This window comes from Amphibalanus amphitrite, unplaced genomic scaffold (assembly GCF_019059575.1).
Source record: "Amphibalanus amphitrite isolate SeventyFive unplaced genomic scaffold, NRLGWU_Aamphi_draft 000564F_arrow, whole genome shotgun sequence".
Lineage (NCBI taxonomy): Eukaryota > Metazoa > Arthropoda > Thecostraca > Balanomorpha > Balanidae > Amphibalanus > Amphibalanus amphitrite.
In genome coordinates this window covers 25,926-169,646 of record NW_024882058.1, presented here as the reverse complement: position 1 = coordinate 169,646, position 143,721 = coordinate 25,926, and the positions used below count along the sequence as shown (strand labels likewise).

Genomic DNA, 143,721 nt, shown 5'->3' with positions numbered 1-143,721 from the left:
GCCGCGAACGCCGCACTTCCGAAATGAAGTCGCTAGGAACAGCGGAGATCCAGAAAAAAGTAAACAAAAGTAAAAGTCTAATATCTTGAAAACCGGTGAATATTCTTCGGTGAAATTTGGTACATATTCGTTTTTGCTCTTTCTGAATCGAGCGACATCACTTCCATGCTAATTCATTAACTTTTTTGAAGGTGGGAGGGTCCCTTTAATATTGATTTTATTCCAGATGTTTTTTATGTTTTATGGGTACAGTTAATTCGATGACACTTCATTTGACTAATATTGTTATTAACATTGTTACCCCCAAAAGAAAACCAAGCCCCGTTTCAGGGTACAGTACAATGGGTACAGTTAATTCGATGACACTTCATTTGACTAATATTGTTATTAACATTGTTACCCCCAAAAGAAAACCAAACCCCGTTTCTTTTCTTTATCCCCCCAAAAAAGCCCTTTTACACAGACGAGCTGAGCGACGAACGGCGCAAAGTCGGTATAATAAATATAACCGGATCGCCTCCTCGGTACACCAGGCATTATTCGGTGTGCCTTGCCAAGGGTGCTTATATTTAATGCACTCGCAGGCTCGTGCATTAAATACAAAAATAACACTCATTTCATTCGAGTTATTTTTGAAAATATTAACCTCACTTCGTTCGGTTAATATTTTAGGAAAAATAATGCCCTCACTCCGTTCGGGCATTATTCAAAACACCCTTGGGTAGGCACACCGAATAATACCTGGTATTGTAATGGGATAAACAATGGGAACTATTTTGAATTATATTCTTTTGAATTGGCTACACATGTGTTTCGACAAAATGTATTTTTCAAGCCTTACATCCCAAATCATACCAATTCAAAAACATTGGCCTAAATACACTTTACACAGGTGAATAAGGTCACAAAACAGATAGTAAATTCGTTCGCAGAAACATGTCTCAACTACTTGGCTCTACTACTTGTAAGGGATCTACATTACTACACGGCTCAACTACTTGTAAGGGATCTGGCAAACAGGGGTACGACATATAATGCGACATGTTTCTGCGAACGAATTTACTATCTGTTTTGTGACCTTATTCACCTGTGTAAAGTGTATTTAGGCCAATGTTTTTTAATTGTTATCATTTGGGATGTAAGGCTTGAAAAAGACATTTTGTCGAAACACATGTGTAGCCAATTCAAAAGAATATAATTCAAAATAGTTCCCATTGTTTATCCCATTACAATACCTACTACTTGTCCTAAGCTCTTATCAATTATGTCGGGATACAATGGAGAAACGAATATTTATACTCAATTCGAATTAAAAGATAAAGTGAATAAAGCACAAAACAGGTTGGGATTCTTACTAGATTGTCTACAAGAACAAGTCCTGCCGCGATCAGCACCAAAGCAGCTAAAGAAGAACTCTCATCCATTTCCTGACAGCGCTAGAGCGTACTTAGAAGATGCTATTCGAAGCCTGCAGGATTTCCGCAATGTTCTTCAAAGTAGACTAAGTGACGTCCACTTACCACACCACTTGGTGACAAGACTTAAACAGCAGCAAACTGATCATCGGGAACATTTGAAATGTCAGCTTAAACAGCTATGCGATTCCAGCAGCTGGAAGAACATTGGTGACCGTGACTTGCTTATCAACTTATCTGATCGTCAGCTCTCAGAAACAGAATCGGAAGCATTATCGTTAGGTTTGAGGTTTGCAATAGGCTCAGACAGGCGTCCTCTAGTCGAAACCATTATGAAAAACTACAAATACAAGGACTCTGATATAGACAAGGGCAGGGGTGTCGATTTTTCAAAATGGTTGGGGGTGCTCAACCCCTGCACCGGGTGACAGATTGCAGCTTTGCCATGCGGCACAACCGTACAAGGCGGGGTTGGTTATCCCCATAAGGTACTGATAATGCCGGGATTTCTATATACTAACATTTCCCAAGGGCAGAACGTTCTTCTTGAAAATCATTCTGCTCGTCCTAGTACTTGGCTACCTGATTACATAAACATCTTTCCGAAAAAAAATATTTGCCGGCAGCATGGCAGCAGCCCCGACACCTCTGTAATAAGGTGACAGAAACCAATGACGGTGATTAGCACCGGTGCAGCAGCCGCTGCGGTCCGCAGGGGCGGACATTGCGCGGAGGCAACGGTAGCTACGAGGCTCTGGCGGTTATCAGACGATTCCAATATCGATGAAAAATGACAGGTGATCGCATTTGGATATTTACGGGTTTATGATTTTCCCCAGTGGCGTAGCCAGGTGGGCCGTGAGGCACGTGCCCCCCCCCCATCAGGTTCGGGCCTCAGGGTCCCCTCGGGTTATTCGGGCCTGAGGGGCCCTGAGGCGCCAATTGGCCGCTAAGGGTCAATGCTGGCCATATTTGGACATAGAAGGGATCCACGGGGCTCGTAAAAACCCCTCATGGGCCCACAAGTACCAACACTAAGATCTCCACAAGGGCCCCAAGCCAGTCTCTGAGGGCCACTTGGCGGCCTCTGAGGTCCCCTTACCGGCTTCGGAGGGCCACATGTCGGACTATGGGGGTCTTAACCGGCCTATTCCCAGCCAGCAAATTTGGTCCTGGCCGTAGCTGGTCTTACTCTGGCTAGCTCCGGCATTTGCTCCGGCTAAAGTACGGGCAAGGTCTGGGGCTCTACTGGAGCTGACACACGATACCGGAGCTCGCCCGCATCACAGCCGGACTTATGCCGCATCAGCCGTGCCGTACCTCCACCGTCCTTCAGCCACAGTAAGCCAGAGCAGCTATGAGGTGCAGCCGGACCTGGTCGTAGGGAGCCGGACTTGAGCCATGGCAGGGAGTCTGACTTGAGCCAGACTTGGCGGTTCGGAACCATAACAACCCGGGAGCGCTACGGCATATACTGGCTAGCCGGAATAGAGCCGTATCGACCCAAACCCCGGATCTGACGGCGATACCCTCGTCAGTTACCAGCGACCCTGACGGTCCCACACAGGTGACTCGGAGGGTCACAGCGGCGTCTGAAAGCACCATGTCCGGTCTCTGAGAACCCCACAAGGCTCCTGAAGGCACCGGTGACCTCTTGATATCTTCTTGTCGGCCTATGAAGGGTCCGTTCCGTAACAGCAGTTCTGAGGGCCACACGCGCGCCTGTGATGGCCCTAAACCAGTGTCTCTGAGAGCCCCCACAACGGCGCCTGTGAGGGCCATCACCGGCAACTGTGGAGCACCTACACCGGCGTCTCCGAGGGCCATACATTGCCATATCTGAGGGCTCCGCACTAGTGCCTCTTAACCCTCGCCCGTATAGGGGGGGGGTCGAACGGACCCCCCCCATGGTTTTTCGCGAATAACTCGCGTAAAAAGCGGCCGATCGCGACGAAACTTTCAGTACCCTCGCGTTGATCAATTTTACACCCACCCTGAAAATTTCATGACCCTGACCCCAATGACCTTTGACCTGTGACCTACTTTTCGAGACCATGTTTGGCCGGAATCGCGATTCGGCGTATGTCGGCTCGCATTAGCCGCGCGTTTGCGGTCTTTTCGTGGTTTCAAGCGTTCAAACATGTGATATGATGTTGCCCCCATGCATTAGGGTGGGTGTCAAGGTCATCTGAAGGTCAGGTCAGGTCATTGACCTTTGGTGACCTCGGTTCACTTTTTCGAGTTTTACATGTTTCTAGGCCAGTTTTTTAGCTGAATTCGAATTTAGTAACCATATGAACGTTTACGAAGTAGTTTTGGTACCTTCGTAACATGTTACGAAGCTGTCAGAGGCGGTTGACACCTACTAGGAATACCCGGCAGGACCCCTACTGGTTGACCTGACCTGACCTGACCCGACCTGGACTAAATGCATAAAGACATCATCTGTGATCAAAACTAACATGATATTCGTGATCGGCGCCCCGAAAACCCCCATAGCAGCCACACTTTACGACGTTTTAACAGGTCCCGATTTTCCCGACTTTTGGGTCATTGACCTGACCTGCAAGGTCAACCAATGACCTAGGACCTTAAAATTAGGTATCATCGGCTTCCTCTCGTGACGGGCAACACGCTCGTTTTTTTCCGCGAAGCTCTAGCTCGATCAGGGGCGAAACGGCAAGGGGGGGTCAAACGGACCCCCCCCCCCCCCTTATACGTTCGCGGCTGGAAAAACACCAATACGGGCGAGGGTTAAGGCCCTATATCGGCGGCTCTGAGTGCCCAACACCGTCGCTTCTGAAGGCCCCACAAGCAGGGATGCGGAGCCGGAGCCGGAGCTGGAGCCGGAGCCGCCGGAGCCGGTATATTTTGCCCGGAGCCGGAGCCGGAGCCGGAGCCGTGAAACAACACAGCCCGGAGAGGGAGCCGGAGCCGGAGCCGTCAAAAAAGGGGCGACTCCGGCTCCGAGGAAAAAAATATTGACCTAACTCGGTTTGACAGTACAAAGCAGTAAAACATGTGGTATTCCAAATATCCTTGTTATGCAAATACAGAAACAACGTGTGCCAATCCAATCGCCTTTTTTCTTCCACCCGTATTTAATTAATCGCATAGGGAATGTACTGGGTAGGAGCCGGAGCCGGAGCCGCCGGAGCCGGACCATTTTACTCGGAGCCGGAGCCGGAGCCGGAGCCGTATTGACATTTCACCCGGAGCCGGAGCCGGAGCTGGAGCCGATTTTTTCTCCGGAGCCGGAGCCGGAGCCGTCTGAAATTTCCACGGCTCCGCATCCCTGCCCACAAGTGCATATATGACGGCCACCCACCGGTGACATTTGAAGGCCCCACACCGGCGACTCTGAGGGCCCCATCGGCGTCTGAGTCCGTGCCGGTCTCTAAAGACGACCCCACAGGGTTTCTGAAGGTACCACCGGCATCTGATGGCCCTTTGCCGGCCTCTGAGGGCCCGTCGCCGGTATCTGGAGCCCCCTGCCGGCTTGTAAAGGGTACGCGTTATCAGCTCTAAGGGTCAGACACTCGTGTACGACGGACCCACACCAGTGTCTCTGCAGTCTGCAACTTAACGTCTTTTTTCGCCCTTCTTCTTAAGACTAACTTTTCTTTTCTTTACATTTTTATTTCATGCATTGTAAATTGCGTAATTGTTTTATTTTTAGTAGTGAAAGACTGCGGAACCAATTATTTTCCTCAAGCAGAGTTAGTGGGAGTTATTGAGGGACAAAATAATTGGGGGTGCTGACTGGAACATTTGGGGGTGCCCGGAAAACCATTGGGGGTGCTTATTTGAGCATTGGGGGTGCTGCAGCACCCCCAAAAGTATACAAATCGACACCCATGGACAAGGGCTTCATGCAGGGCCTTACAGCAAGCTGCGCTGCGTTCTCCAAGGAAGCCCCAGGCTCTCTGCCCCGCCGATATCTTAATGCTTTGAAAGACTTGTCGAAGGACGCAAACATCAGAATCACCACTGCTGATAAGGGTGGTGGTGTGGTCGTCATGAACGAGGCCGATTACAAACGGAAAATGCTTGAACTTCTTAACGATGCATCCACATACAAACAAGTACGGAACGGCCACGCAGAAAACGAGAGCAAGCGTTTTAATCAGAAAGTGCGGGAGATACTTACGAGCTCTAGTCAAGGAAAGCAGCTGCAGCATTTGGAAGAAAAACCGGTAGCACCAAGCATGCGGGGTTTGCCAAAGACACACAAGACTGGCACGCCAATGCGTCCCATTACATCGGGCATAGGGAGCGCGCCCCATCAGCTTGCAAAAAGGTTGGCCAAGCCCCTAACTGATTTGCTGGGAAGAACCTGCACATCTCATCTTAAGAACTCTGGTGACTTGATTGATAGAATTAAGCATGTAGATCTTAAAGACAAGAAACTCGCAAGTTTTGATGTCAAGGCGTTATTTACCAACGTGCCCATAGAAGGGGCGATCCAAGCTGTAACCAGGGCGCTGGACCAGAACCCAGACATCATTCTGCCAGTGCCCAAAGATGATTTCATTCGGCTGGTACGTCTTTGTGTAGAGTTTGGTGCCCTTGAATTCGAAGGAGCTGAATTACAGATTGACGGGCTGGCGATGGGGTCACCTCTGAGTCCGGTAATCGCCTGCATATTTATGGAAACCTTAGAAACTGATCACTTTCTTCACAAAACCGGAACCGACACTATCTGGCTTCGGTATGTTGATGACATCTTGATTATCACAAGCAAGGACAAGGATCTGATGTCCCTCCTTGGACAGATCAACAACGTTCACCCAAAAATACCATTTACCTGTGAAGAGGAAGTAAACGGGATGTTAGCATTCTTGGACACGCGTATCTGGAACCGTGGCGAAAAGGCGGCGTTCTCAGTTCACAGAAAGCCGATCAACAAAAATGACCTAATTAATTTTTTCTCGTCCCACAGTAGCGGAACGAAAACGGGTGTTGTATTGGGATTCTATTTACGGGCTTTTCGCATTTGCTCAGAAGAGTTTATTAAAGAAGAGCTAGACTACATTAGGGGAGTCTTTATTAAACTAAAGTACCCACCAGGGGCCGTATTCACGTCGACTTCGTAAGTCGATTTTCTTTCGTAAGTATAATTTGGTATTCACGTCGACACTTCTTAAGTTTTTATCGACGGAGTTCACGTGATTAAAAAAATTTACTTAAGAAGTAGGTCAAACTTAAGAAAATTCTTACGAAAATGATCGACGTGAATACGGCCCCAGGCCTCCTGTGCAGTTTAGAAAAGAAGGCGATCAAGATTCGAAGAAGGGCAAGAGAAAGAAGTAAAGACAAAAAGAACTACCTCTCGGTACCTATGTCAAAAGAAGCAGAAGTTTTAGATAGATTTGTAAAAGGAACCATGAATATCTCATCTCCAGCCGGTCTGACGATCAAGAATCTAGTCCATTCAAGAAGGAAGAAAGCGACCGAGAACCAGGACAGTGTAATTTACAAAATTCCATGTGGTGCCTGCGATAAAAGTTATATAGGGGAAACATTTAGAGGCATAGATACGCGAACAAAGGAGCACAGGAGCGATCTTAGAAATCATAGATTGTCTAATGCATTTGTGCAGCATGTCGACGAGGCCGGTCGCCTTCCAGACTGGAACGAAACTTCAATTTTGTGTAAAGGGTTAAAAAAGAAACATAGACAGGCGTTAGAGGCAGCATTCATTTGTACCCTTCTAACTTTGAACGGCAATGTTGGTAAAGTGAAACTGAGTAGATACACGGCTCAACTACTTGTAAGGGATCTGGCAAACAGGGGTACGACATAGAATGCGACATGTTTCTGCGAACGAATTTACTATCTGTTTTGTGACCTTATTCACCTGTGTAAAGTGTATTTAGGCCAATGTTTTTGAATTGTTATCATTTGGGATGTAAGGCTTGAAAAAGACATTTTGTCGAAACACATGTGTAGCCAATTCAAAAGAATATAATTCAAAATAGTTCCCATTGTTTATCCCATTACAATACTACTTGTCCTAAGCTCTTATCAATACCTGGTATACCGAGGAGGCAGTCCGATTAAATATATATTGTCACGGATATCGGCAAACTTTACCCCAATAATGTACTGTCCCCGTTACGAAGTATTTCTTCTTCCCCGGAAAATTCTTGCTTCCGCCCAGCCATTCATCGATTTCAATATTTTACAACAATGGAAGCGCGACAATAAACACATGACACACTGGCGCCGGGCACTCCCAGCATAATATCCAACACCCTCCCCTTGAAACAACGATTTCAACACTCGCACGTGCTTAACTTAGTGCCCACAGGCCTCTTGCACCAAAATACCTAGCTAGGTAGAATCGGCAAAATACCTACCTAGTAAAACTACCTACGGCGGTAACTTATCTTGCACCATCCTACCTACCTACCTAGGTGAATTTGACAGCTCGCGTTTTTAGGATTTGTTTTGATTACCATCGACTTACCATCGGGCAGTATGACGTCATGGCCCTCTGCGAGACGTGGCTATCACCTAACATTCCTCAGAGACTGCTCGCTGTTGACGGGTACCAACTGTTTCGTCGCGACAGGCCCGTGACGAGCCGACTTCCGCGAGGGAGGGTAGGAGTGGCGGTTCTCGCTCGTCAATGCCTAAGTGTGCGAGTGATCGACGTCCCTGCCACCGATGGTGACTCGAACTTAGAAACTCTCTGGACGATTATTGGCACTTCTACGAACCGCCTGTTGACGCTCTGCTCATTGTACCGTCATCCAACTCAAACGGTTGCTCAGATTACCGCTGACCTTAACCCGCGCCCCGTAGGGCTACCGGGGGACCCTACCACCCGTAGGGGGGGGGGGGGCGTTTCGGCCCCCCCTGAGATCTCGGAAATTTACCGGCTGATTTTCAAAATTCAAACGGCGATCGATAGCCCCACCAGGGAACTACCTTGTGACCAAATTTCATTGACGTAGGTCAAACTGATGACGTCACAGGTCAGGTCAAAGGTCAGATTTTCACCGTTCACAGGCATTTCAAGAAATGTGTTGTGAAATCGAGTAAATTGGTAAGTTATTGAAAACCGTCGAATGTCGATGGTACATTGTTCGTTAAACACATACCTCGCTATCTGAGGTCACTGATACCAGGTCAGGTCACAGAGGTCAGGTCACTGGGGGTCACGATATGAAAGTGTCGTGTGATACATGTTTTATGGTCCATTTTACATGACAAATGCGATTATGTGGGTCAGGCAGCCTTTGGAGTCAGTTTAGATTATGTTCCGGTGAAGGTCAGGTCAAGGTCAGGTCAAGGTCAGGTCAAATTAGGTCAAATTTCAAAGTTGATATTTTTGCATAAAAAGGGTATCCATTCCATGCAGCTCGTCACGGGGAGTCCAATGGTGGTCTTTGTTTTGCCCTACGTAGTCTAGAATTGCCAAAAATTGAGTTTGAAAATTTGACGTCATCATTTTTGAACAGTTTTTTCGCTATAACTTGGCCAAAAAAGGAGATATCGATCTGAAATTTGGTATGTAGATAGAAGACGGTAGTTACTATCATATATATTCCGGTTTTTACGAAACTCAAAAAACGTTTTTGATTTTTTGGCTAATATATCCAAAAAATTGCATTTTTGACTTTTGGGGGTCAAAACTCAAAAATTTAAAAAATCCGAGACAGCAGTTTTGTAGCCCTGTCAATTCTACACCTTTTATGTCTGATCATTTTTCTGTATCTTCAAAGCTGTAGGCCTGACAGCTCTTCTCGCGAAGGTCTTTTTTGTGTCGAAAATGGCAGAACATGACGTCATTCTGACGTCATTTGTGGCCAACCTATCATAGCCTCTGGAAAGATTTTTGGTCACAACGTGTAAAATTGATGCCCGGAGGGGTTTGAAAGTTTGGTGGCGATATCTCCAGCCGTTTAGGAGATATCGACGGAAAAGGACGGGGGGGGGGGGCGTTTCGGCCCCCCCCCCTACGGGGCGCGGGTTCTTGAGCATCAAGTTCAGTATGTGTTAGCTGTGTATCCAGGGACCGTTGTCATTGCCGGCGACCATAACCTGAACCAACTGAAAGTGGATTCCGTTCATGCCCGCCGATTCGCTGAATTGCTACAAGTGTATGGTTTCCGACTGTGCAACTCGTCAGTGCCAACCTACAGACCTGCCAACTCCGTCATTGATGTGATCGCCGTTAAACCAGCCGATTGCGTGCTGCGAAGTGCGAGCCGGTGTCACGCACTGCTTCTACAGTCCTCATAACTTCTCGCGAACCTCTCAGCGTGTCCCGACGTAGGATTCAGTCGTCAGCTGTCTCAACTCGCTGTTTGGGTAGACTCGATTTCGATGGTTTCAATCGTGCCCTGTCCGAGTGTGACTGGTCGGCTGTTCTGCTGTCACCGCATGTGTCCGAGAAATGGGATCATTTTGTCAACATTTTCATCTCGCAACTTGACCTGGCTGCGCCGTACCGCCGCGTGAGATTGCGCAACCCCCGTGCCCCGCCCGTGTCTGAGGCTACGCGAGGGTTGATGGGCGAGCGCCGCGCTGCTCTGACAGCTGGTGACCGCGATCGCTACAAACAGCTGAACCGTGAAACCCGAGCGGCCATCCGGAGGGACTGCCGAGACGACATTCACCGCCGCATTACGGAGGCCAGCCGGGGCAGTATGTGGCGCTGCCTGAGACCTGTGATCGGTGGTGGGAAGTCCGCTGCCTCCGCTGTGCCCGCGGTGAACTGTGACGCGCTGAATCTCCACTTTGTCAGTGTTGGGCCCGCTACTGCTCGGACCGTGCCTGTGCCTTCCCGCGCGGTGCCGGCTTTGTTGCCGCGTGTACTTACCTGCTCATTCAAAGTCAGTCCAGTCACGCTTGAGTCACTCATGTATTCATTGGGAAATTTAAATACGTCAAAATCCAGCGGCATTGATGGCATCAGTGTCAACATGTACCAGAAGTGTTTCTATGGTATCGGCCACATTCTATTAGATCTAGTCAATTCTAGTCTTACTATACTACTGGTGTCGTACCGCAGGGCGCATCACTGAGCGCATCGTTCACCAGCAATTGAGTGGTTACTTTGAAAAGCACCAGCTGTGGACCTCCTGTCAGCATGGCTACAGACGGTTACACTCAACCGAAACCGCTTTGACCGCTTTGTCTGATTTTATACTGTCTGCCATGGATGCTTCTGAGGTAGCACTGGTAGTTCTCTGTGATCTCTCCAAAGGATTTGATGTGGTCAATCATGATTTGCTCTTGTCTAAACTTAAGTTGTATAATGTAGACACTCGCGGGTTTGAATCGTACCTCTCTGACCATACGCAACAAGTACAGTACCATGGAGCGGACGGCCAGCTTGTTCGCTCTGAGTCGCTGCCAGTCACCATGGGCGTGTACCAGGGTACCGCCCTCGGTCCGATACTTTTTCTATCTTCTGCAATGACTTGGCTCTGCACACCCCTGGTGCTTTCATTGTGCAATACGCAGATGATGTTCAGATCGCAGTAAGAGGCAGAAAGAACCATACTGACCTGATATCTACCATGGAAGGTTACCTTGCTGTCATGGCTGATTGGTTCAGCTCGTACAGCATGAAGGTCAACCAGGCGAAAACACAGCTGATTGTCCACGGCACTAAACGTAATCTGCAGAATGTACAGCCTGTCCTGATCAAGTTTGGTTCGTCTGTCATTAGCGAAAGTCGTACGGTGAAAAACCTCGGACTTGTCATGGATCGCTATAATCTCACGGTCGAAGACCATATCACCCAGCTTGTAACTAAATGTACCGGCGTTCTCATATCGTTCGCTTGGTCCCCGCAGGGGGCTGACCGTGGTCAGAGCTGCTGCTTAGCCGGGGTCATCTGGCTCCGGCTGTGCGGCGGCTGTGACTTCGGCCAGTAAGGGGAGTAGCGCCCCCTCGGCCCCAGCTTGACGCGCGTTTGACCTGGACTTGCCTTGCTTACTGGATGGATTGTCTGCAGGATTGGCCCCGCAGGGGGTTGGCAGTGGCCCGGGTCGCTGTTGGTCTGGGTTCCTTGGGCTCTCGCCCCGCGGCGGCCCTGGCCTCGGCCAGCAAGGGGAGTAGCGCCCCCTCGGACCCAGCTTGACCTGTGCTTGCTTACGACTTGCTTTGATCGCTGGATGGACAGATGGTACGGCCCGACTTTTCTTGGTTTTCGTGGTTTTGTTTCTCTTGAGCGGTCTTTGTTTGCTTTTGCTTTGCTTCTCACCGGATGTCCGCGTTTCGTTCGATCACAGCCTTCTGATTCCTTTCCTACCCCTTTTTCGTTGTTTTTGCACCCGCAGGAACACAGCCGAGTTGGGCTAGTGTAAGGGGAGTGGCGTCCCCTCGGGTACCAGCCGGTTTTACTAGGCTAGGCGAGCCGACCCGTACCCCAGGACAACGGGATCCTGGAGGTTGAGCCCCCCACCGTGCGGAGCCAGTCGCGGTGGCTGGGCAACACGCCTCTTTGGCCCTGAGTTCTGTAAGGGCGGGACACTCAGTGGGGCGCCGCACTTGAGCCTTGAGGAGCCATTCCCAGTCGTGATGCCGCCGGGGGTGGTGTCGGAGAGGTGTCGCCGGCGGGGTTCGGGCACTTGTGCTCGTCCTCCGTCGGTGGGGCTGATCTGTCGCTGCCCCTGGCGGTGACTCGGCGAGGCATCAAGGGAGGAGGCGGTATCCGACCGTGGGGGGTGGTGAGCCTCTCTCTCCCCCTCGGAAGGTGCCGCCAAGTCCCGTACAGTCAGCTCGGCCGTCCCAGGCCTTGTAGCGGCGCCGTTGCGGAGCGTCGGCGGCCGAGCTGGCGGAGACCAATCACACTCGCATGGATAACTCGACCAACCCCCCTTCCCCCACTCTTACCAATCCTTCGGCTTCGGCCGACTCTCGCCCGCCGGCCTCGGCCGACGGGCGAACGCTGCACGATCCAAGACCGAAAAATCCAAAAATCCTCATCTTCCGGAGCGCCGACAGGGAGCTGAGCTCCTTGACGCCCTTCCAGCGGAAGGATGGCTGCGACCGGTTTGGTTCGATCGTTCGTTGTGACCGGATGCGTGATGGCGCGCTGGAGGTCGAATTCAGGAAAAGCGAGGAGGCGGCGAAAGCGTTGGACGCTACTCGCTTCGTATTCTCCGAGGGACGGGCATCCGGCCGGAGGCTCGTCTCCATCCCGCTTACAGTGGAGCCCCACCGCTCTAAGAATTCCTCACGAGGGGTCATTAACTGTTTCGACCTGAGGGGAGTGAGCGACGAGGACATTGCGGACGGGCTCGCCGATTTCGGCGTGACAGCGGCTCGCCGCATCATGACGAAGAGAGGCACGGTCTCGACCAACAACATCATTCTGACGTTTGACTCCACTGACTTGCCGAGTGAGATTCGTGTGGGCTACGTGAAGGTTCGCGTGCGGCCTTTCGTCCCAGCGCCCATGCGCTGCTTCCGCTGCCAACGTTTCGGCCACACAAAGGACAACTGCCGAGGAAGACCCACGTGCTCCAAGTGTGCTTCGCAGAACCACACTGACGAAACCTGTGACTCGGAGACCCCCCGATGCGTCAACTGCGGAGAGGGGGCAGACGCCGCGCTCCGCGTATGATAGGTCTTGCCCTGCATACGTCAAGGAGAAAGAGATCATGACCATCAAGGCTACCAGAAATTTGTCTTTCAAAGAGGCCCGGGAGGTGTACAACCAGAGTCACCCGAAGACCTCGTATGCCCAGAAGGTGAGAGTCACAAACTCTACCGATGCCTCCCAGATGAGTGTAGCACAGCTCGTGCAGCTTCTCAAACGATTCGGCCTCACCGTCGTAGCCACTGGTGACTCAGCGGACACCACGGCGCCTCGTGCGCCGCCGAGCAACACAGAGCAGGCTGCTCAAGAGTCAGTGTGGGGTCCACCCAGTCCCGCTCCAGCCGCGAACGGTGATGGAGACGCCTGGGCCGTCGTCCAGCGCCGACAGGGTGGTCGGCGCCCCCCGGCGCAGGGTAAGGCGCCACCCACCCCGCCCCGCCCCCGACCGCCCACGGCGGTGCAGGAGGCGCTGCGGCGGGGGGAGGAGGAGAGGAAGGCACGAGAGGCGAGGAGGGCTCGCCTCGTCCAGAAGGCCCTCGAGGCTAAGGAAGCCTCGTCTGCCGACTCCGCCTCCGGGAGTGCCAATGCGGCTGTTGCCGCTGACACCCCGGAGACACCTCAGGCGGGGACTCGGCCCATCATGGGTCCCCCGCCGTCTCCTCCACCTCCGCAGCGGCGGCCACCACCGCCGCTGCCAGAGACGCCTGTGTCGAGGACACAGGCCGCCGCCTCGACATCCCCGTCGGGGCGGCAACAGCCCTCCGCGGCTCCAGGGCGCCTCGCCAAGCGGCAGACGCCCCCGAGCTGGTCACCTTCGGAGGGCGACGCCCCCGGTCGAAAAGGCCCCAGCCGGGCCCGAGCCATGCCCGATCTGCCTCTGCTGAAGGGAGGCTTCACCGAGAGGGCTCAGGGCACCCCCGTATCCGCTACGGGGGGAGCGCCTCCTCGGAGTTAGAGGACCTAGTCTAGTCTTTCAGTCTAGTCATTTCCTCTTTTATCCTTTTATCTTTTTCGCGCTATTGCGCTTTTTTTACCAGGTGCATTTCTCTCGGTGCTTTTTACCTTTTTGTGGTCAGTCAGGTATCTGTGTGCGCCTTTGCCTCATGTTATACGCGCCCTTTTTGCGCCTTTTTAACCACGCCTTTTATTCTACAGTGGAACTGTAGAGGCCTCCGGGCCAACTACCAGGACCTACAGTCTCTTATCCGTTGGCGCACACCCCTTGTTTTAGGTCTTCAGGAGACCAAGCTAGCGCCAAACGTTACCTTTGCCATCAAGGGTTACTCTGTTTTTAGAAGAGACTTAGACACCCCGACCATTGCCCATGGAGGTGTACTTTTGGCAGTGCACCACAGTGTGCCCGCACGTCAGGTTCCGCTGCAGACTCCTCTGCAGGCGGTAGCCGCTAGAGTTGATTTCAACCACCGGGAGCTGACAGTTTGTTCTTTATACCTTCCACCAGGTATAGCGCTCCCGGTGGTTGAGCTGCATCGACTTGTCGATGAGCTTCCACCTCCGGTCCTGGTAGTCGGCGATTTTAACGCGCATAGCTTGGTGTGGGGATGCGACACGACTGGCACTCGTGGTCGAATTTTAGAATCTTTTATCCGCGATGAGGCGCTCTGTATTTAAAATACAGGAAAGCGCACCCATTTTACCACGCCCTCCGGTCAAACATCGGCTCTGGACCTGAGCTTAGCCAGTCCGTGGCTAGCTCAGCTTTTTACCTGGTCCGTCCATGATGACCCACTCGGGAGCGACCACTTCCCAGTGTGGCTGGAGCACCAGGAGTCCCCAGTGTCAGGCAACCGTCCACCTAGGTGGAATGTTCGGAAGGCCGACTGGGGCGAATTCCAGGCCGCCGTAGAGGCCACGGTTTTATCCAGAGCCGACACCTCTGTGATGGCTACAGATGATTTTACATGTTTACTCATTGACTCCGCAAACGGGTGCATACCCAAGACGTCGAGTCAGCCTCGTCGTCCTCCGGTCCCGTGGTGGACCAAGGAATGCGGAGATGCGATTCGTGCCAGGAAGCGCGCTTTTAGAAAGTTTGACCGGAGTAGTACTACTGAGAACCTCATCGCTTTTAAGAAAGCGCGGGCTTTTGCCCGTCGCGTTTTAAAAGAGGCAAAGGCTGTTTCATGGCGCACGTACGTGAGTTCCTTAAACCGTTTTACTCCTACGACCCAGATATGGGCACGCATGAAGCGCATTGAAGGCCGGTTCAGCTCTGTTCCGCTTCCGGTTTTAAGAGTGAACAACACGGACATATCCCATCCTTTAGACGTCGCATAGACGATAGGCCGTGCACTCTATCAGCGCTGCCGAGGAGAGCCGTCCTCACGACCTGCACCAGCCGTCGTGGACTTCAGCACAGCTGAAAATTTGGTGTACAACGAGCCTTTCTCTATGGCTGAGCTCACGTCTGCCATCAGCTCGTTGCGCAGCGTCTCAGAAGGTCCGGATGCTGTCCACAACGACATGCTCCGTCATCTCCCGGCAGTTGCCCTCGAGGCGCTGCTAGCAACTTTCAATTCGCTTTGGGAGACTGGCACTTTCCCTGAGACCTGGCGGGAAGCCACTATCATTCCTATCTTGAAGGCTGGCAAGTCGGGACATGACCCTCTTCACTATCGGCCCATCTCTCTCACATCATCGCTTTCAAAGCTGATGGAGAAGATGGTCAATGTGCGTCTTAGCTGGTTTCTGGAACATCACGGTGTTTTTACAAACGCCCAGTGCGGTTTTAGAAAGCACCGCAGCCCTGTTGACCACATTTTAGCCCTCGACACCGAGATACGCACCTGTTTTACTGCAAAGAAGCACCTTGGAGCATTGTTCTTTGATATTGAGGCGGCCTATGATACAGTGTTACGACACAGAATACTTTCCAAAGTACACAAGTACGGCATACGCGGCCGGATGGGCCTCTTCATTAAGAACTTTTTATCGGGTCGTCGGTTCAAAGTCCGAGTTGGCAGTAGTCATCATCATCATCAATTTATTACAACATCCTTGACGGACAAACACATATACATGTACACATACACACACCTATACCTACATACACTACGAGTACGATCAGTTTTTCAGCCGACGGGGCCTATGAATGGCCTTGATTGAGAGCATCGCACGTCAACAGTCTGACGAGGCTCCAGGAACAGGTATCGTTCTGGGCCATCAGTCATCGTAGTGAGTCGGTTAAGCCACAGGGGACAGTAGGACATGTTACCCACTCGGGCGATACGTGGCCGCCAGCGATCCTGACAATGCTACCAAGGCTTCCATCACACAAGGCGAGCACATGGTTTACAATCGAGCCAGTATGTCTCGTAGAACCTGTGTTCAGAAAAATTCGCGCTAATGCACTGAACAAAACGTCACGGAGACGATGGTCCCTATCAAAAGCATCCCTGAGCGCAGCTAATTGCGAGCGGCGCAACAGTGCCTGAACATTGGGGATGTTAAGTGCTTTCATCAGCGCTGAGTGATGAGCACTTCGCGTTAGCCTTAACGCTGCCTTAAGCGCAGTTGCCTGCCACCGTTCTAAGCGTTCGATGTCCGCGGAACTCAAAAGGGAAATAGAGCAGCCATAGAGCATGGTTGGGGACACAATCGCACGCCAGAGAAAGGCTTTGGCTGCCCCCGGTAGAAACGGACTGAACATACCAGCTGGGGACAGACCGAAAAATGCGCCTCTGCCCCTACGGATTCGTTCGGCTACCTGGTTGGCGCCCTGTAACTGCGAGCTCAGTTGGACTCCCAGGTGCTCTGTCTTTGGTTGGTATCGGAGAGTTTGCCCACACAGATGCCAGCGGGGTATTTGCGTAATGAGCTCTGCGCCGAAAATGAAGCTGTGACTTTTTGTCATGTTAGGCGAATTGTGCACAAAATCTATCCTCCACTTGCTCGCGAAGCTAGTAACAACATTCAGCATGCCTTGCAAATCACTCGTGTTACCGGACATCAGAAGAATATCGTCAGCGTATGCCACTACTGGGATATGGTGACCGAACAGGATGGGCCCGAGCATGGGCGGCGCCACCGTGGGGTACGTGGGGTACTAGTACCCCACAGTCATTTTACTGTGGGGTACTGCATATACCCAGTACCCCACAGTCAGGAGCCCAGTCTGAACTTTTTCGAGTTTTTTTTTCGTAGTCGTGCAATGGCCCTCTAAAACCATTAAATAGGTTTTAGCAATGGTCAAATGACTAATGCCAACAAGGGCCAATATTGAAGGATTATAACAGGCCCCTACAGATCGGTAGGGCTCGGCTGACAGAGGGCCCTCTTGAGATCAGCAGTGCCATCTAAAAGTAATCAGAGGGCCCTCTTTAGATCGGCAGGGCCCTCCAAAGACAGACAGATGGCCCTCATCAGATCAGCAGAAATTTCTGACGGCGATCAGAGGGTCATACATATAAGCGGTGCCCTCTAAAAGCCAACAGAGGGCCCATTGTTGATCGGCAGGTCACTCTTAGACGGACAAAAGGCCTTTTTAGATCAACAGGGACTTCATTAGCTCAGCGGGCTCCTGCCTGTCGCCCAGAGAACCCTCCCACGCGCTCAAGGGGCCCTATCGTGTACTAAGAGAGCCTTTCTGTAGCCCAGAGGGCCCCCGTCAAGCGATCAGGGGACCCCTTCATGCGCTCAGAGCCCAGAGGGTCCTGTCGCGTATTCAGAGGGCCTTTATGCAGCTTAGAGGGTCCCTTTAAGCAATTAGGGGCCTTTATCATGTGCTCAGAGGGTCCTCGTCAAGGAATCAGGGGCCCCTTCATGCGTTTAGAGGCCCTCTCGTGTACTCAGGGCTTTTATGTAGCCCATAGGGCCCTCGTCAAGCGTTCAGGGGCCCCTTAAGCGCTGGGGGCCTTTTTGTCGCTCAGAGAGCCCTGTCAGGCGTTCAGGGGCCCTTTATATATTCAGAGAGTTTTCTTGTAGCTCAGAGGGCCCGTCACGCGCGATCAAGGGCCTCTTCATGCGCTTAGAGGGCCCTGTCATGTACTCATAGGGCCTTTATGTGGCTTAGAGGGACCCGTCAAACAATCAGGGCCCCTGCATGCGCTCAGAGGGCCCCGTCGTGTACGAAAAGGGTTTTCTGTAGCTCATAGGGGCCCCGTCAAACGTTCAGGGGCCCTTTATGCGTTCAGAGGGTCCTTCTGTCGCTTAGAGGGCCCTGCCAAACGTTCAGCGGTCCTTTATATGATCAGACTTTTTCAGTAGCTCAGAGGGCCCCGTCACGCGATCAGGGGCCCGTCAAGCGATCAGGGGCCCCTTCAGGAAGCCCCTTCATGCACTTAGAGGACTCTGTCGTGTACTCAGGGCCATTTTGTAGCTCAGAGGGGCCCCGTCGAGCGTTCTTTATGCGCTCAGAGGACCCTCATGAAGAGATTAGGGGCCTATTTATGCGCTCAGAGGGCCTTGTGTATTCAGAGGGCCTTTCTGTAGCTCCACGACAGATAATATTTCATTTAATCCTCGCCCGCACATGCCATTTTCCCATCCTAGAACGCACATGGGCGGGGGGATGCCATCCCCCACGCCATTTCGTTCCTGCTGGAGATAGAGCTTCGCGGTAAAGATCAACAGCTTCTTTGGGAAGAGACGAATCCAATGTTACCCAATTTTACCTCATTGTGTCAGTCATTGACCTTCCAGGTCAGGTCAAACTAAAACAATATTGCTGTTTGGAGTCACAGTTGGAATAGGACGTGCAGTGCCCATCATATACCGATGACGCTGCCGTATTGGTGCCAAGCCAGCTAGAACAGCTCTTCGTCACACTATCCGACTAAGTTTTTGCTGGATGTAGTCATTTCAGGTCAAGTTAGGTCAAGGTCAATGATATGTGTTTGTATGTCTGTGTGTGTCTGTGTGTATACTGATGTGTGCACCGATTGGTTTGTGTGTCCCTATTACATGAGATCATGAACTGAGAAGCTTTTACCAAAAATACAGTCAAAGACACTTCACGAAAAGTAAACTCAGCTTGCCTAAAACGCAATGTTTTTAGATGACCTAGGTTCATAGGCGGCGGAACGGGGAGGGCACCGGGGCACCGTGCCCCCCTTTAATTTTGGCATTTTAACATTAGCCCTATGAGCGTTGCGTGGAAAGAATGGGACCAAAAGTCGGCAGTGCCCCCCTTTAATTGAAGGTGTTCCGCCGCTGCTGCCTAGGTTGACCTTGACCCTGACCCTGACACTATATGTACATCGTCGAACAACATGTTTCATGATAGGTGAGAGGTACGACTGTCAAAAAGCCGAAATCAAGGTGTCAAAAGCTCACAAGACCCATAGCCAACGCAAGATATTGGGTATTGATCATTTGGGTCATGACATGACCTGAAGAACAAGGTCATATCTCCGAAACCAGAAACCACAGAAACTTGAAATTTTCAGTGGACGCTGAGAAAAGATAGAATAGCAGCTATACGAAAAATCAGGCTTCTAGCTTTACAAATAGTTAGTGCAGGGCAGACAAACTACCTGGTGGGGGTGGCACCCCTCCCCCCCCCCATGTGCGGGCGAGGGTTGAAAATACAAGTAATTGGGTTGAGCCCAAGAGACACCAAGAGCGTTAAACTCTTTTCAAATTTACTTAGAACAATGTGAGGTGGTTGGTGTTCAACTGCATATACAATATGCTGTATACATCTGTTTACAGTAGCACCCGGGACCCCGTAGTTAAAAAACTAGTAGGAACTTGTCCATATTCCGTAATATGAACAATCATTGACATGCTAGCAATGAGCCTATCAAAGCATCTTTGTCATGACGAAAGGAAGGCATTTTAACCCGCGCCGTGCTGGGGGGGGCGTTTTTACGCCCCCCCCTCAGGTTTTTCGCGAATATCTCAAAAACGGCGGCGCGCAGCGCCGCCGTTTTTGGTACACGTGTTCCTACATCATTTCCGCACATGTTGTGAAAATTTCAGACCTAGGCCGTTCAAGGTCAGGTCACCAGGTCACGTCAAGTGACCTTACCTCAGAAAAAGTTCAAAGGCTCGCTATAGCTACACCGACTGAACGATCACTTTGAAACTTTCAGCGATTGATATGAGTAACAGTATGTATAAAATGTATATCTCGGATTTTTGATATCTGTGACCTAAGGTCAGGTCAATTTTGCGACCTCTCCATTATAAGTCAATGGGAGAAAATTGAAATGCGCCTCTTTTGGACGAATATCGTTCAAAACGCTCTCAAACATCGGTTCATAGGTAAACATGACACACTGAAAAGGAAAAATGCACCTGTGACCCCTCTGTGTGCCCCTGAGGTCATCTCAGGTCATGAACGGTCGCCAGCAGTTTTTTGGCTATAACTTTTGATAGAGACGTGCTAGAGCGGTGAAAACACGTCAGATGTGTTCAGCTCGACGATACGGATCGACTGATATGCAACATGACCCTTTTCGGTCAGGTCATGACCTTGACCTGAGGTCAAATTTTCAAAATGACCTTTCAAGGTCAACAAATAGTTCATTCGACGCGTCTCGACGAGAGGAACACGATGCTGGCAAAAGTAATGTCATGGCGCTTATGAGTCAAAAGTTATTGACGAAAAAACGTTTTTCGTAAAAACGGCTATTTTTGGAGTTTTTGCCCTCTGGAGGCTAAACCGTTGACCTGAGGTCAAATCTGAGAACATTACTCAGAAAGGTCTGTAAAAGGGCTATCGAATGCGCTTTTCCGCGGCGCTGTAGCTCTATCGGTTCCCGAGATAGCCGTTAGCAGTTTCCAAAATGTTGAAATAGTCAACATTTTACCTTTGGTGACCTCTGGTGACCTGACCTTTGACCTGACCCAAAAAATGACCGAAGTGTTTTCGTCCTTATTTTTGACGCTCTTTCGATTGCCGCTTACCGCGTGTCGCTACGTGGCCCAGGAGCCGAGTTAGACGGGGGGGCGTGAAAACGCCCCCCCCCCAGCACTCGGCGGAAAGTTCAGGCCACCAGCACGGCGCGGGTTAAGTAGATCGTTAATGTGGCAAATAACGCTGGTTATCTTTGTTGGTAGTACGTATGCAATACTGCATTAACCCGCGAGTTGCTGGGGGGGGGGGGGGCGTTAAACGCCCCCACTTTTTTCGCCGGGCCGTAGCATAAAAACCGCGCGCCGCAGGAGCGCCAAATTTTGGGTACCTGTAGGGAATTGATTGGACTTTATTGTGACAAAGTTTCAAAAAAATTGGTCGGAAATTTTTTGAGATATCGAGGTTTTAGTGACGTCATGATTTCTGAGTTTTCGACCAAAAACGGCATATGTTCAAAAAATCATATAAAATCACAGAATAGACATACAGACATGCCGTAAACGCCATTAGACTGCCAATACCATGATTAATCAAATGGCTATCTTCGATTATTGATTATCGTTCCGCATTTTCCATAATCTTGAACTGAATCTTGGCAATTTTTCGTGACTACTTCACGACCTTGATACATGCATTTCTTAAATTGAACTTTTTGAGCCAAACACGTACACATATGATAAAATGAATGTCACCATCGTGTTCTACGCCCCAAATTACCTATAAAACATGTGTCACAGGCTGCGAATATCAGTTTTGATTTTCGGGGATATGTGCCTACCCGGTTGACCTGACCTTGACCCTGACCTATGCTTGACTGACCCCTACATGGAGCTGACACTCTTGTGGGCGTTATAAGATGGATTGTGCACCGTTTTCACAGAGTTTATGGCGAGAGGCGCCCATTGCGAAGCACGGGTGGAGAATTGTGCTGGACTGGGGGTGCTCGAGCTCTCCCAATTCCACGCCGGCCACGCCGGCTTGGCTTTGGAGCCACGGCCGGGCGGCGCGGGTCAAGGTCACCGCTAGGCGGCGGCGGATTTGCTGCGCCCGAGCACCCCCAGCTGGTCACAATTCTCCACCTATGTTGCGAAGTCCTGAAGTCCATGCTACTGAAAGCCCGATTTCAGGTGTTTGACCTGACCTTGACCCGACCTGTGACCTCAAAATTCAACTTTAAAGTGCTCATCTGAAGCGTCTCGTCGCGCTCTTTCGTTTGCCGCCTCGTGCGTTTCGCTGCGCCTATTGGTTCTCGAGTTATCGGCTGGGGGCGTTTAACGCCCCCCCCCCCAGCAAACGGTGGGTGGCGAAATACCCCAGCAACTGCCGGGTTAAAGAAAATAATTCACTTTTAACATGGGGTTCTGAACTGGAATAGCAGTTTTGTAGCTTGAGCTGAGACTGGACTAGCACAAATCAGAAGATTTTACGGCCCAACGATCACCTTAGGCAAAGATATTCCATTTCTCGTTCCGAAAAGAGTATCTTGAGGAACGGCTCGCTCAAGCGGCCCAGCCGTTCCTGAGATCTGGAAGCGGCATTATGCAGGTGCGCACGTGCAAACGGGGTCCAAACTGACTTTTGCACGGCACCCTACTAACCGGTCCCCATCCGTGTACCAAATTTGAACGCAATCGGCCCAGCCGTTCTCGAGAGCTGGAAGCGCCCCCTGCACGTGCGCACGTGCAGTAGCACCCTAACCGCAACACATGGGAATGCATTGCCTGGTGAGTGGTGGGTGCCTACCTGTATGCGAAGTTTCAGCGAAATCGCCCCATTAATTACCGAGTTATTGAAATGGGAACAAATTTGGCACCTCTTCTTTTTGCATTTTGCACGCGCAGTACGGGTCACTCACATAGATCAAGAGTATCCGACCTTTGGTAGAAGGGATGCAGCTACCCTACAAAAATTACCGCAAGACAATCGCCCAAGCGGCTGCTGAGATATGAGCCTCTCAAAATTACTACTTTTGCAAAACAGCTTGAAGACCCTGACTTTTCAAAACAAAACTACAAAACTACTTTGCAAAACACCCTTGACTTTTTACGTGGGACGTGCCACGACGGTCCCTGAAATGTATGAAGAATGTAATATGTATGAAAACAATTACGGGGTAGAAGGAATAGGACTACCCAACAAAAAAGACCGCAGGCCAATCAGTCCAGCGGTTGCGGAGATATAAGCCTCTAAAGAGCGTTACAGGCCGGGCCGTGTCGGGCCGGGTCTGGCCGCTCATGCTGAGATTTTTCCGTTATATTGAAAAGACTTCGCTTCGCTCGCTGAGCTCGCTCGCTCGTAATTACGCCATGATAAATGTATGGGCCCTTTTCACTGTGCAAGGGCCCTTTTCACAATAAGCCCCTTTCACTATGCATGGGCCCTTTTCGCCATAGTACCCCACAGTCAAAAATTCGTGGCGCCGCCCCTGGGCCCGAGGCGAGAGTCATCAAGCTCCAGTGGCATGAAGAACATGTTTGTTAAGCATGGTGACAAGAGAGCTCCCTGTCTTACCCCACGACGAATTGCGAAAGCATCTGACCACGCTCCAGCAAAGCGCACTCGGGAAGTTAAATGAGCGTACCATTTAGTCAAGAGGGCCCAGCTTCTCTTAGGTAAGTGTTCGTGTGCACGGAGCAGAACAGCTGAGTGCCAGAGCCGGTCGAAGCCAGTGCTGCCGTCCTGGTACTTTAGTACCAGATCTGGTACTTTTTCGACCTTTCTGGTACGGCGGTACGCCTAAACGAAATCTGGTACTTTTTCGTCGAAATGCATTTTTTGGCATTTTAATATTTCTTTCAATATAAGTAAAAGACAAAACAATTCTTTTAGTCCGGAGGGATGGTGCTTCTAAATTTATCATCATAATTTGTCATGCATCGGATTCAGAATTATTAATACCTATTCCTGTTGTGTGCTAGCAGAAGTGAACAAGTGTGAAATTCGCGCGCCACGCCGGCTGCCAAGTACCATTGCCAATTGCCAAGGACGGTCCGCCGGCTGCAGGCTGGGCAATATCACTGTGGCAATTTTCGGATTATGGGTGTAAGCTAGGATCCTGGGTGCAATCGCCAGTCTCAACTGGAGTACCCCCTCTCGAAGGCAGGATTTCGATTTCTCTATTTTTATGCCAATTTTAAGTAGGATACAATTCGGGAGCTTTCAGAAGAGCGCCTTCGGCCTTTCTGCCTTTCAAGGAGCGACGCGGGGAGACGAATGGGTCGAACTACGGGGTCAAATGAGCCATAAATTACTTGCTGGCATGAATATACCGAAATTGTGGCTATTTTAAAGTACTGAATTAATAACAAGTTGACCTACTGCGATCTGGTACGGTACGCAGCCAGAAACAGCCAATCTGGTACGAATTAGATGCGATCCTGGTACGCTGTAAAATCTGGCCGCGGCAACACTGCGAAGCACTTCCGAGCGTCTAAATTGGCCACAAACAGTGGAACCCTATGCGACAGGAAATGCTGCGCTGTCTCATGATTAAGGATAGAAGCCTCTCGTGTGCCCCTGTGACCAAGAAAGCCAAATTGCAGCCCTGAAGGTCTAAATGATTTGCTGATATCATCCAGCAAAATAAGCTCTAACAGCTTCGATAATGTACCTACTAATGAGATTGGTCGGTAGTTATCGGCGCAATTGGAATCCAGTCCCCTTTTCTTCATGATTGGCACCACCGCACTGTACGTGAAGCTATCAGGGACTCGCATCTCGGTTAAGCAGGCCGTCAGTAAGCCGGCAATGACCTCATGCACTATGCAGTATCCGAGAGGAGCCGTGAAGCAGGTGTTCGACAGTGATTCCGTCAAGACCAGGGGCAGCGTTGCGGTTCAACTTGGAAACGAGGCCATCAACTTCATTAGCTGAGACGACTCTGGCGGGCCCCGGGTTCGCCTGGGCCTGGGCCAACAAGCCTGCTACTCGCTCACGCACTTCCTCTTGCTCTGTGGATAGTTTATCGCCATCCCTGTAGATACGGCGGAAATGTAGTTCAAAATCACTCGCGGTGAGCGACGAACAAGAAGCGCGTGAGCCTCGCCGAGCTAGATCAACGCGTCGCCAAAATGACTGAACGTTTTTATTTCGCCGCAGAATTGGCAAAAAGTGGGCGTAGGAATCTACATACTTGGGATTTGGCTGCGTCGGAGCGAGCCCGTCTGTAAGCCCTTCGAGAGGCCCGGAAACAGTTGTGTAGAGCTGTATTCCGGGGCTGACCGGCATCGTTCCACATACGGTGCCACAGGCGGGCGCGATCTCGAGCAGCCGACACAGATGGAGTCCACCAGGGCTTCGGTGGTCTCCGGGGCCGAGAGCAGCCTGCTTCAGCTGCTGCCTCGTGGATGCATGATGTGAGATGCCTGTCCAGCTGATCAGCATCAAAATCAAGCAACTGAACCAGCTGGAGGCGCTCAGCAAGGATCCTGCGATATTTTTCAACCCGACTGCTGTCTTTCCAGACTAGGACCGTGCGCTTGCTTTCAACGAGGTCATTCACCAGTGTTTGTTTACACTTTCTGCCCTGATACTTAACTGTCAGTTCCAGTGTGCATTGGATGGGCAGGTGTGGGCTAAGGTTATCTGGGGATGGTGGGACTATGGCACATGCCTGAAGCTGACGACCGACAAACAAACGAGGTACAGCAATGTGATCGATGTGTGTCCTATGGCCACCGCGCTCATAGGTAAAATCTACCGACTGAGACAATCCAGGCAAGCTCACCTCCTCCATCTTCCCCGTCCGCGGCTGGAAACGGGCAAGCGGCGATTCGGCTATCGCGCTGCAGCTCTGCTGAACAGCCTGCCACCTCACCTGTCGCAGCTGCCTCCCGCCGTGAGTGAATGTGCAAATGTTCTGAATGATTAGATAAGCAACCGCGGATATGGATTCTGAGCAGTAATCGCCACGCACGTTGTATGTGGATCGCTCTGAAATGTAAATACGATGCAATACAATACAATACAATATCATCCGCACTGTATGGGCTTATCGCTGCCAACCGGCAGAGAAGAGCTCACTGCTGCTCCGCCGTAAATGTCGATTATCTCATCAGGACGGTAGACTCCATTGGAATGAATCTGTTCAGCTGCATGTATACGAATGAAGAAATAAAGAGTGAACACGCACGGTTAGCGGGACCCGAACATACGCAACCCGCCCCGGAAACTCGAAGGCGAGACCAAACCCCGCCATTCCGGAAGATATCAGGGCGGGAACAGCCTCCGCCATACCGGGAATATACCAGGGTGGGAACAGCCTCCACCATTCCGGGAATAGACCAGAGCGGGAACATTCTCCGCCATTCCGGGAAAATACCACGGCGGGGGGGGGGCCACCTCCGCCAGTCCGGAAATATACCACGGCTGGCACAGCCTCCGCCATTCCGGGAATATACCGCGGCGGGAACAGCCTCCGCCATTCCGGGAATATACCAGGGCGGGAACAAGCTCTGCCATTCCGGGAATACACCAGGGCGGGAACAGCCTCCGCCATCTTGGAAATATACCGTGGAGGGAACAGCCTCCGCCATGCCGAGAATAGACCAGAGCGGGAACATCCTCCGCCATCCTGGAAAAATACCACGGCGGGGGCCACCTCCGCCGGTCCGGAAATATAACACTGCTGGCACACCCTCCGTCATTCCGGGAATATACCAGGTTAGGAGCAACCTCCGCCATTCAGGAAATATATCACGGCAGGAGATATCTCCGCCATTCCGGGAACTTACCGGATCGGGTACAGCCACCACCATAAGACAATAAAGTCTTACAAAACACGCAAGTTTGCGGCGAGATATCGACGCATCCAGCGTGCAACGCCGGGCCGCCCAGAAAGCAAAGCTATCGCCCCCCCCCCCAACAGCAGCATGCTGAAACGAAAATGAAGAAAAGGCAAGGAGAGACGTAACCAACGGCATGTGGACGGAACGGAGCAGTGCCGTACCCGTTACTAGTCCGGGAACGTACGGCTAAACCCGGTAACTGCCATAATGAGAGTCGGTGCCAAACTCTTGGATGCCGGCCACCAATAAGCCACAGAGGCGACTGCAGGTACAATATCCGCAAGCCCGGCGGGTACAACGGCCGCCAGTTCTGTGGGTACCAGCCCCAGCGGGTACAACATCCGCAAGCCCGGCGGGTACAGCGTCCGCCAGTTCTGTGGGTACAACGTCCACCAGCCCCCAGCGGGTACAACATCCGCAAGCCCGGCGGGCACAACGTCCGCCAGTTCTGTGGGTACAACGTCCACCAGCCCCCAGCGGGTACAACATCCGCAAGCCCGGCGGGTACAACGTCAGCCAGTTCGGCGGGCACAACGTCCACCAGCCCCCGTGAGTCCACCCACCTCCGGTGACAGCAGGAAAATCATCTGCAGGCTTAAATAAAGAACACGTCGCGGGGGCTATGGCGGGTATAATGTCCGCCGGTAATTGGCCGGGAACAACTGCTGTTGGTATGGGCAGAAAGAGAGAAAGGAGAAACGTTTCTCGCCCCTCACGGTAATAACGTAATACATACCCTTACCCCATCCAAGCGAAATACGCAAGCGATCCCGTACCGGGAATCGAACCCGGGTCGCCCGGGTGAGAAGCGAGCGCTCTACACTTGAGCCACGACGCCCATACGATGCGTACTCCCGGGGCGGGATGACGCTCTGCGACAACACTGGGTAGGGGAGGGGAGCGAAACAAAGAAGGGGGGACGCGGCCCTAACCAGGCCCGGGCCTGGGTCAGAGCAGCGTGCCTCGCATGTCATACACCGAATATGGGGGCAAAATGGAACTCGACGAGTATGCATGAACGGCCGGTGGCGACCGACGCCGTAGAGCGGTAAAATGGCGACAAAAAGCACGCAACCAGGGCCCAGGCGATGGTAAACCGAGCAACGCGTCTAGGTCTATACTGCCATCAGCAGAGAGTATGTCCCAGATATCGAAACGTAATCGCCAACCTGGATGCCAGCAATGTTTCACAAGGCGTGCTGCCGCAGTGAGACTCCAGTAGAAGACTTAAAACCAATAACTACAGCGAACAACGACTTCTTTGCTGGCTCTGCGTCGCCTGTCGCTGCGTCAACTGCGGGTGCGGCGGCGCCGCCGCGCCGGCTCAGCCGCCGCAGGTTGACAAGCGCTTAAGTTGGCGACGACCGATAAAAGTCTTTATACGCCGTTGGCGCATAAATTGCCATTAAAACCACGCAGCCGGGGCCAAAAGTGGGGTCTCTTAGCTGGGGACAGCTTTGGAAGGGGACAGTTAAAATCACCGACTACCACTAGTGGAGCAGTGACCCTGTGTGCACAGAACAGTGATTCTAAGCTCGCGCAGGCGTCTCTGTAGCTTTCTAACTGATCTACATTCCCAGAAAAGTAAGGCATATAGCAGCCAACTATGATGAGACATGGGGTTTTGTGACTGTTTATCTGTATGGCTAGCAGCCGGTTGCATTCCGACTGCAGGTGAGAGAAGGAGAAGCAGCCACCTCCTCTGCATATCATGGCTGTACCCCCGTGACGGCGCCCTTCCCCCGCACCAGGCGGCATTTCCATCGCGTGCGTCTGGAATATCTGTACATCGTCTACCTCAAAGCTTAACAGAACATCAGTTAACATGGAGCTTTCGGCGCTGGAAACCCAAGTCTCTGAGAGAAATAAAACATCCAATTCTCCAATGAGCTCAGCTACGTAGGCAGCAGCACTGAGAAATCCCTCACAGTTATAGCATCCAATGCGAAGTGGCTTGGAGCTACTGGAATCCCAACACCCTGCTGTGTCTGTGTCGGGCGAGTTAACAGCCCGACCAGTACCTTTGATGCTGTAGGCCAGTGGTTGATGCGGGCGCTGCTGTGCCGGGTGCAGAAGTTGAGACTGCCCTTGGGCAACACTCCGTTCGGGTTGGCAGGCTCGGCCAGCTCTCGGTGCGAAACATACCCGCCTGGGCTGCGTTTCGCTCTTGCCATGACGACTCACCTCCTGTAGCCTGCTGGTGCAGCGACGGAGGTGAGCTCAGCGTTGATTGCTGTTGCAGAGGCGGGACCGGCTGCTGTAGCTGCGGGGCCGCAAACGGTGCCGGCACCATTTGGGGCCAGGACGGATGGAGACAGGGTGGCGGCTGATGAGCGCTCCAGTCCCGGGAGTGCTCGGTGCGCCATGGCTGTGGCTGCTCCTGGATATGCTGCTGTGGCGCGGTATGGAGCTTCTGTGGAGGCAGTACTTGGGATAGTGTCTCCTGAGGCTGAGGTACTGTCCGATGGAGATCCGGATAGCTCGGACATTGGATCCGAGACGGCTGTGCACATTGCCTTTGGAATTGCTGCATCTGCTGGCAGCCACACGGTTGAGGCAGTAGCTGTGTGTGTTGCTGCCATGGGCAAGGCTGCTGCGGCGCAAGCTGTTGCCTCTGTGATCCCTGAGGCTGTTCAACCGTTTGGGCCTGAAGAGACTGGGTAGGGTAAGCCAGATGCTGTTGTGGCTGCCATTGCGGCGTCTGCAGCTGGCCCGGCAGAGGCACAATGGACGGCACTGCTGCTGGGGCATACAGTGAGTTTCGAAACTCGTTATGCTGAGTACGATTTCCTTGGAACTGTCGATTGCGGCGCTGCATTGCTCCCTGCCGAGACCTTTGAGGCTGCTGATTCTGGCTCCAGCGCTCGGATTCGTTCCACTTATTGCGCTGTGGTCGGCGGCCGGCATCATGAGAGTCCTGTCCGGGTGGGGCGCGCGTAGACTGCCGTTTGTTCTTATGTCGGCCCCGGATCGGCTGGAGTGGCTGGGCGTTCCCTCGGTTTACTTCCAGCCGTTCGCCGCTGTCGCTGTCGCTATCGCTGCCGTCTGTGCCATGTTTGAGGCCAGCACAGCGTTGCATTTTAGACACTATTGCCTCTGCAAGTCGGCCAATGTCCATAGAACGAGTCACATCATCGACCGCGTCCGGTGCTGAGCGGACAGCGCTCTCTTGGCCTGGACGCTGCACAGTAACGTGTGGGCCGCCAGTGGCGGCACCAGTGGTATTGGTGGGTGAGCGTGGAAGCGGGGCCGAGACCTCTGGTGTAAGCTGAACAGGTGATCTTTGCGCCATAGCTTGTACTCGAGTAGGGTTCCCCGCTGCTGTCGGCTCTGTGCCACCGTTGTCGACCCGGTCAGGGATCAGGGTTCGCTCGGACGGCCGATCAACAGTCAGCTGAGCGCTCTCGCCGGCAGTTGGGACAGCGGGCTCAGGGAGCTGGCTTCTGACGACACCACTGAGTGCTGCAGGAGCGGCAGCGGCTTCCACAGTCGGCTGCTCCGGTGTCACACACCCTGCTCTTGCGGTGTGAGTCTGAGCAAGCTGGCATGGACTGTCTCTGGCGTCATCATCTCTAGCCGCACACCTCGCTGCGCGCTCCTCTAAGAGTTACTTATACGAACTTGTTGTGCTGCCAGTGTGGCCTTAAGTCCCGCTTCACTATTTCGTAGTTGTTGGATTTCTTTGTCCATCCTTGTCATATTTTCCAGAATGGTTTCCATGTTTGTTATCAACGCTGACGGCGGAGGCTGTTCATCTGCTGGGGTTTCAGGAGGACTGGAGGGAAGGCGGCGATCCGGTGGCTTCAGCACGCTGTCAGCCTCCTTCAGCAGTGCTTCTTGGGCTATCGAAGCACCGAATGCCCACTTTCGAGCAGTTTTACTCAAGAGAACGGAGTTCCCCAGGGCGGGGTGCTCAGTGTGGCGCTTTTCGCAGTGGCGATTAATGACATCACTGATGATCTGCCGGTCTCGATCGGTAGATCGCTCTTCGTGGATGATTTTGCCATTTGGTTTGCCGCTTCAAGCGCTCGGCATATGGCCAGACAGCTGCAGCTTGCGGTGACGCGGTTGGAGAGATGGAGTCGTGACAACGGTCTTCGTTTTTCAACAACGAAGACCGTCGCTATGCACTTTTGCCGCCGCCGCTGCGGCGACCTTCCCTTGGGAATCCAGCTCTATGGACAGGTGATTCCTACTCGTCCGGTGGCGAAGTTTCTTGGGATCTTTTTTGACAGTCGTTTGACGTATAAAGAACATTTTAGAACGCTTCGGGAACGATGTTTTAAATCCCTGAACGTTTTAAAATGTGTCGCCCGCACATCTTATGGTGCGGACCGCAGGACCCTTCTTCTTCTATATCGATCTATTGTACGATCGAAGCTAGATTACGCTTCTTTTGTCTACGATTCAGCGAGTGAATCTAGCAAGAGGGTCCTGGATACAGTCCATCATGCAGCACTCCGAGTAGCCACCGGAGCATTCCGCACCTCGCCCAGGAGCAGCATTCTTGCTGAGGCGCATGAGCCGCCACTTTCACTCCGCCGTCAGATGTTGGGTATGCGGTACGCGCTGAAACTGCGCCAATTTCCTATGCACCCGACGTACCCATACGTCTTTTCTCGGCATGCCACCCGAAGTAACGGAAGGTTACGACCCTCGTTCGGAGTGCGCATGAAAGAACTGTTTTCAATAGCTGACATAGCATTGCGTAACGTTCGTCGTACCTGGGCAGCGTTCCCTCCACCGTGGAAAAGTGTCAGTCCACAAGTGGATCTTTCGCTTTCTGCAGTTCCAAAGGGCAAGTTGCTGCCTGCAGAGGCACGAGTCCGAGCCTTGGAACACCTTGCCTCTTACGATGGTTTTATTCCTGTATTCACAGACGGCTCTAAAACACCCGAGGGAGCGGGCTGTTCTTTCGTCGCTGGCGACGATACCCGTTCATTTTCGTTGCCATCTTTCCCCTCGGTGTTTTCATCGGAACTTGTTGCCATCGAGAAGGCTTTGTGTTTTATTGAGGTATCGGACGGACCTTTATACTTGATTTTATCGGACTCCCTAAGCAGCCTGTTGGCCCTACGGAGTTTTAATCCAGCCGACCCGATCGTTCAAGACATTTTAACTCGGCTTCAGCCAGTGGAACAATCGGGTAAATCTGTTCAGTTCTGCTGGATTCCCAGTCACGTTGGCGTTCATGGCAATGAGCTGGCAGACGCGGCTGCAAGGCGTGCTGCTGCAGCACCCTGCACTCGTCGGTTGCCATTGCCGGCGCGTGATTTTTACCCTGCTGTACGATCTTTTATTCTAACGGAGTGGCAGGCAGAGTGGCGCCTGCGTGGAGGCAGGAAACTCCGAGAGGTGAAGCCGACTCTGGAGCATTGGAGGTCTTGCTCGCAAGACAACAGGTCAAACGAAGTGATTTTATGCAGGCTCCGCATCGGTCATACGTATGCGACGCATGGCCACCTTCTCCGCGGAGATGAGCAGCCCGTTTGCGGCGGGTGCGCCGTGCCTCTCACCGTCGCCCACGTGCTTTTATCTTGTCGACGCTTGGAACCGGACCGGACTCGCTACCTGGGCCGCATCGCTCCGGATATCACCGTCCGCCACTTGCTGGGTGACGAGTCACCCTGGGTTTTATCTGGCAACATCTTTTCCTTTATCCGTTCAATCAAATTCCAAGTAATCTACTCGATCTGATACCAATCCAACTAGTCCATACGTCTATACTAAACTAGTCCTTACGCCTAGTCAGCTGTCTTTTACGATACGCTTGGAGTATTTTACCCTTCTTTGCTCTTTTTAACCAGCTTTTAGGCTTTTTTAAGCCTTTTATTACGTCGGTTTTCTTGTGACACACTTGCTTTACTTGTATATAGTCATGGGCGAAAAATGACCTTGTAGTCGGCGCGCCCTTAAGCCCCAATAAACAAACAAACAAAGGTCAGATCAATTTTGCGACCTCTCCATTATATGTCAATGGGAGAAAATTGAAAAGCGTCTGTTTTGCAGGAACGCTATTCTAGACACTCTCAAACATCGCGATGTAGGTAAAATTGACACACTGAACCGGAAAATGGCAACTGTTACCCCTGGTTATGTCCCCGAGGTCATCTCAGGTCACGAACAGAATCTAACAGTTTTTCGCTAATAACTTCTGATAGAGGCGTGCTAGAGCGTTGAACACGCCTTAAGCCCTTGTTACACTGCCGAATTTTGGTACACGAATGTGCACGAATATGCAAGTCATCCTATGTCGCGGACTGATTCGGGATCTTTCCTCCAATGTCTTGGCATTTCGCAGACCAGTCGGTGTCCACCGCGCGACTTTTACGGTTCGTCACGACCACCACGAATATTTCATGAAAAATGAAAATTTCGTGGCCGTTCGCCGAACTTATAATAAACGAACATGATCGCCAAACAGTTGCCGAGTCGCCGCCGACATGTCGCTGCGTGCGCCGACTTGTTGCCAAGGTATCGCCGACTATTCGCAACAGATTCGCCATTCATTCGCGATGTTCGCCGAATCATGGATCAGCTTTGACCCGCGCACGATTAGGGGGCCCCCCACCCGTTTTCTGCAAATCGGGCTCTGTCGGCGAACTGTTCGCCTCTGTCGTTGAACTGTTCGCCGATTTCCTACACGACGTGATTCGGCGACAGGGTCGTGACCAAAATTCGGCAGTGTAACACGGCCTTTAGATGAGTTCGGCTCGACGTTGCGGATCGACTGATATGCAACATGACCTTTTCCAGTCAGGTCATGACGTTGACCTGAGGTCAAATTTTCAAGTTGACCTTTCAAGGTCAAATTATAGTTCATTCCACGCGTCTCGACGAGAGGAACACGATGCTGGCAAAAGTAATGTCATGACTCTTTTGAGCCAAATGTTATTGCCGAAAAAACGTTTTTTCGTAAAAACGGCTATTTTTGGAGTTTTTGCCCTCTGAAGGCTAAACCGTTGACCTGAGGTCAAATCTGAGAACATTACCCAGAAAGGTCTGTAAAAGGGCTATCGAATGCGCTTTTCCGCGGCGCTGGTAGCTCTATCGGTTCCCGAGATAGCCGTTGGCAGTTTCCAAAATGTTGAAATAGTCAACATTTTACCTTTGGTGACCTCTGGTGACCTAACCTTTGACCTGACCCAAAAAATGACTGAATTGTTTTCGTCCATTTTGGACATTCTTTCGATTGCCGCTTGCCGCGTGTCGCTACGTGGCCCAGGAGCCGAGTTAGAAGGGGGTGAGACACCCCCCCCCCCGGCCCGGCGCGGAATCTCAGACCACCGGCCCGGCGCGGGTTAAGGCTCCAGTTTCGAAGATAAAAGAAAAAGAGATAAGCTGTTTGGAATCAGGAGATACCGTCTCAGATTATACACCAAAACTATTTTCATTTTAAAACCTCATTGATATTTCCAGAACAGTAGCCTATCAACATGTTTAATTTCGGAACACCTGTATAGACTAATTCTTTAAAATATTTGTGCATGGGCTTCACATGTCCGGTCCGGCGAACCTTTTCGCTCAGTTTAGGACCTCAGCACTCAGCAGTACGGTCATGGCCTGTATCATAAGATGCACGCTGTAGCTAAATCCTACGCCGGTAGGAGTAGGAGCGGTAGCCGGTAGGAGTAAAACTGCTGTATGACGGAGGCACCGGTGTCTGACAACTGGACAAAAACGGTCTGGAGGCCGGCCAGAGGTCATGCTCGTATCGCTCACCCTTGACCCCGTCTATCGCCTCTGGCGCGGGTACTCACTAAGCGCCCCTGGCGCTCATTGGCTTATTGGTCTGCTCAGTGAGCGCCAATCACAGTCAGCTCAGTGAGCGTGCCGCGTATGAAATTGCAAGGAACATGATACCGCTATAGCATTTTACTTGAAAAAGGCCATCTGTATAGACGACAGTGCCAGTTAATGGGGGGGGGGGGGGAGAATTGGGCATCTCAACTAGTTTTTTTATCAAATGGACAGTGATGACACAACATAATTTTTTCACCGTTCGTTCGAATTCATCAAAACAAAGAAGAAAGAACGTTGAAGCATATAACCATAGTGTAATGAATACTTAACTAGTTATTTATGACACTATGATATAACTATAAAGCTAAGAAGCCAATAAGTTTCATTATTTGCATTTATGCACAGGTGCAATACAACTGCAGCCAAACTTTCATTTCTTTAATTATTGCAGCGGGTCATCGGCCACATACGGTTACAGCTGAGATACAGAATGAAAAACCTGAATGATTTGCACCACTCATGTTCTGATGAGTTTGCCGCTTTGCAATTTTAACAAATTTCATAACATCGTCTGCGGGTAAGACGACTTTCGTTAACCACACGCATTTTTTTCGTTGCCCCTGCATTTACAGGACGGGGTCCTATAATGCAGGACCCCGTCCCTCACCGCCAACTGGTCACGTGACTGGCCTCGCCCCAGGCCCGGCCGACTGGCCCGGTGCGCCGTAGGCGGCATGGTCATGTCATGCAGATTAAATCGCTCACCACATAGAATGCCACATAGTGACTATGCTCACGGTTTGACAGTGTCTTCGTGGCGGGGTGGTTTAGCGTCGGGCTATAGTTCGGGAAGGTTCGGGTTCGAACCTTATCGGATCTTTCCGTTTTCCACTGACTGCTTGATCTTATATGCACTTTTAATGTCATCGACATTCGTTACCACTCAGTCATCAGTTATTGGCCAATCATATCAAGATTACTTAATTACTTAAGCATGTGTTTGTTTATCGAAATCTTTAAATTCCTTCTTATGTAGGAAGATGGGTCTCATTCATCATCTTATAATCATTAGTTTGGTCATTCGACGTCATAACCGGCTTGTGAGTCGTTATTGATGTGACCTCGTCAAAACCCATCTGCAAACTGCGCAAACACCTGTCGTGCTGTGGTGGCCATGCATCCTGCCCTTTTCATTTATACGGCATCGTGAATAGCACAGCCATGAACGCATTCCATATTTACCCAGAAAGAGCCATCAACACGCTCGGTCGCGCAGAGGAACCGCCGCCAGACCCGCGCTGTCCACTAAACAGGGGTCACGGACACCATTTTCATGTTCAGTGTGTCTAAGTTACTTGTAGTTCAGTGTTTAGGAGTGTTTATAATGGCTTTCGTCCAAAAGAGGCGCATTTCATTTGTCTCCCGTTGACTAATGGAATGGCACTGGAAAGGTCGCAAAATTGACCTGATCTTAGGTCATTGATATCAAAATTCTGATATATACATTTTGTAAATACTATTGCCCTTAGCAACCAATGAAAGTTTCAAAGCGATCGGTCTCTCGGTGTAGCTATGGCAAATGTTGAAACTTGTTATGAGGTGAGTTCACTTTAAGTCATCTGGTAGCCAATGAAACGGATTATCGTGCCATAAATGGTGCGCAAGTTTCATTTCCAATGTGACGCTGTGGTGGCCCGTAAGCCAAAATACCAGAACCCCACTTCCAATGCATTTGTAAACAAGCTTTTTGACGCGTCCATATCGTTAGCTAAGTCCATAACGTTAACGTTTCTTGTAAGCAACGAATGCCGGCGCTTTCGTCGCACATCGTGATTGCCATATCACAAATGTGGTAGGAAAACGAAAGAAAACTTCATTTAAAACCTTTACTTGTGTTAAAGTGATCCGGTAAACCCTTTACGTCCTGAAAATTATTTACGCTCTGCTTTCGCAAATATAATTGTTTTTTAATCGCGTTGCTGCAAGCAAACAAACATTTTTCTTTTCAACCGGGCACTTTCGTTCAAATAAAACCTAAATGGCATACTATCATCATCAGTATCGTAAATAAGCAAGTAAAATAATTAGCAGAAAGGGAATCCCTTCACAATGCTTAAGAGATCCGGCAAGTCCTTTAACGTTCAGGTAGAAAATGGTAAAACCTTTAAAGGTAGTGTGCCACCTTTGAAAGATTTCCCATTTTATTTTTCCTAGGATAAGAAGCTTCTGTTTTTACCTAATATCGCAAAAAAAAAATCAAAAATGGGCCTGGAATAGTGCCTTTTTCGCCTTAAAGTTTATCGGTTTTTCGATATGTATAACAACTGTAGTGGGCTGAACTGCAAACAGGCGTCGGCAACAATCGCGAATGCGACGCACATGTGACAATAAGCAAAGGTCATTATAGAGTTACGACGTACGGGAATGAGTTATCAGCTGGGGCATTCCACGATAGATCGTACCACTTTTTTCCAATTTGACACCCTCATCTCTCGGAATTCGACGAGAATTGGTCTCAGGGGTAATCAGGGGCTCTGAATCCACCTGTAACAATTTCAGGCTTAGCAGATAAGTATTTTTTGAGTTATGGTGTATAACATTTTTTGGATCTTGCTTTGCAGCGCTAAGTTTGGCGGGCTGTAACTCTAAGACGGATTATTCAAATGCCAAATGTTATATAACATTGAACTTGCAATGAAACAGAGATTAATATGTATTTTTGAAATATCGAAAAATACGCTATTTTTTATATATGACATATGAAGTTTTCTTTCATTTGTATTTTTTGGACTTTGGGACCAAATTTTTTTGAATTTTTATTTCTTTAAAAAAATATTTGGCTCATTGTTAAGAAGTATGCAAAAAAATTAGGAAGGTGTTCTTTCTATAAATGTATTTATTTTACGTCACGATAACGGTTTCGAATGGTGATTTCGGGAGGGGAGCTTACAAATGGCGTGGTAAAGTTGCCTAGTGACATCACGGGTTACTGAAATTTCAATTCAAGTCTGAGTCATCTGAAAAAAGTGAAAAGAGGGTTCATCCAACCCTCTTTCCTATAAGCGCGAGGGTGAAAAAGGCTGTTTGGTTCTGACATTGTTTTGGACGCCAATGACCATAGCTGTCCGAGATGAAAGTTACAGGACGCATTCATGGTGTCCTCCAGAGATCTCACAACTTGTATATCTGGGATTTTTTCAAGGTTACATGAGGTCAGGTCGGTCACGTGACATCACTGTTATGAATCAATGGGGAAATATAAAAACTGTTATTTTGGCGCCGAGAATGATCTAAAACTATCCCACGTACATGGTATCGTGATTTCATGCACTCCTGGCAAAGTCCAATGCTTTACTTTTGCATTTTTAACCTTGCGTGACGTCATTTATGACGTCACTAGGGTCGTACGAGTTTTTCGTCAATAACTCCCGATCAAATCGAGCTAGAGAGTCGGGAAAGCCACCAATGGACTCGGGAAGACCTTCCGAATCGAATGATATGCCATATGATACCCTTTGCCCAGCTTCGTGACCTGAGGGGCTCTGACCTGACCTTGACCCGAGGTCAACTACTTAAGTTGACCTCACCCTAACAAAAAGTATACCATTCGATGCACCTGAGCTAGGCGAACACAATGATACCAAAATCGTGGCTCTGCGGCCATTTTTGCGAAGTTATTTACTAAAAACCGAACCCGTAACTTCAGTCACGTGACATGACCTCAGATGCTACCGGTTAACCTGAGACCTTAAAATCGGGTACCAATCGCTGCGACTTGTAACGGCACACACGCTCGTTTTTTCCGCGAGGCTCTAGCTCTATTAGAAGGGAAACGGCGTGCTGGGGTCGTATCAACCCCTCCGAAACCCATTTTGTTTGCGGGAAAATGAGGAACTTATAGAAAGAACACCTTTCTAATTTTTTGCATGTCGATTTGCAATGACATGAAGATTATTTTGAAAAAATAAAAATGTGAAAAATTTTGGTCCCAAAAGTCCTTAGAGGCAAATGAAAAAAGATTAAGGTTTTTGCTCAACAATGAAATTTTTTCTTTGGAATTTTTAAATAGTAATATTAATTTTTGATTCATCGCAAGCTTAGTGTTGTTTACTTTTTGTTGGTTGCTTAACCTGTTCTTGAGTTATAGGCCATCAAACTCACCGTTACATGCCGAAGTTAAAAAAATGTAATGCAGTATATCTCAAAAAGTTTTGATCTGAGAAGTCTGATATTTTGCCAGGCGTCTTTGGGGCCTATGATTACCCCTAGGACCGATTTTCATTAAAATCTGAGAGATGAGGGTGACGGGCCTGGTACGATCTATCGTGGAATGCCCCAGCTGTCTAATCGTAGACAACACAATGTCGAGCCTTAAACTGTAAGCCTGTATTGGTATTGTTTCTTTTATTTGGCTGTCGAACATTATTTATGGTTTGAAATATGATTTTATGTAAAATAATTGATATGAAAAAGCCGTCTCTTAAGTTATGACCCCATTTCACCACACGCAAGTGGCAGAAATGACAATGATCAGCTGACGCATTTTTCTTGGCCGAAGTCAGAGCGCGCGGCCCGACGCACCACCACCGCACCACAAAGTATGAGCAGAAGCCGCGCCCAAAGCCAGGGCCCCGGTAACGTGAGGTAGCCGAGTCGGGGCAGCGTGCGCTGACCAAAGCCGGGGCCGCAGCTTTGGGCGCGGTCTACCGCATCCCCGCGGGCAGCCCCGGGCTATCACATGACACCGGGAGGACGCGCGGCCCCGGCTTGGGTCAGCGCACGCTGCCCCGACTCGGCTACCTCACGTTATCGGGGCCCTGGCTTTGGGCGCGGTCTATACCGCACCACCTAACAGGCGTGTTCAAAACCGCAGGAGATGATGATGAACGGGTTTATCGAAACTTTATTGGATGAGCATATCGGTAATAGCGATTTCAGTGTGTGCATTTATTGTTCATAGTGGTGTGAAATGTGGTTGGGGTACGACCGACAACCCGTCGGGGCGAATTTCGCACTGGGGTACTCAAAATTTGAAGAATTTAAGACGTTTCCATGAGTTTTGAAGGTATGGATAAGTTCTAAAAATCCGGTTCTCCTTATCTGGGCCATTAACTCCATACGGTCCAGAGGAAAGCTGGCACACTACCTTTAATAAAACTTTATTCAAAATTGTAAAATCGGGCAGCACAGAACCTAGTTTTTTACCTTACCGAATCAGTCACAATGGTCAATGGCAATAATGGATCATCTCAATATTGCAATAATGTAGCTAAAAGTAATTAACCATATTGACGAGAAACAATTGTGATGGTCTCTCTCGGGTAGCGAAAAGAAGTCGACAAATGTAACTTTGGTGATTGATTTCAGGCTACAGGGACTGAATTGGGAAAAATGGACTAGAAAATGGTGTTGGGGCGGGGTTAGCCTTGTGAAAACCGTTTTGTGTCCCAAAGGTGGCAGTCTACCTGGAGGAAAGTGCCTCGATGTGTTAGGCATATGCAGCGACGCTCGTTGGTGTTGCTATTCCCAAATACGCGCCCATTGGGCACTGCACGACCGATCCGGCCCGGCCTGAACGTCCACTGTCTAAATCACGGAAAATCCAAGACACTGGCGCTCACGCAATTCTATAAGAATGCTTACCATGCAGCGATGTTACGCGTCAAGCGATGCTGAAGCCTGCGCAACCGGCTTAAAATACGACTGCAATAACGATGCTATGATGCTGCAACGAAAAGATGTTTGAGCCTGATCAGCCGATTTGAATGGCGCTGCTCTTCGATGCGACGCAATTTGACATGTAATCTCTCTAAAGAGTTAACGGAGTCACAGACCATAGCACGAACTAAAACATGTCACTTTTTGTATCGTCTCTTGTATTTTCCTCTTTGAAATCGGTGAACAAAGCTACTCAATAAAACCGAAATATTTGACTTTGATAATTGGAAAAAAGAGAAACAATCATTTTACATGAAGAAGATTTAAAAAGGCAACACAAACAAAAGCACGAACTAAGGACGCTGTAGTAGGTACGATCTGCCGTGGCATGCCCCAGCTGGGGCGTTCCACGACAAATCGACAAGTGCCCTGCACCCTCATATTCTATTTTTTGCTTAAAATTGGCCTAATGGATTGTGATGGGCGGGGAGGCCAGCTGTGGCAAGGATTTTTTTCTTCGAACAACGGTTTCCGAGATATAGCCTCGGGCAATTCTTGGAGTACGCGCTGCAGCCCTATGTTTGGCGGCCTATAACTTAGGAAACTATTAGTTTTTTTTTTACGATAAAACTTCATATGGTTCAACTCACAATCAACCAACAAACATTTTGGCTATCTCGGATTTTCAATTTTTGAAAATTTTGATCACGTGACCTTTTGTCCTATTTTTCGAAGAGTGACCTTGATATTTTCCCCACTGAAAGTTGCAATTTTGTCTGATGACGATTAAAGCCTTATCAATTGTCATTCATATGCGATAATAAAAAAGTGGTTATCGCCCTGCGTTGACCTCAGGTCAGGTAATTTTTATGACCTGTCCATTATTACGAGCAGGAGCGACAGCGAGATCTCGAGAATAAAGCAAGATAGCGATAAGTGGTAAACGGTAAAGGGTACACACGGATAAGGTCTATAATTTTTACTGAGGTCATTTTCAGGTCAGGTCAAAGATGACGTCACAGGAGCTAAAAGGAATTCAAAATAGCGGCACTATACATATATATGAAGTTTTTCTCGAATAACTTTCAAGGCATCCCAGCTAGGAACAAACTAATAGCACCATCGTGATCCTCTCGTCGATCCGCATCGAAACATATGTATGTTGACCTCGAAAGGTCGAAAGGTCAAAAGTTGACCTTGGCTCACGTGACCTAAGGTCAACTTTTGACCTTTCGACCTTTCGAGGTCAACATACATTTGTTTCGATGCGGATAGAGGAGAGGATCACGATGGTGCTATTAGTTTGTTCCTAGCTGGGATACCTTGAAAGTTATTGGAGAAAACTTCATATATATGTATAGTGCCGCCATTTTGACTTCCTTTTAGCTCCTGTGACGTCATCTTTGACCTGACCTGAAAATGACTTCAGTAAAAATTATAGACCTTATCCGTGTGTACCCTTTACCGTTTACCGCTTGTCGCTATCTTGCTTTATTCTCGAGATCTCGCTGTCGCTCCCGCTCGTAATAATGGACAGGTCATAAAAATGACCTGACCTGAGGTCAACGCAGGGCGATAACCACTTTTTTTATTATCGCATATGAATGAAAATCGATAAGGCTTTAATCGTCATCAGACAAAATTGCAACTTTCAGTGGGGAAAGTATCAAGGTCACTCTTCGAAAAATAGGACAAAAGGTCACGTGATCAAAATTTTCGAAAAATGAAAATCCGAGATAGCCAAAATGTTTGTTGGTTGATTGTGAATTGAACCATATAAAGTTTTCATCGTAAAAAACCAATAGTTTCTGAGTTATAGGCCGCCAAACATAGGGCTGCAGCGCGAACTCCAGGAATTGCCCGAGGCTATATCTCGGAAACCGTTGTTCGAAGAAAAAAATCCTTGCCACAGCTGGCTTCCCCGCCCATCACAACCCCTTACACCAGTTTTCAACGAAGAATAAAATATGAGGGTGCAAATTTAATTTTTTATTTGTCGATTTGTCGTGGAACGCCCCAGCTGTCGGTAACATTGCATTTCATGGTACACGTAATCATTGGTCCCTTCTTTCACAATTGGTCCCTTTGTTCAGCACTGCTCCCTACAGCATCGATCACCTGCACCACGGGCCACACCCATAAACAAGTAGTCATTTACCCGCGCTTGACTGGGGTGAGTTTTCTTCGTTTTTCTCAAGCTCTGCTGGCCCAGATAACATCAGAGTGACACCACTGTTGGCCGAATTAACGCAAGGTAAGGTTCGTTGGAAATCACTGTCAATTTTACAGCTTTTTTGATGTTTCACGTAAAATTAGCCTGATTATAAGTTTTTTAAGGATACGCTCCAAGTTCATTATCGAAGTTGGCCAAGAATTTCTTACCGCAAAAATATTCGATTTTTGTGCTCCGCAAAAAATAATTGTGCTCGGTAAGTAACTAGACATTGTGTCTCAAAAATGAGCTTCTATGATGACGTCACTGGTGGCAGAAGGCACCCAATGTCCGTACGATGGGACAAATTGTCGGCGAATTTGGGGTAAACTTCGTTTTGCACTGTTGCCGAGGTAATAATCAGAGTAAGCGGTTCCGTCCATGGTAGTCATACGTTACATTGGAATACAAGCTCGACAGTGTGACATCACCACTGTTCTAATACTCAGTTCCTAAACGCACGTATGGAAATTATCGGGAAGAAATCACTTGTTAAAACTAGTCCAAGATTCTTACAGATAAGGTTGGGACGGTATTCTTACCAAGGTTCTTACTAAGGTACAAGATTCTTACTAAGGTTGTGCGATGCATGTTTTATGGCCAATTTTTCATTTCCAACTCAATGGTGTTGGTTATAGGACCATCAGTTACGGTTTAGGTCACTTTCTGGTGGAGGTCAGGTCAAGGTCAGGTAAAAAAAGGTCAAATTTCAAAGTTATAGATATAGATAGATAGAAAGATATAGATAGTTTTGCATTAAATGGGTATTGATTCGATGCAGCTTGTCACGGGGAGTCTAATGGTGGTCCTTGTTCTGCGCTACGAGGTCTAGAATTGATAAAAATTGAGTTTGAAAATTTGACGTCATCAATTTTGAACAGTTATCTCGCTATAACTTGGCCAAAAAAAGGTATCGATCTCAAATTTGGTATGTGGATACAAAGCGGTGAGGACTATCACATTTCTTCCGTTTTTTTAGTTTTCGGCTATTATATTCAAAAAATCTATTTTTCATTTTTGGGGGTCAAAGTCAAAAAATTTCATAAATCGGAGATAGCAGTTTTGTAGCCCTGTTAATTCTACATCTTTTATGTCTGAAACATTTTTCTGTATCTCTAAAGCTGTAGGCCTGTAGTGTCAGCTCTTCCCGCGAAACCTGTTTTTGTGTCGAAAGTGGCAGAAATGACGTCACTCCGACGTCATTAGCGGCCAACCTATCATAGCCTTTGGAAACCTTTTTGGTCACAATGTGCAATAGCTATTCACGGGAGGGTACTGAACGTTTGGTGACGATCGGCGCAGCGGTTCTGGAGATATATAAGAAAACTAAAGGGGGGGGACAAAAAATGCCCCCCACCTCCTGGAGGGTTAAGAAAAACTGAGCGTAGATATGGATTAAACAGCAAAATAGCACGGCTCTGTAAGAAAAAAGTTTTAGCCAAAAGATCAGCATTCCTTTAGTTATTTTCATAATAAGGTTTTTTTCAAAAGGATGTCGGCAATCAATCAAAATGAGTATGATAAAACTGTTAAGTGGTTGCTAGCAAGGTAAGTATAAATATGCTCATATAAGAGTATCTCTTCTTCAATATGAAGTGTGACGTCATTGGTGACTGGTCAGCATATCAACCGAGCTAGATTTTGATCAGCTATAGACCACTAGTGGATAGGATATATCCACTATAAATCTATCCACTATAGATGTAGTGTATCTACAGTCGATAGGATATATAGTTGTGTGCTCTATGGATCAACAGATTTTCTGGGCGTATGAAACGACACTCTGAGCTTTTGGGTTTTTGAAGTTTGGGAACTGCGCGCACCCTTCGGAGATGAGAATACAAAGGATTGTGCAGACACCCAATTGGATGATGATTCTCCCCTGTCTCGATGGGTGCCATTATTGAAAATACCCCAGTCAAGCGCGGCCTTATATAGGTGATCTCCCTGACCAACAATATGCATTACAAAACAGAAAATTTCATAATCAGCATTTACAGCAAGCACGCATACTTATCTAGCCCCTACACCTACCACCGACAAAATCAAAAGAACACCAATTTTATAACGTTTGCCAATGGGCATTTCCATTTGGTCCCACTTGTTACAGTATGAAGTATCATGCTCCTTGGTAAAGGAAATCGGTAATGACCTGCCTGAGCCCGTTGCCATGGCTCCACGTCCAATGATAGTGCGCTGGAGTGCGCTGGACCGGACCAGCACACGGGGGGTGGGACCGGGGTCCGCAGCGGCACGCGCCGGGACAGAGGCGGCACGAGGCGGGACCGGGGTCCGCAGCGGCACGCGCCGGGACAGGGGCGGCACGCGCCGGGACAGGGGCGGCACGAGGCGGGACAGGGGAGCGCTGGGTGGATGACAGAAAATTTAATGCTAACCATTTTAAGGCTGGAATACAGCTTGGAAATAGCAGTTTCTCATCTCCTCTTGGACTGGTTATATGGCGTATGCCGTTTTTTCATCCCACCTCGCAACGCCTCAAGCCGCGAGTTGGAAGCGAAAAAAATATGCCATGAATTCTAATGAAAAGAGTGAGGAGCGATTTACGCGTTTGAAGACTGTGTTCCAGCCTTTTGCCTCTACTGAGGTCGAAACTTCAAACGTCGGGAACACAACTCCAAGCAAGCTTGTGCCACCAGACACAAAACTGAGTACGTTTTTACCGAGCCAGTAATCGTTGAGCGAGATTGGTAGCGTTGGTCTGGAGGGGGCGTGGCAGAGGGAGGGGGCGGCGGGAGGGTGGCCGAGGTACTGGCGGGGGCAGCAGTCGGCCGGCCGAGGTGCCGGCGGCGGCAGCAGTCGGCCGGCCGAGGTACTGGCGGCGGCAGCAGTCGGCCGGCCGAGGTACTGGCGGCGGCAGCAGTCGGCCGGCCGAGGTGCTGGCGGCGGCAGCAGTCGGCCGGCCGAGGTGCTGGCGGCGGCAGCGGTCGGCCGGCCGAGGTACTGGCGGCGGCAGCAGTCGGCCGGCCGAGGTGCTGGCGGCGGCAGCAGTAGGCCGGCCGAGGTGCTGGCGGCGGCAGCAGTCGGCCGGCCGAGGTGCTGGCGGCGGCAGCAGTCGGCCGGCCGAGGTGCTGGCGGCGGCAGCAGTCGGCCGGCCGAGGTGCTGGCGGCGGCAGCAGTCGGCCGGCCGAGGTACTGGCGGCGGCAGCAGTCGGCCGGCCGAGGTGCTGGCGGCGGCAGCAGTCGGCCGGCCGAGGTACTGGCGGCGGCAGCAGTCGGCCGGCCGAGGTACTGGCGGCGGCAGCGGTCGGCCGGCCGAGGTACTGGCGGCGCTCAGGGCGGCGGCAGCAGTCGGCCGGCCTGGCGCTCCACCTCGGCCCAGGCCAGCTCGATGTCGCGCTCCTCGGTGCTGGCCGCGCACACGGCGAACCGCAGGATGTACGTGTCGCGCAGCATGGAGGGCACCATGTGGATCCGGCCGGCGGCGTTGATGGCCTTCAGCAGAGCCTCGTTGGTCTCGTTCGTAGCCTGTCGACGGACGCCGGGTGGCCTGTCAGTCAGCGCTCGCACTGGAAGTGAGCTCCTCCGGTGCACTGATACACCACTGCGGTGCCGTCCAGTTTTGTGAGGGCACAGGCTGCGCCCGTACCGGCCGCACTGAGTCCATCTGGACTCAGAAGACGATGGCGTGCTGTGCTGCGGGGCTGCCCGTAACAGTGCACCGGAGTAGCGGTTAGTTAGCACTGTACTGGAGTAGCGGCTATTGGACACTGCCATGGGCGTAGAAACCTCAAGACAAGTGGGGGGCCAGCGAAACTTCAATGTCACTTTGTGGGAGCCCCAATACCCCTATGAAATTTTTTTGCAATTTCGTGCTCATCTCACATTGCTGAATCATTTCCTGCTCTTAGTTTTGTAGTTAAATAAAAAGTAGAGGGTTTTCTTAAAACAATGACTAAAAAGTTGGGGAGTCATGCCTCCCCCGCCCCCCACCCTGTTCCTATGCTTATGGACACTGTACCGGAGTAGCAGCTGGGGCATTCCACGATAGATAGTACCACTTTTTCCAATTTGACACCCTCATCTCTCGGAATTTGACGAGAATTGGTCTCAGGGGTAATCAGGGGCTCTGAATCCACCTGTAACAATTTCAGGTTTTTTTCCGGGAACACAATTTATTGAGCACATTGAAACACAACAGAATGAAACAAGACACCACATCATTACATCAATTTTTCCATACTCAACACACGCCCCGCTATTACCATTCTTCAGTCCCCCTCCCCACACTACGACCTCAGCACCTCAAAGCATGCCCCACTACGGGCACCGTGCCGTGCGGCCCGCCCGGCCAAGCCGGGGAGGCGCAACCCCGGGGAGATCTGTAGGTAACCTCCCCGCCGGGGAGACTGTGAGCCACCCCGGCGCCCCAGACGGGCCGCCGGCCCCCGCCCGCGCCGCCTCGCGCCCCATGCTGCCATCTCGCGAGGCGGCGCCCCTGTCCGCCGACCCGCCCACCAGCCGAGCCGGTTTGGCGGTCCGCGCGGCGGGCCGGCGGCCCAGCCCCCCAGCATATGATGGGAGGCCAGGCACGGGTTGGCCCGGATGGGTCCTCGTCGCTCCTGGCGACATGACATACAAACTCTCGGCAGCTCTTCAGCGCCGGCTCGGCTCTGTTCGACCTTTATCGTACATTCTTTTACTATCGACGCCTTTCTGTGAACAAAGTAAAGCACCCATTCTCGTTCAGCATATGGGACCATTTCTTGGAGAATGCCTGCTGTTTATCATTACGTGCCGCTATATTTCTCTCAATTTCAATTTGATGGCAAATGAAATGTATCAGACCTTGCACAGATGGCACCATTGAGTTCTCTCCTAGTTTACACTGTACAATGTGCTGCTTAGTGAGAATAATAAGTAAATTTATGGCTGAGCCTTTACTCGTAGCTCCAAATATTACATTATCGACGGTACTCAGGGATCTTTCATTGATTTTATCAAACAGGAAGGGCCATAGTGGCTTAACTTTGTCACAACGGAACAAAAAGTGTTCTATAGTATCTGTACGATCGCAATGTCTGCATGTTGTGGTTTCAATAATATTTCTAATAAACAGATATCTCTTGGTTGTTGTTGTTGTTGATTTTCCCTCCGGCCGCGGGTGGCCCCGCGGCGTAGCCTCATCGGCTCTGGAGGGCCCTGAAGGCGGCCACCAGGGCCGCCACCACGTCACTGCGCCAGACCTCGTCGGGTGTTGGTAGGATGTTCCCTACAGCCGGGATTTTGAGGCGAACACCCATCAGGCCCGGGCACGTGAGCAGGATGTGCCGGGGGGTGTCCGCCTCTTCGCCGCACAGCGGGCACCGGGCGGCCTCGCATAGCAGGTCCCGGCATTGGGCGCAGGCGGCTGAGGGGCTCCGGCCGATGGAGTGCAGGAACTGGGTCGATCCACTCCAGTGGCCAGTCCGGATCTGGTGGACATCGATGGCTGTCCGCCGCTCCAGGCCGGAGACCGGGGGCGGGTATCTCGTACCCATCAGCTCCCGGTACCAGCCGGTCGCCGCTCTGCGTGTCGGGTCTGGGTATGACGGTCTGTCCCTGGCCGCCTGGTCCCTGGCTAGACGGGCCGCAGCCTTGTAGACGGTGTTGGCGTCGATGGAGGCGATTTCTTGATCCAGCGCCGCCGCCTCCCCCGCCAGCACGTCCGCCGCCTCGTTGCCTGGGATCCCACAATGCGATGGGACCCACTGCAGCGTCACGTGGCGGTCCGGTGTGGCGATTTCCAGCAGGCGGCTCCATATCTCCGCCCCCTGGACCGTCCTCTGGGCCGAAGGCCCCTCTCTCAGTGCAGCCAGGGCAGACTGTGAGTCGGTACAGATTATTATTGGCAGCGTGTCGTCACGAGGGTGTGTCGCCAGATGTTCCAGGGTCATTGCGATGGCCAGCATCTCCGCCCTGAAGCTGGAACAGAGCGCTCCTGCGGGCCTCTTCAGCTCAGTGCGGTCATCATCGGCGTGGACGACCAGCGCGCCGGCCCCCCCACAGAGAACGCCTCCAGTCGCCGACCCGTCGGTCCACACCCAGGTCGCACATTGGGTCAGGGACGCCAGGTGGTGTAGGGCGGCTTCCTTCTTCGTGGAGGCGGCAGCTCCGGCTGGGAGCCCCGCTCCGATGTCCAGGTTAAAACTGATCGTGCCGGTTGGTTGCCAGGGCGGGGGGCGCACGGGGAGCAACGGCTCCACCGGTGGCTCCACTCCAAGGGTCCGCCACACCTCCCGACCCAACTGGCGCCATCCGCAGACGGTCTTGAGGCGCCGCGGTGGGTCCGCCACGGCCAGTCGGTGTAGCGGGTCCTCCTCGGGCAGTGCCATGGCCTTCGCCAGCATCCTCGCCGCCAGTGCCGTGCGGCGCGCCGCGACCGGGGCCACGCCGGCTTCGGCCATTACTCCGTGCGTGGGGGCCGACCCGATGCAGCCCGTTATGACTCGGGCCGCGGCACGCATCTCGCGTTCCAGAACTTCTATGTTAGTCCTGGCGGCCGCCGGCATCCAGGCGGCCGCCGCGTGTTCGATGGCTCCCCTAACGTAGCCGTTGGCGACGGCCCGGAGTTGTCTCTCCTCCAGGCCCCAGCTGCGACCGGTGATTCGTCGTAGTTGAGAGATGCGAGGGCGGACGCGGCGGCGGAGGTTCCTGCAGTGGGGGCCGAACCCCAGAGTCCTGTCCAGCGTTACGCCGAGTAACTTCAGTTCAGGGCCTCCTTCCACCGTCTGGCCCGCCACACGGATGCGGCAACCGACGGCGTCCCGGTGGCTCTGAGACAGAACTAGAAGCTGGGTTTTCTGGCCCGCCACCTCCATCTTGTTCTCCCGGGCCCACTTGACCAGGGTATCGGCCGCTCGTTGTGCCCGCTCCCGCGCGACTTCAATCGTGTTACCCGAGCACAGTGTGGAGGTGTCGTCCGCAAACATGTACGGAGTAGTGCCCGGCAGGGCTCGGAGGGTTGACGCTAGTGGAGCCGACCACAACAAAAACAAGGTCGGGGACAGAACACTGCCCTGGGGCAGCCCTGCCCTGTAGACGCGCTCGCCGCTCCTTGCTCCGTTGAGCTCGACACAAGCCCGCCGGTCTCTGAGGAAGCTCCACACCCAGGAGTTGAAGCACGCCGGTACTCCCATCTCAGCGAGCCGGGCACGCAGGAGGCGATGGTCCACCTTATCGTACGCTCGTGCGAAGTCGTACGCAACGAGGACGAATCTCTGCGCCGACTCACCGTCCGGCAGCTGTCTCCGGGATGGGGGGCACGGCTTCAGCTGCCATCCGTCCTGAACTTGTTGGGTTAGACGAGCGATGGCATCCTCCACACCCCGCTTCTCTCTGAAGCCAACCTGTTCAGGCGGGATCATGCTTCGGGTTGCGATGATGTGGTTTAGTCGAGTCGCGACGAGTCGTTCAGCCAGTTTAGCGATGTGGGATGTCAGGGCAATCGGGCGGTAACTTGCTATGAGCCGTTGGTCCTTCCCGGGCTTGGGAATGGGCACGATGACGGCACGCCGCCATTGCCACGGGACCAGTCCGGTAAGCCACGAGGCGTTGATGAGACGGAGCAGAGCTCTGCGAGCCACCGGACCCAGATGTCTGAGGTGCTCGTTGCACAGGTCATCGGGTCCTGGCGACTTCTTCAGTTGGGCGCTGGAGATTTGACGCAGCAGTTCTTCCTCCGTGAACGGTGAGCAGCAACCCGTTCTGTTACCCCTGCACTCTACGCAGGTGCGGACTTCGGCTTCTTTCAGCTGTTTCTTGGCCCGGCGATCGATGGACTTGGCTCGCACCTGTCTGGAAACGTAGGCGTACGTGCGGTTGAACGCCGTTGCCTTGTCCCTGTCCGTCACCAGGGTGCGGCCGTTGTCTTCCATGGTTTCTTGTTTTCTGTGGTTGTCATCTGACGCTCCCTCCCACATCTTCAATATCTTGTGGACCCGCCCGAGGCTCTGGTGTTTGTTGAGGTCCTTCGACACGAAGTCTCTGAAGTGTCGTTGAGAGACGCGGCGCTCGATGGAAGCGGCGCGTCTCTTGGCCTCGATCCAACGTGCCTTGGCCTGGGGGTCCCTGTGGGGGTCCCCATGGCTCTTCTCGCCGCTCTTCTGTCTTCGATTGCCTCCTCCAGCTCCGGGTCCAGAGCCCAGGGTTTGGCGTCGGCTCGTGCCCCTCTTGGTACGTGGGCAACACTAGCCTGTTGGAGGATCGAGTGGAACCTGGTAGCCATCTTCTGAACTGGTTCGTGTTCCGGTTCCGCTCCTTGGAAGGCGGCTTCGCACTCTTGGTCGGCAGACAACAATTTCAGCCTTATCAGATAATATTTTTTGAGTTATGGTGTATAACATTTTTTGGATCTTGCTTTGCAGCGCTAAGTTTGGCGGGCTGTAACTCTAAGACGGATCATTCAAATGCCAAATGTTATATAACATTGAACTTGCAACGAAACAGAGATTGATATGTATTTTTGAAATTTTGAAAATACGCTTTTTTATATATGACATATCGAGTTTTCTTTCCTTTATATTTTTTGGACTTTGGGACCAAATTTTTTTGAATTTTTATTTTAAAAAAATATTTGGCTCATTGTTAAGAAGTATGCAAAAAATTAGGAAGGTGTTCTTTAGATAAATGTATTTATTTTACGTCACGATAACGGTTTCGAATAGTGATTTCGGGAGGGGAGCTTACAAATGGCGTGGTAAAACTGCCTAATGACATCACGGGTTGCTGAAAATTCAATTGAAATCTGAGTCATCTGAAAAAAAATGACAAGAGGGTTCATCCAATCCTCTTTCCTATAAGCACGAGAGTGAAAAAGGCTATTTGGTTCTGACATTGTTTTGGACGCCAATGAACATAGCTGTCCGAGATGAAAGTTACAGGACGCATACATGGTGTCCTCCAGAGGTCTCACAACTTGTATATCTGGGAATTTTTAAGGTCACATGAGGTTAGGTCGGTCACGTGACATCACTGTTATAAGTCAATGGGGAAATATAAAAGCTGTTATTTTGGCGCCGAGAATGATCTAAAACTATCTCACGTTCATGGTATCGTGATTTCATGCACTCCTTGGAAAGTCCAATGCTTCACTTTTGCATTGTTAGCCTTGCGTGACGTCATTTATGACGTCACTGGGGTCGTACGAGTTTTTCCTCAATAACTCCCGATCAAATGATATGCCATATGATACCCTTTGCCCAGCTTCGTGACCTGAGGGGCTCTGACTTGACCTTGACCCAAGGTCAGCTCCTTAAGTTGACCTCACCCTAACAAAAAGTATATTATTCGACGCACCTCAGCTAGGCAAACACAATGATGCCAAAATCGCGGCTCTGCGGCCATTTTTTGCGAAGTTATTTACTAAAAACCGAACCCGTAACTTCAGTCACTTGACCTGACCTCAGACGCTACCGGTTAATCTGAGACCTTAAAATCGGGTACCAATCGCTGCGACTTGTAACGGCACACACGCTCATTTTTTCCGCGAGGCTCTAGCTCTATTTGAAGCGAAACGGCGTGCTGGGGTCGTATCAACCCCTCCGAAACCCATTTTCTTTGCGGGAAAATGAGGAACTTATAGAAAGAACACCTTTCTAATTTTTTTTGCATGTCGATTTGCAATGACATGAAGCTTATTTTAAAAAATAAAAACGTGAAAAATTTTGGTCCCAAAAGTCATTAGAGGCAAATGAAAAAAGATTAAGGTTTTTGTTCAGCAATGAAAATTTTTCTTTGGAATTTTTCAATAGTAATTTTAATTTTTGATTCATCGCAAGCTTAGTGTTGTTTACCGTTTGTTGGTTGCCTAACCCGTTCTTGAGTTATAGGCCATCAAACTCACCGTTACAAACCGAAGTTAAAAAATGTAATGCAATATAACTCAAAAAGTTTTGATCTGATAAGTCTGATATTTTGCCAGGCGTCTTTGGGGCCTATGATTACCCCTAGTACCGATTTTCATTAAAATCTGAGAGAGGAGGGTGACGGGCTTGGTACGATCTATCGTGGAATGCCCCAGCTATTGGACGCTGTACCGGAGTGGCGGTTAGTTAAAGCCCTTGTTACACTGCCGAATTTTGGTACACGAATGTGCACGAATATGCAAGTCATCCTATGTCGCGGACTGATTCGGGATCTTTCCTCCAATGTCTTGGCATTTCGCAGACCAGTCGGTGTCCACCGCGCGACTTTTACGGTTCGTCACGACCACCACGAATATTTCATGAAAAATGAAAATTTCGTGGCCGTTCGCCGAACTTATAATAAACGAACATGATCGCCAAACAGTTGCCGAGTCGCCGCCGACATGTCGCTGCGTGCGCCGACTTGTTGCCAAGGTATCGCCGACTATTCGCAACAGATTCGCCATTCATTCGCGATGTTCGCCGAATCATGGATCAGCTTTGACCCGCGCACGATTAGGGGGCCCCCCACCCGTTTTCTGCAAATCGGGCTCTGTCGGCGAACTGTTCGCCTCTGTCGTTGAACTGTTCGCCGATTTCCTACACGACGTGATTCGGCGACAGGGTCGTGACCAAAATTCGGCAGTGTAACACGGCCTTAAAGGTGCCCTGACACTTGCACGACTTTTGGTCACGATTTTGTCGTGGCAAGCCGTGCCATTTTTGTGCACGAGCTGGGATGGCTCCCGCACTGTTCACGACTAGTGCACGACCAGTTCACGATTTCACGAATAATTCACGAATGCGTGCCCATCAGTGTCCACATTGGCACGGACTGGTACGACGAGTTCACGCATACTTTCCGCATAGTTTGCGCATAGTTTACGCACTTCACGCATTGGCACGACAAGTTTGCGCAATTTGTGCCGACTTGGGCATGCCATATAAAAATGGGACCTCCCATTCACTAATGTAAGGCGTAAGCTCCGTGTCCTGGCAAGACCCATCGTGACCTCCAGTGACACAAATGTCCTGACCGTGCCTAATGTGACCTAGTTTGACCTCTTTGAGCTGAAATGACCCGTTAAATACATTTTCGGTCGTTACTTCCCATCTAGGCGTCCAATCGACTCGGGAAAAACACCAAACAATCCCAAATTTCGCGCTGTGAAGCAAGCCGAGATCCACACATAGGCACGGGCTGGTAGGACGAGTTCACGAATACCTTTCGCATAGTTTGCGCATAGTTTACGCACTTCCCGCACCGTCCCGACGAGTTCACGACAAGTTCACGAACAGTTTGCGCATAGTTCACGATCCGGTTGCGAAATTTTGTCGTGACCAAAACTTTGAACATTTCAAAGTTTTTGCCCCGACATGGCACGAAGTCACGACGAGATAACCCGCGAGTTGCTGGGGGGGGGCGTTAAACGCCCCCACTTTTTTCGCCGGGCCATAGCATAAAAACGGCGCGCCGCAGGCGCGCCAAATTTTGGGTACCTGTAGGAAATTGATTGAAGTTTATTGTGACAAAGTTTCAAAAAAATCAGTCGGAAAATTTTTGAGATATCGAGGTTTTAGTGACGTCATGATTTCTGAGTTTTCGACCAAAAACGGCATATGTTCAAAAAATCATATAAAATCACAGAATAGACATATAGACATGCCGTAAATGCCATTAGACTGCCAATACCATGAAGAATCAAATGGCTATCTTCGATTATTGATTATCGTTCCGCATTTTCCAAAATCTTGAACTGAATCTTGGCAATTTCTCGTGACTACTTCACGACCATGATACATGAATATCTTAAATTGAACTTTTTTAGCCAAACACGTACACATATGATAAAATGAATGTCACCATCGTGTTCTACGCCCCAAATTACCCATAAAACATGTGTCACAGGCTGCGAATATCAGTTTTTATTTTCGGGGATATGCACCCGCCCGGTTGACCTGACCTTGACCCTGACCTATGCTTGACTGACCCCTGCATGGAGCTGACACTCTTGTAGGCCTTATATGATGGATTGTGCACCGTTTTGACAGAGTTTATGACGAGAGGCGCCCATTGCGAAGTCCTGAAGTCCATGCTACTGAAAGCCCGATTTCAGGTGTTTGACCTGACCTTGACCTGACCTGTGACCTCAAAATTCAACTTAAAAGTACTCATCTGAAGCGTCTCGTCGCGTTCTTTCGTTTGCCGCCTCGTGCGTTTCGCTGCGCCTATTGGTTCTCGAGTTATCGGCTGGGGGCGTTTAACGCCCCCCCCCCCAGCAAACGGTGGGTGGCGAAATACCCCAGCAACTGCCGGGTTAACGCACACCTCACGTCACTTCACGACTAGTTTGCGCACGGGCACGATTCGATTCGTGCCAATGCGTGCCACAAAATCGTGCAAGTGTCAGGGCCCCTTTACACTGTACCGGAGCAGCGGCTAGTTAACACTGTACCGGAGTGGCGGTTAGTTAACACTGTACCGGAGTGGCGGTTAGTTAACACTGTACAGGAGTGGCGGTTAGTTAACACTGTACAGGAGTGGCGGTTGGTTAACACTGTACAGGAGTGGCGGTGTTGTAACACTGTACCGGAGTGGCGGTTAGTTAACACTGTACAGGAGTGGCGGTTAGTTAACAATGTACCGGAGTGGCGGTTGGTTAACACTGTACAGGAGTGGCGGTGTTGTAACACTGTACCGGAGTGGCGGTTAGTTAGCACTGTACCGGAGTGGCGGTTAGTTAACACTGTACAGGAGTGGCGGTTAGTTAACACTGTACAGGAGTGGCGGTTGGTTAACACTGTACAGGAGTGGCGGTGTTGTAACACTGTACCGGAGTGGCGGTTAGTTAACACTGTACAGGAGTGGCGGTTAGTTAACAATGTACCGGAGTGGCGGTTAGTTAACACTGCACCGGAGTGGCGGTGTTGTAACACTGTACAGGAGTGGCGGTGTTGTAACACTGTACCGGAGTGGCGGTGTTGTAACACTGTACAGGAGTGGCGGTGTTGTAACACTGTACAGGAGTGGCGGTGTTGTAATACTGTACAGGAGTGGCGGTTAGTTAAAACTGTACCGGAGTGGCGGTTAGTTAACACTGTACCGGAGTGGCGGTTAGTTAACAATGTACAGGAGTCAGGCGTTTAGTTCAAACTGTACCGGAGTGGCGGTTAGTTAACACTGTACCGGAGTGGCGGTTAGTTAACACTGTACAGGAGTGGCGGTTAGTTAACACCGTACCGGAGTGGCAGTTGGTTAACACTGTACCGGAGTGGCGGTTAGTTAACACTGTACAGGAGTGGCGGTTGGTTAACACTGTACCGGAGTGGCGGTTAGTTAACACTGTACCGGAGTGGCAGTTGGTTAACACTGTACAGGAGTGGCGGTTAGTTAACACTGTACAGGAGTGGCGGTTAGTTTACACTGTGTCGGAGTGGCGGTGTTGTAACGCTGTACAGGAGTGGCGGTGTTGTAACACTGTACAGGAGTGGCGGTTAGTTAACACTGTACCGGAGTGGCAGTTGGTTAACACTGTACCGGAGTGGCGGTTAGTTAACACTGTACCGGAGTGGCGGTTAGTTAACACTGTACAGGAGTGGCGGTTAGTTAACACTGTATCGGAGTGGCGGTGTTGTAACAGTGTACAGGAGTGGCGGTGTTGTAACACTGTACAGGAGTGGCGGTTAGTTAACACTGTACAGGAGTGGCGGTTAGTTATCACTGTACCGGAGTGGCGGTTAGTTAACACTGTACCGGAGTGGCGGTTGGTTAACACTGTACAGGAGTGGCGGTGTTGTAACACTGTACAGAAGTGGCGGTTAGTTAACACTGTACAGGAGTGGCGGTTAGTTAACACTGTACCGGAGTGGCGGCTGGTTAACACTGTACCGGAGTGGCGGTTAGTTAACACTGAACAGGAGTGGCGGTTAGTTAACACTGTACCGGAGTGGCGGTTCGTTATATGTATCGCTGAGACGAGGGCTATGTGGTGGCCACTGACCTGGAGTCGGAAGCAGACGAGGCCCAGTGTGACGGGCGTCACTATTTGGAAGCGCGGGTCGGCGCGCACGCGCTGTTCAAACAGCTGCGCCAGCTGCACGTGGCGCCGAATGTGCGCACGCACTCCGGCCAGTCCGTACAGGCGCAGCACGAACCACAGCTTCAGAGAGCGGAACCGGCGTCCCAGTGGAATCTGCCAGTGCTGCCAGCACGCACACACGGGTAGGCGATTTCAGCGGCGGGTCAGAGACGGCCAAGAAAGATCCCATTTGCTTCTCACTGGCTAGAACATTTATATTTGCTATAGGATCAAATAAGTATTCTAGTGAAAAATATGTTCAATTTCAACGCACACAGATATAGGAGGATGTTTCTTTGATACAGATTACCCTAGAATATTGAAAAGAGACAACTATGCAAGGTCTTCGAACTTTGGTCCATATACGAGAATACACATAACTGTGTGGCCGAAAATCCCTCCCCCCCCCCCCTACCCGGGCGGAGGTTAAACACAAAGTGTCAAATTGGTGCATCCGAAGGTGCTGATCGTTTCGTGTTGATACGTTGAGCGGTTTTGAAGATATCGCCGACAAATAGGATAGGTCTCTGGGCCGCACTCCCCAGTCATGCACCGATTCACCCACACCCCGCCGGGGGGGGGGGAGAAAACTGCCCCCATCCCGTTTTTCGCCAATATTATCTAAGCGCGTTAAGCCAGCGAACTCAAACTGACCCCTATGGCCCGCTGGGGTCCTGAATTTCCACGCCCTGCTGGGGGTGTTTGAACACTCCCCCCCCCCTCCTGATCCGGCGCCTGGGCCACATAGCGACACGTGGTAAGAGGGATTCGAAATAACGTCCAAAATAAGGACAAAAAAAAAAACGGTTAGCTCAACAGTCAGGTCACCAGAGTTAATCCAATGTCAAACTTCGCCTATTTTGACAATTTCGACAAAGCAACGTATAGCTCAAGAACGAACAGATTGAGTTAGAGCACCGCAAAAAAGCGCATTTGATAGCTCCGTAAACGCTCTTTCTGTAGACCGTTATCAGATTTGACCTCAGGTCAGCGAATTAGCCTCTAGGGGGGGGGGGGGAACTGTAAAAAACACGTTTTCGTGGAAATATTATTTCTGCCATACCTATTGACTCAAAAATCAAACGACATTTATTTTACCGGTATCATGTACAGGTCTCGCGGGTTTTAGCGATAGGGTTTGCAACTAGAAAATTTAGTGTACTTCAGGCTATATCTTCGTCGTCTTAAGCTTTTAAGTGTTGAAGATGCGATCGACTTGTTGGGTAACAAGCCGGCCATGATCGTGTAAAATGGCTTCATCGTAGATCGATTAGTTTCTGAGATATAACCGGAAATGTAAAAGTGCAAAACCTACCGCTTAATCTCGCGAGACCTGTACGTCTCATCGAGACGCGTCCAATGAACTATAAGTTGACCTAAAAGAAATTTTGTCCGAATAGTTGAATGGGTGGATATGGGTCGGATGCCCCACTAAGCAGTGCTTGTTGCGCATGACACCACGGACCCACCTTGCCAGCGCCCGCGTTTCACCGGCGATAATTTGGATGGAAAGTTTAACGTACCGCAGGTAGATGGCGGCACGGTCCTTCCGGGTCTAGCATGGCCCTCTCTCGCCAGTTGCCAGCTAGCTTAATGTAGAAACGAGGCTCAAACGACATGGAGGTTCCCGGCCGCGAACTCGCTGTCACCGAGTTGGGAGCCGGACATCATATACACTAGGCCACGGGAGGACAATTTTAAGAGGACACCTTTAAAAGTCAGCTTGACAAGTTGACCCAAGGTCAAGGTGAGGTCTTGGCAGAGCTTACCCTGTAATCGGGCACCAGGCCCTGTTTGTCGTGCTTCAGGTAGAGCGGGTCCACGTTAAAAGCGTCCACTAGGTCGTTCGCCCGTTTCACCCACATTGCCGAACAGTCAAAGTTGATCAGCATCCACTGTACAGGTGACACAGCACACCCAGTCAACCCAGCTCATCTGCAGCCTAAAGCTGCTTTTGGCGAGGCGGTTTGGCGGTTTGTTCTACATATAACCACCATCGAGGCTGTCACGTGAATTGGGACCGCGTCTGAAGCTAATCCAAGAAATGCAACACTAAATTCTGAAATCATCAATCTAGCCTGTCTTCAATTGTCTTGTAAAAAGTCATAGCGATTGCATTGAGCATTAAATGACAAAAACATTCCCCTCCCCCTCTTCGCCTCAGGCGATCACGCGCGTCACCCACCTGACCCAGCTTGAATTGAAGGCAAATCATTGCGATGCGAGGTGTAGCATGCGTGTGTGCTTGTGTTTGGACGGGGGGAGGGGGGTTGATGCATTTGGGACTGGGCAAGGATAGAGCTACCGATTTGCCGGCCGAGCTGTGACACCGCGGGCTCGGACGGCCGGAGTCCGGCGCCGGCGGCGGCACAACCAGCTGGGTATAACGGCGGGCCGCCGCCTGCCAGCTGGTATAACGGCGGGCCGCCGCCTGCCAGCTGGTATAACGGCGGGCCGCCGCCTGCCAGCTGGGTATAACGGCGGGCCGCCGCCTGCCAGCTGGTATAACGGCGGGCCGCCGCCTGCCAACATGTGTATCAGTTCTTTATAAATAAACGTAGATTGCGCGTAATCGATCCACTGCACAAATAAATGCACGAACAAAGATTGGTATGTGCGACAAATAAATGTCGACTGAGATTTGTCCGGATACCCACTTGTTCTAGGAAACGCCGCCGTTTCTGGCCGTTTGCATACACATGTCCCTTGATCTTGATCCGAAAATTATGTTTTCCGCTGTCAAAAGCGGGCCATGAGGTTGATATAGATGTTCTGCCTGACAGGATGAAAGGAATCCAAAAAGTCCGCAAATAGGCTGGGTAAATGCGAGGGGATATAGGTGCTGTGTATTGCAATTCTGGTGCCAATTCAGCAATCACTTCGACTAGATAACCTGGCAACGCAAGGCTTCTTGTCAGCATTTTAGTGCCATATTCACTTATTAGTCTTCAGTAAGGTTTTTGGTGCTATACAGCAATTAGGTGCTAGAAACTATTATTTAGGGATACGAAACAAATATACCCAAAAATAATATCGCGCTTAACAGAAGAGACGTTTAAGAACCCTGGCGGAAATCCGTGGGCAATGGGGTCCGGATGATGCATCAGCTGGAAGTGTCACGTGCGGTACCTATTTGACGCTACCAGGGCTGCGGAGTCGGTGTCGGAGTCGGTAGGAGTCGACAGTTCTGACTGAAGTCGGAGTCGGAGTCGCCAAAATCTTACCGACTCCGACTCCGGAGTCGGAGAACACTGCATGGTCCAAAGGCTACACGTCCTACACGTGTTTGTTTGAGATCACGCCCGCTGACTTTTCCACACCATATTTTGTCGAAACTAAGTCCATGTTCATGTTTTGGACGAGCGTTGTCAGCAAAAAAGCAGAAGGCTGCGGCTGCGAGAGAATCTGCTTTTAGTTCTGCATGCTATTTAAAAGGTATACTCGCATTGGCAATGCAAGGCCTTGAAAAGAATGGTTTCGGGCAAAATAAAATGATCTCCTATATGAGCTTAACAAACATAATAGGTATGGACCAACGAAGTAACATCCTGAGTCGAAGCTGGAGTCGGAGTCGGAGTCGGAGTTGATTTTTCAAGCCAGAGTTGGAGTCGGAGTCGGAATGGTCGACTCCGCAGCCATGGACGCTGTTTGCAAACACAGCTATGACACGACGTGCCCATGACACAATTGCGCCCAGTGAGTGCTGTCTGCGGTCCGTTGCCACCGACTGGCCTGTGCCGCCGGGCTGTTCGGCCCCGCCCCCGCTGACCACTGGCAGCATACCTTATGGGGGTTGAAGTTGAATGAGTGCGCCAGTTCGACGCCGTCCAGCAGGTGCCGGAACTCGGGGCAGAGGAACGCCGAGCCCGCGTACGCCGCGTCCACGTGCAGCCACACCTGCTGGCGCTCGCAGACGGCGCCCAGCTCCGGCAGCGCGTCGAACGCGCAGCTGGGCGTGGTGCCCAGTGTGGCAAGCATCTGCCGGCACCAGCAGGTCAGCATCTGCCGGCACCAGCAGGTCAGCATCTGCCGGCACCAGCAGGTTGGCAGCTGCCGGCACCAGCAGGTTGGCAGCTGCCGGCACCAGCAGGTCGGCAGCTGCCGGCACCAGCAGGTCGGCAGCTGCCGGCACCAGCAGGTTGGCAGCTGCCGGCACCAGCAGGTTGGCAGCTGCCGGCACCAGCAGGTCGGCAGCTGCCGGCACCAGCAGGTTGGCAGCTGCCGGCACCAGCCGGTCAGCAGCTCTGCGACTGGAGATTGGCTCACCGCAGGGGAACATGGCAGCATTGAGTAGAGGGTTGTTCCTGCACAGGATTAACTCAAAATGAACCCTGGCCTAAATAATACGCACCCTCTAAAGCGCTGGCAAAATTTTTGAAAACGTCCCATTTAAGGCACTCGCCATTTCGAGCACTGGACACATAGTACCCTGGACATTATGAGCCCTGGCCTAAATATACGCAACCATTCAAGGCACTGGCCATTTCGAGCACTGGACACATTGTGCCCTGGACATAATGAACCATGGCCTTATTAATATGCACCTGGCCTGTTTTGGACAATATGAGCACTGGCCTCTTTGAATATACCATATCTGCAGCCAGTTGGCCACATTTGAACCATGTATGTAGTCCCCGGACAATGGACATTATGAACTCTGGCCCATTCAAGGCACTGGCCATTTCGACACTGGGCACAGTAGTAGTAGTAGTAGTAGGGGAGAGCGGGGTCAAATGTAACACGGGGCAATTGTAACAGTGTTAGTAATTCATAAACTTACCAATAGAATGAGCTGATGTTAAGACCGAAAATGCGTAATTCTATACTGCCTTTCCCAGCGGAGTTTGAAGCGAAAGTGTCGGGTATGTCGATGGCTGTGCACAGTAATGTGTTTTTGAGAGCATTTCGTAAATTTTTGTACCGTTATATTTGATAAGCTCATTCCCGCCATTGAAAAGATATCGACTTCAGACTTTGTGTAAGCGTTGGCAGGCTTGTTGTCCATAAATTGAAAGCATTAACTGCTGTTCACACATCTTTTTGCGCCAGTTTCGTCTAAAATATGTCATGGCGCGACGGGGAAAGTTGTAACATTTTTGCAGGGGTCAAATGTCACAGGCTATAGGTCAGTGGCCATTATGTCAAAGTCGTCAAATTGTCAAGTGAGATTAAACATTGCTAGAATTAAGAGAACTATAAGTTTTGTCACAATCGGCAGCTTTTTGCGCGATTTATTTGCGAAAAACCGAGGGAGAGGAGGTCCATCCGACCCCTGCATAAGTGCGAGGTTTTAAGCCCTTTTTCCTGAGAAGAATCGTACCTACCAAATGTGGGAAGATGAACAAGTGTTCAATACTTTCGTTAAATCAAAGTTTTGGAAAAAATTGAGTTGCTGTAGCCTGTAAGTTAACATGTTACAATTGTCCCCGGGTGGTGTTACTTTTGACCCCATATCTGGGGTGAATTGTAACAGCTGAATTGACTTTTTCGGACAACAATTTTGACCCGAAAAAGAAGCTATTTCGGAAATATTTTAACTACATTTCAAAGACAAAACATCATAGTTCTGAAAATAAAAGAAAGAGCTTTATAACTGCAAACGTGTTTGCACCAGATGATAAAATGCAAAAAATGTTACAATTGACCCCGTTCTCCCCTAGTCACTGGCGGATCCAGACCTGCGTTGAGGGGGGGGGGGAGCAACTCATGCCAGGAACCAAACCTAAGGTACCCCCAAATCCTGTTTTCTCATCGGATTTAGGCTACTTATTTTTCCTCACAGCCCAGAAACGATACTTTTTAATTAAAAAAATATATAGTGTTAGGAATATTGAAGACGCCAGTGTTGAAGGCGCACGTGATATTGATAACGTGTTGCTGATAATTGATCTTGAGTCGACGATGTGATTTATAATTGTGTGGCAGTCAGGCGGTGCATGGCCTTGGGCGGTGCGCTTGACCACGAATGGTAAGCTGGAGTGTAGAATACAAGGACGTGTGCACGATTTCTAACACTGGCGCGGTCGCATGCTCAGGTTCCTACGTGCCGCTAAATTAACGACATTTCTTTGCTTTAATTTTTCATAAAAGCATAACGATGTTAATCATCCGTTATCTTAAGCATCTTTTAGAGCTTAATTTTGAGTCCCGAGCACATGAATAAATCGACCGACGAGTCATGGTGACTTCCGACATCGGCTTCGGTGTTGATACGGCCGCAGCCCTCAAGTCTCTGGAACAACGCATGGACGATATCCAACAAACACTGCGGCAACTGCGCAGACACCTGTGCACCGACGGTTTAAAGCGGCAGTTCGCCGGGCCCACTAGAGATGATGGCACCGGCAGCAGAAACACTACGTCTGCGCCAGGAAACGGCCAGCCTCGGTGTTTCGTCTGTGGTGATCTGGGCCACATCCGACGTTTCTGCCCCAAACGGCGCGGCCACATCGAGAATCGGCAGTGTTTCGCATATGGGAGAAAAGGACATCTGTTCCGAGAGTGTCCCCACACTGGTAGCTCGCAGGGGCCCTTCTGTCTGCGCTGTAGACGTGATGGCCATTGGTTGTCCGACTGCAGTCTGCACGGCCCGGTCACGATGGGCGGTGTGCCCGCGTGCCCCGGTGCTGGACAGACCCCGAACCAGGGAAACTAAGGGCAGCTGGTATTAAGGGACAAATGCCAGCCGTGCTTGTACCAGGGTCCCACATCGTAGCATCTGTTGTGGAAATAGAACTTGGAGGTAGGCGGGTGTGGGCCCTGGTGGACACCGGGACTGAGTTATCGATGGCAGGTGGCAACGGAGGCCCGCGGTCGTCGGGGGACGAGGTCTGTCACGATGAGCCCGCCGTTTTGGCCGCAGCTCTCGGCCACGGGTTCGGATCTGGCGCGGCGAGACGGCTGGAGGCCGAGAGTTCTCAGGTTTGTCGTCTTCCCTCGGTGGTTTTGGCGTTTGTGGTGCATCTGCTGACTTCCGTGCTGTCCTTGTTCTCGGGGGTGTTTAGAGGACGAAAGTCAGCGCCCACCCTGGGTGGGTCAGCTTCCGGCTCGTACATACGTGGGTAAGGTTACATGCCAGGGGTCTGACCCGGTGCAGGGCGGTGCGCCTACACCGGAGAGCACTGATAGGGTCGCTTCTTTTCGAGCTGGAAGTGGGGAGTCTGCCAACAGGGGAGGGACGGCTCTGATCGTAAGTGGCAGCGTGGGCGTGGAGAGCCGCGGCCGGCTCAGTGTGGTGGAGTCTCACCCGGTGAAGGGCGGGTCGCCCACGATCAGACGTTTGGACAGCGATGCTCACCTTAGGGTTGGAGAACCCGTCACCAGTTCCCGACCGGAGCCAAATCAGCTGCCTCCTGTGCTTCAGGCACGGTGGAGACGACAGCGCCGCCGCCGTCGCCGCCGTCCCCCTCATGGTCTGAACGGTGATAGCGCTGAGGAAGTGTTGACCCACAACAATCTGAAGCCATACCGGGAGCCGAACGCGCTGGGGAACCAGTGACCACGGGCTCCGCGGTGAGGTGCACCTTAACTCCGGGCCCGACCAGGTGCAAGGCGGAGCGCCTACACCAGAGGGCAGGAACGGGGTGTCTGACCCATTGGTAGAAGCATGGCTGGGCGGTGCACCTGGTCCAGCCCGTCACTCGCCACCGGGATCAGTGATGATGGCGCGTGCAAACTCAGTGGTGGTGGATTGCGAACTCTAGTAAAATGCGACGGCGCGTAGTGTGCTGCTACCTTTTGTGACCGGGTATGACCTCGCGGTCATGAGTACATGGTGAGCGTGTGTTTCGGAGAGGGGAGGGGTGTTAGGAATATTGAAGACGCCAGTGTTGAAGGCGCACGTGATATTGATAACATGTTGCTGATAATTGATCTTGAGTCGACGAGTAAAGTGATTTATAATTCTGTGGCAGTCAGGCGGTGCGCTTTACCACGAATGGTAAGCTGGAGTGTAGAATACAAGGACGTGTGCACGATTTCTAACAATAGAAATGGTAGCCCACCCGACCCTTGGCTTTATATTTCTTTAAAACACTTCAAATTGCTTTTGTTGACCAGCTAGCCCGCTCCGGGTCGGTGCTTGGCGCAGCCTTCGCGGGCCGGGAGGTGTCGGTTGGACCCTCCTGCCGTTCGGCCCCTGATCAAGCTAGAGCTTCGCGAAAAAAAAACAAGCGTGTCGCCCAGGAGTGACGAGAGGAAACCGATGGTACCCGATTTTAACCCTCGCCGGCATAGGCCATTTTGAGTCCTTCGACGGCACAAGGGGGGGGGGGGGAGGGGGTTGGTACGAATCCCCCCGGCGTTTGGCCCCTGATGGAGCTAGAGCTTCGCGGAAAAACGAGCGTGTTGCCCGTCACGAGAGGAAGCCGACGATACCCAATTTTAAGGTCCTAGGTCATTGGTTGACCTTCCAGGTCATGTCAATGACCCAAAAATCGGGAATATCGGGACCTGTTAGAAAGTCGTAAAGCGTGGCTGTTATGGGGTTTTCCGGGGTGCTGATCACGAATATCGTGTTAGTTTTGATCACAGATGATGTCGTTAAGCGTTTAGACCAGGTAGGGTCAGGTCAGGTCAGGTCAACCGGTAGGGGTCGTGACGGGTATTCGTATTACCAGTCATCCGCCTCTGACAGCTTCGTAACATGTTACGAAGGTGCCAAAACTACTTCGTAAATGTTCAAATGGTTGCTAAATTCGAATTCAGCTCCAAAAACTAGCCTAGAAACATGTAAAACTCGAAAAAGTGAACCGAGGTCACCAAAGGTCAATGACCTGACCTGACCTTCAGGTGACCTTGAAACCCACCCTAATGCATGGGAGCAACATCAAATCACATCTTTGAACGTTTGAAACCACGAAAAGCTTGCAAACGCGCGGCTAATGCGAGCCGACATACGCCGAATCGCGATTTCGGCCAAACATGGTCACGGAAAAGAGGTCACAGCTCAAAGGTCCTTGGGGTCAGGGTCATGAAATTTTCAGGGTAGGTGTAAAATTGATCAATGCGAGGGTACTGAAATTTTTGTCGCGATCGACCGCTTTTTACGCGAGCAATTCGCGAAAAACCTTAGGGGGGTTGCATCAACCCCCTGTGCAGGCGAGGATAACACGCGCAGTGGAAGGGTTGCGAGTACTACGCCCAGTGGAAGGGGGGGGGGCGGATGTCGCCTCCCTAAGATCTCAGCTCCCACAGGAGCTAAAAAGACGAAATGTGGACGGTAGGTGGGGGCCATGGGGAACTCTGTTGTGTGTGAATTTCATGACTCTAGGTCAATATCTTCAAGGTCAAATGAGGTCAAATGTGGTCAAATCTGCCATATGATCGACTTTTTTGCGTTCACACGCCGATGACTCAAAACGTTACCGGCCAATTTGCTTTTTTCTTTCAGTATACGAAAGAACAAACATTTGTGAATATGTATGGTGAAATTCTAGTTAATCCAACAATAAATATGGCAGTTAGAAGCCTGCTAAGGGTAAGATGTCGCCGACTGAAGCGGGATCGGCCGACGCGGGAAACGCGGCAATCACAATTTTGTGTTTACACACTCATAACTCAAGTTGTTACCGGCCGATTTTCAAAATTATTTGACCATATGGTTGCCTGTACATTTCTCAGTCTTCTCACCAAATTTAACGCAGATCTAATATAATCAGCGGTAAAGAGCGCGATGTAAAGACGGAACCGTCCCGCCCCGGCACAGTCTACAATTCAGGCGGCGCGTAACTAACGGCTAGCGCCGGCCGCCGCGCCGCCGCGCCGCCGCGGCTGCAGGATGTTTGACTTAACACCGCTTTTACTAGAAAAGTTGCAAACCGATTTTCTTCTTTCTTGCACGAGAAGATCCGCAATTCAATTCTGGACAGGTAGCCAAAATTTCACATTAATACTATGTTTGCGGCGTGAGTTATTGGCGAAAAACAGGAGGGGTGGACGAAATCCGCCCCCCCCCTTCCACTGCGCGTGCCCGGCTGGGGGTCCTGGATTTCCACGCCCTGCTGGGGGGGGGATGTTTGAACACCCCCCTTCTAACTCGGCTCCTAGGCCACGTAGCGATACGCGGAAGGCGGCGTTCGAAAGAACGTAAAAAATAATGACGAAATCACTCAGTCAATTTTTGGTCAGGTCAAAGGTCAGGTCACCAGAGGTCATTGAAGGCAAAATTTCGCCGATTTCCAGGTCGAATGTCGACAATTTCCAAGAAGCCAACACATAACTCGGGAACCAATAGAGCTACAGCGCCGCGGAAAAGTGCATTCGATAGCCCTATTTTAACGCCCTTTCTGAGTAATTCTTTCAGATTTGACCTAACGTCAGCGGTTTTGCCTGCAGGGGGCAAAAACTGCAAAAATAGCCGATTTTTTCGGAAAGTTTTTCTACAATAACTTTTGACCCAAGCCTTGTGCGAGCTTACTTTTACCGGCATCGTGTTCCTCTCGTCAAGACGCATCGAATGAACTATAATTTGACCTTGAAAGGTCAACTTAAAAATTTGACCTCAGGTCAAGGTCATGATCTGACCGGAAAGGGTCATGTTGTATATCAGTCGATCCGGATCGTCGAGCTGAGCACATCTATGGCGTTTTTATCGCTCTAGCATGCCTCTATCAAAAGTTATTTGCGAAAAACTGTTAGATACCATTCGTGACCCAAGATGACCTCAGGGCATAAACAGGGGTCACGGACACCATTTTCATGTTCAGTGTGTCTAAACCACTTGTAATTCAGTGTTTGGAAGTGTTTATGATCTTTCGTCCAAAAAAGGCGCATTTCAATTTTCTCCCATTGACTTATAATGGGAAGGTCGCAAAATTGACCTGACCTTAGGTCATCGATATCAAAATTCTGAGATAAACCTTTTGTACACGCTATTGCTCTTAGCAATCGCGAAAGTTTCAAAGCGGTCGGTCACTCAGTGTAGCTATGACAGACATCGAAACTTTGTATGAGGTGAGGTCACTTCAAGTGACCTGGTGACCTGACCTTGAATGACCTTGGTCTGAAAGTTAACAACATGTGTAGAATTGATGCATGATAAGGTGTACCAAAAATGGTTGCGCTCCGCGCCGCCGTTTTTGAGATATTCGCGAAAAACCACAAGGGGGATGTTCAAACCCCCCCCCCCCCCAGCCGAGCGCGGGTTAAGGTTCTTGGGCATTGGTTGACCTTCCAGTCCAGGTCACAGACCCAAAAGTCGGAAAATCAGGACCAGTAAGAACCTCCTTAAAGGTAGTGTGCCACCTTCGAATGATTTCCCATTTTATTTTTCCTAGGATAAGAAGCTTCTGTTTTTACCTAATATCGCAAAAAAATAAAAAATGGGCCTAAAATAGTGCTTTTTTCGCCTAAAAGTTTATCGGTTTTTCGATATGTATAACAACTGTAGTGGGCTGACCTGCAAACAGGCGTCGGCAACAATCACGAATGCGGCGCACATGTGACAATAAGCAAAGGTCATTATAGAGTTACGACGTACGGGAATGAGTAATCAGCTGTCTAATCGTAGACAACACAATGTCGAATTTAAACTGTAAGCCTGTATTGGTATTGTTTCTTTAATTTGGCTGTCGAACATTAATTTATGGTTTGAAATATTATTTTATGTAAAATAATTGATATGAAACAGCCGTCTCTAAAGTTATGACCCCATCTCACCACATGAAAGTGGCAGAAATGACAATGATCAGCCGACGCATTTTTCTTGGCCGAAGTCAGAGCGCGCGGCCCGACGCACCACCACCGCACCACAAAGTATGAGCAGAAGCCGCGCCCAAAGCCAGGGCCCCGGTAACGTGAGGTAGCCGAGTCGGGGCAGCGTGCGCTGACCCAAGCCGGGGCCGCGGCTTTGGGCGCGGTCTACCGCATCCCCGCGGGCAGCCCCGGGCTATCACATGACACCGGGAGGACGCGCGGCCCCGGCTTGGGTCAGCGCACGCTGCCCCGACTCGGCTACCTCACGTTACCGGGGCCCTGGCTTTGGGCGCGGTCTACCGCACCACCTAACAGGCGTGTTCGAAACCGCAGGAGATGATGATGAACGGGTTTATCGAAACTTGATTGGATGAGCCTATCGGTAATAGCGATTTCAGTGTGTGCATTTATTGTTCATAGTGGTGTGAAATGTGGTTGGGGTACGACCGACAACCCGTCGGGGCGAATTTCGCACTGGGGTACCCAAAATTTGAAGAATTTAAGACGTTTCCATGAGTTTTGAAGGTATGGATAAGTTCTAAAAATCCGGTTCTCGTTATCTGGGCCATTAACTAGATACGGTCCAGAAAAGCTGGCACACTACCTTTAAGTACATAAGGCTGTAATAGGGTTTTTCGGGGTGCTGATCACGAATTTCATGTTAGTTTGGATCATTAATGATGTCTTCATGCATTTAGGCCAGATGGTTAATTCAATTATGTTCAGTTACATAATATTTCCTCACTGTTTGAATGGTGTGAAACGTTTTTTCGATCATGATTATGATTATAATGATTATAATGGAAATCAGATGGAATAGTAACCTTTTGCTCATAATTGAAGTAAGCTAAAAACAAATCCAAAATATATTTTCGGTGCTGGACCTTCTTCAGTGGAATGACAAAAACACGTATGAGTGACACATTTTAAATCATGATAAGTAAGTACGCACTCGCAACGTTAAAGGGAGATAATGACCTTTTTCCACAAAATCTGAGTTAGGACCATTTTCTGACAAAACACAACAAGTTATAATGTAAATTAAAACCATTTTGCTCAATTCGGTACCTTGCCGCAAATATCTCAACTTGAAGTCACGTTAGCGGGGAGCGCTGAAAATGACCGTTGAATAAGTACTTACATCACTTTTTGGTACTTGCATGTAATTTTGTAAAATGAGCGTATTCCTTACATTTGATCTTCATCACATCTAGTTAGTTAATGGTCGTCTATAGTGCCTTCAAAAGATATTCATGGTTTGGGGGTGGTTTATGTCTAAATTTACGAAACTATTTTTCCTGTTCATCATCTGACGCCATATGCTGCTATTTTAGTAGCAACGACTCAATTTTGAATCGGTCCCGCCGACTGCACAATAAAAGAAGATAGATACAACACTTTTGCGGCATCACTGAAAAACTTATGCAGTACTGTTATCAAAATTCTCATAACACCGTTCAGTCTTTTTGAAATAAATATGCTTGTATTTTTCGCTTCAGGCTCTGACGCCAAAATAATGAATTTCGTAGTCGCAATCGCAAGATTTGGCTGCGTTTCTGGCGCATGCCGTTGATTTGTGGCGCAAAATAATACTTGGAAACAAAGAAGAGTAGGCACTATGTACCCCCGAATTAGAATCTAATTAATTCTAAACCGAATTAACTCTAATTCAAATTAGAATCCTTACAACCAAGCAACGACAAGGCGATAACATAAACAAAAACCCAAGCGTCGCTGTTTGAAACAAAAGCGCCATATACTGCGCCTTTTTTTATAGAGAAGGACAACGCATTTCGGTGGGTGTTACAAGTACTGCAAGTACTGCTTCTTTTTTTGCAAAAATAAAAACCTTTTTCACATACGAAAATGTGCTAGGAAATTTTCATATTTTATAGAAACTACAGTAGAAATAGTATAGATGTCGAGTAATTTTTATTTAAGAAAAAAGAAAGCTCATTATCTCCCTTTAATAAAGCTACTTCCGAGAAAACGCATCACATTCATATGAAACATCCATATTTTTTAGGGCATCAAACATAAGACATTAGAGATTGGAAAACATTGGACAGCATAATATCAAATCGCTATGATATATGGTTCATATGTAAATATCACGTAACTATACATCACAGTTCTAAATGAGCGATATCAGTATGTAGCAGACACACGGTATCTAACAAGTAAAGATCATTCACATACGTTAGCATCAAACACTTCGTAAATGGTGTGTAGTGCGTACAAAATACAAGCACGTACTCTTCAATGAGCTTAACATCAAGAGTGGGCCCTGTGTGTGTGTTCAAGTGTAAATATGCTCATGTCCAAGCCTGTTTGCGCAACTGAATGTGTTTGTGTGTGTATGTGTGTGTGGGGGGGGGTGCAAGTGTATACGTGGGGGTGGGTGTGGGTGTGTATGTGTGTAATGATGTTCGGTGATAGTCTAGTCCTTCCTCAAATATGACACTTCAACTTTTCACGTTATATTGTTCAGAAATGAGCCAAGACAAGAATTGACTGGAGAGTTAGAAGTAGCCCGACGGGAGAGCGGCTTCCGTGGGTGCGATGGGTTGGCCAGATAGATGGTTCGGAACTCCTTCACTCGGCCGGGGGCTGTGTCCACTGCGGCTCGGCACGCGTCACATACATACGTCACATATGTACGTCATATCATTGGCCAATAGGAGGAGGATAACCATATAAGGAACAAAGGCGAGGCGGTCGGGCAAGGAGGCTAAACGGTAGGGTTAATTTAAACTTTGTTACATTGTGTGTGAAAATGGCATTTACTATGTACTCATAGTTCAGAGTAGGGCACAGGTTTGATCAGCGTCCAAGATGATGTCAGTGTTGCCAGGTCGAGTGGTGCCAATACCTCCAGAAAATGTTGTAAAAACCTCTAGAAACCTCTGTTCCATTGCCGCTGATTATAGAGCATATATACCTCCATACCTACAGCTCCGTATCACAAACCGTGGCGCCGTTTCAAAGCACGCTGCCATCCGCTGCTAGCGCGTGATGACATCATCAAGCCCATTGCTCCAATACTACCAAAGGGTCTGTTCCAGTCGCACTTCCTAACACCTCTAAACTCCTCCAAGATTGCTTCCCTGTTCCAGTGTCAGCTCTAGCCCCTACAAATCAAAGGAGGGCCCTGCTCCAACCTCCTCTATCTTGCCCTTGGAGGAGTTTAGATGTGTTAGGAAGTGCGACTGGAACAGACCCAAAGTGTGACGTCAGCGCGCTGGCAGCAGCTGGCAGCGGGCTTGGAAACACCCGGTTGTATCCCCAATCAAGATAATTCACTCATCCTTCGCATGCCTTCGCATTTGTCCGCATAACTTGGTGGACATGGTGCCCACCGTGGGCACCAGGTTTACATAGCCTTGGTGCCCACGTTTACATAGCCTTGGTGCCCACGGTATATCGAGAACTTTTAGCTGCAGCCGGCGGTCAGAGCCTCAATAGTGAACAAGCCAAAAGTAGGCTTATCGTTTCCATCAATCTGTAAAAAAGTGTGTTAAAGCATGCAATACTTAAAGATAATAACATGAAATTAAGTACCTAAATAGTTCTCAAGAGACCTTGATGCTAATTGTCTTTTCTCGAATTTTTTTTTTCAGATTACCTCTAGAAAACCCTCTAGAATCCGGCATTTTTCAAAAACCTCCAGGAGCCCCGAAACGCTCCCCTAAAACCTCTAGATCTGGAGGTTTACCTCTAGACCTGGCAACACTGGATGATGTCAATGACATGTGCATGGATCCGAGAAAATGGACCTGGGATCTGATCCCACGGATCCTGATCTCGGATCCGACGGGATCATAGATCCAGCTCTTTGATTTGTCGAGAGATCCGTAGGGATCATAGATCCGAGTCTAATTTTTTGCTTTGGATCCATCGAGATCATAGATCCTCGCTTATTTTTCGTCAACACAGAAATCCCAAAAAATCACTTGTTTCAGCTCACAAACATTCGGTTTTGTGATTTTATGTGATTACACGTCATAATGCAAAGTTTTGTGGCACTTATTGGCTTAGAAACACTTGTAAACCTGGTTCCAAATCTTTTGCGTGGCGGGATCCACTCAGATCACAGATCCACGTTCTTGATTTAACGTCAGATCCTATGAGATCATAGATCCAGGATAAATTTTTCACGCCGGATCCGGTGGGATCATGGATCCTAGTCTGAAGTTTAATGCGAGATCCACTGAGATCACAGATCCAGCACTCGGATCCATATCGCAAACCGGCGCTCAACATTATGACATGACTCATGTCATAATGTTGAGCGCCGGTTTGCGATTGCGAATTTCTAAGGATTCAGTGATCTTTAGCTCTGCCATGTCTTTGCAAACCTGGAGAATCGAACACCATGCTCGCCACATTCAGAGCCTGCTCGCGGAAACGCGACACCTGAGCGTGGCAAAAGCGCCAAACGAAGATCTCTGACATGACGGGAGACCCCATCAACTTCGACATTTTGACTCGACACGATCCGACTCACTGTACCGAGAGAACTCGGTACGTCACAGCGCCGACTTGGGTTCCGCACCCATACCTGGTCTCCCACACTAAAGCGGTGCTGCTCTTCAGACTCATGGTCCTCGGAAGGGTCAACATCGTTGACTCTGTATAAGTACTTAAAGAGCTCATCTGACGGGCTGGAGCCAGGAACATCACTGCGCGGCATCACGTTGTACCTGTATACAGCCTCAGCCACCGTGCAGCCTTTTCGTGCCACAATAGTTTTTATAGATCGGTGGTTTCTCTCAGATATGCCGTTTCCTGACGGAACATGCGCTGCTCGGTAACGCACAGTCACTCCCCATCTACTGGTGAATTCCAGAAACGTCACGCTTCGGAAAGAGGTATAGTTGTCCGTAAGGAGCTCTCGCGGTGCACACCTCTCCAAAAACACCGCCTCCATTTGAGCAATAACGCTGTCCGTGTCTTGCCGCCTGAGATGCCTCCAAATGGCGTATCTGGATGGACCGCAGTTCACTAGCGTCAGATAGTGCTCACCACCAACATGACAGATATCCATACTGACTCTGTCCCAATTCCTCTCCACACTCAGCGTTAGGCGGCACGGGCGGACATCGATAGCAGCGCCTCTATCGGTCACTAGGGAAAGCTGGGCTGTAGGCGACGATATACCGGCTGAGTTGTCACACGTTGAATAGGTTTATAGCCATCCGTCTTGTTAAAAAGTTGAACTTTTGCCTTTAATATTCCTACAGGCAATTTTAGAAGTGTCTTCACATGGATTACAAAACCGTTTAGATTATTGTATTCACTTCAAGCCTTCCCTATTGTTCTTGATGATGCGGGAACTATTTCTAATTAGTGTTTCTAGCTTAGTAAAAAAACATACTGTGCAAACGATAAAAAAAGCATAAATGGAAGATTTTAAATGCAATTTTCTCTAACAATTAATGGTAAATTCTCTACATATCAAGGAAAAGGTGCATGCTATTTGATAATTTAAAGTTCTTGGGGCCAGTTGTTTTCTTCTTTTCTTACGTCGCCCCAATGGCCGCGAATACACTTGTGATAACGCCTATCGGCGTACCATGCTGCCATCGCTGTGGAGCTGGATCGATGGACTGGCAGGCCGGACACTGTCGCACCACCTGCTGCACCGGCTTCCGTGATACGGATGGATGCAGTCGTCTGCAGAGGTGGAGCGTCCGTCTGATACCCGGATGTCCGCTGGTCTCGTGCACAGCCGCTATATCTGTCTCTACCATCGCGCCTGCACACACTTCCCGGTCGTTGTCTGAAGTCAGCAGCCATTTCCTTGGAACACGAGTCAAGATGTCGGCCTTGTTTTCTACCGATGGAACACTCTTCACCTGTACGGTGAGATCGTACTCGGTGATGATGTTTTTTATCGTTTCAAGGCGCTGTCGGATGAGCAGCTCGCTTGCCGCTTTCGTTTTCAAACGCGCCTTTCCAGACAGAGCATCGCTGAGCCAATGATACACCGTCCTTGAGTCAGTGACAATAGTGAGCTGCTTCATCTTCCAAGCGACAGCCAGGTTCACGCTCGCACGACCGCGTCAAGCTCAGCCAGGTTGATGTGTGAATCAGTGCTTTTACGGAGCCAGGAAGCATCTTCTATAACATCTCCTCCGACCTCCAGAACAGCTCCTAGAGCGATTGAGCTCGCATCGACCCACACGACTGCCTCGGAGCCGGTGACGTCCCATCTCCCCTGGGCTGGATCCGACGCCCTGACGCGCTTCAGAGTCTCTGAAACCATGGCACACAGCTCAGGATCAGTGATCTCAGCGTCCCAACTGGTCGTTACGGCATTAGCGCGTCTCTTAAGGTACGATGCCGCCACTTCCCCGCAGACGGGGAAGTGGCTAGTCAACCGACCGCAGATGGAAAAGACGACTCGCCTCGTCAGTTTTGGTGGCAGCTCGATGTCACTCGTCTCTCTACGCCAGAGTAGGCCCTGACGCTCCCCCAGACCTTGAGTCCCAGCACGCGGGCTCCGTCCGCGATACGTTCAGCAGGCTTGCATACTAGACCGTGCCGCTCCAGGTGAGCCTTCACCACACTAGCACTCACGATATCCTCTCTGACCAAGATGTCATCCACGTATGGATTGGTCGCACTGTCAATTTTCCTATCCCAGCTCAGAGCTATGCTCAGCACCTTCTTCATGATCAGCGGAGACACACTCATGCCGAAACCGAGTCTGGTCAAACACCACCTTCGGCCCTGCCAGACAACGGTCTGGTACGGCCATAAAGACTGGTGCACGTGCACCTGCGGGTACGCATCTCGCAAATCGAGCAGAGCCACGTCTTTTCCGCATCAGCTCCACTCTCGGATCTTCTCTCCACACACGTCTGCGTCAGCCGTGTGTGGATCTAAGTAGCCGTTCATTTCTCTGAAATCCATCACGGGCCGCACCTTCCGCTTCTCCCGCTGTATCACGGCCATGAGAGGAATCGTGCCCTTCACCTCACCGTGAGCCTTCTCGTTATAGGGAATGAGCCATCCCTCATCTGTCCATCTCTGCAAAGCCTGTTCGTACTCCTGACGGGCTTCGGATGGAATGTGGTATTCCTCGGCCGTGTTACTCAGCTGTTCAGGCTGCTTTCCGCCGCTCCACTTCCATGAAACTGACCACTTCCTTTTCGCTGGGTCGTATGTCACTGTGAAATCAGCTTCTTCAGTGCTCACTGCTGAAGCTGCACAAGTCGCCTGTGCAGACTGTTCTGCCGACTCGATACCAAAGCGGACCTTGTGACGGCTGTGCACGGTAACGCCATCCATGGCTTCCACTCCATTCATTCCGAGCTCTTATACGGCCTTGATTCCGAGAATGAAAGCAAAACCGAGAGGCTTCTGGGCTACAACCAAGGCTTCCACAGCCACAGTGTGACCCGACTGCAGCGTTACTTCCACCAGCCCCGTGCCTTCACACTAATGTCGCTGACCACTCACAGTCGTAACACCCACCCTACCTTTGGCCCACTGCCGACAAACTGAGACATGGGCGATACTTTTCGTGCATCCAGTGTCCACTAACGCTTCACACTGCACACCGCTCACTTTCAGCTGGACGACTGGAAGCGCCGAATTTACCGACGGTCTGGAGAGGAGGCTGGCGCTGAATTCGCCTCTCCGCTTCCGTTTCCCGGGCACATTGCTGCTAGATGCCCGCGCCGGTTGCATCTGAAACACCTCCGGCTGTTCTGACCGCGGTAACTTCGAGTACGAACGCTTCGCTCATGTAGACACTAGACAGTCTTTGGCCATGTGGTTTGCCTGACCGCATGCGTAACAGATAATGCTAGCCGAGCTGACGTCAGCAGTCGGGTTCTTATCTGTGCGCCCATCGCCGCCAGAGCTGGAGGCGATCGCAGCTGAACCCGACTCTTCGTCCACCAGCAACGCCCGGGCCCTCTGCAGAAGTCCAATGAGTCACATATCCTCAATCCGTGCTCCAGCCCGCAGCGCCTGTCGTGTGGCCAGTGGCAGGCCTGCCACAAACGCACACCCGAGGGCCTCGTCTGACACACCACCGAACAAACTCGCCATCCGTCGCAGCTCCGCCAAATACACATCTACCTACTGGCTCACCACTCTGCTTCTTGCGTTGGACAAATCGTTCATATGCTTAAAACTTATCAAGTGCAAATGCGGACCACAAAGCGTTCTTTATTTCTGCAAAGCTTCCTTTCTGTTGTGTTGTGAGCTGCTGATAAACAGCGAAGGCTCATCTTTCAGTCGCAGGGGGACGATCCGGTGCAAATCTGTTATCCCCAGAAGCTCACACACTATCTCCAGCTTCTCCAACCATTCTGAGACCGGCTGAGTCGTACCATCAAATTCCGGAATGAGTCGAAGATCGCTCTGACCAAGGCGCGCACCCACACTTCTCGTGTCTGTTTTTCTTTTGCCCATTTTACTTTATTGGAAAGGCCGAAATAGCTTGCGGTAATAAAAAGGTAATTGCTACTTTATTCACGCCTGAACCATTCACAATAACACCAAATACTCATCCCATTTGCTCAAACAACACCCTTCGTTCCCCTTGACCCAATCCACGGTAAAGTGAATCTCTCGAACCTCCCCTGGGCCCACCGCTTCGTTCGCGGGGCCCTCTGCAATTCCAGGGCGCGGGTCATCCGCCCGGCTCGTGTGTCCCACTGTGTCCCCTGGCCCGACCTTCCGTGATCCCGTACCCTGGTCCGGGCCCAACGTCGTTCCGGAGTCCCGAGAGCCCGTAGGCGTCCCCGCGGGCTCCCCGTCCCGGGGGCTCACGGCCGCCCCCGAGTCCCGAGGCTCCGCGGTCGCCTCCCCCGACTCGTACATACGTGAAAGGGTGTCGACATGAGCCATGAGTGAATCGCGCCTATGTTCAGGCCGAAACTGACTCACGAAAGATCTTCACCTCATCAGTCGCGGATTGATACCGTCACGGTTGGATAACACCCCGAGAGCACTTTTGCAATCGCACACCCATTTGAACTCTGAATCAGCAAGATATTTGTGGAATTTCTTGAGGCCTTGGATAAAACTAAAGAGCTCCAGCTCGAAAATCGTCCATCGCCGCTGGGCTTTGCTGCACCTGTTGCTGTTGAAGGCAATGACACGCTCTTCCCCGTTTTGGACCTGGCAGAGGACCTGACCTGACCCCGTTGTGCTGCTGTCCGTGTACAGCACAAACTGTCCATCTCGGCAAGGATAGCTCAGCACCTTGTCAGACATTAATGCAGACCTGAGTGAATCAAAACAGTGCTGAAGGGCCCCATCCCAGTAAAACTTATCAGAATTACAAAGCAAAACAAGCGGCTCAGAAATAACACTAAATGAAGGAATAAATTTGCGAAACCACGAAAAAAATCCAAAGACACGTTTGACTTCCTTCAATGTACGCGGAGGTGGCATCTCGGCGATAACGTTGACCCGCTCAGGATCAATGGCGATACCGTTGGGGGTAATCAGATGACCCAAATAGGTAAGTTTGGTCTGAAATAAGCGACATTTGTCGGGCGCTACTTTCAGGCCGGCTGACCGCAGCCTCTCCAGCACCGTGTGCAGCAAGGACATATGCTCATCGGCGCTCGCGCTCGTCAACAGAACATCATCTGCATAGATGTGTACCCCCGGAATGTCACCCAAAACCTTGTGCATCGCGAGATGCAAGAAATAGCTGCTCTGCATGCATCCCATGGGCATGCGTCGTGGATACCACGTCTTCCCCAACGCGTAAAATGCACAGATGTTGCTAGAAGCCTTTGTCAAGCGTAAATTCCAAAATGCATGTTTTATGTCCAGTGACGACGCAACTTTCCAGCCACTGAGTGAATAGATAAAGTCAATATTTGGAAAGACGAATGTTTTTGGCACCAAATTCTTATTTAGTGTCCGCATGTCCTGAACAATGCGAAATTCGCGAGGTTCACCTGTACCATTCCTTCATTTCGGCACGAGAAGAATGGGAGAGTTCCAATCAGAGGGCTCGCCGCTCTCGATGATGCCGCACGCCTGCAGATCATCGAGCTGGGCCTGCAGCTGTTCTTTCCTTGCCCACGGCACCGTGTACGGTTTAGTGAACGCAGGGCGGGTCCCCGGCTGCAGCTCAAGGCCGACATCCCCACCCTTGTACAAACCGATATCGGCATACCCGCGCGAGAAAACCTCTGGAAAAGAGCGCAACAGAGATGCCAACTTGTCCCGCTGCCCCGCCGAGAGCGGCTCCCCGATCACGAACTCAGCGAGCACGTCATCATTGCTGTCGCTGACGAATCGGCCGTCATCAGCCGACACTGCGTTCACCTCAAAACTGTCCGCCTGGTCCGGCGTGAGGGACTCTACATGCTCAACACGCTCAATAAACCCGATCACGCTGCGGCGGTGAATAGTGGTCACACGATCTGATCGGTTTCTGGCATACAGCGGCATCTCATATTCAGAAAACGGTCGAATAAGAGCATCAGCCGTTTCAAAATCGTTGGACCGCTGCCCCAAAAACAAATACTCCTCGTCACCAGAGAGCGACTGGTCTACCTTTACGCTGAGACAAACGGCCGAACGCGGGGAATCGAAACCGGCCTCTTAGTCTTAACTCTAACCTTAAGTCTAACGGGCTGTGCCGTGGAACAGTTGAGAATGATGTTGTTTCTAGACATGAAATCCCATCCTAAAACTAAATTGTGAGCTAAGTCGTGCACAACTGTAAACTCAGTCTCACGACCCTCCTTATCACTATCTGTACAGTCTGTCTTAAAAGTACCGCGCAAAGTGACGGTGGATCCATCGAGCCTGACCGAGGAAGGGCCTGCTAAATTTGGGTCACCGAAGCAATTGACATCCTCGTCCATTCCCTAGGCTATGTTGGTCGGTGACTTTCAAATTAAAGCAGGCCCCTTCTCGGTCAGGCTTGATGGATACACCGTCACTTTGCACGGTACTTTTAAGACAGACTGTACACACGGTCAGTTTACAAATACCGATTGCATTCAACTGGTGTCCACTTGCAGACACTAAGCGGGCAGGCGGCATCAGGTCCACGTTCGGAGCAATAACGCTGCACACTCGGCTATCAATCAAACACAACTGACTTCCCGAGTCCAGCAGCGCATCACTGACCGTAAACCCATTGATGTTTACCTGTGTGGTTGGGAGCTTTAGTACTCCGCTGCCGACCTGCCCCGCTGCTCTTTTGGGCAAACCGCTTTCAGATGCCCGTATCCTCTGCAGCTCCAGCATTGGGGCTGCCGGCGCGTCCGCTGCGGCGGCGGCGAACAGCGGTCACGTGGTTCCGCCCGCGGAGACGGCGGGTCACCGCGGTCACCCGATCCGGACCAGCGCCGCGGGGAGGGCGAGCGGCCCCGTCCGCCACGCGAGCGCTCCTCGCCGCCCGGCGAACTCCGTCCAGGCGGCCGGCCGCCGTCCGCCGAGCCCCGCCTCCTCCGCCAGCCGCCATCGGCGCCGGCCACCCCAGCTGCGCTGTCGGCGCCGGCCACCCCAGCTGCGCTGTCGGCGTAGTAGTCCTCGATGTCGTTGTCGTATCCTCCGTAGTAGTCCTCGATGTTGGTGTCGTATCCTCCGTAGTAGTCCTCGATGTCGGTGTCGTATCCTCCGTAGTAGTCCTCGATGTCGGTGTCGTATCCTCCGTAGTAGTCCTCGATGTCGGTGTCGTATCCTCCGTAGTAGTCCTCGATGTCGGTGTCGTATCCTCCGTAGTAGTCCTCGATGTCGGTGTCGTATCCTCCGTAGTAGTCCTCGATGTCGGTGTCGTATCCTCCGTAGTAGTCCTCGATGTCGGTGTCGTATCCTCCGTAGTAGTCCTCGATGTTGGTGTCGTATCCTCCGTAGTAGTCCTCGATGTCGGTGTCGTATCCTCCGTAGTAGTCCTCGATGTCGGTGTCGTATCCTCCGTAGTAGTCCTCGATGTCGGTGTCGTATCCTCCGTACGACGGCGGGTCTCGGTACGCCCGCCGGCCGCCAGCAGCCGACTCAAACCTCGGCGGCGATGATCGTGGACGCCAGCGCCGGTCGGCGCGCTCCTCGACGCGCCTCGGTCCCGAACCAGCTGGGCCAGCCTTCTCAGCCACCGGATCCGCCCGACGGACTTCCAGTGACTCCTCCAATGGACGCCGGAATTCGGCACTCGTCAGCGCCACTGCCTCTTCTCTCAGGAGCTTCTCGACGGCCCCCTCAAACGTGGTGGCACCCTGTCGAGACAGCAGCAGACGCTCAGACTCTGACAAACCGATCAGAAAGTGCCGGTAGAGAGCGGCCTCATACGCCGGTACACAAATCTTCTTCACCCGCCCGGCTGAATCGAGTATTTCTGGACATGCGCCGGCTACCAGAGACCGTATCCTCACGGAGTACTCGGACACCGGCATCCCGCGCTTCCTGAACGTGCTCAACTGGGCGGCTGCCGCCTGCGGTCGCTGTGCCGCACCGAAGGTGTCCTGCAGTACCGCTGAGACGTCACCCTGGTCGCATCTAGTCTCTATAGCCCGCAGAGCCAGACCACGGCAGCGTGCAGCCATGATCGTGGCGAGCTGCTGGCCATCAACGCGACCCAGTGCACTGTGCAGCCACACGGCGACACTGCTTAATGAATGTCTCCGGGTCGCCACTTCCGTCATATTCCGGGAAATCACTCAGAGAGACGCTAACCGGCACAAACGTTTCGACTGGTCGATGTTCTCCCCCATCTCCGCCCGAGTCAGTGTCCTTGGTTGGCGGCGGTATGGCAGGAGCTTAGACCACAGAGCTGTGATCACTCGTCCGATCACACACTAATCGTCGCTGGCGTGCAGCCCGACCACCGCTGCCACCATGTCACGGCCCCTGGCCGTCGCCAGCTCACACACGCGTTCACCTCGGTCGCTGTATTCCAACTGCCCGCAAAGGTCAGCCACCGGCCGGCGCACCTGACCGGCCAAGGTTACATCAGTGACGTCACCATAGCAGGGGCGCCCCGATGCCCCTGACACTGCGTGTGCTGATTGGTCGGCCGCCGACCGTGTGGTGAAGCGATGTCGGGCGGGGTCGCGCCGGCGGAGGGCAGTCGCGCAACGGTCCTTGCTGCGGCTGGGTCTGTTGGGCTCTGGAATCTATATCCGTTGACTGGGCGTTGGCAGGCTTGTCTGTAGGCAGTCTGTCGGCGTTCTATGCGGCCCATATGGATTCGAGACTAAGTTGGAGGCTATGTCTGTGGACTAACCTCCAATCCACACCCTTTTTGTTTTGCCCGACCACCAAAATCACAGCACCATTAGTTCGGTAGTTTTAAAACGTGACTGTCTGTGGACTGATCGTCTGCTTCATTAATGGCGCTGTCTAAAATTAACTTAAGCGCCGCGCTACGGGCGCTCGTACTACGGCTGTGAGCCTATTCAGGGGCGGTAAGGGGCAGAGTCGGCGCTGTGGCCGTTCTCCGTCGATTACGATTGGTCGCTCTTAAAGTCGAGTCCCTCATAGTCGTGGTTGTTGCCGAGTGTTTGTCTGGTTGGTCTGGGATTTTGTTGGCCAAAAATACATCCGCCTGGTGTATTTATACTTTCTTTTAACTTGAAATCGTAACAATAGGCCTTACAGGCTCTTTCGTATGCAGGCACCTTTCTTTCACACGGTGACCCACTATTGGCATCAGATGCGCCCCTATAGACCTCACAGGCGCCCCTAGTTCCCATTGAGGCGCCCCTTTGGGCTTCACAGGAGCTCCTCTTTCTATGGGTCTCGGAGGCGCCCCTATTTGGCATGCAGTCTCCCCTCTTTCGTATTGAGGCGCCATAGTATGGCCTTAATGGGCGCCCCTTTTGCATGTGGGCGCCCCTATACTATAGTCCTCAGAGGCACCCCGAAGGGCCTCCGAGGCCAATAAGGTGCCCCTCTTTCGCATGCAGACGCCCCTATGACCATCTCAGGCCATAGGGGCCATGTTTTGCATTGAGGCGCTCCTGAGGACTTCATGGGCGCCCGCCCCTCTTTCGCATATAGGCGTCCCCATGGCCTCAGAGGCTCCCCTCTCACGCATCCCATTTTCATAGGCGATGGCGCCCCCTTGCAAGATGGCGCTCCTATGACGCCGCTGGCCCGTGAGGGCGCCTTTCGGGCCTAGGGGCGCCCACCAAGGTTGGGGGGGGGGGGGGGGGCAAACGGAATGTTGGGGTGGCAATATTTCAAGTTGGGAGGGGGCACCTGCCCCCCCCCCCAAAAGTATACGAAATTACGCCCCTGACGACAAGTGCTCTAAATTTTGATATTTTGTTAAGAGAACCATATTGACAAAAAATTGGCGCTTAAGCTGAAATATCCTTTGCCAAAATGTCAAGCTACTTGGACAAAAAACTGAAGAAATTATCGCCAAAAACAGGGTCTCGGGTCTAAATTCTGAAATGCATAGTAGGTAAGTGGGACTTAAAAGTCATTAATAAATGATGGAACTATTGGCCTAAATGTATTTTCTTTTTTCTCATGTTCGCAGACAAATGAGGCCGCAGAGCTGATGATGGTGCAATGCCGAAAGCTTTTAAAAAGTTGCTTTCTTTTGAGCTCGGACTTTGTATTTAGAAGGATTGGGTGAAAAGTTAGTATTCAGTTAGGGGAGAGTGGCCATATTGCGCCACGTTAAGCGAAACTGGCTTCAGCTTGGAATACAAAGACAGCACAGGTTAGTTGTTCTCACATTATATTTAGAAACCTTTTTCCTGCCTTTTTTAGAGAATAATTTATCGCATACTTCAACTCATTAGCCAGACACGGTCTTTTTAGAAAGTGTTGCAAAGGGCGCAATTGTCGAATACCTTCGATAAATGCGCCCACACCATGTCGCAATTGAATTAAAATGCGCCCACCACAAATACATGCATTAGCTATGGGCTGTAAAGATAAGAGTGATAAGTAGGTAAGGCGTTGTATGATGTGTCATTATTTCATTAATTTACCATCTGTTTTTTTTTTAAAGAAATTTTATTAGAAGTGCACAGTGACCTCAAATTGCTTGTGGTCTTGTCATCTGCCTAAGCCTTTCGAATAGTTGCCATCATTATTAATGTTACCCATTTCATTAACATTAGCCCGGGTGTGGCGCATTTACCCCGGTCGCATTTGAAAAAAAAACGTAGTGGTGTGACAAAACATGGCGTCCCTATTCACCGCAGTCACAATCTCTTGCATGGAGGTGCTCAAATCATTCAAAATTAACCATCTGTCCGAAAAATTAGCAGCACATGTGTCTAAACATTCACTAAACCTTATTCTACAGCTTTGAAGAATGCTTTTTTTTTGCTAAGAAATCCCAACATTTAAGCAAAATCGTTACTTAAGCTCATGCTGCCTTACCTCTGCCAAGGTTCCACCTGAAAAGGAAGTATGATCGAGGTGGGAAACTTTTGCAACCACCACTAGGTACTTAAGGTGTGCCAGTTTTTCTGGAGCTTGGGAGGGCGCATTTATCTCGCGGGCGCAATTAGGGTACTCTCCCCTACTATGAGTGGTGATAATGGAGCGACTACTCACGAAGAACGGTATGAGTCCTCGGGCGGTGTCGTTTTGGATGGCCTTGGCCAGCGTGTCGCCGCGCAGCGAGAACTTGGAGTCGGTCGGCAGCTGGCGCATGCGCACTCCAGCCAGCAGGCCGGCCCGCTCCGCCGAGCTATGCGCCTGGTCTGAAAACGAGACAGCTGTCGGCGGATGACGGCCGCCATCCAGCGGGGGGGGGGGGACGGTTCCCCGCTATCGGAAGTTAGGGGTACAGTACCCCCTATCGGCGAGGCCTGTTCAATAGTTGATAATAGTGCGTTGCGGAGTTATCCGTCGCATTTAACCCGCGCCCCGCTGGGGGAGGGCAGAATCTGCCCCCTCCCGTTTTTCACCAATAACTTCTAAACGCGTTACGCCAGCGACGTCAAACTTTCAGTACCTTATTATACATCAATTTGACACGTTCCCTGAAAATTTGAACGAAATCCGTCGGAAATATTTTGAGAAGTTGACGTTTTAGTGACGTCATGTTCGCCATTTTCGCCTCAAAAACGGCAGAATTTCCAACGCCGCTAACATCTTCATTTTTAAAGGAATCAAGACGTAACAAAAAAGTTTATACATGATTCTTCCTTGTCTATCAAATGGCTATCTCGGTTTTTGAAAATGTTGGATTTTGGCCCATTTTTTTTCAAAAAACTGACTTTTGGAAAAATAATTATAAAATCCAAACTTTTGAGTGTATCGAAAAAACCGGAATATATGTCAGAGAAGTGGTCTATGTGCACCTACATACCAATTTCTAGAAGAATCCGTTCAAAAATGTGGAAGATATTCAAAATTTTATGACGTCACGACACACAAAATTTTTGAAAAAGTGATTTTTTGGAAGTTCTAGACCTCGTACGGAAACAGAAATACCGCCATTCGATTCACCTTGAAAAACTGCATCAGATAGACACCTTTTTAGGCCTTAACAACCAACTTCAAAATTTGGCCTCACTTGACCTGACCTCGACCTGAAATTCATCCAGAGGTGGTCCATATCACTTATTGAGTGTGCCTATTGGATTCTATGAGTAAAATGACCCATAAAACATGTGTCGCACATGCCCTTTTCTATATTTTGTTTTTGGTGACCTAACCTGACCTGACCTGACCTTGACCTTGACCATTGAATGACATTGCATGCAACGAATATTGTCTTGGTAGTCTAAGAACACGTTTTGGGCAATCAGTCTCAGTCCATTCTTCGGCAACTACGGTGCAAGGCCGATACTGTAGAAACTTGCATTTTGAACCCTTGACCTGACCTTGACCTGACCTCTGACCTACTTAAGCAAAAAAATTGGGCTCTTAAGATCCGCCTTGTTGAGAGCTTTCGATTGCCGTTTTCCCCGTCTTTCTACGACCATCGGTTCGGAAGTTAGACAGGAGGGGGCAGAATCTGCCCCCTCCCCCAGCAGGGCGCATATGGCTGAATAGCCCAGCGGGGCGCGGGTTACCGCATTTTTGGTTAATCAAGGCAGGTTCCGAATAAAGATTAGTGCTGGGATGTATCGCAGGTGGTCTTGGCCATCTGCTAAAGGTATAGCTGTATGGAGCTGTGATGCCTGTAGTTAAGTGTTCGGCAGGCCCTCTGGGATCGTGCCCTCTCCTTTTTGGGCGCCAGGCAGGGCCATATTGGGGCATTCCACGTCAAATCGAACAAAAGTCGGCTGTTTTGCACCTTACCATCAGCGATTTCATTATAAATTTGTGAGCAAGTTACTGTGTCACTCCGGAAAAAAACATTTGGCGTTTTTTTTTTGCACATTCTGACCACAGGTCTTCTAAATATAGTGCATCAAATTTTTACATGTAGCATCTTTATATTGTTAAGCGACCATAACTTTGGTTGTACTTGATTGATTTGAATGAAATAAACCATAATAGCCGTTTTCACGACGGGCTATCGGAAAATGCACCTGATTTGACCAAATCTGCACCTAATCTCTTTTACAGCAAATATCTTCATTTTATGAATTTATTTCAGTGTTTTAACCCTCGCCCTGGCAGGGGGTCGATGCGACCCCCCTAAAGGTTTTCGAAGATAGCGTAAAAACGGCGGCGCGCAGCGCCGCAAAATTTGGCACAGCCTATGGGGCAACCTTTTTACATATTACCTGAAAATTTCAGGCCCGGGTGACCTTGGGTCAGGTCACCAGGTCAGAAAAACCGGTACAAGGTCATGGTCAAATTTCAATTTTCTTTTTGCACCTGTCCAGCTCACAGTTTTTGACTGATTTCCTTCAAACTTTCAGGGTATGCTAAGTTCACCGAGTTGTATAACATATAGTTCGGGTTTTTTGAGGTCACTGACCTGAGGTCAGTTAGAGGTCATTACGTCGTAAGGTTAAGCCTATGGGAAAATACTAAATTCGGAAAATACTGGAGATATCCGCTTCGTTATATCACTTTTGTGCTTTGAAACCATAGTACTTAACCCGCGCCCTGGTGGGGTCTGTTAATAACGCGACCTGGTGTGGGGGGGGGGGGCTATTTTTTGCCCCCCCCCCCTCGTATCTCCGAAACTACTGGACGGATCCGCAAAATTCAAACGGCGTTCGAAAGGCCTGTCAAATTCGTCGAAGGAAACCAAATTTCATTGACCTCGGGGTCACCGATGACGTCACAGGTCAGGTCAAAGATGAAATGTTTCACCGTTCACGGGTCTTCTAGGGAATGCGCTATAACACCGAGGAAAACGCATTTTGTCAAGAATCAGCGATAGGGCGTCAGTTGCCTAGTAGTTATGTTGCTATTAGAGGTCACTGACAATACCAGGTCAGGTCACAGGTCAGGTCACCAAGGGTCACAGGTCAGGTCACATGAGCCCAACTTTACTAAGGTTGTGTGATGCATGTTTTATGGCCAATTTTTCATTTCCAAATCAATGGTGTTGGTTATCAGACTATCAGGTACGGCTCAGGTCACTTTCTGGTGAATTTCAGGTCACGGTCAGGTCAAGGTCAGGCCAAAAAAGGTCAAATTTTAAAGTTGATAGTTTTGCATAAAATGGGTATTGTTTCGATGCAGCTCGTCACGGGGAGTCTAATGGTGGTCTTTGTTTTGCGCTACGGGGTCTAGAATTGCTAAAAATTGAGTTTGAAAATTTGACGTCATCAATTTTGAACAGTTTTTTTCGCTATAACTTCGCCAAAAAAGAGGTATCAATCTCAAATTTGGTATGTGGATGGAAGGCGGTAAGGACTATCACATATATTCCGGTTTTTGCGAAATTCAAAAAACTTTTTGGGTTTTTCGATTATTATATCCAAGAAAATTATTTTTTTATTTTTGGGGGTCAAAATCCAAAAATTTCAAAAATCCGAGATGGCAGTTTTGTAGCCCTGTCAATTCTACAGCTTTTATGTCTTTATCATTTTTCTGTATTTGCAAAGCTATAGGCCTGACAGCTCTTCCCGCGAAACCCTTTTTTGGGTCAAAAACGGCAGAACATGACGTCACTCTGACGTCATTTCCGGCCAACCTATCATAGCCTTTGGAAAATTTTTGGTCACAATGTGTAAAATTGATGTCCGGGAGGGTACTGCAAGTTTGGTGACGATCGGCGCAGCGGTTCTGGAGATATATCGAAAAGTCTGGAGGGGGGACAAAAAATAGCCCCCCCCACCAGGTCGCGGGTTAACAGCAGGTCACTTGGTGCTTCTTTGTTTGGTGTACTTATCCATGGGTCAGGTCAAATGAGGTCAACCGAGGTCAAATGACGTTTTTGCCAATAACTTGGCACATAATGAAGCTAGAGCTTAAAATGGTGTCATTGTGTTTCTTGTGATCAGCCGAATCGAATGATATGCAATTTGATGCAATTTGGTTAATTTGAACTTAATTAATTAATTAAAGTTCACTTAAAATTTAAGAAAAAAACTTTAAGTACACTTAAGCAAGCTAAAAAGCATACCATTCGACGCGCCTTGACGTGCTGAGTTCACTGGTGCTTTTCGTTTTGCTCTATCTTAAATAGATCAAAAGTTATAAGCGAAAAACTTTCTGTTTGTAGCGAAATTTTTACATTTTTACCCCCCCCAAACCCCCCTAACTATTGACCTAGAGCAAACAAATTTGCACAGGGGCGAGAACTCCAGGGGCCCACCTACCTACCAAATTTGGTGTTTATAGGTGCCATAGGAGCCAATCGCGAGGGGGGTCGCATCGACCCCCCCCCCTGCCAGGCCGTGTTATGAAAAATGCCCTGCCAGGGCGAGGATTAATCGATGATGCTCTCTGATAATATGACAAAGCAAGCATATAAGCAATTAGTGCAACCCTAGCTAATTGCTGCTAAGAGACACACTCAACCTGATTTGACCAAATCTGCACCTAATCTGTACCAGATGTGCACCAAATGTCTACCAGATGGCCGTCGTGAAAACGGCTATTGTTTAGGTAATTTCTTAAATATTTGTTTATAATTGCACGTGCTTAAATATATGACCTTGAAAGCTGCTTAATTCTGTTCTTAAGCACACAAATTGAAATAGAAAAAAACACGCCGCCTTCGATTTGGCTCATTTTAATATATTTAATTGCGTACCATATTCTTACCAACCTTTGACAAAATTAGAGTGGGTCATTCAGAAGTTTTGAAGAAAATGGCACATATGCAAACGTATGTTAACTAACCGAGCGTGACCTTGAAGTGACGGTGATCGGTGCTATGTTGAAAATTAGCCGTTCAGGTCTTGAACTGAATGCAAGCAATTTACCAGTTACTTCAAGGAGTCCACTAGTGCGTGCAGAGTCACATCTAGGCCCAATAATCCCATATCGTGATCTGGATTATTGATCCTCCGCCCTCTCCGCGGCCGCCGAGAGGGGGCGCGAGTGCAAACCCCATCGCTCGACGGCTTTTTGCGATTACTCGGTATGCGCTGATCACGGAAAAGTAAAATCTGTTATGCTTCTGCTTGGCCTTTGATTTAAGCTGCATCTATTACACCAATTGTTTTTTCAGGTCAGGTCAGGTCACTGAACTATGACGTCATAAGTAAACCTCTGTATGGTCGTAAAATATCGCAGTCACAATGTCTTTAGTGACAGAAGATATTTCACAAGAAGATGAAACTTATAGGATTGAGTGATCTTCTGAGCCATCAAAACTTGCACATCTCGGATTTTTCGATCAAGTTCGCCTGAGGTCATGTCAGTCACGTGACTTTACCATTTTAAAATATAGAAGCATCTATTTTTGGGCAAGGATTAAGAAATGATTCAAGACTATCCCAAGCACATAGGATCAAGCTTTCATACACACCTTGCGACGTTCGATGCAAAATATCTGCATTGTTGACTTAACGTGACGTCATATATGACGTCAATAAGGTCATCGAACTTTTCCCATCAATAACTCGTAAACGAATTGAGCTAGCCAGAACGGAAAAGCCGTCAATGGACTCAGAAAGACCTGCCAGATCGGACGATATGCAACATGGATTATTTTGACCAGCTTTGTGTCCTGAGTGGCTTTGACCTGCCTTGACCTGAAGGTCAACGTACAAGGTTGATTTTTTTCCATGACAACTTAGATCCGACGGGGGGAGGATGAACGCCCCCCCCCTGAGACCTCGAGAACGAAGCAAGATAAAACGGCGTGTGGTACGCACGGACAAGGTCTACAATTTTTTTTACAAAGGGCATTTTCAGGTCAAATCAAAGATGACGTCACAATGGTCAAAAAAGTCAAAATGGCGGCGCTAGATATGGAGAGAGTTTTTCTCGAATAACTTTCGAATTGGTCAAGCTAGGAACAAACTAAGGGCACCATCGTGATCCCCTCGTCAATCGATCCGCATCGAACCATATACGAAAGGTCAAGGTCAAGGTCAAAGGCTGACCTCAGGTCACGTGACCTCGAGGTCATCATGCATATCATTAGATGCGCCTTGACGAGTTGAACACAATGAGATCATCCGCGCGGCTGTATCTCGTTCCTGTTAGGAGTTATTGAGAAAAAAACATTTGGTGACCTTTGATGAGGTCACATGACCTTACAGCTGCCCAACAGCAAAACAGGCCTCAAGGTAGTGAAGGTTGAACGGATATGAAGTCATGTGTGGTATATGGGGCCATTCTGACGCGTTTTAGTGAAAAAAGACAGGTAGTTGATTTTCCCCCATTGACTTATAATCGGGAGATCGAGAAATTAACCTGACCTGAATTAACCTGGTCATCGATATCAAAACTCCAAGATATACAAAGTGTAGCTACAAATGATCTAATAACATCCTCCGACTTTCAAAGGACTATGTCATCTACTGCAGCTCTGAGACTGATACGGTGACAAAGTTGCAAAAAATTGAATTGAGGTTGGGTCATTCAAAGTGACATGGTGACCTGACCTTAAAAGTTAGGAGGTTCAATCTTGCACACCATGCGTTAAATTGATGGGAGAATAGTCACACCAAATTTCGGTCGCCGCAGTTTTCCCGCTTTTGGCGAAAAACCTCCGGGGGGCGGATAACCGCCCTCCCCCCGTCGGTGCGCGGGTTAACTGAACTATTTGACGTGCTCTGAGCAGGGAGAATAATAAAACTATGGTGTCAAAATCGTGACTATGTGACAATTTTTTTGGGTCAATTATACACCAAAAACCGAACTCTTTCTTGGAGCACTTGACATGATCCCAGAGGTCAGCGACTAGCCTGACACCTTAACATCGGGTACAAGTTGCTGCGCTTTGTATATGTTACGGGCAATATGATAGCTTGGGCAGTATGCAAACTACCCGGGCAGTATGCAAACTACCCGGGCAGTATGCAAACTACCCAACAGCCCGGGCAGTATGCATACCGCCCGGGTAGTATGCATACTACCCGACCCCTTGGGCAGTATGCATACCGCCCGGGTAGTTTGCATACTGCCCGGGTAGTATGCATACTACCTACCTTTCAGCTCACGGGCAATATGTTTACTCGGGCAATATGCTGACCGCGGCTCGTGAGACTAGTTAAAGGGACTATCCCACCTTCTAAAATGTTGTCAAAACCAGTTAAATTGTGCCCGACTTTATAGATTGGATGACCAGGAACACGGTTCTGGCATTTATTATTCATTAAACATCTTAGGCTTCCCATATTCCAAACACAAACTTTCAAATATGTGACGTCACAGCCCAAAATTACCTCCTTCCCCAGGCCACATTACTGTCATAAAGCTGATTCTTTTTACTCTGTAGGCACCACAACAAAGTTCAGACCAAGTTTTAAGCGATTTTTCAACGAACAAACCCATTTAAATCAGAATGACTAAACGAGGTGACGTCACACTAACGGTCGCTCCATGTTGAAGATAGGGCCTTGCACAAGGCCCATTTTCAAATGAAGGGAACGAATTTCTTCAACACCATGAGGTCGCGGGGATTGCAACCTAGATAGTGGTTTCTGAACCTCGCCGCAAACTTGGCTATCTCAACTCAAACCCCATGTTAAAGGTGGGATAGTCCCTTTAATGCAATAGCTCGCTGCATATGTCAATGACAGATACTTTGACTCGCGCCGGGCCGGTTCTCGGCGCCAGCCGCACCGGGCTGGGGGGGGGGGGGGTGAACACCCCTAACTCGGTTCCTGGGTCACTTAGCGGCACAGAAGTAAGCGGCATGTAAGATGCCGCAAGCGGCGTTAAAAAGCGTCAAAAATCATGACACAAGTACTCCAGTCATTTCTTAAGTCAGGTCAAAGATCAGGTCACCAGAGGTCATCAAAGATCAAATTTCATCGTTTTGATTGTTTTTTTTTTTTTTTACAAATCGGCCCATAACTCGGAAGCTTATAGAGCTACAGCGCCGCAGAAAGATTTATTCGATAGCCCTTTTAACGTTTTCTGGAATAAGCACTCAAAATTGACCTATGTTCAACGGTGAAGCCTGCAGAGGGCAGCAATAAAATGGCTGTTTTGACGATTTCTCCTGTAATATTTAGTTACCCAAGATAGGCACGACATTGTATCAGCATCGTGTTCCTCTCGTCGAGACACGTCGAATGAAGGCTATAATTTGCCTTTTAGGGCCATCTTGAAATTTTGACCTGAGGTCAAGGTCATGACCTGACATGAAAAGGTCATGTTGTTTATCAGCCGTTCCTTATCGTCGACCTGAACACATTTTAAGTTATTTCCATCGCTGTAACACGTCTTCATCAAAAGTTCTCGTCAAGGAACTGCTGTAGATCTTTTATGACCTGACATGACCTTATGGTCATAAAAAGGGACACAAATGCAATTTTCAAATTCAGCGTGTGATGTTTACCTATAACCCGATGTTTGAGAGTGAAACCGGACAACGTTCATCCAAACAGGCGTCTTTAAACTTTCTCCTATCAACTTCTAAGTGAGACTATGCAAAATTGATCTGACCATAAGGTCATCGGTATATTAACCCTCACCCGTATCCGTCCCTCACCCGTCGGTTTTTAGCGAATAACTCGCGTAAAAAGCGGCCGATCGTGACGAAACTTTCAGCACCCTCGAGTTGATCAATTTTACACCTACCCTGAAAATTTCATGACCCTGACCCAAATGATCTTTGACCTGTGACCTACTTTTCGAGACCGTGTTTGGCCGGAATCGCGATTCGGCGCATGTCGGCTCGCATTAGCGGCGCGTTTGCAGTCTTTTCGTGGTTTCAAGCGTTCAAAAATCTGAAATGATGTTGGTCCTATGCATTAGGGTGGGTGTCAAGGTCACCTGAAGGTCAGGTCAGGTTATTGACCTTTGATGACCTCGGTTCACTTTTTCGAGTTTTACATGTTTCTAAGCTAGTTTTTGGAGCTGAATTCGAATTTAACAACCATATGAACATTTACAAGTAGTTTTGGTGCCTTCGTAACATGTTACGAAGCTGTCAGAGGCGGCTGACACCTTCTACGAATACCCGGCAGAACCCCTAATGGTTGACCTGACCTGACCTGACCCGACCTGGCCTAAATGCATGAAGATATCATCTGTGATCAAAACTAGCATGATATTACATACATACATACATACATAAAGGTTTATTTGACCACGTGACAGTCAACGACTGGTAAAAAGGCCGTACATGAGCTGTGCAATGGTGGCACCACATGAAGAAGTGAAAATCATCACAAAAATTAAAAACACAGTGCATTTCAAAAGAGCTCCGAACATATCTACGTGGGGATCACATCCTGTTCATTAGATCTATGAGTACAGGCACAGTGGACTTTTTATACCGCTCAGTTTTGGCCCGCGGTACGACAAACTTTCGCTGCCGGCGCAGAGGGCGCCTCACATTTGCCAGCTGCTCGCCCGGGTACAGTGGGTGGGCGGGGTTGGCGAGGATGTCGGCCGCCAGCTTGCAGAGGACAGCATCGCGACGCTCGCTCAGAGTCTCGAGGTTGAGGAGCTGGCAGGCAGAGGCGTAGTCGGTGTAGTTTTCGTATCCTATCATGATTTTGCAAGCTCTTTTCTGAACTTGCTCGATTGCTTGTGCTTGTTGCTGTGTCAGTCCCGTGTGCCACAGTTGAGAGCAGTATTCCAGACATGGACGAATGAAGCTGATGTAGACGGCGCGGATATCGCTCAGATCTGCATGGAACTGACGGAGGACTGTGAGCATGAACAGCCTGCGAGAGGCGTTTTTTGTGATATGATTTGTATTTGCCGTCCACTTTAAGTCAGAAGTAATATGGACTCCGAGAAGTTTCATGGTAGAGACGACAGGTACTGGTTCGTTGTTAATGATTACTGCGCCGTCCATATCCGTGTTGTGAGAGAAGTTGCAGATGAGTATATGACACTTTTTTCCGTTGATCTTCATGAGATTGTTCTCTGACCATGTTTCCAGAATGGATGCGGCCCTCTGGGCTTTCTGAAGGACAATGTTTGCATCTCTTGCAGGAGACAGGATGCCGATACTGAGGTCGTCCACATACTTCCATCGATGATCTTCGGTAACTGCGCAGTCATTTATATGAGCCAAAAATGCAATCGGGGCGATTTTTGTCCCTTGGGGCGTTCCACACGTGGTAGTGAGCTCTGATGAGACAGGATTCGAGCCACCAAGTCGAACGACCTGTTTCCGCTCGTTGAGGAAGCTGGCTACTGTAGGCACGATGGAGGGACGAACTTGCTGGTCCAGTAGTTTCCTGAGCACGACATCATGGCTAACCAGGTCGAAGGCCTTGGAAAAATCGATCGCCAGGATGGCCGCAGCGTTTGAAGAGCTGTCTGTGTTCTTAGCCAGGAAGTCATATAGCGAGATCAGGTAATGTACCGTAGAGTAGCCTGGCCTGTTTCCGAACTGGTGTGGGTCAAGTGATGGGGTAATGTCAGCCATGATCCAGGTTGTCAAAAATCCTTCAAAGATTTTGGAGAAGAGCGGGGTGAGTGAAATGGGTCTAAGATCGTTGAAAGAGGTTGGAGGGTTGACCTTGGGAATGGGGGTGATGAAGGATAGCTTCCAAGCAGACGGAAATTTTCCGGAGGATAGCGAGGAGTTGAAGATGTGAGTGAGTGGCTGCGATAATTCGAAGGCAAACTCCTTGACCAGCCGTGCTGGTAGCTCATTCGGTGTGGTGGAGATGTTGGAGCGGATGCTGCTCAGTTCCCTCTGGACGTCAGCTCGTCGGATGACCGGTGGGGGTGCGTCCGCCGGTAGGTAGGCAGGGAATTCCTCCAGGTTGAGTGCCGGCAGCTGGGATGAGATAGATGCGAAGTGCTGGTTGACCGCTTCCGCCAGCGCCCCACCAGTCTCATACTCAGCGAAGTTTAGCTGTTCGTTCTTTACTCGGCCGGTCAGACTCTTGATTTGACGGTACCAAGTAGCCGGCTTTGCTGTCCTCATTCCTCGTATTTTCCTGTCGTAGAATTCGCCTTGGCTTTGCGGCACAGATGAGTGGCCTTATTTCGTAGATGTCGCCACCGGTCGGACATGCCCTCGAGTCGGAAAACTCTGTGCTTCTGGGCAATGGCGTGTCGGACGGTGGCGGTGATGTGAGGCTTCCCTCGATGTCGCACTGGCAATGTCTTGGTAGGCAGAAACCGGTCTAGAGCAGTGGAGAGCGTTGACTGCAGCACCGCCACCTGTTCATCGGGGGAAGACGCCTCATATACGGGGTCCAGTCATGTGCTGTGATCCACCTGCCGAATGCTCTAACTCCCGAGTCCGGCAGCATTCGCACGGTCGTTCGTTCCCTCGGTGTCGGCTGGATGGTGCGCGGTCGAGCGTGCACGATGACGTGCTTGGAGCGCCCGAGGGGCGACAGCATCACAGGCTCGTGATAATAGTCACCCAGATCGGTCAGGATGAGGTCCAGAACTGAGTCCCCGTGCGTGGGGGCTGTTACAATTTGATGCAAACCATTGAGCCGGCAGAGGGACTCAACTGGAAAGCTGTTGAAATCACCGCAGATGATAAATCGAGGGCAGTCATACAGGGTACGGAGCTCATCAATGGCGAACTGAAGGTGCTCCTCATATTTCACTCGCAGCTCTGCACACGAGCCTGGTGGGAAGTAGACTGTGACGATGCAGATATAAGATGAACCTGCCGGAAGGTGTTTAGGCCGTAATTGAAGCCATATCACTTCAACGTCTTCCTCAGAGGGTTGGAGGCTATTCAGTAGCTTCACTGGAATAGACTGTCTGACGTAGCAGCCGACGCCACCTCCCCGACGATGCAGTCTGGGTCGCTGAAAGAAGCTGAAGCCGGGGAAATTTGCCTTGTCCTGATCGACCTGCCAGACTTCCGAGATGCAGACAACGTCAGGGGCATACTCCAGTATGTTCGCGTATAGCTCGTCCAATTTATTGTTGAGTGACGTGGGGTTGGTCAGGAAGATGGCAGGTGCTATCTGTTTCCCTGATCCCAGTACCCTGCGAGTCTCCGCGATGCTGAGTCGGGCTGGGACCGTGATCGTTCGCTGTTGGTATCCTGCATCTCTAATGGCGATGGGACGGGGCCGCCGCACACTGGTCGGAAACGCCCTCACGAGAGGCCACGGGCGATTCCGGAGTTTCGGATTATTTTTTATATAGATCGATTTGAAATTGATCAAATTATTATACATAGGCCAAAAAAACTAATCCAGGTGACCAAAAATAGCTGTAATCAGCCCCCGAAGATGGGGTATCCCAGAACTCGGAAACTGACGCGGAGCAAGAGGTTTCTTGAGCCGGATATTCAGAGTCTTATTGCTGATAGACACCAAATTGAAATCCCACATATTATGCATCAAAATGTTCGTTATGAAGTTGCCGACTGGTCAGTGCAAAATTTTTGGCATACTTTTTCCCTAACTAAGATGTACTATAGCTTTTTATGAAGGCTCTCCTACGGTGATTCTAGAATATAACTGCAAAGTTTAGGTAAGGAAACAACAGGTAGTCCCATCTAGTTCCACTCTGATTTTTTGTGAGATGAAGTAGGATTTAAATTTACACCAGGGCAACATAAAAGCTAACTGCGCATATTTGCGCAAAATTTGCAGGAGCCGCTCTTCCTACCCAACTACCGCCCGCCCCGCCCCAGTTTCGGCTCGGCCGCCGCGCCCGGCTTACGCTGACCTGTGTGGCCTGCACGCATCCATGCGTAGTTGACTGGTCATTAAAAACAGATGCGCTTGAGTTTATGAATTTTGTGAAAAGCGCGTTTTATGTATGCATTTATGTATGTATTGACATCAAAAGCTTTCCACATATTGCGTGGCGATTACGGCTTGCATTTAGAGAGCCTTGCTATTGACAACCATCATTCGGCTGAAGAAAGTGGAAATTGAAACCTTCGTGAATACAAGACGCTGCAAACATAGGACACCTGTCACTGACGTCGGGTTACCTTGGGCCGTCTTTTTACATTAGATCACAATTCCGGTATTTAACCCTGGCCGGACCGATTGGTTTTCTACATTGACCGGGGAGGGTTGGTACAACTCCCTCGCCGTTTCGCCTCTAATTGAGCTAGAGCCTCGCGGGAAAAAAACAAGCTGGTGTGCCGTTATAAGACGCAAAAATTAGGTACCACCCGATTTTAAGGTCTTAGGTCAGCCAGTGACCTCTTAGGTCAGGTAAGTGCCACAAGGCACGGGCTCGGTTTTAGGTTAATTACATACTTTGCCAAAAATGGTCGCACTGCCGCGATTTTGGCATAATCGTGTTTGTCTAGCTCAGGCGCGTTGAATGCTATACTTGATGTTCGGGTGAAGTCAGCTTAACCCTCGCCGGCACAGGCCATTTTGCGTCCTTCGACGGCACAAGGGGGGGGGGGGGTACGACCCCCCTCGCGTTTGGCCCCTGATCGAGCTAGAGCCTGGCGGAAAAAAACGAGCGTGTTGCCCGTCACGAGAGGAAGCCGATGATACCCAATTTTAAGGTCCTAGGTCATCGGGTGACCTTCCAGGTCAGGTCAATGACCCGAAAACCGGGAAAATCGGGACCTGTTAGAAAGTCGTAAATTGTGGCTGCTATGTGGTTTTCCGGGGTGCTGATCACGAATATCGTATTAGTTTTGATCAGAGATGATGTCTTTAAGCATTTAGACCAGGTCGGGTCAGGTCAGGTCAGGTCAACCGGTAGGGGTTGTGACGGGTATTCGTAATACGTGTCAACCGCCTCTGACAGCTTCGTAACATGTTACGAAGGCGCCAAAACTACTTCGTAAATGTTCAAATGGTTGCTAAATTGGAATTCAGCTCCAAAAACTAGCATAGAAACATGTAAAACTCGAAAAAGTGAACCGAGGTCACCCGAGGTCACCAAAGGTCAATGACCTGACCTGACCTTCAGGTGACCTTGACACCCATCCTAATGTATGGTTGCAACATCAAATCACATGTTTGAAAGTTTGAAACCACGAAAAGCTTGCAAACGCGCGGCTAGTGCGAGCCGACATACGCCGAATCGCGATTTCGGCCAAACATGGTCACGGAAAAGAGGTCACAGGTCAAAGGTCATTGGGGTCAGGGTCATGAAATTTTCAGGGTAGGTGTAAAAATGATCAATGCGAGGGTACTGAAAGTTTCGTCGCGATCGGCCGCTTTTTACGCGAGTTATTCGCGAAAAACCTTAGGGGGGTTGCATCAACCCCCCCTGTGCCGGCGAGGGTTAAGGTGTTAACCTCGGGTCAAGGTCAGGTCGGAGCCCCTCAGGTCACGAAAATGATTGAAGGAGGTCATATCGCATATCATTCGATTCGGCAGGTCTTCCTGAGTCCAATGGTGGTTTTTTCCGACTCTCTAGCTCCATCTGATCAGGAGTTATTGACGAAAAACTTACATGGCCTTAGTGACGTCATAAATGACGTCACGCAAAGTCAACAATGCTTAAGTCAAGCACTGGACCTTGCAAGGAGTGCATGAAACCATTCCCGGTGCCCGAATAGCAGCTCCCAATTTCCCTTGTTGACTTAAAGTGGTGCTAGATCCTGTATTATACTCAATTATGACGTCATAACTTAACAGATTCACGTCATATATTTAGTGCTTGACATCCAAATGATAGCTTACATATGACAGAGAAGGTATGCAAAGTTTTATGAAGTTTGCTTCACTAGTTGTGGAATAACAAGCAAAAAACTTTTGCGGAAAGGCCGCTGGCCTCTCGCTGGAGCGTTTCCGACCAGTGTGCGCCGGTTAGATCCACAAATGGCACGGATTGGCTGATGTGAGCGGCGGACCAAATGTGTCAGGCGCGCTGGGAGACTGCTTCGGATGGTCTGGGCGATTTTGCTATTCGCACCACCCCTCACCCTCTCACGCACCGCTAGAAGGTAAGCCCGGTCGTACGTGTTGTCAGCTGGCTTTCCACTGATGTATGAATGACCGATGCTCAGAGTGTGCCGGGGCAGACATCGGTTGGTTTCACCACGTGAAGGGTGGCGCTCTACACGGCGGGACCCGTGATCAGCACCCCGAAAAACCGCATAGCAGCCACAATTTACGACATTCTAAGAGGTCCCGATTTTCCCGGCTTTTGGGTCATTGACCTGACCTGGAAGGTCAACCAATGACCTAGGACCTTAAAATTGGGTATCTTCGGCTTCCTCTCGTCACGGGCAGCACGCTCGTTTTTTCCGTGAAGCTCTAGCTCGATCAGGGGCGAAACGGCAAGGGGGTCCAACGGACCCCCCCCCCCCCCCTTATACGTTCGCGGCTGGAAAAACACCAATACGGGCGAGGGTTAATCCGCGCACCGACGAGGGGGTGGATATCCGCCCCCTGAGGTTTCTCGTAGATAGCGGGAAAACCGCGCGTCGCGAAATTTGGTACGACTATTCTTTCATCAATTTTATACATGGTATTTACGTCTGAACCTCCTAACTTTTAAGGTCAGGTCACCAGGTCACTTTGAATGACCCAACCTCAAGTCACTTTTTTGCAACTTTGTCACCGTGCCAGAGCTACAGTAGATGTCGGAGGCCTTTGAAAGTCGCAGGATGTTATAAGGTCATTAGTAGCTACACTTTTTATATCTTTGAATTTTGATATCGATGACCTAAGGTCAGGTCAATTTCTCGACCTCCCCATTATAAGTCGAGGGGGAAAAATCAACTCCCTGTTTTTACAATTAAAACGGGTCAGAATGGCTCTATAAACCATACATGACTTCATAAACGATCAACCTTCACTACCTTGAGGTCTGTTTTGCTGTTGGGCAGCTGTAAGGTCATGTGACGTCATCAAAGGTCACCAGCGGTTTTTTGCCAATAACTCCGCACAGGAACAAGATACAGACGCGCGGATGGTCTCATTGCGTTCAGCTCGTCAAGGCACATCGAATGATATACATGATGACCTCGAGGTCACGTGACCTGAGGTCAACATTTGACCTTGACCTTTCGAGGTCAACATATATATCATTCGATGTGGATTGACGAGAGGATCACGATGATGCCCTTAGTTTGTTTCTATCTTGACTAGTTCGAAAGTTATTCGAGAAAAACTCCATATTTAGCGCCGCCATTTTCACTTTTTTGACCCCTGTGACGTCATCTTTGACCTGACCTGAAAATGACCTGTGTAAAAATTGTAGACCTTGTCCGTGTGTATCCCATGTCGTTTACCGCTTGTCGCTATCTTGCTTCGTTCTCGAGATCTCAGGGTCATCCGCCCCCCCCCCCTTCGGTTCTAAGTTGGCGCAGACCGCCGTCGGTGCGCGGATTAAAGTTCCAATGCATGCACTTTGTACATACTTTTATTCTTAGTAATTTAACGCATAAGTTTCAAAGCGATTGTTTAGTCGGTGTAGCTATGGCGACCGTTTTACCTTTTGCTGAGTTCAAGGTCAATTGACCTGACCTGGTAACCTGACCATAAGAACTTGTAATGTCTTACATGTAAATGGTTTCATGCAGCCAGTGGCGTAGCGAAAGGGGTCCCCATGGTCCCTAGGTACCCCTTTTGGGCCTTTCATGGGTCCTTATCCCTGAAACTGACGGCAGGGCCCTTAGAAGTTTCAAAAGTTCCGGGATGGACCATGTTTCAAATCGGAGATCCCACATGTATGTGGGCTTTACCTACGTACGTACACCCTACCCAATTTTTAGGCCGGATTTCACCCACTATATTTTTGATGAGCCTCTTTTGTAGTTTCTATTTAATATTTATTTTTTATGGTTTGGTTGAAGATCGAGAGACCCTCTTCAGAGCTAATGAAGGGGCCCCTGATAGCTTGACGGGGGCCCTCTAAACTAAAAAAGGCCCTCTGAGCGCATAAAGGGCCCTCTGATCGCTTGACAGGGGCCCTCTGAACTATAGAAAGGCCCTCTGAATACACGAGAGGGCCCTCTGAACGCATGAAGGGGCTCCTGATTGATTGACGTGGGCCTTCTGAGCTACAGTAAAACCCTCTGAGCTAGTGATGTCAATTACGTAAAATCGGAATACCGATACCAAACCACGTAATGACATGATGTGGAGATGGAATTAAATTGATGAAATACTAGGACTTACTCCACAAGGAGATCGAATGGGTCGACCCATTCGATCTCCTTGTGGAGTAAGTCCTAGTATTTCATCAATTTGATACCAAACCAAATACCAACCAAAACCACGGGAAAATACCGAAACCAAACCAAGCTGAGAAAATGAGGGAAATACCAACTTTTTACCGATTTTTTAGCCTCTTATACATTAGTCAGGGCTTATGATACCAACAAAATACCAAACACATTACGATTAGAATACCAAATACCAAGTTGGTATCGGTTTGGTATCGGTATACCAAAACGTTGGTATCCCATTGACATCTCTACTCTGAGCACATGAAAGGGCCCGCGGTCGCTAGACCCTCTTAGTTACCGACGGGCCCTCTGAACGCATCGAGTTGCCGTCTGAGGCGAGCCCATGATGGGTCTCTCTGAATAACATCTGAAGGGTCCTCTGTCAGTGTAAAGGAACCGCTACTTGCGTGAAGGGCCCTTTTTGGACCGAGGGAGCCCTCTGTCGGTCTGAAGGGCCCCGATCGGCCTGAGGGGCCCTTTGTTTGTACGAGGGGCCTATATCAACTGGAGGGGCCTTTTCTCCAACTGAGGAGGTCCTCTATCGCCTCTGTCAGGCTCAGGGTCCATCTCTCAATCTGGCTTACGCTTACGAGGCTCTCATGGCCTGTAGGGGGCCTTTGACGGTCTGAAGGACCCTCATCCGACCTACGAGGCCCCCAGTCCGCCTTCAGAACCGGCTGAGCGACTCTATGAAGCTATTCGTGGGCCTAGCTAGCAGGGCCCATGGACTGCTTGCCCCCCCCCCCCCGCCCCCCAGTTCTAACATCTTTTATTTTTTAAATAAATATTTTGCAATTTATTTGGGTCCCTCCAAAAAAATAGTGGATGAAATCCGATGGCTTTTTGGATTTTGAGGGAGGTTACCATCGGTCCCTGTAAGTTGGGAACCCCCTTGAGGATACCCTGGCTACGCTCTTGCATGCAGCATTGGCTATTGAAACTGTAATAACGCCGTCTGCAGATCCAGGTGATAGATCTGCCGTTCTTTCAGGGCCCTGAAAGAACGGCAGGGCCCTGAAAGAAGAAGGAAAAGAAGAAAATGCGGCCGAAATCGCACAACGGTGTCAGGCCAAGATCCCATACCTGATCTGACCTGACTTCTGACGTCAGTGTGACGTCATTTCAAACTGAATCGACACCAAATTTGGACACAACTTTGGCCAGCTATTCAGAAATACGTGCGCGGTTTCACTTCTATCTCTTTACGTCGCGACGATATCGTCAGAGAAGTAAAGGGATGTTGCCCTAGTTGCCCCCCAACGGTTGACGGGTGGCGCGGAGGCCCAGTGGTTGCCGGGTTAAGTTCAGATCACCAGGTCACGTCAAATGACCTCATCTTAGAAAGTGTTGCATAGGCCTGCGGTAACAACTTTGCTGCATTCATGTAATCCATGGCAGTATGACATGACATCGGCGCTTGATTTTCGGCTTTTAGCAGCCTTTGGCCTGGCTCCGACATCATCGGTGAATCGCTACTTGTAACCAGCTGTCCGGGTATGGCGCGGGCGGACGGCGGCCGGTCTGGGAGCCGGCGCTGCACTGACCGGAGCAGTAGGCCACCAGTTGGCCGGTGACGGCCGTCTCGGTCCAGTCCGGGTGCTGCTGGCGAAGCTGGCGAACCCGGCGGCTGCGAGCGCTCAGCAGTGCCACCAGGGTGGCCTCGCTGGCGGTGCCCTGGATCACTCCGCCGCCGCCGAGCCCCGAGCTGGCCAGGAACGGCTCCGGCAGCGCCAGCGCCCGGCCCAGCCAGTCCAGCATGGCCACCTCCAGCTCGGTGCAGGCCGGGCTGGCGATCTGCCGGCCCGGGGCGCGCCGTCAGACCAGGGCCGCGGCGCTGACACCTTTTCAAAGTAGGCAGGCACTTGGTAAAAAAGAAATGCCAAACCCTAGACCATAATAAAAAACTACAGACAGGCGACAGATTTAGTATCACGACCAATTCTAGAGAACCCGAACAACTAGCAGTTCGTCGCTAAAAGCGCTATCCGCGAGAGACAATCCAGGCAAGATCACCTCTTCCATCTTCCCCGTCCGCGGCTGGAAACGGGCAAGCGGTGGTTCGGCTATCGAGCTGCAGCTCTGCTGAACAGCCTGCCACCTCAGTCTCACCTGTCGCAGCTCTGCCTCCCGCCCGCTTCGCCCGCGCTGTTTAAGCCGCAATCGTGGACGATGAATCAGCACATCGTCGCTGACCAATAGGGTGGGGGTGGGCATGGGTGGGTAAGAGCGATGAGGCTGTCCTGAGATTGTTTTGTCCGTGTTTTGACGTGAGTGAATGTGCAAATGTTTTGAATGATTAGATTAGCAAACGCGGATACGGATTCTGAGCAGTAATCGCCACGCACTTTGTATGTGGATCGCTCTAAAATGTAGATACAAATACAAATACAAATAGAAGTGGTCACGAATTGTTATCCATTTCATGATTCCAGTCACATGGGAAAATCAAAACAAAACTCACATAGGTACTAGTTAGCATAGGTACTAATTAGAAGGTTACGAAGACATGAATTAGATTCTTACGGGGATCAATGTACCTACGCCAGTAATGAAAATAACTTCACGCCACGGCTTTCACAGCACGGGACAGCATAACCGCTTTCCAGCACCAGCTTGCAGCATCATCTATAAAAAAATGTCTTTGCCATATCTTATTTGTCTGCCACCAGAGGGACAAAGGTCACTCAGTAGGAGTCTAGTTCGTCTAAAATAATGTTTAAGAGACAATAGAATAGCACAACAATCACCACACTGTAAGCAATTTCAGACTAAAGATAAAAATTGGTGTAGTAAAATGTGTTTCATTATATGAAAAATGAGCACATTAGGAAGTTTACTTTGGGAGTTAGAAGGTAGCACCTAGTCGATGTGCCAACCTTATAGCCATTTTCTACCAAAAGGCTCAATAGCCTCATCAGTCAGCATGGGCACTAGTCTAGCAGGACAAGGTAAACACAGCAAGGCAAGGTTTTTCGTCAAGTTTCTGACTATGTAATGGCTTCGTGTGATATTTTTTTGGAAAGCTTGGACAATTTACTTTACTTTCAGCGTTTTCTGAAGTGCAGAAAATGACTCTACCCAAACTATGCAATCAAACAAACGAATGCCACGAATGCAAACGAATGCCACTCAGCGGAGGAGTGATCGCTCACCTTTATTGTACTTTTAGTTAGTTCACACTTTGTTGGCCCACTTTGTTGATCTCGGTGATGTCATGTTTTGTAACCTCGTTTATTTTGAGAAGAGGTGCCTTGATTTAACCCGCGCCGTAATGGAGAGGCCGCAAAATTGACCTGACCTTAGGTCACCGATATCAAAATTCCGAGATATAAATTTTTATGGATAATGTTGCTTTCATCAATCGCTGAAAGTTTCAAGGCAATCTATCAATCGGTGTAGCTATGACGAGCATTCTTATTTTTCTGAGGTGAGGTCACTTGGCGTGACCTGGTGACCTGACCTAAGGCGACCTGGGTCTGAAATTTTCACATGTGCGGAAAAGGTGCGAAAACAGGTGAGCCAAAAACGGCGGCGCTGCGAAAACCCGCGGGGGGGGGGGGTGTTCAAACACCCCCGGCCCGGGTGCGGGTTAAGCGTTGCGCTTTTGCACCAATCCTATTTGTTTCACTTTTGTACTTATTTTGTCTTTTTCTGTTGTAAATAAATGAGATGAGACGAGATGAGATGAGGTAGGGAGAGTGGAGACAAAAGGAAGACGACGAAAGACGTAGGCACTGCCTACCTTGCCTATATGGGAGAAGCGCCCCTGCCGGTCCAACACGCCGGGGCACACCGGGAGTACACACTGCACAGGTGTGTCGTTTTTATCACGCTGTGTCAACATGTTCAGCCTGTCATGTTAAGCCTCATGACATGTTAAGCCTCAAAACTAATGATAAGGTGGGATGGTCACTTTAAAGTGACCATCCCACCTTAACATTAGTTTTGAGTTGAGATAGCCAAATTGGTGGCCATGGCCTGCAAATACCGGTTTGGGCACTCACAACATCGAAAAATGCTTTAATTCGGAGATATGGAATTTCAAACTTGCAGTTTTCGGATTCTAAGGGGCTAATGCATTGGGATGCCCTCTTATCTTTGTGAAGCACTGGTCGATATATGCTATTTGCGCGCAACATCTGCCGCAAACGCCGCACTTCCAAAATGAAGTCGCTAGGAACAGCGGAGATCCCAAAAAGTATACAAAAGTAAAAGTATAATATCTGGAAAACTGGTTAATATTTTTCGGTGAAATTTGGTAGATATTCGTTTTTGCTCTTTCTGAACCGAGCGACATGACTTTAATGCCAATTCATTAACTCATTAACTTTTTTGAAGGTGGGAGGGTCCCTTTAACCAGGTGTTTTCTTCAGCGCTCCCCTTTGGCTCAGACACGTCGCTAAACGTGGCACCTTGATCTCTCTTGAGAAGAGGATTGCATATTTGCGCGTGAAATTTCACGTGTTGGTAGAAAATGTTATGAAGTTTTGTTCTGTTTTGGTCTGAGGCCTGTTTCACTAACAAATAAAACTTGTAATTACAAAGAAAAAGCTTGTGTTTACAAGAAATAATTACCAACATTTGAGATTTGAATTTCACGAAACCTTTGAACATGAATTTTGAGTTTAATATTTGCAAACTTTTTTACAAGATAAAATTTGCTAGGAAACATGGGAATCGCAAACTTTCTGTTTCATGAGGACCAGAAACTTGAAAGAAAACATCGTAATTACAAACCTGAAATTCCAGTGGTCCTGACGTTCGGAATTAGCTGAGGTTCACTCATCGAAAGGGTCACACCGAGATGTGACCGTAACCATGGCAACCGCTTGTTTTGGACCTGAGAGGGTTTTGTGCTAAATTGAATCAGTTGCTTGCCTCCCTGCATTGAATAAACACATGAACTAATAAAGTGTTTGACAAATGCTGCTCAGCTATGCAGGGAGGCAAGACGAGCTCAACTAACCAAGGCCGAAACTTAACGTAACGTATCATTTTCAAAGTGGCATGATAATTGTGTCTGAATTCCCATCGCACCTTTAAACATGCCCGACAGCAAGCTTCAGTGTCCATGGCCTGATTGCCGAATGCCGATACAAGACGCCCTGTCTAGAAGGACAAGTTGCCATCCAGCTGCTCCAAATGCACCAGGGAGCCGTTCACACGGTCGCCAACCCACCTACCCAGGATCGGAAACCACACGCTAAACTACCCCACCTGGAGGTGAGCGCTGATGGCACCGTCACTGAGGCGGCACTGGGTATTTTCAAGCAACAGCTGGCATCGTACAAGCAACTCGCAGGGATAACATCGGACGATCCAGACATCGTGCTACAATCCCTACCTCCAGTGGCCTACAACCTGATGTTTGCCCGACATGGCAGTAACCTCACCGCTCAAACAGAAAACCAGCTTGTCTCCAATTTAGAAGCGCTCTTGGTCCGGCCAGAGAACAAGTTGGCTCACGTGATCAAGCTACAGAAAATGAGGCAGGAAAAAGGCCAGTCGGTTGCCCTTTTCTCAGCCAACGTTCGGGCCGCTGCTAGACAGTGTCAGTTTCAAATAACTTGCGACTGCACCAAACAAGTCAGCTATGAGGAGCACATGGTGCTTTACCAGCTCCTCTCAGGCCTTGAAGACATGGATGTTCAGACAGACCTCCTCGCCCAGTCAGACCTCACTCTGCAAAGAGCTGAAAAATATGCTACTGACCGAGAGATGGCAAAGAGAAGTCAGGCGACAGTTCAAGAAAGTGGAGAAGTCGGTCGAATAAGATCCACATACAAGAAACAAAGATCGCCCCAGACCGACGTCAAATCCTTCGTAGCATCGTGCAAGCACTGCGGTGAGCACGCACACCAGAACAGGCGTCTGGAGTGTCCCGCCTTCAATCACCTCTGCACGTGCGGTCGACGCGGCCACCTCCCCAAGGTTTGCTTCAACAAAGGTAAGCCGCGAAGTGCCCCATCTGGAAAACAGGAGGCCATCTCAGGAGGCAGCCTATACGAGCTGGCCACCAGATACGCCATCGCTCCCGAGCGCGGGTACATTGACGGCATCATGCGGCCACGCGGCAACCGTCTACCCGTCACTGTCTCCGTGGACGTCCCTAACGTGCCAGGGCTCCGGGACAAACCCACCACCCCCACCGAGCACGTGACGTCTTGCACGGCAGTGGCCGATACTGGTGCCACAGTCACCTGCGGTGGGCCCGACATTCTCGCCACCCTCGGCGTCCAGCGGCGTGACCTTCTCCCGACAGACATACGCCTGTTCGCGGCCAACAAGTCCCGCCTGCAGGTGTGGGGTGTGCTCCCTGTCACGATCTCTCTGACCTCAGACGACCGCCATCAACAACTCCCGGAGATGCTGTACATTGTGAAAGATCTGTCAGGGATGTACCTCTCCAAGGACATACTGATAACCCTGGGATCCATCCCGCCATCCTTCCCCTACCCTCCATCACCTCGTCTCGAAAACACGCCAACTGCAGACGTCCATTCAGTGACGACCTCGAAAACTGACCCTGGTGACACCGAACTGGCCCCCTGCGGCTGCCCTGTTCGCACGGTCGCACCTGACCCACCACCATTTCCTGAAGGGACGTCGGAAGCCGACGTCCCTCAGCTCAGGGAGCGCCTGCTTGCCCACTACGCTTCATCTACTTTTAACACATGCAGCCATCAGCCTCTCCCACTCATGCATGGCCCTCCTCTGGAGTTCGCTCTGAAGCCCAGTGCTGTCCCTAAGGCAGTTTACACTCCATCTGTCGTCCCGCGTCACTGGGAAGAGAAAATAAAGCGTGACTTGGACCGTGATGTCGAAATGGGGGTTCTGGAAAAGGTAGATGTCAATGACCCAGTGACATGGTGTTCTAGAATGGTTGTCACACGCAAACACAATGGCGAACCAAGAAGAACGATTGATCTGCAGACACTGAACGAAGCCAGTCTTCGACAGACCCACCCAACCATGCCCCCGTTCCAGAAGGCCATGTCAATTCCACCCGAGCAGTGGAAGTCGACCACAGACGCCTTCAATGGCTATCATTCCGTGGCGATTCGCGAGTCAGACCGGCACCTCACCACCTTCTTAACTCCCTGGGGTCGATATCGGTACAGAACTACACCACAGGGGTACAAGGCTTCTGGAGACGCCTACACTCATCGTTTTGATAAGATAACCGTCGACGTACAGGACTGTGACAGAGTCATAGACGACAGCATTTTGTACAAACCGACCATCAAAGACATGTTCCAGCACGTCGCAGAATACCTCACTTTATGCGGTCGGAACGGCATTATCCAAAACCCAGACAAGTTTGTATTCTGTCAAAAAAAAAAAAAAAAAACAGTGAACTGGGCTGGGCTCCAGCTGGGACCAGACGGGGTTCGTCCTCTGCCATCCCACGCCGAGGCGATCCGCTCCTTTCCGACCCCCAGCAATACCACGGACATCCGGTCCTTCATGGCACTAGTCAACCAGGTCTCGGCATTCTACGCAACGCAGGCACTCTTGCTGCCTTTCAGAGATCTGCTGAAGAAAGACACGCCGTTCTACTGGGACGAAACACTTGATCAGCTGTTCGCTGAGACTAAAACGCATATCGCTACAGAAGTTGACAAGGGCATCATGTCCTTCAGCCTAACCAAACCCACCTGTCTTCTCACAGACTGGTCGAAAACAGGGCTCGGCTACCTCATGCTTCAAAAGCACTGCACCTGTTCTGACCTGCGACCTACCTGCTGCCCTTCCGGATGGAAAGTGTGTGGCGTCGGCTCTAGGTTCACGTCCGCTGCGGAAAGCCGGTACTCACCCTCAGAAGGAGAAGCTCTGGCTGTGGTTAACGCGCTGGAGAAAACAAAATACTTCACACTCGGGTGCAACAACCTCACAATCGGGACCGACCACAAGCCACTGCTAGGCTTGTTCAAAGACCGCTCCCTAGATGGGATAGACAATCCCCGTCTTCGTCGTCTGAAGAAGAAAACCTTCGGCTGGTCATTCGCCATGTTTCATATTCCCGGTCGGCTACACGGGGGACCAGACGCACTGTCTCGCTATGGTCTCCAATCAGCTCCCACCGATGTACAGCCGGAGGACGAACTCGAGCGCCACCACCTGACTGCACTACTGGCGGCACCGCTGGGCCCTGATGACGACGCAGACTCGGCACTTCTCATGTCAGTCTCCGCATCCCTGCAGCCGGTCGACATGTCTACTGTCACAGTCGCATCCAAGGAGGACTCCACGATTCGCGCTGTAGTGCATCTGGTAAATACATCGTTTACCGCGTCTCCTGACGAGCTCGAGCCATCAGTGCGGAAATTCTGGAGCATCCGGCGTGACCTGTCCACATCTGGTCATGTCCTGCTGTACAAGGGTCGGCTCGTTATACCAGCTTCGCTTAGGAGCCGCGTTCTGGCTGCATTACATTCAGCCCATCAGGGAGTAACGGGAATGCGTCTCAGAGCAGAGAGGTCATTCTTCTGGCCTCACATGTCTCAAGACATTGAATCGACCCGTCAATCCTGCTCATCGTGCAACCGACACGCACCATCACAGAGTGGAATGCCTCCCATACCACCGGTGGTCCCCGAGTACCCATTTCAGCACGTCGCTGCCGACTTCTTCAGCTACATGGGGAACAACTACGGCATTGTGGTGGACCGGTTCAGTATCTGGTTTCAAATATAGGAAGGACATAGCCTCACCCTAGTGAAAATACTCACACACCTCTGTCGCGACTTTGGTGTGCCAGAAACCCTCACTACCGACGGTGGTCCGCAGTTCGTATCCGGATCTGTGCAGGAATTCTTGCGACAACACAGCATCCATCACCGCTTGACTTCAGTGGCATTTCCGCACGCCAACTGCCGAGCTGAGGTAGCTGTTAAGACCGCAAAACGGCTTATTCACGACAACGTACACGGGGACGGTCGCCTGGATTCCGTGCGTCTCACTCGCGCTCTTCTGCAGTATCGCAACACTCCAGACAGAGCATCGGGAATGTCTCCGGCAGAGCTCTTGCTTGGTCGCCAGCTACGGGATTTCTGCCAGGCGCCGCTCTGACACCACCTCTGCGCACCTACAACGACTTACGGCGCACGTGGCAAGACGTCGCCCAATGGAGAGAAAAGGCACTGTGCCGTCGAGCCACGGCTGATCATGAGCGCCTTCAGGTGCGCACTTCGGACCTACCTCCTCTGCGCGCAGGCCAAACAGTGCTGGTACAAAACCAAACAGGAAACCATCCGCTCCAGTGCACACAGCCGCTATTTGAGTTCGGAAGTGGCCAAAATGCGATAACTCGTTAACCAGTTGACATTTTGCCAAGCAATTTTTATTGTATGTGAAGTCAACCGTAAGGTCACATATGGGAACGTATGAGCATCCATGCTGATACATCATTGCCGTAAATTTTTTTTTTTTGCTTGTAATCCGCGGATGACGGGTATATCCCATAACGTGGGTGACTCGGGAGGGGATTCTGCATAGCTTCCCTGCTGTCTTCGAAACTACTCGTTCAATACTAAAAGTTCAAACGGCTTCTGATAGGAATAGCTGACAAACGAACCCTAACTTTGTCACAAAAGGTCATGGAAAGGTCATGGGTCACAAAAGGTCATGGAAGAGGTCATGGAAGGAAATGCATACATTTTTAAGGTCATCTTTAATGGTCCATTTCGGCAAAAGCATCTAAAAATGATGTCATCTGGGTCGTCCGATTCGAAACTATTTCCATTCGACAAATGAAGGTCAGGTCACGGCGAGGTCAGAAAGGCCAAATTTTGAAGTTGAACATTCTCAACAAAAAAAGATGTGCATCGGATGCAATTTGAGCTCTGGAACACGATGATGCTATTCGTTTTGGTTTTCGATGTCAAGAATGTACTGAAATTGCCTTTGAAATATCGAAAATTGTGATTAACCGACTACGGTAAAATGCAAAAGCCGATAACATTGCCATTTCTGAAGATATCTGACTGAAACTTTCCAAAAGCAATGCAAATGTTACATACAAAAGCCAATAAGGTTCATTCTGGTCGATGGCTGCTCTCCAAAACTCTGAATGTTATCAACCATATCGGACATTCTTACGATGTTCTGTTGGCTGGATGTCTTTTTGCTTTATTGAATTTGATCAGACTACATTCAGTTAAGACGACGTACATTTATTGGTCACCAGAAAGTATACCCACAAGTCAATCGACAATCGACAACCAACAAATGCAATCGACACGAGCGTCGAGCACCCCTCAGCACAAGCAACTGCCGGGAGCGATTAGACGGACCGCGCTCCTCTCTCGCAGCTGATTGGTCAGCTGCCGAACCGTACGGACGTCAGCTGCACGGCCGCCGCCCGGCCGACCTGACCGGGGTCGGCCGGGCGGCGACCTAGCGTCACTAAAACTGCAATAACTTTTGCCGGCAGTGTGATGCCGACCTAATTTTTTCAGCAAATGAATAACAATTGTACGGTATATGTTATGGACGTTGTCTCGATGTGAAGCACGCTGTGCGTTTTTTGGTAGGCCTATGTAAATATTGAAATCCTCAAGCCCTTCTGCTTTGTGCAAGTGTGCAACAATTAGCTTACAATAACTGAGTGGGAAGTTTTTTAGATGCACTTTTGTTACCAATGGATTCCGCACATTTTCCCCTTTCAGCTGATATCTTACTTACGCATGTTCAAGCAAAGAATATGACAGGAGACTCGTCAACATTTACATGAAAATCGCAGCACAAGTTCGGTCTCACGGAGCAAAACAAAACGGTGTACGGGGACCCGCAGTTGCTACTGTACACGAACCCCAACTCTAGCCGTCTCTCCTGTCCAGTAACAACCGATAACATTGATATCGTCTGCCGGTCCCTGTACAAGAGCAGCTGAGGTTTTATGTGCGTGCCCTCTGACAGCTTATTTTTGTTCCCTGTGAGTGTGCTGGGACAATTTACTCAGGGTCGCTGTACAGTAGCAACTGCGGGTCCCCGTACTTTGGGAGCCCGCCAATCTGTGCCAGAATGAGTAATATTTTTTCTGGATGATATTTTATACAGTCTGATCAATTTACGACCAGAAAATGTGAGAAAATCACGCTTTAAAATTTGTCGAAAATTAGGGTATTGGCCACTTCTGAACCCAGATAGCGGCTGTGTGCAGTGGGACCGCCGCGGAGTTATTGTGGAAGTGCTGCCATTCCGTCAGTACAAAGTCATGCTGGACGGCTCACGACAGCTCACTCTCCGCAACCGCAAATTCCTTCGAGCGTTCACTCCAGTCTCCCCTGCCCCCCTGCCGGCATCCCGCACAGCTCCATCGCCACAGACAACACCGCAGCGGATGACCTCGCCAGTGGCTCTGGAGGCATCCGACAGACCTGCTCTGCGAGAGCGCGCTCCACCGACGCCCTCACCATCGTCACAGATGACCACCCCTCCGCTGAGGCGTTCGGCACGAGTGGCCAGGGCAGCGGGTTCGCGTTAGTGTTGTATGATCTAGCCCTCATTAGGGGGTGTACGCATGAACATGCCTGCTGTCTGTACTCGCATTTTGTAGTCAGCATCGCATTATGACCCCCGTTGTTTCATGACATATAGCTGCATTTCGATTCATGTACTCATTGGTAGCTACCGCAACATGACACGGACTACCGTCCTCTGGGAGGGGGCATAGCTGAGGTTCACTCATCGAAAGGGTCACACCGAGATGTGACCGTAACCATGGTAACCGCTTGTTTTGGACCTGAGAGGGTTTTGTGCTAAATTGAATCAGTTGCAAGATACCTATAAGAAACAGGTAGATCCGATGTTTGAAAGTAAAGCCCCAGTCACAAATTTGACGCACCTGTGACATTTCCTGACACCCACGTGACTATTGTATTAACTTTTGTGTTTTGCGATGTTTTGACCTTATGTAAAGTACTGAAAGCTCAAAATGAATGATTAATGTTGTTTAAAGCAGCATATTAATAATTATGTTTGTAAATTATCGATAAGCTGCTTATAGCAGGTCACGTGATTGCTACCAAATTATGTGCTCAGAAAGCATCTTTTCAACTTCGATTTTGAACAATTTTTACCTCCTTTGAGGCCAAATGATGGACGGTTTGAGGCACACGATGAAATGCTGAATCTATTGATGCCAAAATTTGTTCGTTTTTTGCATTTTTAGACTAGTATATCCTGGCTCAAACTTTGACCAGTTTGTGTGTAAACCCTATGGTGAAGGGAAAACTTCACGCCCAGCAGACGTCTTTACAGTGCTGCCAAATCGTGTTTGGTGGGGGTCGATCAGTTGCTTGCCTCCCTGCATTGAATAAACACATGAACTAATAAAGTGTTTGACAAATGCTGCTCAGCTAGGAATTTTGATACTTTTTGTGCACTAATGCAAAGCAGTCATATATATAGAACAACTATGCTTTGTTGAGTCGTTTCATGCTCTATTTTTACTTAGCACACACCCTAAGAAACAAAATAATTGGTATAAAATATTGTCATGTTTTGTCATTCGCGCGCCATAATTGCATTCAACAGTCTTCTGTAATGTTTTGCGTGTTATTTTCTTTCAATAATAGGATAATGTGAACTATCATTTATATCTTTTTCCAACAGCATCATTATTTATAATTTAATAAGGCAGCTTTTGACATGAATACTAGACAAAATTTGATAAAAAGAAGCAAAATCTTTAACATGCTATAGTTCTTTTACTGTTTACAAGTTTATTTGCAAACATTTTCTGATCGGAGGTGCCACTGGCGATGAAGCTTAGTGAAATCGGTTTTTACGTAGTTGGTAAAAATACTTATGAATTGTCAGGGCTGTCTCATCCCTATCTCCGTAACGTGTCGTGTGCGACCAATGACGTCACGGCATTGCGGCGTTCTGATTGGGCGGCAGCTCCGAATCGCCCGACTGGTGGTCCCCGCTCGACAAGCGCACGTGCGCCGACTATAGGCATTTGTAGTGGCATTGACGGCAGAAAAAAAAGTGAGTTAATGCAGAGCTCTGAATATACTTGAATAGTGTCTAAGCCGTTGGTAATACGTAAAAACGTCAGATAGGTTTCTTGTTTGTCTTGATTTGAGCTTTAAGATGATATGATTTTTACCTTAGTGTCGAGTCTGGCAGCTATGTGGGAGAGTCCTAAAGTTGGGTCATTTTCCATAGAATTGCATTACAGCCGTCCGACGCTTCGTACCTGTGACGTCACGGAAATCGCTGCTTTGGCCTAATGAGCATACCTTCTATATAGGGCCTTGATGAATTGTAAACTACAAACACTTGTAATTACAAGTTTTTAGTGAAACAGGCCTCTGGTCTATGTGTATCGCTCATGATGTACACAGTGCAGCAAAAAGTAAAAATGCGTAATTTGTGCAATTTAACGCAGTCCGTCAAGCAAACACAAAGATGTTTCTGCACGTCTGAGGGCTTGCACCCGAGGGAAACTCCAAAGAAGATAACAATTCAAAGAACCGTTAATAAACTCAAAACAGAGGGCATGGTTCAATGATAAACACGACAGAAAATAAAATTGGTAAGCGAACCCCGGAAACCGGAAAGGTGATTTGTGGGCGCCACACCCCCGGAGCTCAACGTCGTACTGCATTCTTCCTCTGGGGCTATGCAAAGTCCGAGGTCCATGAGGAGAGTCCCCAGGATATTCTGCGGCTGAAGGATGCCATTGGAAGCTGCTTTGGTTCCATTTCCTTAGGAATGTGGTGCGTCCGCGCCATCGCCAACTTTAGGCTCTGGTGCTGGAGCGCATCCGTCGCCGAGGAGGTCATTTTGAGCATCTTGTCTAAAAGAAGTGTGAGAGTCAAAGGAAAAGTGCATGTGACTGATGCTATACATGGATGAAAACTTCAGATTTGGCTGTTTAATATGGTACTTGGCAACCGTATGTAACACGAAACCATTTCCTGTAGTTTCATTTATTTTCGGTCACACGGCTATGAATCACCCGGTATATCATTCATAGTGGCTGTAAGCTGAAGTGTGTGTGTGTGGGCACCGCTCTCACCCAACTGAAACTGTGAGCTCTGGTGTGTGTGGTGGGCACCGCTCTCACCCATGTGAAGCTGTGAGCTGTGGTGTGTGTGGAGGGCACCGCTCTCACCCATGTGAAGCCGATGCAGCCGATGGCGTCGCTGAGAATGTCGGCGCAGATGGCTGGGTACGAGTTGCCCGTGGGGAAGTAGGCGTGAAACTGGGGCGAGTGCCAGTGCGTCACACCGGGCATGATGACCCGCTCCACGTCGTCCATGACTTCCCGCCAGCTCTCGCCCTCTTCGGGAGCCTGGTCAGGGATCAGGGCGCGCAGGTAGCCCGGCTGTACCGTGGGCAGCACCCGTCTGTAACACAGACACCACCCGTCTGTAACACAGACACCACCCGTCTGTAACACAGACACCACCCGTCTGTAACACAGCGAGTCACTGTAACACAGACACCACCCGTCTGTAACACAGAGAGTCACCGTCTGTAACACAGACACCACCCGTCTGTAACACAGACACCACCCGTCTGTAACACAGAGAGCCACCCGTCTGTAACACAGAGAGCCACCCGTCTGTAACACAGACACCACCCGTCTGTAACACAGAGAGCCACCCGTCTGTAACACAGAGAGCCACCCGTCTGTAACACAGACACCACCCGTCTGTAACACAGACACCACCCGTCTGTAACACAGACACCACCCGTCTGTAACACAGAGAGCCACCCGTCTGTAACACAGCGAGTCACTGTAACACAGACACCACCCGTCTGTAACACAGACACCACCCGTCTGTAACACAGACACCACCCGTCTGTAACACAGCGAGTCACTGTAACACAGACAACACCCGTCTGTAACACAGAGAGTCACCGCCTGTTACAAAGACACCACCCGTCTGTAACACAGACACCACCCGTCTGTAACACAGAGAGCCACCCGTCTGTAACACAGAGAGCCACCCGTCTGTAACACAGACACCACCCGTCTGTAACACAGACACCACCCGTCTGTAACACAGAGAGCCACCCGTCTGTAACACAGACACCACCCGTCTGTAACACAGCGAGTCACTGTAACACAGACAACACCCGTCTGTAACACAGAGAGTCACCGCCTGTTACAAAGACACCACCTGTCTGTAACACAGACACCACCCGTCTGTAACACAGACACCACCCGTCTGTAACACAGAGAGCCACCCGTCTGTAACACAGAGAGCCACCCGTCTGTAACACAGACACCACCCGTCTGTAACACAGACACCACCCGTCTGTAACACAGACACCACCCGTCTGTAACACAGACACCACCCGTCTGTAACACAGAGAGCCACCCGTCTGTAACACAGACACCACCCGTCTGTAACACAGCGAGTCACTGTAACACAGACACCACCCGTCTCTAACACAGAGAGTCGCCGGCTGTAACACAGGGAGTCACCGTCCGTAACACAGGGAGCCACCGTCTAAACCACAGACACCACCCATGGGTAACACAGAGTCACCGTTTGTAACACAAACACCACCCGTCTGTAACACAGACACCACCCATATGTAAGACTAGTAGTGTCAATCGGTTACCGAAAAATTCGGTTACCGAAAAGATGTGCTGGCCGATTAGGTAGTCGGTTGGTCACGCCCCCCCCCCCCCCAATCGGACATTTTCGGTCACCCTGTCAGTGAAACCATTTTCAAAAAAGAGAAAGCATTCCATTTTGCCTAGTTAAAATGAACTTTATTGGGATGTTAATGATAAGAGTTGCAACATTTCCCCCAAACTGGTTACCGGCACCACAAAGTTTTTATGGGATACCGGCATGCTACCACACCCCAAACAAAACAAAAAAACATCGGCAAACTAAATGACCTGGTATTGTTGATTCTAGCTTACCCCTTCAAAAGATATCACATTTTGGCAACTTCAGTAACCATCCCACCCAGCAGGCAGCAGCAACCCTTAATCCAAAACGTTAGCGATGCTTCCAGTTCCAGCACTCTCGGCCAGTTTCACGTAGGTACTTGTAATTTTGTTACCTCCACCCTCTCTGACCTGGTGACGCCCCTGGAAGTTGCAATCAATTACTTCCAAATGCCGCACTTTTGTCTGCATATATTTTGTTTGTGGCAGATTCAGTAAGCAAAATCACTGAAAGCCCATTATTACATGGACGTAGGCAAGGACGTAGGTACTTGTCGAACTTCATGCGATTACTAGGTTGAGCCTTCTCCTCATTTGACCCTAGCACAGCCTCGGCTGTTATGAACGGATTATTCGCATGTCCGGCCACAACGTCCGACTTGCATTTTTGATAACTCCTAGCCTTTTATCAGTGCAAGCTACATAGAAGCGTGTTAGTATTACATGCAAGGCAGTACACATCAGTGTTAAGCTTTAGATTAACTGTAGTGTATTGCTCTGCCTTGATGCTCTATTGCTCTGTCACGGATCGGTGAGGTCACGGCTTGCCGTGACGTCAGCGCGTATGTGTACTGCCGCCGCGTCTGCCCTGGGGCACGGTGGGGTCGGCCGCGGGCCGGTTGGGGCCGCGGGCCGGCAGTGTGCTGGGTGAGCCAATACAGTACAGACCAGTTCGTTACAGTGGCGACGAGAATCACTGGACTTGAAGAGGAGGTGGAACATTTGGCACAAGTATGGTACATGGAGCGTTGGGTGAGTTTGATCCGGGCAATGAAGGAATCGGAAGTTACTTGGAACGGTTTGATTTTTACTGTGAGGCAAATGGGATCTCAGCAGCGGAACGGAAGAAGGCTGTTTTTCTGTCAACTGTAGGCCATGGCACGTTTGATATAATTAAGGATCTGTTACACCCAGTGGGGCTTTCTGATGCGTCCTTGGCCGAAATAAGAGACAGTTTACTTCGGCATTTCAAGCCTCAAAGCGTGGAAATAGCGGAACGGTTCAAATTTTTCAAGCGGACACAACAGTCGAATGAGTCTGTGAGTGAGTATATTGCTACGCTGAGGAAAATGGCCAAGGAATGTAATTTCGGTGACTATTTGAATACGGCGCTCAGGGACCAGCTCGTATGTGGAATGAAAGATGTCAAGTGTCAGCGAGAGCTGTTGAGCAAGTCTGATCTGACATTGGAATCTGCCCTGCAGCAGGCCAAGGCCATGGAGGCGGTGCAGAGAGAGGCTTCTTGTTTCAGCGGAGAGGTGGCCGCGGCTGCTAACCGGGTGGCCAGTGGGCCGCAGCGGACCATCAGAAGCGCCCAGCCCGGGCACAGGGACGCGCCGACATCAGCTGACTCAGCTAAGTACGGCCGATCGTGCTGGCGCTGTGGCAATCGGCATGGTGGGAAATGCCGATTCGAGTCCGCCAAATGTTACGCATGTGGTCGTCAGGGTCACATTTCAAGATGCTGCCGGCAGCAGGCGTCTTCAGTTCACCACCAGGGAGTGTCTGGAGAGCAGCCTGATGATGACAGCGGCGCGGTGGAGCCGGTCCTGCTGGAGAACTTGTCGACTCCGAGTCAGCCGGTGTATGTGGTTAACCGCGCCCAGGTGAGCTCGCCACCTATTTGGTGCCCTGTTCAGATTTGTAGCACGCAGGTTAACATGGAGTTAGACACGGGCGCTGGTGTCACATTGATTGATGAACACACATACCGTCGTTTTCAAAAGCGTCCGAAGTTGAATAGCAGCCCCGTTAAACTGAGATCGTTTACTGGCAACACAATACCTGTACTGGGTGAATTCAGCACTGACGTGACGTACAATGGTCGGCTGTACAGGCAACTCCCGATCGTGGTCGTCCATGGATCGGCTCCATGCCTCCTGGGTCGGAACTGGCTGGAGAAGATGCAGATCTGCTGGTCTGACGTGCACGCGCTGAGGACTTCACATCTACAACGACTCAAAAGCAAGTATGGCTCTGTGTTTCGTGAGGGGCTGGGCACATTGAAAGGTGTAGAAGTCAGGCTTGATATCGACAGAAGTGTTGTTCCTAAGTTTTTCAAAGCTCGCTCTTTACCATTTGCGTACAAACAGAAGGTTGAGGATCAGTTAGACGCAGACATTGCTAGTGGTGTGCTGGTCCCAGTTAGGAACAGCCGCTGGGCAGCGCCCATTGTACCAGTCGTGCGGCCTGACGGGCGCATTCGTGTCTGTGCGAATTTTAAACTGACTGCAATCAGAGCTGTGAAACTTGACAAGTACCCACTGCCCAAGACAGAAGAAATGTTTGCAAAGCTAGGATCGAAGAAAGTCTGGTCCAAAATTGATTTAGCACAGGCCTACAATCAGGTTAAGATACATAAAGACTCACGAGATATTCTCACCATCAACACTTCTCGTGGGCTCCTGCAGTACACCAGGATGCCATTTGGAGTAAACTGTGCTGTAGGAGTTTTCCAGAGGGAGATAGAGCGCGTTTTGAGCGGCATTCCAGATGTGGTTGTTTACCTTGATGATGTGCTCGTTGGCAGCCAGTCAGAGGAAGAACACTGGAAGGTGCTGGGATCGATCTTCAGTCGACTGGAGGCTGCTGGACTCCGAGTTCGGGAGACCAAGTGCGCGTTCTTTCAAGACAGCGTGGAGTATCTGGGACATCACATGAGCAGGGATGGAATTCGGCCGACGTCAGACAAGGTGAAGGCTATCGTGGATGCCCCCCGCCCCGCTAATGTGACTGAGCTCAAGTCTTTCCTCGGACTTGTTACATACTACTCGCGATTTATAGCGCAGCGTGCCGAGGTCTTGTCTCCCCTGTATGACCTTTTAAGGGCAGGGGCCAGCTGGACATGGGGGCCTTCACAAGAGAAGAGTTTTAATTCTGTGAAAGACGCTCTGGCCTCCCACACTTTGTTGGTTCATTTTGATCCAGAAAAACAGCTGATTCTTACCACCGATGCATCATGCAGGGGGGTCGCTGCAGTATTGGCTCATCTCGATGATAATGGTGTAGAGGCGCCGATCGCTTTCGCTTCTAGAAGATTGTCTGTAGCAGAGCAAAAGTACAGTCAAATTGAGCGTGAGGGCTTGGCGGTCATCATGGGAGTAACCAAGTTCCACCAGTATCTGTGCGGGGTAACTCGACCATTCTTCCTCGTCACGGATCATAAGCCGCTCTTCAAGTTGTTTGGGCAACATGAGGCGTTGCCTGAGATGGCGTCTGGGCGAATCAGGCGCTGGGCTCTCAAACTGTCTGGTTATAATTACCGCATTCAGTTCAAGCGAACACATGAGATTGCCAATGCCGATGCGCTGAGCAGGCTGCCCAGTCCTTACATTGAAGGAGCGCAGCCGGAGGAACTGGTTCTTCATGCAGATGAGGACTGGTCTGGTGCTGAGGTCGGGGAAGCAGGTCCTCAGCCTGAAGAGTTGGAGCTGTTGACAGCGCAAAGCTGGTTAGATGCGAAGCAGGTGGCCAAGCTGACCAGCATGGACCCAGTGTTGTCGAACGTTGTGCGCCTTGTACAGTTTGGAGGGTGGCCCACTCAAATTCCGGAATCGCTCAAATGTTTCGCCCCTAAAAAGGATGAACTGTCACTGACGGCTGGGGTTCTGCTATGGGGTCATCGTGTTGTGATTCCAGATGCTGCCCGCAGAGCTGTGCTGATGGAGCTGCACGTCGGACATCCGGGCATCGGCAAGATGAAGGCGTTGGCGAGGAGCGTCGTCTGGTGGCCCGGCATCGACCAGGATGTGGAAGCAGTCGTCGGAGGGTGCACTGCGTGCCAGGAGAGTCGTGACTCGCCACCGCATCGTGAGTTACATCCGTGGCCGTGGCCCACGAAACCCTGGTCCCGCATTCACGCGGATTTTGCCGAGCCAGAGAAGGGGAAGTATGTGTTGGTAGTTGTTGACAGTCATTCTAAGTGGATAGAGGCAGAAGTCATGTACAGTACCGCATCGGCTCCGACGATCAATAAATTCCGGGCTATGTTTGCGAGATGGGGATTGCCGGATATGATCTGCACTGATAATGGGACAACTTTTACCTCGACTGAATTTCAACAATTCTTGAGAGAGAACGGCATTGTGCATCGCACGATAGAGCCCCGTCACAGCCAGGGTAATGGTCTCGCAGAGCGAGCCGTCAAGGAGGTAAAGTTGGCCTTACAAAGGGAGTCTGATAGCGGCGGACCGTGGGACCTGAGACTCACCAGATGGCTGATGAGACAGCGCACAACACCTCATTCAACAACCATGGTGACACCCGCTGAACTAATGATGGGTCGCAGGCTTCGCACACGGCTAGATCTGTTGTTTCCAGATATAGGCAAGACAGTCCTTCAGCAGCAAAACAGACAGAGGGCGTACTTTGACCGAACGGCTCAGTGTCGGCAAATGCTGGTTGGCGATGCGGTGTTCGCGAGAAATTACGCTGTTGGGTTGCAGTGGCTGCCTGGGGTGATCGTCGGCACCGATGGCCCGGTGTCTTACGTGGTCCGTTTGTTTGATGGCAGGCTTTGGAGACGGCATGGTGACCAGCTGAGGAGGCGGCAGTCAGCTGAGCCGATCAGTCCGCCGGAGGCGGCGTCACGGGAGGTCCGGCGGCCGTCGTCCGATGCTGCTGTCCAGCCCGGGCGACCAGGTGGAGCGTCTCAGGGGACTGCACCGCCGGCACCGCTGTCGTCCGCCGTGCAGCCGTCGCAGTCGCGGCTGGGGGCGCTCACTCAGCAGCCGCCTCCGCCCAATGTTCGGTCGTCGCCGACGCGGCCGGGGGTACCGGCTCAATCGTCGCATCGGCCGTCGCCCGTCTCCGCCCCGTCGTCACTCGAGCCGGGTGGGCCGCCGCAGCCGTCGGCGGACGTTTGGCCGTCGTCCGCTCCGGGAACGTGTCCGGCGCCGAGCTCACCGGATGGGACTGGGCCTCATCCAGAGGTGGCGACATCTGTGGAGCGGACATTGCGGCGCTCGACTCGAACGCGGAGAGCGCCTGAGCTATATCAGGCAGGGAGTGGGATGTGATGGCCTGTTACCTGTACTAGTGTTACGAGGAAGTGCTTAGTTAAGGAAGGGGGAGTGTAGTGTATTGCTCTGCCTTGATGCTCTATTGCTCTGTCACGGATCGGTGAGGTCACGGCTTGCCGTGACGTCAGCGCGTATGTGTACTGCCGCCGCGTCTGCCCTGGGGCACGGTGGGGTCGGCCGCGGGCCGGTTGGGGCCGCGGGCCGGCAGTGTGCTGGGTGAGCCAATACAGTACAGACCAGTTCGTTACATTAACCCTCTTGACTGACATTGAACAATGCCCGAAAGTGAAGCGAAATTGAAACGAAAGTGAAGCAAAGATCATTGAATAATTGCATGCTGGTTTTGTGAGTGTGAGTGCCAGGCTTTTATTTCCAATTTTCATAAACTTTTTCGAGGGTATGAGGGTAGGAGAATGATCGGTTTCGGAACGTGTCACCAAATGCTCCCTTTTACCCTAAACATTGCCGTAAATAAAAAAATATATAAAAAACAAAGGCAAAACACCTCTCCAAATTTCTTTACATTGAATTTCCATATCCAGAGGCATCTTTTGGCAATTTTTTTGTCAAAAATTGAATGGCCACATTTTGAAAATCAAAAATCAGAAATGTGTTATTTAAGAAAATGTTGAGGTTTTGAAAATTTTCAAAATATTTTCATTGATTAACTTTCTGCAGTCAATGAGGATTCCAATGATATCATAATAAGGTAAGTTACTGGCCATATTTTTATATAATATGAGACAAAAAGAGGGTTACTCTGAGCGTTTTGAAAATGCCACTGGCTATAACTCGTAAACCGTTTGTAGTATAACGCTGAAAATAGGAGATTAAGAATCTACGGTACAGATAACCCCCTAGACGCAATTTCATCAAAATCTGAGAGGTAGGGTGTTATGGCTTGGTCGATCTGTCATGTCATCGACCCCAACTGTCAAATAGTGATTGTCCTGATAGTCAAAACTCTTGCTTCTTTCCCACCTTGCATATTTTCTGCAGTGTGCCTATGCCAGGCTTGAAGCAGCACCATGTGAATGAACCGCAAGTAAGGTTTAGGTACGCTCCCTTTTAATCTAATTCCATTGGCTTCGTTGTTCAGCATTTTCTGTTAGCATGCACCCACACACTAGTTGGAACATAAAAGCGCCAGTTTTGTATTAGGTACAGCCCTCTGCAAACTGCGTGGTAGGTATTCTTTTTTCGACAAAACCGGGAATAACGCGAATACTATGCTATTGGCCACTCGGAAATCGTAACAGTAAGACGTGCGAGACTCCGCACCTTAGATTGGGCTTATTTTGGTATACATTTTCCAGCTAGTTTGGCAACAATACAAGAAAGTTTTTATCTGCCCCCAAAACAAACTTTTGCATTTTGTTGCTACACTAGTTGTATAATTCGTTCAGTGATAGAACCAATCGAAGGAGTGGAGCATGGCGCATCTTTATGCAATGAGATCCGACCGACCGATAACTTAGTCTTTGAGTTATTCTGGTTTTGTCGAAAAAAAGAATACCTACCACGCAGTCTGCAGAGGGCTGTACTTAATTGGACTTGCCGAAAATCCAGAAAAAAACATCTAAGAGTTATTTTAGATAATATTTCATGAAGCCTTTACCTGCCTTTACCTAGGTGTTATTTCTTTTTTTTATTACCTGAAATAATTATTGAACACTTGTTTTCAATAGCTGTAAGGTGCTCTCCTAATGACCAGGTAAGATTGATTTGAAAGGGATGTGACAATGCAACATGGTGCATTTTCTGAAGCTGTCAAGCTCATGATGATGAAGGAACAATTGGTACCTATGATTAGTATTCTGTACCAGAGTGCAAACCTCTACTTATGATGGCAAATGATAAAACCATTACAGATTTTCAAAGGCTTCACCACTTTCAATGTTGCTGGGCATCCTTTGCATGATTTTTACAGGCTAGACTGCTTATCAGAATGTAAGATTAAGGATTTTGAATTTTATATTTGAGTATTCAAGAATTAAGATTCAGCTTGAAGTCTCACAGCCGTGGCCACAGCCGTAGCCGTGTTCTTGGAGATATTTGCAGCCGCCCCCCACCCACAGCCGTGGGGCTGCAGCCAGCCGAGGCTGCAGCCGGCCGGTGCAGACCTCTACAAAATATGTACGACGACATTGACAACAATATCAATCCAAATTACTCGCTCTATCAACTTAATAAAAAGGTACTAAGCCAAACTGGCATATGTTCATGACGTAGTATGGAAGCATTGTGGTACGGCTCTCGCGAGATTAAGCGGTAGGTTTTGCACTTTTACATTTCCGGTTATATGTATCTCAGAAACCGATCAATCTACGATGAAGCCATTTTACACGATCATGGCCGGCTTGTGAACCAACAAGTCAATCGCATCTTCAACACTTAAAAGCTCAAGACGACGAAGATATAGCCCTAAGTACACTAAATTTTCTAGGTGCAAAACCTACCGCTAAAACCCGCGAGACCTGTACTTCGTCGATAACATTTTTTTTTTTTTGGGGGGGGGGGGGGTCAAAAAGATATGTTTGCCCCCACCCTGGAAGATGGGGGGCGCCGTGCCCCCGCTACCCCTCCCTCTCCCCCGCTTCCGCCGGCACTGATTTGTTGACCTTCCCATTATAAGTCGATGGGGAAAAATTCAACTGCATTATTTTTAACTGAAATGTGTCGCAATGGCCAGCAGTTATGCCATGAATGACATCATTCATGACGAACCTTGACTGCCTTGAAGTCCTGTTTGCTTCCGGCGCCAGTGACAGGGCTGTCCTTCACTCCCCTCGCCCTCCCTGCACCGGGGCCCGTAGGTTGGGATCCCTCAGCCGTGAGCAGGCAGGGGCCAGCTCACGGCTCACCCTTGGTTGCAGTAACAGTTGGCACCCACCTTTCCCTAATATTCTGCAGGTAGTCGGCGACGTAGTCGATCATTTCCTTTCCAGCCTGTCGGAACTGCTCGTGGTCCATGACTTTTGATGACTCTGTCTGCTTTTCTGAATGTTCGGCCTGGCTCCTGCGAAAGATAGATGGATAGATCGATAGATAGATTAATCGAAGAGAGAGAGAGAGAGAGAGAGAGAGAGAGAGAGAGAGAGAGAGAGAGAGAGAGAGAGAGAGAGAGAGAGAGGAGAGAGAGAGGGAGGGAGGGAGAGAGAGACGAGCTGCAATTATACCAATAGTAGTTCAAAGACGAAGGTTATTTAAGGTAGTCTCTTTTGAAAGTACCCATCGGTGCACAGAGGAGTGGACGCTTCCTATCCCGCCCGCGTCTGAGCATTTATATTGTTATAAAATCTTACGGATGTTGCACTACATGCACAAGACAAGGGTTATCGAGAAACAAGGGAGGTTGAGATACGAATTTTATCTGATACGGTAGAAGAGGGAGACGGGACACTTCTTCGAGCAAAAGCTAATTGGATTAACCCGGCGGCCGCTGGGCCTCCGCGCCACCCGCCGGCCGCTGGGGGGGGGGGGGCATATAGTTGCCCCCCTTTACTTCTGCTACGATATCGTCGCAACGCGACAAGATAGAGAAGCAAAACGTTGCACACATCTTCCTGAATATCTAGCCGAGGGCTGTGTCCAAATGTGGTGTCGATTTCATTTGAAATGACGTCACAGTGACGTCATAAGTCAAATTATAGATTTGCGACTCTCAGTTTCCTCACGATATATCAGATATATGGGACCGAATATAAAGGGCCGATTATTGGTCAGGAACTAGATGGAAGTGTACTTAGATGTTTTAGGATGACAGCAGGTGCTATCTAGTTCATTTACAGTTGAGTTTCATGCTCAGCGACATCAGAAACGGTCCGTATCGGAAAACGACAATATTTTATGACGTCACTGTGACGTCATCTTAAGTGCTACAACCACCAAATTTTGCTAAAACATTGCCTAGGTATTCATTTGAAGCTATGCCAAGTTTCACGTTCGTAGCTCATCAGGTTTTGGAGATATTCCGCAAAACGTAGGTAAAGGGGGGCAGCTTTATGCCCCCCCCCATCGGCTCGTGGGTTAAAATAGATATATGTTGCGGGCCAAGTGCGAAGTCTAGTCCATTCGCGAATGGCCTAGTCCAAGTGCGATAACGCACTTGGACTAGGCCGTTTGCGAATGGACTAGTCCATGTGCGTTATTGCAGTTGGCCTAGGCCGTTTGCGAATGGACGGGCGTTTATGCTCCCAGTCCAAGTGCGAAGTCAGGCCAAGTGCGAAATATCCAGCAAAGTGACGTCAACTTGGCAAGTCAACTTGGCATGTGCACTGCAAAGTCCCGTGTGAAATGATGCGTGCAAAGTATTGGTAGCTCAACCGGAAAATGCTTACACAGTCATGCTGAGGTCGCCTCTTCTTTACCTCACCCCACCCTTGCGTTCAACCCTTGGAAACATTGTCTGACGATGAATTTCATGAGCCTTGCAATGTAATGGTGAAGTGAAACAAACTCAACTCAAGAACACACTGATCCAGTGCGACACATTTATTACTGCAGGCCACCCCTTTATGACATCTACTGATGCATGTCACTCCAGCCTTGATACATTTACACCGTCCAGTACACATCTTTCGGCACTTGCATGTAAACATGCATTGTCCCCCGCAGTCGTTGACATGAGCCGGGCACACTCGCGTATTGTTGAATGCAATGCAACACAACAGTTTTTCGAACACTCACCGCACCGCACTCACCACACACAAGCCGCACCGTCCCGGTACACCACACCTGAGCAGAATGAATCGAGCGCCACAAACTCGACCAAGGTCAGGTCGGGTCATCAGCGGGGAGCCCGGAGCACGGTACTAATGGTCTCCGCACACCACGCAACTCTCTGCTGTTCGAAGGTCACGGGGATATTTGACCTCCCCAGATCCAGATTGGTAGCCGAAGCCTGGCCAGCGGCAACACGTTGCTATAATTTCCGCGTTGTGCAGGGTTCAGCGGAAAGTCGCATCCCGAATGGACCGTGTGTGGAGACCTTAACCCAGAGTTGCGCCAGCTCGCAGATCTGCTCCGGAGAACAAACTAAACACATAGACGCAGTGGCGTCGCCACGGATTATCGACTAGGGGATCTGGTCGGACGGTCAGTCAAAGTAATCCCCACTAAATACTGAAAACTCCTCGGATTTAGACAATTTTATTTTGAGAATGCACCAAAATCGTTTTTAAAATATTTTATTTTATTCTTGATCGATTTTCGTGGCCAAAAGTGTGTGTGGGGGGGAGGGGGGGGGGGGGGGTCCGGACCCCTCCAACCCCCCGTCGGCGACGCCCCTGCATCGACCAGCGGTCCCCCATTCATTCGGAATCGTACCCCAATCCGAGGATCCATGCTTCCGGCGGCGAAGTGCAACGCCACAAACCCGTCCGTTCGCAAACGGCCTAGGCCATTCGCGAATGGCCGGCCATTCGCAAACGGACTAGTCCGTTTGCAAACGGACCGCCATTCGCAAACGGCCTAGTCCATTCGCGAATGGACTAGTCCGTTCGCAAACGGACTAGCCTTCGCACTTGGCCCGTAACATATATGTATACCACTTTCATATAATCAAGTAAAGTAACCGTACTCTCATAGTTAATATCCAAAATCGTAAGAAAAAGGCCTGATAATTCCGAGGAGCTTTCGGCTTACGCCTTCTTCAACTCGCTCTACTTTATTTTCCTTTTTGGCGCAAACACATTGAAATTCAAATCGATAGCAGCTGCAGTTAGGCACAGGCACTTCTCCAAAGGGTTCCATAACATTACATAGGAGTATTATAAAACATAATTATATAATACATTACCAAATATAATAGATAAAATTACAGAATATTTCCTTACATAGGCTGCAGAGTACAAATACATTCACAATGAAACTAATACTGCCTGATTAAACATTTTCCCATCGTCATTTTAGTGTCTAAAAATGCCAGAACCCCGGTATCAGTGGTGATGCGGTCGGTTTGACGTAAAGTTCGCTGGTGTAGGCCCCAGATTCTGCGATCGTCATTTTAGTGTCATTTTAGTGTCTTTTAGTGTCTTTAGTTTCTGGCATTTTTAGACACTAAAATGACGATCGCAGAATCTGGGGCCTACACCAGCGAACTTTACGTCAAACCGACCGCATCACCAGTGATCATACATTTTGAGTCAGCCCTCCCGATGAAAACGAAGAAAAATACTTTGAGATCACAGATGCTAAGGGCCTTTAGAGTCTCCTCTCCTGGCCTCCCCAGAGCACGAAGCATGAAATTGATTGAAACCCTGTTCCTGACGAACGGATACCCGCCCCATTTGGTGACTCGAGTAAAAAGAGAGGTATTAAGGGACAGAGGTACAAAGAAACCTAATGTTTCTCAGCCCGAGCCTGTGTACCTGGCTCTCCCCTTCGTCGACGATGACCTCTGTCGGAAAGCGGAGGGCATCCTGAAAACCAGTGGGCTTAACGTACGGGTGGCATGGAAAGGTGGCCCTAACCTACGACACAAGCTGGTACGCTCTGCTTTCCTCCCTACACCCTGCCCTGGAGGAGGGAGGCAGTGCCAATGCTGCGAGGCGGGGCTACGGGGAAAATGCCACACCAAAAACGTCATTTACCGGATGGACTGCGGATTGTGCGGAAACGACGAGTCATTTTATGTAGGTGAGACTCGCCGCTCAGTCAGACTCAGGTACAACGAGCACATTCGTGACGCCAAAAACGTAAAACAAGACACCCCTTTTGGCCTCCATCAAACAAAACATCCTGATGTTCAACTGAACAGCAGCAACGTCTCCATTCAAATTCTGCATGTGTCAAGAGACGGCCCAGACCGAAAGATCTGGGAATCCATCTACATTTGAGATCTAAAACCAACTCTGAACACTCAAACCTCCTCCTGGCCCCTGATTCGTACTTGAGTCTGAGTGGCGATTCGACTGGCTAGTTGTGACATCGTGTGTATGTGTTTTTTTTTCGAGTGGTATTGTATGTACGTGTTTTTGTGTTTTTGTTTTGTAAATCTTCAGGTTATGGTAAAATTCGTATTGAATTAGGTAGAACTGTCACTGAATTATGTATTTGTTTAACGCAGGCTTGCCTTGTTCTGGGAAAATGTTTAATCAGGCAGTATTAGTTTCATTGTGAATGTATTTGTACTCTGCAGCCTATGTAAGGAAATATTCTGTAATTTTATCTATTATATTTGGTAATGTATTATATAATTATGTTTTATAATACTCCTATGTAATGTTATGGAACCCTTTGGAGAAGTGCCTGTGCCTAACTGCAGCTGCTATCGATTTGAATTTCAATGTGTTTGCGCCAAAAAGGAAAATAGAGTAGAGCGAGTTGAAGAAGGCGTAAGCCGAAAGCTCCTCGGAATTATCAGGCCTTTTTCTTACGATTTTGGATATTAACTATGAGAGTACGGTTACTTTACTTGATTATATGTTTAAGCATGTCTCTCAAAACAGTGCTAACAGCAATTCAGACTAATATACCACTTTCCTCAAATAAGCTTTTTTTCTACAGTTTTATGAATTTGTATGCTTCAAATGATCGGAAAAAAAGCTTATGATTACAAAAGGATTAAAAAAAATCATATAGGAAGAACAATTTTACATCTATGATAGATGCTAAACTCTTTGCAGCGAAAGCTTACTACGCGTTGACCAACCATATTGCATAGTTCAAACCAGCTGCATGCTGATTGGCTGACAATTAGCCTCTGCCACAGGTGGCTGCATTCTTGGCATTCTTTCCTAAGGCACTAAATTCCTGGGCAAGGGAATTATTTCGAAACGAGGAGTAGAATATCTTTGCCTAGGGTGATCGTTGGGACGTAAAACCAAGTGATTTAGGCTAGTCTCAGCTCAAGCTACAAAACGGTTATGTCAGTTTAAAACCCCATGTCAGGAGTGGTATGGTATATTTCCTCCCGCAGTTTCCGCAAGTATCGAAACGCTGGCGCTAAGCGCGGCCGTTTTTGTCACATTTTATCATACATTTTTTACACATGCTGTCAAAATTTCAGACCACTTAACCCGGCACCGCCTGGGCTATTTCCGTACCCACATCAGCCTGGGGGGGGGGGGGTCGGATCCGACCCCCCCCCTGTTATCTCGAGAACCAATGGTCGTATCGAGCCCCGCGAGGCGGCGTTCGAAAGGTCTCTACGAGACCTTCCCAAAGCACTCTTAAGATTTTAAGATTGAGGTCAACTTTCGGGTCAAGGTGAGGTCAAAGGTCAAATTCAGGGGTTTTGCATGATTAGGCTTACGGACAGCGGAATCGATAGCTGCTGCTCGAAACTCACCACAAATGACCTCAAAGACCTAGTGAAGGTACCATGTGCGTATAGGGGTCATACTAAGTACGGGTCAAGGTCAGGTCAGGTCACGAAAGGTCACGGTTTTCACTTTCTGCTACATGGGCGTGCGACACATGTTTTATGGCTTATTTTTCACGCCAAATCCGATGGTAATGGTTATATGTGACCCCAAGTCACTGTGCTGGTGATAAGTGTGCATTGAAAGCATAAAAAATCGTTTATACCATACATAACTAAACGAGGGCTAAGAAAAAAAGTCAATTTTTCAACTTTTTATTTTTGACATAAAAATGCACTTTTCTAGACGAGCTTTGTCCCAGGAATCTAGTGGTGCCATTTGTTTTCACATGCGATGTTCAGAAGTGCCTCTAATTCGCGAAAATGCTTATGACGTCACCATGCGCTATGCATGTTGGAGCTATTTTTTACAATTTGGGGGTCAAAAATCAAGATAGAAAGTTGAAATTTGGGACATCTAATGTTCTAATAGAGCTCTATAACATATATTCCGGTTTTTTGAAATTCTCAAAATCTTGGATTTTATTAGCTGTTTTCCAAAAAATATAGTTTTTTTTGAATTTTTAGGGGTGAAAAACGCATTTTATGGAAAATCCGAGATAGCCATTTTAAAGAACTTGTTGAGCTGCGTGTTTTGATGTTCTTAATTTGCAATTTGCTTAAAACCTCGATTTTTGGCGATTTTTTAAACATTTACCATTTTTTGACTGAAAACGCCATGTAGTTACATCACTAAAATCGATATATTTCAGAAATTTTTGAAATTTTTTTCTTAAAAATTGCACAGGAGACGTCAAATTGATGAAGGAGAAGGTATGCGAAGTTTCAAGTTGATAGCGCAAGCGGTTCATGAGTTATTCAAGAAAAACGGAGGGGGGGGTCGGATCCGACCCCCCAGGCGGTCGCGGGTTAAAGGGACCCTCCCACCTTAACATTAGTTTTGAGTTGAGATAGCCAAGTTTGCGGCCAGGCTCAGAAACCACCATTTATCCTGGTCGCAACCCCCGCAGCTTTATAGTGTTCAAGAAATTTCTTCCCTTTACTTGCAGGGTGGGACCAGCGTAGTCCCTATCTCTTAACACTAACGGACTCTGATGACGTCATCAAGCCCATTGACCGCGCGTTATAAAATAAAAGTCTTAAATTTCAAAAACGGGCGAATATTTTTCGATGAAATTTGGTAGATGTTCATTTTCGCTCTTTCTGATTCACGGTACACCACTTTTATGCCAATTCATTAACTTTTTTAAGGTGGGAGGGTCCCTTTAAAGGAACTATCCCACCTTCTAAAATGTTGTTAAAACCGTTAAGTTGTGCCCGACTTTATAGATTGGATGACCAGGAACACGGTTCTGGCATTTATTTTTCATTAAACATCTTAGGCTTCCCATATTCCAAACACAAACTTTCAAATATGTGACGTCACAGCCCAAAATTACCTCCTTCCCCAGGCCACATTACTGTCATAAAGCTGATTCTTTTTACTCTGTAGGCACCACAACAAAGTTCAGACCAAGTTTTAAGCGATTTTTCAACGAACAAACCCATTTAAATCAGAATGGATAAATGAGGTGACGTCACACTAACGGTCGCTCCATGTTGAAGATAGGGCCTTGCGCAAGGCCCATTTTCAAATGAAGGGAACGAATTTCTTCAACACCAAGAGGCCGCGGGGGTTGCAACCTAGATAGATAGTGGTTTCTGAACCTCGCCGCAAACTTGGCTATCTCAACTCAAACCCCATGTTAAAGGTGGGATAGTCCCTTTAAGCGCAGGTCACCAGGTCAGATCAAGTGACATCACCTCAAAATAAGTAAGTGACGGATCGTTTTAAAACTTACAGCAATTCATAAATGCAGCATTATGTACAAAGTGTTTATAAAAACTATGTGGTGCATAATTTTTATATTGGTGACCTAAAATCAAGTGAATTTTGCGATCTTTTTTTTCTTTTCTTTTTCTAAATAGTCCACCATCCATTAACAGATGGCCAGGAGTGTAGTGACCTCAAACTAAGTGTTCCAGAGTACGGCAGAATGCATGAAACAGGTTAAAACAGGTAGGAACTTACAGAACAGAATCTAAGGAATATGGAGATGTGCACAAACCTCCAGATCAAGGTCAAGGTCATGCTCAAAATTGACCTGAAACTTCGCACTTTTTCGTATATCTTGTACACTAATTTCCAAAATGTTTAGAAATATTCTGTAGGATATCAGGCACCTATGTATGTATGTATTTACGATCATGGGCGATCCACACATGGCGTGGCGATTACTGCCCAGAGTCTGAGTCGGGTATAAGCATGCAGGAACAGAGACTAGTCGAACAACAACAACACACACACACACGCACACACATGTGCTACGATTTCTAACGTACCGTGTATTTATATATTACAAGACGAGTGCCTAATTCAGGTCATCACGAAGGTCTATCGTTTTTCCACAGAGACTTGACAGCGCGTGCGAATTTAGAGGGAGGCAGCTGTGAGAGTTCGGGAGGTAGGTCGTTTAGGAGCGCGGCGGCACGGTAACTGAAACGCCGCTTACCGGTTTCTAGTCTGGGACGCTGGAGCTGGAGAAGGTTATCCTGACGTGTATTTCTATTCCTGGTTAAGGAGTCCCGGTTTTTGGCAAACATAGAGGCAAGTGCTACCGGTTCGCCGTAGTGTATCGCCTTACGTGCAGTGGCCATGGTTTGAAGTTTGTACATAAATTCGGGCGGCATCCAGTTAAGTTTCTCGCGCAGGTCAGTGACGTGTCGAATTTGCGGCGGCCAAAAATAACTCGAGTAGCGAAGTTCAAGATCTTTTGGAGTCGATTCAGGTTCTTTTTTTGTACCATTTCCGTAAACTGAGAGGCAGTAATTTACTCGGGAGATGACTAGAGATGTGACAATGGTTTTGACGCTATTTGACAACCTATTTGTGGTGCATGTTACGATAAATGGCTGCCCCAAGTTCAAGGTCGGGCAAGAGTGTCCTTGCTAGAGGCTATTTCACTTACTCAAGTCAGCCATAATAATTCAGCCATTTTTGCTATCCTGACGCTCTAAATGGATGCTTAGAGCAAAATGGATGCCAGATTCGTGATCAGCGGCTACAAATTCACCATATAACACCTTCCGTGTGTCAAGGTCAACCAAAGGTCATTCGAGGTCACATGAGGTCAACATAAGACTTGATAATTTCTAAACAAAATATATGTCATTCGACGCGTCTTAACAAGGCGAATGCGTTGGTACGGGGACCCGCAATTGCTACTGTACACGAACCCCAACTCTAGCCGTCTGTCCTGTCCAGTAACAACCGATAACATTGATATCGACCGCCGGTCCCTGTACAAGAGCAGCTGAGGTTTTCTCTGCGTGCCCTCTGACAGCTTATCCTTGCTCCCTGTGGGGTTGCTGGGACAATTTACTCAGGGTCGCTGTACAGTGGCAACTGCGGGTCCCCGTACCGCTGCCTTAGCTCTACAGCCATTTTTGTTGAAGCTATTTGCGAAAAACTAAAATTCCACCTCGGGGTCGTTGACCTGACCTCTGCCCTCAGATCACTATTTTTTTTGTATTTTCACCTAAGTCATATTCTACACAACCGTGCTCGAAATTTGTCTTCAGCTCTAAAACTCTATTTTTGTCAGCTGTTTGAAGTTCACGGCTGTGACGTAGAAATTTGCCGTGCAAGGGTCTAGGAAAATTAGCCCTGTGACGTCATCAATAGGGCTGGGTCCAATTTTTTAATTCAGGAGATGTAAAATTGATGGGGGAAAAGGTACTGAAAGTTTGGCGCCTCTACCGCAAAGCGCTCGGGAGCTATCGCAAATATTCGTCAGGGGGGGGGGGAGTAAATATTGTCCCCCGGGCCCGCCAGGGCTAGGGACCGGTTAGTAGGGTGCCGTGCACAAGCTAGTTGGAGGTACCCCCTCGCAACTTCGCACGTGCAAGGCCCACCCTCTCGCTCGCTCCGTTGGTCGCCCCATAAGGTGTTTTACTGGTGAGATATCAATGGAAATGAAACCCACGACTTAAGTGTAATAATGAACAGCTTGAACGGTTGCCTAGAAGACATTTGAGGTCTAAGGAAAGGCATGATAATCTATTTTATTTCAGGGATTGTTAAGGCGAAAATTTTCCAAAACTGACGGGCAGTAGCTGCTGGGACCGCACCTGGAGCGATGGGCAGCAGCTGCTGGGACCGCACCTGGAGCGATGGGCAGTAGCTGCTGGGACCGCACCTGGAGCGATGGGCAGCAGCTGCTGGGACCGCACCTGGAGCGATGGGCAGTAGCTGCTGGGACCGCACCTGGAGCGATGGGCAGCAGCTGCTGGGACCGCACCTGGAGCGATGGGCAGCAGCTGCTGGGACCGCACCTGGAGCGATGGGCAGCAGCTGCTGGGACCGCACCTGGAGCGATGGGCAGTAGCTGCTGGGACCGCACCTGGAGCGATGGGCAGCAGCTGCTGGGACCGCACCTGGAGCGATGGGCAGCAGCTGCTGGGACCGCACCTGGAGCGATGGGCAGCAGCTGCTGGGACCGCACCTGGAGTGATGGGCAGCAGCTGCTGGGACCGCACCTGGAGCGATGGGCAGCAGCTGCTGGGACCTCACCTGGAGCGATGGGCAGAAGCTGCTGGGGTCCGCTCCGACAGACGGGTGCGCTCGGTGGACGGCGCGTGGTCTGACGCCGCGGCGGCGGTCAGACGCCAAGTGGGCCGGCCCGCCCCTCGGGCGCGCCACAGGTGGCCCAGTCCCGGTCACCGGCACGCCCTCTGCCCAGCCGTCTCGGCAGATCGTTACAGTCGGCGCCACCACCGGCACGCCGTCTGCCCAGCCGTCTCGGCAGATCGTTACAGTCGGCGCCACCACCGGCACGCCGTCTGCCCAGCCGTCTCTGTAGATCGTTACGGTCGGCGCGATCGATGGCCGGGAGCCGCGCGCCGCGGCCGCTGCCAGCCGCGCCAGATACTCGCTGATTGTGTCAGTCAGTCAGTCACTGGAGACAACATTATCTCTGCCGACCGGCTGCTCTTTCCACCACCTGTAGGCAACGCACAAACAGTCCTCGGCTCCCAGCAGCCTCCTGGCAAACATATGTTTTTCGTGATGTGTCTTTTCCCCGGCCTTGACGAAGTCCGTGGGGCGCCGGGTAAGGGGAGTGGAGGGGGCACCTGGTTCCCTGAGAAAATTGTGCGGAGCAAAAGTATATGGTTGCCTTTCCATGATTTGCGGCATATGCTTTTGGTGCAAGTATTGTATTATATTATTCTCTGGTGATGATGAATTGGGGTTTTTGGGCGCCCGGACTACAGCGGTCATCAGCGGCCATTGTATTATTCTCTGCGGTCATCAGCGGCCATTGTATTATTCTCTGCGGTCATCAGCGGCCATTGTATTATTCTCTGCGGTCATCAGCGGCCATTGTATTATTCTCTGCATGGATTTCCTCTGCTTGGATTATCTCTAGAGACCCCAGGTGCACTATAGTATACATGGTTTCAGACCCGACTAAATGTTCGTGAATTGATTCCGAGATCGCATCGACAATGCTCATACGTTAGAGCCGTCCAATTGCAGCTACCTGGTGCCAAAAACACACCTCTCATTTAAAAAGCCGCCTTTTGGCCTGTCGGCTCGGCAGACACTTGAAGGCGAGGCTCTCCATGTTTTTTTTTAAGTGAGTATGAACGGTAATGGGTTTCACTCTGGGTCGAGGAATATCCAAGCGTTTATACACTTCATACATCATGCGGGCTAAAATGACTGCTCAGGACGCAAACATTTCGAACGATACTTCTAGGCTTAAAGGGACTGTCCCACCTTTGCATTAGTTCTGAGTTGAGATAGCCAAGTTGGCGGCCAGGTTCAGAAACCACAATATATCCTGGTCGCAATATCCTCAGTTTCGTGGTGTTAAAGAAATTCGTTCCCTTCATTTGAAAAGTGGGCCTTAGCTAAGGCCCTATCTCTTAACTATTAACGGCCATTTGATGACGTCAATTACTCATTTGCCTTTTGAACGCCTGTCACACATTCAAGTGAAGTATCACTTGATTTACGAATAAGCCAATCAGAGACACTTTGGTTATTGTATGAGCCGCGTCATATTTGAGAGCAAATATATTTGCTGCCAAATTTCCCCTCACATTGACATGAAGTAAATCCTTCATTACGTCACAGATTCGATATAAATGACGTCACGATGAAATATAAAAGTCGCAATATCTCAAAAAGTTTGCGATGAAAACGCGTAAAAACTTGCAGAATTCGTCAAAATATCATGAGTAACATTTCCGAATCCTAAACGGTACTTTTTTGAAGGTGGGATAGTCCCTTTAACAATGCAGAGATCTAGCACAGAACCAGAAGAAAAAGTACTCGTTCTGACCCGCTGGCTTAGAGAGTGGTCGTCTAAAAACTCGGAGAGCCGGCGATGGGTGGGGTCGCTATTGTCCTTCAGCCAGTCACAGTTTAAATCCCTACAGATGACCAGGGGTGTCCCAGCATAATTGACGAAGAGGTGCTGAACTTGAGCCTCAAGGTCGCTGAAGTTGTCTTGTAGAGCGCCAGCGGTATGCCGTGGTGGTCGATATAACGATCCGATGAGGAGCTGCCGGCCTCGCTCGAGCCCAAGCATGGCCCACTTTGACTCGAGTTTGCTGGCGGGGTTTCCAGTACCGGGTACGTTCAGACTCGATGAAGAGAGTCCGGTCTTGACGAGGATGGCGACGCCGCCGTAGCCCCCGTCGGGTCGGTCTGCTCGACTGATGACGAAGCCGGGGACCACGTGGGACCACGGTAGACGGCCGCAGCCGGGGCTCCGAGAGTAGCATAACGTCGAAATTTTGGTGTTGTAGCATGGCTGTTAAATCAAGGAGTTTTGGCTTCAAAATCTGAATATTGAGCGCGCCAATGCGTATGCTGCCCGACCACGCCCGCTCCCTGCGGCCCCTCTTCCCACGCGCACCGCGCCTCACGGGTCTGCCTCCTCTAGCCTGTGACCGCCGCTGCGCTTCTCGGCCAGCGGGCGAGGACGCCGGCCGGACGGCGCCTGGGGCGACGTGACGTCATGGGTCAGGGCCGGCGCGGCGGGAGGCGGCCGGGAAGCGCATTTACAAACTGTATACACGCCTTCGGAGCGCCAATCATATTGCACCAGCCGCTGGCGTGACGTCGGCCATGACGTCAGAGAAGGGGCGGAGCGAAGTTGGTTAGCCAGCTGTTTTCACAGCGCGGCGGGCGGCGCAGTGCGGCGGGCGGCGCAGTGCGGCGAGCGCGCGATTTTGTTTGTAAACAATCGTTGCCAAGGCCGTATTGGTATAGATGGTTGCAGCGTGATTGATTTTGATTGTTTGATTGATGTGATGCGACGAGTATCATGGATGAGGATACTTACGATAGCATAATTGGTTAACACAGTTGCCTGCAAAGTTTGAATGTCAATCAAACCGATCGTCCATCAAGTGCCTGTGGCCAAGTGGCTATGATCCTCGCATATCACTTAGAGGAGCCGAGTTCGATTCTTGGGGCGGCGAGTTTTTCTCATGAGCTCCGACGTCTAATTGAACGGTTTTACGTAAGCCTATAAGTAATATAAAGCAAACCCCTCTTATTGACGAACGCGGTTGGCGGCTCACACGCATGTTGCAGGTCAGAGTGGGTGGTATGAAACGACGCGTCTCGACCGTCTCCGTGTTGTTTGCTAGGTGTGCGCGCTGTCAGTGCACGGGTTTTGTGCATTTCGCCGAAAATCATTCTGGATTCTAATGAAATCGGACGTCTAAATAGGCCGACTCGGCGGCGCTCTGAACGGCAGACGGCTTAAAAGATCAACTTGAAACTTATACGCCCGTCTAGCGGCATCGATTTTGGCGAGGCACTTTTCGGATCTTCGGCATTTTGGAGCATAGTTAGAGATCCGAAAAGTGCCTCGCCAAAATCGATGCCGCTAGACGGGCGTATAAGTTTCAAGTTGATCTTTTAAGCCGTCTGCCGTTCAGAGCGCCGCCGAGTCGGCCTATTTAGACGTCCGATTTCATTAGAATCCAGAATGATTTTCGGCGAAATGCACAAAACCCGTGCACTGACAGCGCGCACACCTAGCAAACAACACGGAGACGGTCGAGACGCCTCGTTTCATACCACCCACTCTGACCTGCAACATGCGTGTGAGCCGCCAACCGCGTTCGTCAATAAGAGGGGTTTGCTTTATATTACTTATAGCTTACGTAAAACCGTTCAATTAGACGTTGGAAATGGGAAAAACTCGCTGCCCCGAGAATCGAACTCGGCTCCTCTAGGTGATATGCCAGGATCATAGCCACTTGGCCACAGGCGATTGGTGGACGATCGGTCTGATTGACATTCAAACTTTGCAGGCAACTGTGTTTACCAATTATGCTATCGTAAGTAAAACTTGGTATTTCGGATGGTATTTCCCAAACAAGATCAGGGGTTTTAGCTAGTTGTAAATATTCAACACAACATTACGATTTCTCATCGAGTAGGTAAGCTCCACGATCCGCGAGTCTTCCGCTCCGCCCCTGCACTTGACGTCACCTGCCAAGCGCCGCTACAGCCTTTCACTCCGCCCATTGGCATGACGTCACGGCTCGGTCTCCGAAGACGTGTATACAGTTTGTAAATTTGCGGCCGGGAACTCCAGGCTCGGCGCGTGGACGACCCGGCCGGCGCACAGTGACGTCACGTACCAAGTTACAGACCGTGCGCATACTGCCGACGCCGACGCCGAGATTGGTTGGTCGCTGGGTATGTACATAGGGCGGGCTGCGGGCTGCAGATCAGCACCAGCAGCCGCACAATGGCCAGAAGAGTTAGGTGACGAGCCAAGTCACGATGCATGGCAGTACGATCAGTCACTCTCACGTTGATCGTGTGTCGTCACTCACGTCCGTTGTGATGATAGGCGATCCACCGAGTCAGAGTGCTCACTGAATACACTAGCACATGGCCATGCCTACAGCCACACGCACTCCCACTATCACACGGGAAAGGCTCGCTGCCGTAGACGGGCTGGGACGAGCAGCGCTCGCGTCCGCACTCGGCGGCACGCTCAGCTGAACTTGGTCATTAATTTGTGACATGGCGGCAATCGGCTGTACAAGGAGATTTTGGTAATTTTGCGTGTCATTTTCGTGATTTTGCACAATTTTGCTGCCAAATGACTTCCTTGTCACTTTCTTTATTCACTATGTTTTGTTCTTTTGCCATTAAAGAGGTCCAAATATAAAATGATGCTTACATACTCACAGCCATTTATCCAGACAAGCGAGGCTATAAACGCGGCATTTCCATTATAGTGCTTACACCTGTAGTGACGCTCGATGTTGTCAGGTTATCGCGTGGGGTAACGCCGCCCGGTTGGGAGGTATTGCCCCTATATATGATCATATATAGACATATAGTCTTGTATGCCAATGGCTTTTTCTCCAATGTACATCAAACTTGACCGGGGCATGAACGGAAGAGCAGAAGCCATCTTACAAATGGGATTCAGCCCGTTTAAAGGAAGATGAATAAAAACGAACTATTTATGCACTTTGGACGCATTCCTGCACGTAATGCACATCCAGCTATACACCAGGTGGCCAAATAGTACGACGGAAAATCATCTGATCGCAACAGCTCGCAGCTTAGCTTGGATCCACAGTATTTCAGTCGGTGACATGCCAGGGAAATCAGCTAAAATTAGAGCGCTCTATTTATTGATCCCGCTACGTCACCGCCTCCCATAGGGTCCTGTGTTGAGCTGGTGTCGAGGATTTAAAAATGACGCCGATTTTTGTACCCTTCTCACGAAAACCACTCGGACCGCCTGGAAACTAATTGTTCCGCTCTGAAAATTTCATGATCGACGGGAAAATGAACGAGGAAAAGATTGGTCCTGAAATAATTCTGAACTCCCTATAGAACATATCGAAATATAACTGCAAACTATGAGCATATCAAAATCGACAAAACAATACAAAAAAACTTACCACGATTTTTTATTTTCTATGCATCTATGTATGAAATCAGTCGGTTTTTCGGAAAGATCATATTTTGTTTAAGTCTCGCCCGCACATGCCATTTTCCCATCCTAGAACGCACATGGGTTGGTTGCCACCCCCCGCGCCATTTCGTTCCTGTTGGAGATAGAGCTTAGTGGTAAAGATCAACAAGATTTTTTGGGAGGAGACGAATTCAATGATACCCAGTTTTACCTTCTCAGGTCAGTCATTGACCTTCCAGGTCAGGTCAAACTAAAAAAGGTTGCTGTTTTGGGTCACCGTTGGATATCAAGTGCGCTGCTTATCATATACCGATGACGGTGCCGTTTACTGGTGCCAAGCCAGCTAGAACCTCTTTGTCACACTACCCGACCAGGTTTTCACTGCTGAGGTCATTTCAGGTCAAGTTAGGTCAAGGTCAATTATATGTGTTTGTATGTCTGGGTGTGTCTGTGTGTATACTGATGTGTGTGTCCATATTACATGAAATCATGATCTGAGAAGCTTTTACCAAAAATGCAGTAAAAAAACTTCACAAAAAGTAAATTCCGCTTGCCTAAAACGCAATTATCTTAGATGACCTAGGTTGACCTTGAACCTGACCTTGACATCTGTACATCGTCGAACAACATGTTCCATGATAGGTGGGATGTAAGACTGGAAAAAAGGCCGAAATCAAGGCGTCAAAGGCTCACAAGGCCCATCGCCAACGCAAGATGTTGGGAATTGGCCATTTGGGTCATGACATGACCTGAAAAATAAGGTCATATCTCCGAAACCAAAAACCACAGAAACTTGAAATTTTCAGTGGACATCAAGAAAGGATAGAGGAGCAGCTATACGAAAAATCAGCCTTCTAGCTCTAAAAATGTTAAGTGCAGAGCAGAAAGACTACCTGGGCGGGTGGCAACCATCCCCCATGTGCGGGCAAGGGTTAATATGTAAATAATTTGACAATTACAATCGAGAAAATAAAACATTTCTGCTGGGACAGCTGTTTTGGCGTTGTGCCAGAAGTGTTGCGTGCGCGGACCGCGGTGCTGGGTGGTCGTCGGGACGGAGTTGTTTTTTATATTGGTGGTGCTATTTATATTGGTGTACGATGTCAAATGCGTACTGAAAACTTGATTTGAAAAATTAAAAATTGTGGATTTTTTTGCAATAATGCGTATAACTTGGCCATTTTTGAAGATATTTAGCTAAAACTTGCTAGAGTTAGTCATAAGCATGCGTTCCGTCACATATATTACGTTTTTTTTTTCGAAAAGTCAAAAACTTTTTGAAAAAAATATAAAAATATAAATTTTGAATATTATTATATAAAATTTTCGAAATTTTCAAAATTTTGAAAATCCGAGATTGCGGTTTGATAGCGCAGTCAATTCTGAATCCTTTCATGCAAAGAAATTGGATCTAGCTTAAAAACTGAGCTCTTGGGAGCGATTGCCGTGGCTCAATGTTTGCGTCGAAATCGGCCGAACATGACGTCACTCTGACGTCATTTCCGGCCGACCTATGGTAGCTACGAAGTTCAAATTTTGACACAAGGTGTCAAATTGATGCAGCCGAGGGTACTGAAAGTTTGGCGTCGATATGTCAAGTGGTTTGGAAGTTATTGCAGAAAAACGGGAGTGGGGCTATGAATAGCCCCCCCCCCCAGCGGGGCGCGGGTTAAAACCATACCTCTAAAAAACTTTGTGATTCTGTCACATCCCAGAAGTTTGAAACTCTGGCTTTTGCATGAGAAAGTTAGCATGAACAATTTGTTCATCTCTGAATTTTCATATCTTAGTCATTAGGATGAAATTGAAATGTTCTTCTTTTGGCCGAAAATACCCTTAAACATCGTGATAGAAGTACACATGACACACTGAACCGGAACTTGTACCTGTGACCCCTTTTATGCCGCTGAGATCATCTCAGGTCATGAAACGTCTCCAACTGTTTTTACCATAGCTTTAGACAGAAACATGCTAGAGCGCTGAGAACACCATGAATGTGTTCAGCTCAACAGTAGGTACGAATCGAATGGCATGCAAACATGACCTTTTAAGTGACCTTGACCTGAGGTCAATTTTTCATTTTACTTTTTAAAGTCAATTATAGTTTATTCGACGCGTCTCGACGAGACAAACGCAATACTGGTAAAATCAGCGTCATACAAGCTTGGAACAAAAAAAAATTGATGCAAAAACCTTTCCCACAAAAACGTCAAATTTTGATAGTTCTTACACCCTGAATGCTGAACCATTGACCTTAAGTCAAATCTGAGAACAATATTCAGAAAGGCCTTTAAAAGAGCTATTGAATTCACCTTTCCGCAGCACTGTAGCTCTATTGGTTCGCGACTGATGCGCCGCTTTGTGAAATGTTGTCAAAATGGGGAACAAAAGTTCGTGAAAATTTTACCTTTGGTGAACTCCAGTGACCTCAGCGATGACATCAAAAAAGTAACCTAGATGATTCTGAAAGATCTTGTATCGAGTTATCTATTGCTTTTCATCACGTCTTTATAGCTTGCTTACTTTCCGACATAATCTGGTGTGGCCAAAAATCCCCCCCCCCCCACCACCATGACGAAACTGGCTGAGAGGCACACCCGGGCGCGGAGTAAGCTGACCTCAACGAAACAAAACGCATTCCATTCGACGCACTTGAGCATGAAGAACTAGATAGTGCCAATATCTTGGCTCTGTGACCATTTGTGGTGAAGCTATTTAAAACAACCCCGCGACATTATATAGGACACTTAGCCTGACCTCAGAGTTTATCGGTTGACCTGAGACAATAAACTCGGGTGCCAGTTGCTGCACCTCATAACGATGCGCACGCTCATTCTTATCCGCAAGACGCTAACTCAAATAGGAGCGATAAGTATATACAGAAAACCAAAAACAGGTCGAGGCCGGTTAAGCATTGAAGCTATATATTATGATACGAGCAGGTGAGGTCAAACAGCATGCACACGAGCGGGTGTGAATAAAAATGTGTATGAAGCATGCCTATTTTGTTATTTGCGAGTCGATGTGGCGCGCTGCCGATTCCTGACGTAATGGGCCGTAGTGGGATGCCGTCACACCTGCCGGACAAAGGTGGGCCGGAGTGCAGTTATTATGGATAAGGCTGACTATGTAAGTAAAATGAAAGAGCTGCTGAATGACAATGACACATACAAGAAAAGACCACACGGATTTGTCGAAAAGGCAAGTAAGAAATTCAACCAGGAGGCAAGAAAACTTCTACGAAAATCGGAAAAAGGAAAACAGCTATTGCATCTTTTAGAAGAATCACCGGAAACTCCAAGGATGCGTGGACTTCCAAAACTCCACAAGGACGGCATCCCACTACGGCCCATTACGTCAGGAATCGGCAGTGCGCCACATCGACTCGCAAAAGTATTGGCAAAGCCCTTATCGAACAGTCTGGGTGCCATCAGTGATGCACACCTATGAAACAGCAACGACTTAATTGAACGACTTAAAGGGACAGTATCATCGAAAAAAAATCAATGTATGGAGCTGATTTTTTTTTTTACTAGCATTTCTTATTTTTCTGAATCAGAAAAACATAGTTTGAGGGCGTATTTACTAATTGCAACCGAGCTCCGCCGTAGGGTATTTTATTTCCGCCGTAGTGTATTTCACTTGGGGGGGATTCTCTACCATACATCTGCCTGAGCTTAGGGTAATTACAATTTGTCGGCGACGTTAAAAAATGATGCACTTTTTTCGCAGGATATATACATACACATCGCATCGCATGTAGGACATCGCATGTGCATATTTCTGCCTTTTTTGGGTGCGCTTTATCGGTTTTTCGTGAGTAACTCGCGTAAAAACCGTCCGATCGCGACGAAACTTTCAATGCCCACGATTTTATCAATTTTACACCTACCCTGAAAATTTCATGACCCTGACCCAAATGACCTTTGACCTGTGACCTATTTCTCGAGACCATGTTTGGCCCGAATCGCGATTCGGCGTATGTCGGCTCGCATTAGCCGCGCGGTTGCAGTTTTCACGTGGTTTCAAGCGTTGAAACATGTGATATGATGCTGGTCCCATGCA

The 143,721-nt window shown here is 49.5% G+C and overlaps 1 protein-coding gene across 1 annotated transcript; it reads right to left on the bottom strand.

The window, feature by feature from the left end:
• Positions 1 to 45,493: 45,493 nt before the first annotated feature.
• LOC122393935 (aromatic-L-amino-acid decarboxylase-like) lies at positions 45,494 to 134,337 on the bottom strand. The gene is made up of 9 exons (XM_043390414.1): positions 134,256 to 134,337; positions 124,211 to 124,336; positions 114,497 to 114,731; positions 101,913 to 102,162; positions 83,391 to 83,539; positions 59,967 to 60,161; positions 57,953 to 58,078; positions 56,106 to 56,306; positions 45,494 to 45,688 (listed from the first exon to the last, which is right to left on the bottom strand). The coding sequence occupies exons 2-9, from the start codon at positions 124,288 to 124,290 to the stop codon at positions 45,494 to 45,496; spliced, it is 1,431 nt and encodes a 476-aa protein (XP_043246349.1). The 5' UTR covers positions 124,291 to 124,336; positions 134,256 to 134,337.
• Between the last annotated feature and the right edge of the window lie 9,384 nt (positions 134,338 to 143,721).

Coding starts and splice junctions, on each gene's coding strand:
- LOC122393935 (XM_043390414.1), bottom strand. CDS start 124,290: ATGGACCACGAGCAGTTCCGACAGGCTGGAAAGGAAATGATCGACTAC. Junction 114,732..124,210: donor CTGCAGAATATTAGGGAAAG/GTGGGTGCCAAC, acceptor TCTGTGTTACAG/ACGGGTGCTGCCCACGGTAC. Junction 56,307..57,952: donor GCCTGGTGCCCGATTACAGG/GTAAGCTCTGCC, acceptor GCGTGCTGGCAG/CACTGGCAGATTCCACTGGG.